The sequence below is a fragment of the Micropterus salmoides genome, unplaced genomic scaffold (assembly GCF_014851395.1).
Source record: "Micropterus salmoides isolate LMB-PRFRI ecotype aquatic unplaced genomic scaffold, ASM1485139v1 Ms_hic_scaffold_6, whole genome shotgun sequence".
Lineage (NCBI taxonomy): Eukaryota > Metazoa > Chordata > Actinopteri > Centrarchiformes > Centrarchidae > Micropterus > Micropterus salmoides.
In genome coordinates, this window is record NW_024044348.1 from 23,144,842 (window position 1) to 23,289,020 (window position 144,179).

General features: G+C 39.6%; 1 protein-coding gene across 1 annotated transcript; it reads right to left on the bottom strand.

Annotated features, from left to right (window-relative positions):
* Window positions 1–7,744: 7,744 nt before the first annotated feature.
* On the bottom strand, window positions 7,745–82,107 carry spon1a (spondin 1a). The gene is made up of 16 exons (XM_038702011.1): window positions 81,532–82,107; window positions 80,420–80,526; window positions 76,254–76,387; window positions 65,669–65,742; window positions 65,109–65,231; window positions 60,830–60,978; window positions 31,429–31,493; window positions 20,720–20,921; window positions 18,712–18,852; window positions 17,452–17,527; window positions 17,158–17,340; window positions 11,478–11,648; window positions 11,171–11,338; window positions 10,693–10,857; window positions 8,764–9,030; window positions 7,745–8,644 (listed from the first exon to the last, which is right to left on the bottom strand). The coding sequence occupies exons 1-16, from the start codon at window positions 81,764–81,766 to the stop codon at window positions 8,481–8,483; spliced, it is 2,424 nt and encodes an 807-aa protein (XP_038557939.1). The 5' UTR covers window positions 81,767–82,107; the 3' UTR covers window positions 7,745–8,480.
* Between the last annotated feature and the right edge of the window lie 62,072 nt (window positions 82,108–144,179).

Genomic DNA, 144,179 nt, shown 5'->3' on the forward strand with positions numbered 1-144,179 from the left:
TCAGGTAGATTTGTAAAGCCCAACATCATATACAGTGTCTCAAACCCACAACAGAAATAGTCTCTCGAAAAGGACAAGAAAAAACTCCACAAACACTTTTGTGAACAAACTTTTCAAAGAAACCTCAGGACATGGACTTCAGACACATCTTCTCTCCTCCTGGGACAGCTGTGTGTGTCTGATAGGAGGTGTAGGTAAAATATCAGATGATTAAAACAGCAGGAGTGCTTTGTGGCATAGAGGGCAGGGGAACTTAAACAATGAAAAAGGCTCAACCATTATCGTATTTAATATAAATTGGTGGACAAAATATTAGAAATCAGAAATACCTCTATAAAGCAGTCAATCTCAACAGCAATAAAAACTACAGCCTCTAAAATGATCACAACTCCACCAGTTTGAACAAAAACATCATAACCTTCAAGTTTGAAGTTAAGGTTTATTGCAGGGAAATTGCGCTAAACTGCATTCGTTTTAACCCGGTGTACCAAATGAGCTGGGAACTAAGTAGTGCGTTACATACACACAGACGGCATGTTAGATATACAAGGTAAGGTACATGGCACATTTAATCGTCATATTACAACAGGGTTGTAAAATTAAATGCACTTTGTAGTTCCCTTCTGCTACAAAGCAGACAATATGTACAAAAATTATAAAATGGTAAAGAGAAATAAACTATATTGCATGAAGCAGTTTTAAGGATGAATTGAATTTAAGAGTGTCATAGCCTGGGGGAAAAGCTGTTCTGTCCTTTAGTATCCTTTGGGCTCTACGCAAGCACCTCATCTCACCAATATCACTGATGCTCGGTAGATGGTACCAATGATGTTCTGAGCGTTTTTTAATCACTTGCTGCATGCCAGTTTGTGATGTTTCCAGTCAGGATGCTTTCTATTGCTCCTCTGTAAAAATTTGCCTCCTTAAGTTTCCTTTAGACATACAGTTGTTTCTGAGCTCCCTTTCCCATGTCGGGTTCTCTTTGATCTTTATTTCCAGGAACCTAAAACTGTTCACCTGCACCATCTGTGTGTGTTTTTGTCTCCTTTTTCCTAAAATCAACCATCAGCTCCTTGGTTTTGCTGATGTTGAGTAGGTTGTTCTCTGTGCACCACTCTGCAAAATTGTCCCATCGTTATTTTAAATTCAGCCGATAATATAGTGTTGTCGTTCTCAAACTTCACAAACAAACAGAATTCTCACTCCCTATGGGGCTCTGGTGTTGAGCACTAGGGTGCAGGAGGAGTGGTGCCAATCCAACCTATATGGGGTCTGTTTGAAGTCCAATATCCAGTTGAAGTGGGGTACTAAGTTTGCCAATCAGTTTCATGGGGGAGACTGTGTTGAATGGAAAGCTGAACGCTAACACGCCAAGACAGGGCAGTGGTGGAAGAATTACTCAATTTTCATACTTAAGTAAAAGTACAGATACCACATGAAAAATGTTACTCAAGTAAAAGTAAAAGTCATCCAGTATAAACCTACTCAAGTAAAAGTAAAAAAATACCTGTTTTTAAAAATACTTAAGCAATCAAAAGTAAAAGAACTACAGATCAAAATCTATTGATCTTACAAAACGTAATCTGTGTTTTTAAATTCACTCAAGACAGATTTGAATACAGCATTATAATAATAATAATAATAATAATCTTTATTTGTAGATCACTTTTCAAAAACAAGTTACAAAGTGCTTTAACAAGTGTAAAGACAATAATACCCAAGAGACAATAATACAAAAACAATACAAGATAAAAGCAAGAAAACATTGAAAAGACTAAAATACACGTTTAAGATAAATATAAAATAAGTAAAATAGAATAAAATAAAAGGGATAAAATAAAGTAAAATAAAATCGGGAAAGGCTCTCCTATAAAAGTATGTTTTAAGAAGGGACTTAAAAGAGTTCACTGACTCAGCCGACCTGATTTCCTTGGGCAGGCTGTTCCAGAGCCTCGAGGCCCTGATAGCAAACGCTCTGTCCCCTTTAGTTTTCAGTCGAGACTCTGGAACAGACAACAGACCTCTGCCCGAGGATCTTAAGGTGCGTGCTGGTGCGTATGGGACTAAAAGGTCAGAAATATAACAAGGCGAGAGGCCATGGAAAGCTTTAAAAGTGATCAATAAAATTAAAAGTCAATTCTAAAACATACTGGGAGCCAGTGTAGTGAAGCTAAAATAGGGGTAATGTGGTCATATTTCTTTTCTCTGGTTAAAAGCCTGGCAGCTGAGTTCTGGACAGTCTGGAGTCGATCAGTAGATTTTTGGGTTAAAAAAGTGAAAAGACTGTTGCAATAATCCAGGCGTGATGAGATGAAGGCGTGTAAAATGGTCTCGGTGTCCTTAAAAGTTAACATAGATCGAATTTTTGCTATATTTCTAAGTTGATAAAAACATGAACAAATTTAAATTACTATCAAACCAGACACCAAGGTTCTTTGCAACAGGCTTAATGTGATTTACTAGGGAACCTAGCAAAACAAATACTACCATCTGCTGGGACCCGATGACCAGGATTTCTGTTTTGTCTGAGTTCAGCTGGAGGAAATTATTTGACATCCATTTTTTAACTTCACAAAGGCAGTCGGTAAGTGAACTCAGCATTCAAGGGTCTGTGGATCTGACGGGCAAGTACATTTGTGTGTCATCAGCATAAATATGAAAAGAAATGCCATGTTTATGGATAATATGTCCAAGGGGAAGCAGATACAAGGAAAACAAAATGGGTCCTATGACCGACCCCTGAGGCACACCGTATTTAACTGGACAGAACGAGGAGACATAGTTGTTTACAGACACGCAAAACTTCCTATTTGACAGGTAGGATGAAAACCATTCTAGGGCCATACCAGAGATCCCCACCCAGTGCCTCAATCTGTCTAACATGATGTTGTGATCAATGGTGTCAAAAGCAGCGTTAAAGTCCAGGAGTACCAGGACTGAGCACATACCTTCATCAGCAGACATTAAAAGGTCATTGGTGACTTTAAGCAGGGTAGTCTCAGTGCTGTGGTACTTCCTGAAACCAGACTGAAACTTTTCAAATATTTTGTTATTTTCCAGTACAGTGAGCAGCTGTTTGGACACAATTCTTTCTAGAATCTTTGCAATAAAAGGCAGTTTTGAAATTGCTCTAACATTTTGATGGAGGGACGGATCTAAACCAGGTTTCTTTAAAAGTGGGTTCATGCAAGCCAAATAATCACAGACACAGCCAGTAGATAGGGAGCTGTTAAAAACAGAGATCAAATGGGGCCCAACAGAATCCATTAGTCATAGTGAATCACAATAAGGAAAACTGAGTCGCAAGAGGACAAGTGGATATCTCCTGGATATGTGGAGCATAGGTCTGCATTATTGCTTTGCTGGTGTGGTTGTATCCCCTGACAGACACAGAACCCCATTTGATACTTTGGGTATGTTAGGATGAGACAAGTAGGCGGAAACCAAAACTAACTGAAACACTTCTCAATTCACAATCTCAGCAAAAATCCACACACGTTTACTTCAGAACCTCTCATAGGTGTAAGTGCAACGCATAGTCCCAAACAGAGCAAGGTTGGCTTCAGTTTTTAGATGTTTATATTCCAAAACTCTACCAGCTACTTTTCCGCTCAGTCATAAACTGGCTGCGACTTACACTGCAAAAACAGAGCCGATCTGCTGCACAGTCACACCTGACACCACAATGCTCTCACTGCAATCCTTCCTCTGTAAGAAGCCTGAATAGAAACCTCTACTAAAAAAATCTAGTGCTGGTTTGAATGGACCTTTGCACATTAACTCAGACCTCATGAAGTCTGTTAAGACTGGGGGCCAATCTGCTGGGTCATTTGGTGGAGCAGCAACTGTTCCATTAGGGTCTAAGCTGGCTGCACATCTCTGGCTGTGCTGGTACTGGCTGAGGCTGGATGTGGATCAGCTGTGTTTATATTGGCTAACTGGCTGGAGTCTGTTCTTGTACTAGCTGATGATCCAGCATGTACTCTACTGACAAACTTCAGCATAGCCCCTGTAAATTATAGATATTTTCTATATATCAGACCCATTCAAAGTGGCTCCTCCAGGTTTCCTTCAATACATTTTCAAATATAAAATACTATTTATAAAATGACTAGGCTCAATGGGGTGATGCTTATTATTAACTGAGATGTGCATCCATATCGCAGTCTGTCCAGCTTATCAACATTTTAATAGTCAAATGATATATGAGGAGTGCCATCACATCCTGTCTGGACTGGTCCCACAGATGTTTCTTGCTTGAATGCGTGAGTTTAATTTGGATGATCATATGAACGCATTTCCATGCGCAACGTGGCCATCTTGCCCGACATACAGTTTATAAACACCGTCAACAAACGTAAAAAAGAGTTATATTTCACTCAATATTGTTCTGTCACAGCAACCAAGACATGACAGAGCTGCGCTGCTCAGCTGGTTAGCAGGACGGACAGACAGAAAGATTCACTGCAGCTGCACATTAGGCTAAGTGTGATCTGCTGACTTGGAGAGGAGAGAACACAAGTTTACCTGACTGCTGTTCCCGCACTTCACTCTCATTGAGTTTTTCTCTTCTGGTGCCTAGGATAGTCCCTCTTCATCTTCTCATCAAAGTTGTAAACATTCGCGTTCACCTTTGACAGGAAAGTGAGGTGGGGCCATCCAACTCTGACTGTCACTGCGTATGCCGGCTGGCTGAAGTTGATTTGCGCCGAGTCAGCTTTATCAGTTTTACATTTGTTTTTCAATGCTGCTCACTCTGGTGCGGTGCATAGGCTTCTAGTAGCCTACCAATGTAACAAAGTCTCCTGCAGAATGTAACCGAGTAAAAAGTCGATATTGGACTTAAAGTAAAAAGTTGCAACAACTAAGAATACTCAAGTAAAGTACAGATATCGAAAAAAACCACTTAAGTACAGTAACAAAGTATTTGTAGTGGAGACCGGGTATGGTTGTAACATGGGGAGAGTTGTAACAACACCAATTCCACAAAATAGAGATAAGATAGGAGTTAGGTGATCATTTCAGCATTTAACTACTAAGAGGTGCATTCAGAATATATCTAGAGAAAAAAATGATTTTGAGGTAAGTAAATTTTGTGACCTAGACTATATTTTGTTTAGTATCTATACTATTGCAGATATAATTGTTTGACTTATATTAGATTGAAATATAGTTTCTCAGGCAACATGTGATGCATTTTTTCCTTTCTAATTTAAACCACTATGGTAATACTGCTAGCTAAACACAGGCTGACAGGGGTGGGGTGGGTTGTAACACTTCTTTTAAAAGTGTTCCAACCATTTCTTTGATTTTAATATTTTTCAGAGTGCCCTTTGCAGTCTGGGCCCACCAAACCTGCACTCCAGGGTTACCAGCACTCCAGGGTTACCAGCATTAATTTGTCAGCACTGTGACCAGTACTCCCCATTCACATGTTGTACACATGTTGGCGTGTGAATCGTCACTAGACCTTTTCTATACTCGGTTGAAATGTGTATGGGCACCTTGTGAGAAGTCCCGGTACGCCAAAGTGTTGGTATACGTACCGGTGAATACCGGCCCACTTCAAGCACTGACTGTGACTCTGAATAAGAATATACACACATTGAAACACACACACACATACACCTATTTTTAGTTAGACCTAAGGATGTACAGATATGCTATTTAATTAGGAACATTTTAGTAGTATTTTTTAAGTATACTTTTAAGTAAGTTTATTTTATAGATAAATTTACATACACATACTGTTCATGTACGTGAGTCATCAGACAGTCTGTTACAGCAAGAGTGAAACATTGTTCTTTGATATCACTACCTGTTTTGGAAGCTTATCATATAGTGTGGCATCTATTTTTGATTCTTTTGTGTGATTGTTACAACTTACCCCAGCATGAGTTACAGCCCCGCTATTGGGGTAGGTTGTAACAAGGGAACACAATGCATTTGACATCAACTCACAAGGTCTGTGATATTCTTGTAGAGGATTGAATTGGTGCCATTTGTGGTGAACATATGTGGGTACTTTGTATAAAAATTTGAGAACTCTAGCTAAAAAATTCAGTGAGTTATAGTTACTGAAGCAAAAAGTGTTACAACCATACCCGGTCTCCCCTACTTTGTTACTTTCCAACACTGAGACAGAGACCATGGTAAACATGCTAACAATCAGCATGTTGGCTTGCTAAAATCAGCATTAAGCTCAAAGAACCACTGTGCAGTGTTGTTAGCGTGGCTGTAGACTCTTAGTCTAAGTCACCTAATGTGAAAATGTCATCTAGACATCTAAAGCGTAGTTTATTTGTCAAAAGACCCTGTCCCTCTTGCAAGTGTATCTATTTATAGTCTATTTATATCAAATTATAATTAAAGGAATTGCATCTTTGCTACAGATTTGGAACACAGAGTGGTCTTCAATTTTCAGATCAGTAGGCTATCTCTGGCTGAAAGGTAACGGTTTGACCAAGATGCAAAATCTGAAATTACTTCATACATAATAAATCAGAGGCCAAGACAGATGATCTCTTACACTTAAACCCACTGTACACTGCTTTTACCACAGTGCTGTACCTGAGGCGTGGATATAAGGATAGGGTGTTGCAGTAACCTACAACATGAATATTAGAGCACAAAAATAAAACCATTCTCTCAAAAAGGTGATGTTTCAGCTGAGTACTTCTATCCCCACCATCATTGGAGCTCAGTTTTCCTCACAGTTATTGAAAGCTTAGAAGCGCAGTGAGAAACAGGCTAAATGAAAAAGAGGTAGGAGAGTTCAGTTTTTATGTCAGCAGTGTGGCCTGCCCCCAGAATATAAATATTCATCAATGTGTTTACAGACAGAAGAAACTCATTATAATCTTTCAGTCATGGAAGGTCTACTGACATCTTTGAGTTGATTTCCAGTCTGATCTTAGAGCTGCAGCTGGGCTACCAGCCTGCACTGCACTAGACTGGATGAGGTCTGGAGTGATTCCCACAAAGATAACACGTCCATTTCTCTTCTGTTAACCCATGCACCTCTTGTCACAGTATCCACAGCGAATTCTGTTTTAACAGCTCAATCACAGCCACAATAATTCCCTCTCCATGTATCCATTGCCTGTGATATGTGTAGGCTTCCCCCATGTGTGGTTGCGTTGGCATGGAAACAGGAATGGCATTGTGAATGTGTGTATTGAATTTTTCACCCCTGTTCCCAGAGTTCCACCGTGAGGAAAGCCTGACGCCATCCCCTCCCCCCACCAATTACACCAGAGAGTAGGGGGGCAGATTCTTTCAACATTTCAGCCAGCACATGCACATAAAAACTCACTGCACGCCAACCTCCATGTTCCTTTAAAGTGAGAGTACAACCTCTGTAGAGCAATAAAATACATTACTGTCAAATTATTTTCATGTTCCATTACCTGTGACTAGATGTTATTCAGTTTGCTACTCCATGACTTATAAAGTGCAAAATATTATCAGGTTCAAGTATTATTTGTTCAATACAAAAATTAGTAAAATACTGCTCTTTAATTTATCTTCCAGTCATTATAACTATGGAGAGCGTTATGAGGGGCTAAGGGATAAGTCAGTTGCTACAGCATGACATTCCAGCAGCCAGCCTCAGGAGTGACCATTCTGCTTATGAGAGGCAGAGGTTTAAAGCTAGTTATCGCCATCTAGTGGTAGCAAAAGAGTAAACATCAACTGCCAACATTACGCCTTCATCCCCCAAATAAATAGACAGATCCAGGTGACAAGTTGTCACATTTACTTTTATTGTAAAGGTGATATTATTCCAAAATATTAACATGTTAGAGGGACAGTGATAAAGAAAAGGAGGGGAAGAGATCTACAAAACATCTACACAAGACTTTGGTAAGAATCTTGGGACACATTCTTATCAAAAAATTCCACGGCAAAAAAATAACAAAATCTTCTAATAATGCTCAAAATCATATAGATCTCAATCTTGGTGCATCTACATGTACAACAATATAGCCGGGTAAAAAGTCAACTGGGCATTTTGTGTCCTAGAAACAACTGAACAATTGAAGGCATATAAAACACTGGAATGGCTGGGCACCTGTGCTTTAAAGTCTGGAATATACTGTACTACTTAAGGATACCACACGATATAACAGTTCTTTATGTTATTATTAAATCAATTTATATTTCATAATTATATTTTTCAAGATATATTATACCACAACGAGTTTACAGTAACCTTGCAAAAGAGTCGTATGTGTCTCAGAGCTAGTTTGAAAGCACAGAAGAATCAGCCTAGTTTAAATCCAGAGTTTTCCAGTGAGATCTTTAAGTTCATCTTCTCGTGATGACAACTGACCTGAGCTCTGGATTTAACCAACACAGATTCCAGTATGTGCCATTTCAGCCCCAAGCAGAGTACACTGGATCATTGTACAACAGTGTGCCCCGTCCTGTTCCCAGCCCCACTCCTGTCCACACCACCCCCCTTCCCCTACTCCTTCCTAGCAGGGGTGCACGTTACAAGCCCTGATCTCCTTCCTGTCCTTGCAGCTGGACAGCTGGGCCGTCTTAAACCTCTGCTTTACTGTCATGAGCCGTTCTTGAATACCTCCACCGCACAGCTTGGTACATTCTGTCCAACTCGACCACGGCCTCATTTTACACCCTACAGACAAAAGTCAAAAAAAAAGTAAGAGACTGTCAGAATTATATGTGCTTGTCTGAGATTTTTTTTCAAATTTTCCATGTTGTGTTTTAGTTCTGATTGTGATGAGAGATACCAACCTGGATGCTCAGAGGTGACCTCAGCTCTGCCCTGTTTGCTCCTCTTCTTTTCACGCTGTTCCTTGCGTTTTTTCTTCTCATCGCTGTTGGCTTGTCCTCGGTTGCACTTCCTAATCTTACACTTCTTCCTCTGGATTGTTTCAGGACAGTTGTCTCCTCCAAACTGAGGTTCCAGCTTCACCATGCGGGTCCGGATTGTATGACCCTTCCCACAGGACTTATTGCACTCCGACCACTCAGTCCACTCTGACATGACACAGTCTATGGCTGAGGAGAAAGAATTAGAAATAGATTAGATTAGGTTTAGAGGACGTTGTGAGTACAGCTGAAAGCTGGTGTGAGAACTGAGGAGGACGATAGATCGGGAAGAACTATAACCTAAAACAAATGATACAGATGACACACCTTAATGAATCACACTAAGGTATATGGCTTTTTGATTCAATGTTCTGTGTACTGTAAGTCATGAATCCCTGCCTATGGAATACACTGCGTTTTATCATAAATTTATTCAGTGGCACCACAGAGAATACTTTTATGGTTTGCCAGAGGGTGTGATTTGTTTTCACATAACCACATGGCTCAGTTGTGGCATCCTTGCCACTGCTGCAAACTAACAGGAATTCACATGAAAAAAACACATACAGTAAATCCTATTCAATTCAATTTTATTATTTGACCCAAGTGGGCAGTTTGTGCTGCAGCAAAAATAAAAACACAAGACAATACACAAGAAACATACAAGATAGCCTAGAAAACTACAGCAGTAGGCCTGAACACATGCACAGGATGGCTTACACCAATGCACAACCATAGCCACACAAGGCCCATAGATAGTATAAAGCACATTGACTATTATCAGCATCCCCTAGCAACATAACCATTCAATGTAATATACATCAATATTAACAGAACATGACACATCTATATAATTCTTTGTTTAAGCAGTCATCACTCAGAAGAACAAGTTGCACTGATGATGTAGAATCAACACTTTATTATTATTATTTTATATATGTAACATCAAGAAGAGGATGTCAGCAACAACAGTTTGGCTTTTTTGGATTGTGCCATGACATGAACCTCCACACAGGAATATAAAGGAAACTCACACACACAGACCAAAACTTGTGCTGCATTCCAGTCAAAGTGGGATGTCAGAATTGCAGAGTGATAGAATGTGCACAACGCCAAACTTTAACAAAAAACTGTGATGTTTCTTTGCCAAGTTTACACACAACTGAACTCTCAGCAGTGCCCATAGCGTTAATTAAAACACACACCCAAACACAAGAAAAGAAATCTAGTGTACGCTGTCCACTGCAGTGAGAAATGTACATGCCTGTTTATTGGGGAAACTAAACAACCACTACACAAACACATGGCTCAACTCAGAAGGGCCAACTCCTTAGGACAAGACTCAGCAGTTTACTTTCATTTGAAGGATAAGAGACGCTTGTATTCTGGATTCTCAGTGCTGTCCTTTCATCCCTTCCCAGGAGATTGAAGAAACACGTTTTGGCCTCATGTGACAATGCCAACGACGGGAGTTCACACTTCGCCTCAAGTGACTAACCATAACGACTGTCGTTACAACAGCTAGGAGCACTAAGAACCAAGTGGTTTCTTGCACCTTGATAACGACCCCACAGGAACTCCCTGCCAGTTAGTTAGAACTGAAGAAGCTTGTATATCTGTCAAGGCACAACTTATCTGTTACCTCTCACATAGATCAGCAGAAGCACCAAATTACTGCACATTTGGAATAAGTACATAGGTAGTCCTTTCTCTGCACTGTGAAGTAACTTCCATCAGAAGTGTAGGTATCTGCATCAAGGCACCAGGTTGCATAACAAAAATGAAATAATCATTAATTTCCATAAATTACACGTATATGTGGGTGTATAGATAAAGTTGTTTATTACTTACGGCACTCTGGTAGCATACACTTCTCCACCTGTTCTAAATCTTCTGTACACTCTCCCAGCTCCACAGGGGACTTCAGCATGCGTTGTCGTGTCCTCAAACCCTTCCCGCACGTCACACTGCAGTCACTCCAGTCGGACCATGGAGTCAGCATGCAAGGGATTGTGTCTGGACACAAGTACCACATACACCCAGGGTTCACATGTGGACATTCAATATCAAACCCATACTTGTGCGGAATATTGTAATTTGAATACTACAGATTACATTTTTGAAAGAAAGCAAGACTCTAGCAATTTAATCATGAAGGGACAAGGAGCCAAAAGGTGATTAGAATGTTTTAGCTCTTCTGAATTCATTGTTTTGCTTTTGTTCGGCTGCAGTTAGGCTTGTGGCCCCTTGTGGCTTAATGAGACAATTTGCACCAGATTTGAAGTGTAGGAAGTGTCAGGATTGTGGTCCTGAAAATGTTGTTACTCACGACATTCTGGCATCATGCACTTCTCCACTTCTAGCACCTCTGCCCCACAAATGGAGCCATCTGCAGGAGGCATCTTCACCATGCGCTCTCTCCTCTTCATGCCCACACCACAAGTGGCACTGCAGACATCCCATTCAGCCCACTCTGTAACCAGGCAACTGCTGGGAGCTAAGGCCAAAAGGGAAAGACAAGGCACAGTAAACCCACAGCACAACTTACATTGGTTCTATAGTATGGACAGATACACTTGGTGCGTCATGTGTCAACAGAGAAGTCTGACGCATGGAAAGGAAGGGGGAAAGCTCACAGCAGTCCTCGTTGACCACACAGTTTTCAGTCTCCTCTGTGGGCAGGGTGCAGACTGAGCCATCATCAGGGAACTGCTTCACATAACGCTCCCGGGAACGTGTGCCCATCCCACAGGACAGACTACAGGGAGACCAGGTGATCCACTCTGACATCATGCAGGTGGAAGCATCTAAAGAGTCAGAGAACATGGAGGAAAGTGTTAAGCGAGCTTCAAGAGAGAGGTCAGGAATTTTGGCTTCTGACAAAATGATTTAAAGGCACAGGAAACTCAAAATCGTGAATTTGTATCTTAATCGGTGTCAGTTATGTAAGTTGTCACCAATTGCTGAATTAAGCCCATTTGGCCGTGTTTCGTCACAGAGAAAAATAGGTCCAAATAGAGAGCACAGCTCCACTTGAGTGACTGTTAGACAGTCCACAGTCTACTTAGTGTTGAGAGGAGGTGACTTCTGTATAAAACTTCTACAGAGCTTCCACAAAGAAAATCAATCTTTGTGTGCAGGACACATTTCAGTCAGAAAGGTATACAAAAAAAACCTCAGCTGTACACTGTTCAGTTCAGGGGGTGTACAGACATGTTTTACTGTTCCTGCTGCTGAAGCACACCTGAAATGTATAACAGCTTGTTGCATCATTACTTGTCTCTCTCTCTTTCTCTCTCTGCTGCACAAGTACACCCAGCACAGTGCACAGCTTGTTTTGACATTTTTGGGGTTGTTGAGTGGAACTGTGTGTTTCCACGGTCGTCACTGATTTTATTTGCATCTAACTGTAAAGGGCCAATGGTAATTTTTTGTCATTGTTTGATGAAACTGAATGTTCTGCACAGTACACCACCTCTATTCCTAGACTATATATGCAAGAAGTGCAATTCTGAATCAAGTTTCCTGTAACTTTAATTTTAGCTCCATATTAGCATGGACTTCCTAACCAAATTACACCAATGACATAAATTGTTCTCACACAAAATAAATGTAGATACCCTTCTAAGTGACTTACAGATTATGGTTAAAGCATACAATGACATCTTATTGACAATTGCAACTTGGTTTTCTTTGCTACTTATTTCTTAAGTAAAAGTTGAATGCTTGGTGGATTAAAGCACATTTGATGTGTATTTGTGTAATGAGGGAGAGTGTGGCCTAAGGAGGTCAACACATATATATATCAAGGTGTGCATAATTATGAAGCAGCTTCTTTTTCTAGGGCAAAGCGGGCCAAAAAGATTTAACTGAAAAGTCAAAAATTGTAAAATGCCTTTCAGACAGATGCAACACTTTTGAAATAGCTAAACTTTTGAGGTGTGACCACCAGACAATCAAACTTTTATTGCTAAGAGTCAACTGGAGTGCAAAAAGCTCCTGGAGAAGAAAAGACGAAAATTATGATGCATAAAAATGATGATATGCTCAAAATATTCACTTGCCTAATAAGTGCACACAGTGTTGCAGTAGTACCCTAAAGCAAACTTTTAAAAGAAACAGAACAACATTTCTGAACAGAACAACAAGTTGTGCTAAATAAAACAGCGTTAACTGAACTGGACTGAAACAGGCCTTCTGGCTTTTGGTAACACAAGGAAAAAAGCTGTCCCTACGATTAGCTATCCTATCTCAGCCAATTACAGTGCAGGAAAGACAATAAGGTGCTATTATGTGTATTGCTGAGTCTGGTTTAAATTTCCAGTTACACATAAGAAACTAAAACACCAGTCATTTCTAAACTTAAAAGAAATTACCACTCCGAGATACAGAAAAGCTTGTGGATGCTCTCATTGAAAGTAGGCTTGACTGCAGCATTTCTCCCTGGCTCTGCAAAATGTCTATAAATGCGTCAGAGTTTGTGAAAAATTCTGCTGACAGTTTTAACAAGACCAAAGAGAGCTCACATCATCCCTGTTCTTAAGTTCTTGTCCTGTCTTCCACTTAGTTTTAGGATAGATCAAATTGCTTGTCTATTCACAGACTTGTCCCCTGAGTACAATGCTTATATGATACACACATCAGATCTTTCTCTCTGTTCTCTACTGCTCACTGTACCAAAAAGTGAGAGGCAAATCAGAGACCTAGTGTAAAGCTGCCTTTGGGAACAGTCTACCTCTACATCTAAGAACAGAACCAGGCTTTCAAGTGACTTCTAAAAAAAATCACCATGCAACAACAGTGCTATTCTCCTACCTTCATTATGAATAACTTTTGCTTGACTAAAAGTTAATCAAGATTTCCTTTTTCCCCCTTTTTGACATACAGGTGTGCGCATTTTATGGGCTGCTTAATATGTCTGTGATCTCTCTGTAATTGTTATTTTCACTCAATGTAAATCTGGATCATAGCAGAGTGTTTTTGATAGTGTTAAGTGAATCCAATCAGCTCATTACTTTATTTTTAATGCTCTAATGCTTCATATGCTCTTGTAATCATCATATGTTTGAACACTTTTGAAACGACACAGACTCACAACCACAAGACGCTGGGAATGCTGCTAATGTAGGCTCATTAAAAATGTTCAGGTTCCATGCCACACAAAAACAACAGATTTTGTCTTGTCTACATAAATGTGTAGTCATTTGTTGTCAAACGTAGGAGACAGACGAGAGAAGAGAAAAAAGAAAAGGTCTTAGATGTAGGGGATCATCTACTCTCATTTATGCCTGCTATTTCAGATTAGTGAAAACATACAATTCTAATCTCACTGGCAGCTCTGCTTCAATTTTCTTTTTGTAAGAAGTATAAAAGTCAGTGGCTCCACCAGCAAGAATGATGTTTGTGCAATCAGAAATTAATATTCCAGTTTAGCTAACGATGCAGGCAAAAACTACTTCTATTTTCAGAAAGCTTGTGTTGTGTTGTTTTTTTTACATAGAAAATAATTATTAGTAAGTAGAAATCAGTTAATTTATCACTACTAGTAATACAAGAAGCAGCTACTAATCTAACCAACAGCCAGGGGTCAGTAGTTCATAAATGTATGCATGCTAACCAATAAACAGATTAAGTAATATTTAATTTTGGTGATGCAAACTATGCTGTTACACCACATACACCACATTCTTTCAAATCAATGTTATAATTGGCAAATGTCCACCAATACCTGACTAAGTGCACAAACTATTTTCTTTTAACTTGAAGGTTTGTTTCCTTGCTATACATCAACTGTACTGAATTAACTTTGTTTATATTCAAGAAATAAACCTAAAATATATTTTGGCTCTTTGTGTAACAGAATGTATCTGTAAAAAGTGTGAAAAAATACTCATAGTGGAATCCAATCAATCCGATCAGGATTTTTTGGGCTGATCGCCGATTTATCATGTAGCATTATACAGTATATTTATTTAATTAGTCCTAAAAACAATGTATTAAGTGTTAAAATTAATAGATGATAAAGTATCATGAAATGACAACTGTTTATTTTATTGCCAGGAAACATGGGCAACAAATTCCACTCCCTCTGTCTTTGAGACTTAAAACAGCAGCCTTTGCCTGGTTACTGTGAACGTCTTATAGCTTAACAAATATAGCTTTCCTATGAAATAAACTACAAAAACAGAACAAACAGTATCTTTATAAATTTACTTTAGCTATAAAAACTACAACATAAAAGGCTGTAGCCAAAATAATTAGGAGATAAAGGAGCACAGCCATCCTGAGTCGATGATAAACTCTCTTAAATCCTTGTGCAAGAAGCACTATCTTTGACATAGGCCTATACCACCAGCTTTACCAGAGGAGAGACTAGCAAACACTTTAACTTCACGCGAGTTTTTATTTGATTTTATGAAGGTTAAAAATACGGGATATTTACGTGGAAACATTTAAACGGGGGGATACCGTGTGAGAACGGAAAAATACGGGAGAATCACAGGGAAAAAGGTGTTATAACACCACGATCTTCGTCCACAGCAGCATTTGTATCAGAGTTGATCTCCGTCTATATTAAAACAACTGAAAACGCACATGTAGTGGCGGTTCACGTACACAGGACATGCACCTGCCGGTGTACACATGAAGCAGATGGTCTACTCCGCAGTTGCAGAAGATTTGACGAAAGAAGAAAGTAATACAGACGAAGAACCACACAGGTATTTTTTTTGTATTGACCAACAACGAGCTGGTACAGTTAGTGAAAGTAACACCAGAGTATGCTGGAAAACCGACTGGGAGTCGTCGCAAAGTAAATACAACGACATGCACAGTAACCTACAGGTGTTACTTACAGCATAAAAAATAATATAATATAATAAAAATACTGAAACTAAAACTCTTTCAGTAGCATTGTGTTTTTGCTTCATATGACTGATAAGACTGAATCAGAAAGCCAAATGTGAGTGTCTGTGTCATAGTTTTATAAAGTCCTCTGCTTTTGCCCACGGGGTCAGTGGCCTTTTCAAACAAATCTTCGGATTCGCTGTTTTAATCTGGACAGCAGGCGGAGACGTAGTAAAAGGTAATTATGTTTTATTAGTCATTAGATTAGATCAAATTGTTGAACACAAAGGGTGTCAGACTGACTGATGCCAAGTGATTATAGGGAGACAAAAAGATACATTAAAGCAGCAGTAGGGAATTCTTGTAAAAATTACTTTTTGTCATATTTGCTAAAACTGTCATTATATGCTGATAGTAGTACACGAGACAGATAATCTGTGAAATTAGGTTCCTCTGGCTCCTCCTACTGCACATGCTGCATAGCCTCGCGCATGCTCTCATTCAGTCATGGTCATTCTCAAAAGCCTGTGGTTTCAGAAGTTTTGCAACACAATGGCTGAGAAACAACCTCCAGCAATGAAAGAACTGTCCATCCCTTCTTTGCCAATAACAACGTATAGTACAAAACACGTGTGTGAACACGTCCGGGCTCCACACAGAGCTTCAGGCTCATTATGTTCAATACCATGGCGCTGATATGAATGATCAGCAAAAAGGCATGATGACAAACAGTGGGAAAAAACTTGAGAGGGACAGTGGTGTAATAGCCTCTCATTCCACTGTTAGATGTTTTTGCAGCTGCCTCTGAAGCCTGGGACGCCCTGCCCTGGGTAGAGAAACATTAGAGGGTCGTCTTTGAAAACTTGAGTCGATGCGAGAGGGGCCGGGGTTTTGTCGAGACTCTCGCCATGGCGAGCAAGCCCTATGCGGGATGAAGTTTCGAAGGGCAACTGGCGCCTTCTTGAGGGTTTCGTGGTAGGGTCTTAGCGGAGTGATACTAGAAGCAGAGAGAGAGGTGGAAGGTTTTGCATTGTATGTTCAATTGTTAACAACAGCTGCATTAAGAGAGAGGATTAAAAAGAAAACCTGAACAACCAGGAGACATAATTCCAAGAGTGAAATTACTCTCACCATCTTATAAAATATATTTAATGGCCTCCTGTAATTTAACTTGTCTTGCTATAAAATTTTAAAACCTGCTGTATAAACAAAGTGCTATCATTGCCTCTTCTTCTGCTCTCACTTCATTGCTGCTGTAGAATGGTACCTTGGGTATTATCGATCGCCTAATAACAATAAAAACAGTTTTGTAAACATGCCCTCACTTTTATAGTAAATTATGTAAGAGATTAATAATGCTCATAAAAGTGCTTAGTGGATGCTGAGGTGTCTATTACGTCATCATTTAGATGGACATTTTTGTTTTCCTTGTGAACACAATAACGCTTCAGTCTTAAGATAAATACTCACCCTCGTCACTGCATCCAGGCCCCATGCAAGGCTCAAAATCCTGGGTGTGTGGGCAGGGTACACTGAGGTCCAGCTGGGCCTTGAGCATCCTCTGCCTCATCCGCTTGCCCTTTTCACACGTAGCTGAGCTGCAGGCGGACCATGGAGACCAGTTGGAGTAGATACACGTCTCAGGAGTATCATCTGCAAGATGGTAAAGGGAATAAATATACTATAATAGCCTACCACTGGTAACTAAGTTTTTAATCTAGTGTAAGAGAGAGACAGAGAGAGAAATGGGAGCAGGGTCCAGACCTTCCTCCTTCTCCTCCTGTGCAATATCTGCTACAATGTCATCCACATAATCTGGCACAATGTTACACTGTTCGCCCTGTGGACACACAGACACAAAGTAATGTTGAAACATATTAGGTCCGTCTGTTTGTTAAACTTACAAATTCCCTTTAACTGTGGTATCCACACAGTACACGGGAAGACTGAATGTCCATGAATTCTGCAGGTGTAACTGAGTAAGGATGCATGCCTGTGTTGTTTGTGTAAGTAAATTATTATAAATGGGGTGTGGCAAAAGGATCACAGAATAAAGCTAAAGAATTTCTCCAAAATCCCCACAGCGGCCTCTAGATGCCACTGAAGGACCGCTAACTGTTTACCCCTTTCTGGTTTGCAGCCAGAGTTCCCAGGGAATGTGTTTCACCCACCATCAAATTATAAATATAAAAGGTTCAGATTTCATACAATGCTAACTTTGACACTGGTGGTGATTGGTCAAAATATCACCCTTACACAGTGCTATGAGATGACTTTGATTGAAGAAATATTACATTTCTAATTATATAAATTATACTGTATCTACTTTGAAGTAGAATTGTTTAGTGCAATACTACTACTACCAACATTAATAACATTTGGTAACATAAATTATATTTGACTAAGCTTACTTCTCATTTTTTATTCAATTTGGAAAGGAGCAAACTTGTAGACAGGATTTATTTTTCACCTTGTGAAACTCGATAAAAACAGAAAGTACATCCAACACTGATCAATTCCTGTACTGATGGACAGGACTGAACTCATCATCGTAGCTGCTGAGCAGTGATAAAGAAAGAGGAAATGTCTCTCTCCCTTCTTCTCTGTCTCTGCTTTTGAAGCTTTTAAAGACATGATGGCAACATGATGGCAGATATTAGAGGATGCCAGCTTCTATTTTTATACTGATCTCATTTGGCTGATTTATCAGTGCAGCGTAGAATCAAGAGTGTTAAGAGTTAAGTAAGTATATGTGAAGAGGATGTGCACAGAGAGATAAACTGGGAGTACTGGAGGATCACCTCAAAATACTAATAAAGCAAGGGTATCAGTGACTATGAAGAGAAAAAACAACAGATATCATCATATCTTATATATCGCAAACAGTGTATGACGGTCTGAATGTTTACCTTTATCTTTTAAATATGCTTCCATGATGTAATTGTGATCATTATGCTACAAATGCTACCAAGTATCACTTAATATATTTGCAAGAACAGCCGACTGATATGAAAACAGAGAGACCTTTCTGGCAATGCGTTCCACCACCACTCTGGCCACAGGAGTGATGGCGCCCCCTTCAGGGTCATAGAAAGGGCTCTGTGGATGATCCAAGCTGGTCAGGGGACGGATCTTTTCCTGGGGCACAGTGGGCTTGTTGGGAGACTAAAAGAAACACACAGAGGAACAGAAGCAGAGAAAGACAAAGCCGTGGGTCTTGGGGATTTTAAAAATAACACACTGTCAGGATTTGTTTGAAAAATACATTTAGCAAGTACAATGAGCACAAAGTCACTCAAAGTTACACAAAGGACAAGTCACAAAGTCAGAGAGCAGCTGTGGAGGAAGGCTGTAGTTTATGCGGGAGATGATCTTATTAGTCAACAGTAAAGGTCTGCCAGCATGGGGTTGATAGAAGCATCACCGCCAGAGGCTGTCTGGAGGCAGAAGACCAGCTCATCCTTCACCCCCCACTGAGGCCACCCAGGAAAAAAAAAACAGGAATGCACAGTTGTGTTTGTGTTTGTGAGAGAGAGGGAGATAGGGAGAAGGGTAATGAGTGGCCACTAATTAAAAGATACAGTAGAAGTAATGGCACAAAGGATGGATCTCATTACTCCGTCACAGGCCTGTGCCTTTAACAATTTTGTAACAGAGAGCCAAAGTCCCACCCCACTTCCAGAATAGCCTCTGTTCCTCTGCTGCACAATGTATTTTTGGATAGGGTTTCTTTCATTGATCATTCTGAAAAGCATTAACATGATACTTGTGGGAAATGATGTCCTTATTCCTTGCCAAAAGATAGTACAGTTTGAGCAAGTTGTTACTTTAACAAAGATATTGAAATATTTATTTTGTTGGCATTTAACATCTTTGAGATTTTATCAGTGCAAAACTTGTGGAAGTCTTGATGGACATCAGAGATGATCATATCCCAGATTAAAGAGTAAGTTAGACTGAATCTAAAAAGATATGTATGTATCATGTCCAGATTTGACAGAGTTATGAATCAGAGAACTAAGACTCTTTATGCTAATTGCGGTGTTTTGAAGAACCTTTATTGCCTCTCTATAAGCTGTATGTCATGGCCACTACTGCAGCTCCAACTGCTGACCGCGTTGATAAGCGGGCCAAATCAATGGGTCAGACTACAATAACTAACATAACTAACTTCCCATTGTTTTTAGAACGCCTGTCCCTTCACATCACGCGGTATTTTTGCCTTACGCCGCAAAGACTGGTGTGGTGTACAAAAGAGTGTGTGTGTGTGTGTGTGTGCGCGTGTGCGCGCGCGTGTGTGTGTGTGTGTGTGTGTAGGAAAGAGGAAAAATGAGAAAGAAAGTGTGAAATTATTCTTGAGGCCAGCCAAAACAAGCAAGAAAGTACAGTTCAGTGGGTTCCTCTGTGAGCTCCGAGGGACAAGCCACAGGTTTCACACATGTCGTCATGTCGAGTTAGGTCAAACACGCACACACACAGCTTAATCTATTAGTGCCGACTGCAGACACTGAACACGTAGCGGACAGCAACTCAGGGTGAGGGTGGGAGACGTTCAAGGCTGTTAAAGGAGAATTGGATGGGTGATGACAGTTGAATTGTTGCAGACTGGCGGTATGTGATGAGGTGAGAGAGGCAGTAATTGCGAATGTGAGCGGACAGGCAGATGAAGAGGAAGAGGTTGGTATAATGACAAGGTCAAAATGCGAGTGTGAAGGAAAGACGCTAGTGATGAGAGTGAGGAGGAAGGTTATCCATGGGTTAAAGGCGGCGCAGAGTTGAGTCACACATTCAGAGGGACCCTTTTGTTTTTGATGCATGATGATAATAGAGACCCCCCCCCCCCCACACACACACACACACACACACACACTATTTTAAAGAGATCTGTAAGTGAAAATAACACAGACACAGAGTGAGAAAACATCTCCGATTGTTTTATGTCTGAATGCATGTTTGGGAGTAAATCAGTGAGGTGGCATAATGTGTTAATAATTATATTTTTTTACTAATTAATCTAAATGTTTTTACTGACCTCATATGTCACACCACTGTCAGTGCCTGCATCCCAGGGGATCAGATCCTGGACCACCCTCTGGGCCCAACCACACTCCTTGGTACACAAGTCCTCAGCAGACAGACCCACATTCCAGTCTGGACTGGGCCCCATCATGGTCAGATAGGACATGAGGTGACGCGTCCGGTCCACTGAGAATTCAGCTGAGGGGGCGGCCCGCCTGAGGAAGAGAGAGAGAATGAGGTCTGAGTGATTCAAGGCAATTTGGAAGTGTGAGTAAGCTAGAGACAGAAAGAGAGGTGTTAGCTGCTTGTCAACTGACGAGTGAGAACCTCGAAAGGTGTGTCCTATAGAAGACCTGAGGCTAGGCTGCACCTGCTCCAATATAAATTAGATCGTCAGCCTGAACAAAACAAAACTGAATGATGCGTTTGGTTGCTCCCTGTGAACTTGTAAAGTCATACATTTCCAATTGTGTCACTAGCAAGTTGCCAAAAAAGTGTAAACACAAGAGGAAAACTAGGATAACAGGACTAAGTTTCTGATACCCAAGTTTACAAGTTGTGACATTTTCCTGGCAGTATACCAGGCCCAATGCACACTGAAGTTAGAACCTGCAAAAGAGATAAGGTAGAACCAAATGTTTTTGCCCAATATACTTAGCATACATCATAAAAATAAATATATACACCGCAGCAGAATGTTGATTAAATACATACCTGTATTCAATCACAAATGATACAGAATTTGGCATTATTATTTATTTATTTTTCACAAGCAACTTGGTCCAGATACTGCAGGTCCTGGTTCAAAAATATTAAGTTCATAAGCTTAAATTACTGATATGATTTAATTGAGAGTTTAACTGGGACAATGCGACTAAAAAACATATTAGTTGTCAAAATTTTTCACTTTCACACTCTCTCTACACTCTAATTTTCACTCGCATATACAAACAAAATGCTCACACTGTGGAGTCTGGTTGTTGTAAAAGGGAGCAGTGCTGCAACACTAGCAGGCTGAGGTGGACAAAACACATAAGTATAAAGTTAAAAAAGGATCCACACGTGATCAGGTTTATTTTAGCCAATGATCCATTAAAAAATGCCGGGGTCGGCCCCGACATGATCTTTAGCATTGGCTTGGGGCATCTCCTCACACCTACACACGTTATCAAACAAAGATCTAAGATTGAACCTTTGTTTAGCATTCAACAGCTATATGACATGAGGCTTAGACAGCACAATTGTGTCAGTGGCTGCAGTTGTTAAACTATGTCACAACCTTTTTAGAAAGATTGATGAAAGTGAAAGCACAAAGAGGAAAAGTAACATTGTGAAATGGCTGCTAAACTAAAGGAGCACTTTGATTGGAAGTGGGAAACTGTGGCTGTCCTTTTCGAGAAAGAGAAAGGAAAGGTACGTGATTGACAAGATAGTGACTGGTATATATTTAGTTGATTTATTCTGCACTCACCTTTCAAAACCACATCTATCTCCACACCGCACTTGCTCTCTTACGGCACAACACACACAAACACACACACACACACACACACACACACACACACACACACACACACATTTCTAGCCATCTGTCTTAACCAATGATTGACGGCTAAACTAATTACAAGAATTTTCCCAGCCAATCCAAGATTAATTAGGAGTGGGGAGATTCTTGTTGAAACATAGACCATTAGCCAGTGATTCCCTTTCACCTGTCACCATGCCCATATAAATCCATTTGACTTCAGCCAACTCAGTCCTGCCCTTGCACACTCTACTAATGATGTCCTCTGAGGCTGTGAAATAGCCCTTATCCCCCGAGAGCACACAACTTGACTCGACTCTCCAGGGTCTCTGCTCAGTGAATATTGCAAGTCTGAGGCGTCTCTCAGACAGCTACCTGGGTTCTACAAAAAGGTTAGGTGCAATTGACAGAAAAGGAGACACAGAGCACGACACCTCTGTAAAATCCTATAAAAGTAATGGCCAGAAAAGGTTTCCAAAACTATGCAATCTGAAATTTTATTTTATTTGATCTTTGTGATCCTGGTCTTACTAGCTAATAATACAACTGTAACTGTAGCAGACATTTAACCATTTAGCGGTCAATAAATTAACGGATTGTGGAATATCCATGACATCAATTAAAAGATCAATGGTTTATTTATTTATTTAAAAGTAAAACATTTATCGAAATTGTTTAGTCATTTAAATTTAAACAATTCTGTTGAAAGCTGTTGAAGGTTTCCTGCAGACAGATTTGCTCACGCAACAGTCAAAGCTCAGTCTGATCATCAATAAATTATTGCAGCGATGGAAAACCTCAATATTATGTTTCACATGTTTCTAATAAGCAAACATGCGTGTTTGAACAGAAGCTAACCCAGAAGAGGGAAAAGGCTCGCTACGCTACCATACAATACTATACACACATAAACCACTGCTATCAACCCCAAAAAGTAGTTTTGAGAGTGACAGAAATAAAGAAGGCAGCTCATTAACAGCTATATTTCTTGTCTTCAAAAGCTCCGTTGACAACCAGCTTATTTTTTAGCTGCTAATCAAATGTAGCCCGTGGAACAGCAAAGTAGTCCTCTAGTTATTAGGAAGACAGCTGGCAAGAAAGAGTGGGAGTGGGGAGACAGCAAGGAGCCAGCTGAGTGTCATGGAGGTACTGTAGCTGTGATGGATGCAACCATTTTAATGCAGTATATAAAGGGGGAAAAGTGGCATAGAGAGCGGGTGGACTAATGAAGAGAAATTCAGTAAGAAAACAGAAGGAAGATACTGTAGTGTGTAGCGTGACTTCGTAGAGAGAGTGGGAGGATATGGCGCAACACAGAGATTCAGAAGTAGTTTTTTATCAGAATAGTTTTTGAGAAAATGTAGTTCTCTAAATGAAATGGCTGTCTGATGGCAAGTTAAAGCTCTAAAATTATTTTACATATAGCGTACACTTGAATTGATTTTGAACACATTTTGCTGCTGACCCTGTCCACATCAGTACATTGCTTAGCTTCCGGACCGCTGTCTCTGCAGGTAATGACTAAGGATAAGTACCTCATACAGCCCCACGTCAAAAAACTCAAACTATCCCTTTAAACAGTACCTTCACTTTCCCTATGTTTAGTGGACTAAAATTAATTAATTAATTATTAATCAAATTCAGCCTCTGCCTCATTTCCTAAGGTACAGAGAAATTCAGACATCAACACCCCATGTTTTTTGTCTAAATGTAAACAGCTTGAAGGGAGATGATGCAGGGTGACAGTACTTTGACTATTGCTCCATGTGGCCAAAATCCATCCATCCATCCATCCATCCATCGTCAACAGCTTATCCTGCGTACATGGTAGCGGGGGCTGGAGCCAATCCCAGCTAACATCGGGCGAAAGACGGGGTACACCCTGGACAGACAAACAACCCCTCACTCTCACACCTAAGGACAATTTTGGAGACACCAATTAGCCTAGACTGCATGTCTTTGGATTGTGGGAGGAAGAGAACCCACACGGACATGGGGAGAACATGCAAACTCCACATAGAAAGGCTGGGGCAACCGGGGTTTGAACCCACAACCTTCTTGCTGTGAGGCGACAGTGCTAACCACTGCACCACCGCGCCGCCCCTGTGGCCAAAATTATGACTGAAAATTTTTTGTAAAGTCATAGTCTTAGTACAGGACAATAGTTCCACTATGGCAAAACAAACACTTTGGAGCCACATCTACCGTGAATTGTCTCTGACACACAGGAGCCGTGGGTTTTGTCAATCAGTGTTTCTCACAGTTTCGCTTGTACTGTACTGTATTGTACTGACATACAAAACAGGGTATTATCATTTAGAAACAACAGCTCTAACTCCTATAGCTAATCTGCCAGTCTGACTTCTCCAGGTTACACCTAGACAAATGTGCACAGGGGTGACTCAGATATGTTTGTATGGCAGTTTCCTGCTCATGCCACAGTACAAACCACAGATCCAGAGACAGTCCACGACCAAACGCTCCTTCAGGAAATGGTCTCCTGAGGCAGCGGAGGCTCTGAGAGACTGCTTTGAATGTACTGACTGGAGCGTCCTGCAGGAAGCACATGGTGAAGACATCAAGGGGGTCACACACTGCACTACTGACTACCTGAACTTCTGCATGGACGTTGTGGTCCCCACCAGAACGGTACGCTGCTTCCCAAACAACAAGCCCTGGATCACCAGTAATGTCAAGGACACCCTGAACAGGAAGAAGGGGGCATTCAAGGATGGGCTGAGATGAGCTGAAGCGCGTACAGGGGGAACTCAAGGTCCACCTGAGAGAGGCGAAGGAGGACTACAGAAGGAAGGTAGAACAGAAGCTGCAGCACAACAACATGAGGGAGGTCTGGGATGGCATGAAAACCATCACAGGCAGCAAGAAGACGTACAGTATTGCAGGAGAGGGGGATGCTGGGAGAGCAAACCAGCTAAACCTTTTTTTTAACAGGTTTAATACTCCAGCTCCCACAACCAGCGATGGCCCACTTCACACCACCATGTCCATCGCCACCTCAGACTGCAGACCACCCCCACCTTCCACACACATGGACAGTTCAACACCCCTCCCCACCACCATCACCAAGGATCAGGTGAGCAGAGAGCTGAGGAGGCTCTGTCCAAGGAAAGCAGCAGGCCCGGACAGAGTGTGTCCAAGGATGCTTAAAGCCTGTTCTGCTGAACTGGGCCACTCCAGCATGTCTTCAACCTGAGCCTGCAGCTGGGGAGGGTCCCAGTGCTCTGGAAGACTTCATGTCTCATCTCCAGCACCTTCGACACCATCCAGCCGCTCCTGCTGAGAGACAAGCTGACAGGGTGGACCCACGCTTGGTGACATGGATTACAGACTACCTCACAGAGAGACCACAGTACGTCAGACTGAAGGGCCACACGTCAGACACGGTGGTCAGCAGGAGGTGGTGCAGGACCAACCATCTGCAGCTGAACACCTCCAAGACCAAGGAGATGGTGGTGGACTTCAGAAGGAAGAAACCACATCTCCAACCCATGTCCATCGAGGGGGTCGATGTGGAGGTGTGTCAGGACTTACAAATATCTGGGGCTTCAGCTGGATGACAAGCTGGACTGGACAGAAAATATGGACACTCTCCACAGGAAAGGGCAGAGCCGTCTGTACTTCTTGAGAAGGCTGGGGTCCTCCAACATCTGCAAAAAACTGCTGCAGATGTTTTACCAGTCTGTGGTGGCCAGCGTCCTCTTTTATGCTGTAGTTTGCTGGGGAGGAAGCAGCAAGAAGAGAGATGCCGTTTGACTGGACAGACTGGTGAGGAGACTGGCTCAGTGGTGGGCTCAGAGCTGGACTCTCTAGTGACAGTGGCAGAAAGAAGGACCTTGGACAAACTGCTGTCCATACTGGACAACGCCCACCACCCTCTGCACAACACCTTCATCGGGCAGAGGAGTGTGTTCAGTGTCAGATTGCTGTCCCAGCCCAGCTCCACCAACAGACTTAAAAACTCTTTCGTCCCCCTGGCCATCAGAACGTACAACAGTCATGGCAGGGAGGACAATAGACAAAAGAACAAAATTCTATTTTAGTACAGGTTTAATGTAAGTTTATGTATGTTTCGTATGCTATTGGATACTTGAATTCCCCTCGGGATAAATAAAGTATCTATCTTTACAGTTGTATGCAATACATTCACATTTGTTTTTTGTGTCTGTTTTGAACCAACCTCCCGACAGAAGTTAAATAAACCAATCAACTGACATGCATATGTACAAAATGTATTGTTGAGATTTTAGAAGTGTGCATCAGTTCCTCTGCGATCTACAGTTACCCAAAACAACCTTCTCTGTCAAGGTCCTAGTTGGGGACATTAATGTGTACATCTTTAGGGAAGCATAATTCCAGCATCCCTTGTTCCCACCACGGTCAACAGCACTGTTTTAAGTTTGACTGAGGATAGAAAGTAACTATGTGGTTATGATGCCTTGATGAATTGTGACATTTAGTGGTTGCCTTACCTATTTTGAAATCACTGACTTAACACTACAGACTGAGTCATTTGCATGGGCTGACTAAGATTAGATGGAAAATACTACTGATTAATAAATACAAGAACACAGCATCAGCTTTTACATTTTGATTTGATATTATGTGTATCTGTGCTCAAGGTAATTTCTAGGGCTGTCCCCGACTAAGGATTTACATAGTCGAATCAGAATTGTCAGGGATTGCCTGTTAGTCGAATCGTGTGTGGTGTGTGTCGGGGTTGTGTCTATTTCAAGTACTGTTTGAAAACGATATTATAATATTCTTTGTGTGGTTCATCAATGGTGATAAACTATTTATTTAAAGCTTATTTCTTTCTTCATAGTTTTAGTTACAGCATTATATGTTGATATTTATATCATAATAGGCTGCATATTAACTTATTGGATGAAAACCAGTAGTTCTATGTAAAATTAGACGTCTGTATCCCCATATAGCCAAAATGGCATGATTCTCGTTTCATCTTGTAGCTTCAAAGATCTGACTGTGAGACTGGCAGTCAAATCAGGCTCCTTCTATTGAAGCATCAAATCTTCAACTAGTTGGGGTCCAAGGGACCAAGTCTATCCTTATTCATTTTTGTATATTTCGGCTGCAAAATGATATGGTAGTGAAATGACTATCAAGTTATGAGCGTGCCTTTGTCAGCTGAGCTTCTCTGGTACATGCAGGCACAGGTTTGCTTAGCAACAGAACAATTTCTGTGTCAATATAAAGTGTGGTGCCAAAGTGGCTGTAGTTTTAATGGACTACAAAGACTGCCACATTTTGGACAGCTACATAATTAGCATTGGAATATTCCTTGAAATTATAATACACTAGTGTACTGAGAACCTCACATGTCTTTTTTCATTCTATTTTATTGTTTTATCTTTTTTATTGGTTAATTACTGACATACAATTCTACTGATGTGATTTTCTATTCTAGTGAGGTTTATTTATCTGCAGGAGTCATTTCTTAAGGACCTGTCTAGTATGTACTTATTCTCTGGAAAACAACCGCTTATTTCTTTTTCCCTATGATGTATTGGGTCTCAGGAAAGCCACTGCTGTACACATACTGTTGTAATATGTACAATAATGGCTGTCACTTCTTCAGACTCATTTTTTCTCATCTCCCACATCTACTCTCCATCTCTGCTGCTTTGCCCTTTGTTCCAGCAATCATTTTGCCTGGTTTAAGAAGAGGCACTTCATTTTACAGAATGTGTTGCAGTACACATACTGGTTCTTAGCCACATAGTTAAACTTAAAAAAGTACTACTAATGTAATTAAACCCCAGTCTTCTCAGGAACATTATCTAATTACTGACTTGTTCTTTATGTTTGCTGTTTTCCTTTCTTTCACTGTTTCTTTCTCTTCCGGTCTCTCATCCTCACATTTGTCAAAGCAAGGAAGCTTTAGTTGACAACAACCATTAAGTCAGCTTGAAAACTGGATGGGGATGAGGAGACCATTAACTCTAACACAGAGAAAAGCTTTGGCGTAAAACAGCTTTATCCAGACACTTATATACGTACACCTGAAAAATCACAAACCCACAAGACCCACAAAGCATGCATATTTACACTGTATTACTGAAACTGGAACACACACATCCAACTTCGATACATGCTGACATAATAACGCATTTATGCATTTTTCATGCATGCAGCTTTAAAATACATCTTCCAGTTGGTTGAGTAACATGTAGACTTAGACTTAACTACATCCATGGTGAAGACACATTGATTTGGTTTTTGATATAAACCCTTTTCTTGATCCAAACCAATGTAACTGATCTGACACACTCCTGCATATGCTGTGTGAAACAATTAAGTATGGTTGCCTTTACAGCACAAAGTAAGCTAATTAGCCCTACTGGATATTATTGCTTCTATTCCTGACTGTTTCTTCCATTCGGAGAGTAAACTCATGGCCCTCACTGAAGCCCTGTGGTTGAGGAAACAACACTGCACAGGCCTTTACCATTGAAGTTCTTCTGAGCTAGCTGAGCCAACACGCTTCTTGTTTTTCTCATAAATAAGAGATTAAATGGCTCTTATGAATTTAGGAGTAAATGAGCGTGCACACTGTAAGCTTGGTGTAGCTGGCAGTTTCAGGGCACATTTGAGCTGGATATTCACTGATCAGCAAGCTCTGGGTGCAACTTTGGTTACTAACTTCTTACTGTATGTTCTGACATCTTAAGCCTTAAGAGCCTGCAGTCATACAGTATTGTGGAAAAGTTTTAAGCAGGTGTGGAAATTTTGTAAAGAAAGAATGATTTCCAAAAAACGGACATGTTAATAGATTATATTTATCAATTACCAAATGCAGCAAGAGTGAACAGAAGAAAAATCGAAATCAAATCAATAGTTGTGTGACCAACCTTTGTCTTCAAAACGGCAATAATTCTCCTAGGTACACGTACACATAGCTTTTGAAGGAATTCAGCAGGTATGTTGGCCCAAACAACTTGGGGAACTGTATATTTATAGGGGGCTTAACTGATGTAACAGGGAAAGGTAAGACAGGTCTAGCTTGGAGTCATTAGGTGACCCCATGTGTTCACTGAACTTCCAGCTCTAGTTATTTCATGTCATGTATTTGTCTTTGTTAAAGAGGCAACAGTTAAACTGATAAGGTAGAGACAGTAGCTCAGGCGTCAGAATAGCAGATACCGGTGATCTCTGGGCATCTGGCAAAGGTGAGTCTTACTAGAATGTTTACAAGAACTTACTGGCTCCACAGATTAGAGTACAACTCATGGATAGTAATGGATTCCAGTATGATGTAGCATTGGAGTCTAAACATCAGATAGATTTGTTGTTCTAGGTTAAGGCCATGTAAAGATGACCTAATGAAGAAACATACAGGCACTAGGGTGAAGACAGAAACATAAAAGGGACCAAATGATGTTATCCTTCAGATGGTTGGTTTTGGTATTTTTCGTTTGTTGTGTTGTGGGCACTGAATCTCCTCGGCTGGGCTCAATAAACCATGTGTTAAGTCTCCGAAATGTCTTCATCACAACTGAACCTGGCTCTTTTCAACAGGAACTATCCACAGTCCTTCTGTGGATTTAGGCAGCCTCAGTTGCTTCGCTATCTTCATGAAATCCCAGACAGACTCAATGATGTTGAGATCAGGGCTCTGTGGGGCCATGCCATCACTACCAGGACTTGTTCTTCTTTATGATGAAGATAGTTCTTAATGACTTCCCCTTTATGTTTTGGGGGCGTTGTCATACTGCAGAATAAATTTGGAGCTAATCAGATGCCTCCCTGATGGTATTGCAAGATAAAAAAAGTATCTGCCTGTACTTCTAAGCATTGAGGAGACCATTATTTCTGACCAAATTCCCAACTCGTTTGCAGAAATGTAGCCCCATACTTGCAGGGAACCTCCACCATGCTTCACTGTTGACTGCAGACACTCATTCTTGTACCGCTCTAGCCCTTCGGCAAAGAAACTGCCTTCTGCTACAGCCAGAAGATTTTGCTGATGCAGTGTAACTACATTGTGTCTTGTTCCTCCTACACAGCTGTTTCTGTTTCAGTTAATGATTGTGTTTCAACCTACATGTTGATATTGACATATTACCAGTGGTTGTTTTTGTCCATTAACTACTCACAATGGATGCTTTACATTGATGTTTTTGCTAAGGAGCATGCTGAACAATTTCTGTGCCATGCGTTTTAAAGAGTGCATCTAGCTCCAGATAAGTAATTTACTACAGCCTCAAATTCAAAACACGTCAAACACAATTGTCAAATCAAAACAGCAGAGGCGCTTATATGCCACAGACCAATTACAGACCTTACAGAGTAGAATGATTAAAGCCCAGGATATTACAAATTAACTGCCAGGGTGAGACAAGTACTAGAGGAACTTCAACATTAGTAGTAAAGCTAGCTGTTAAAGGAGCCATTATAATCCCGGACTTCACCTATTACAGGTCTGCTTTTCCTATACACTACTTAGAAACAGGATTACCTTAATCCTGTTTCTACATATGCATTAACTCAGTAAGTGTAACGCAAGTGTTACATACATGTTGACTTAAAAACAACAAAAAACAGAGCAAATAACAGAGCAAAAAACATAGAGTGCCTTTTTATTTTTTTACTTTACATGACGTTTAGCTTCCATACCGCATCAGTCCTTATGTATATGTCCTACTGTTCAATGTAATCTATTTTTACTATGTTTCTTTTGTAATATTGTTTATGTAAAATGTACAGTATATGTAGATCTAGCTCATATGAGTTTATGGTGTCTTTTAGGTGGGTTGGGCATAGTAGTATGCATGACACAATAATAAAAACTTAATTCATTCATTCATGATACTATACTGTACATTCGTGGGAACTCACTATCTGTGAAGACAACACCAGATATCTTATTCTTTAATTTAAAGTCTATAGTAGTGTGATTAGGTATATTTCATGGCCAGTATAAAATATTTATAGACAGAAGACCCCTATGGTAGGTATAAGATGATCAACGAGAACAGAGGGAGATCTTGGAATGGATTACTGTGATAGATCTTTACCAAGTTTTAACTCCCCGGGTGCATGGAAAAATATTGAAAAGTAATGTAGGTTTGCGATTTGTGATACAACGCACAAAACCATCAACACAGTCAACAGCAGATGTGTGGTGAGTATTATGATAATCAGGATGTATTACTTACACATTAAGTGGTTGCCAGGCTGGCCACTGTGCTTTCATTTTAATAACTGTCAGGACGTCATCACCCTACAGAAGACAGACAGACAAAAAGACACAAAAACTCAATCTCAGTCCCCTGACATAATCGACTTTTCACTCTTGAATCATCACGCTTCACTGGTGAATGATTAAAAAGGATCCATGGAAGACTTTTTTTCCATATCCACACTTCTATAAAATCTTAATGGTCAATGGATAATGGCGGTATGTGTGGTCAAAAAGATCTAAAAACTCAACTTCAAAAAAGTAAGAAAAGCAGTGAAGAACATGCAGCTATAGAGCATAGATTATTTTAAATTTGAAGGAAAAAATTATAGTTAAATATAAAAACATGGCCCAGAAGGTTACAGACAACCTAAAACTAAATGTTTTCAACAGGTAATGAGAGAAGAGCTTGCAACAAAATCCTCAGAGAAGTGTCAGAATGTTGGCACAAGTGCAAAGGACAGCTGAAACCAGTTTGGAAATTTCTGTGCAACAACTGTAAAACATTAATCATGCACAAGTTTCATTTCTTTTTCCATGCACAATGTGAAATGTCACCTGCTCTGAAAAAAGAACGATGATTATCCAATCTTAATCCAAATGTAGTGGAGGGAGGGGGTCCTGCTACTGAAGCTGACAGTCTAAACTGTAAATGTCTCTCTTCCCCTTGACACTCATGACCCTACCTGACAGCTACAAAGAATTAGACATGGGTGCATTTTGGTGCCATGTTATTTAGTTTAGTTTTAGTTTAGTTTATTTAGCACGTTTGGTACAAGTCCAGAACAATGCAAGGAGGGAACGAAGCCAGACTAGGCTTGTACAGAGTTCCACTCCTTTTCCCATATTAAGTCACGAGATATGCAGACTAAGCATCAAAGTAGAAGAAAAAAGAACAACAACAAAAAACAGAACACACAAGAAAAAAAGAAAAAAATGAAAATAAAAACAACAAGCGATAGAAAGCAATTCAATACAAATCAACAATACTTAGAAAAGAAAAAGAAAAAAAAAAAAAAAACTACATAAAAGCATCAAGCTAGCAGTAGTAAACTCTTCAAATGCTTTTTAAAAGCTAAATAAGAGGACATTGATCGCAACGATGGACTTAAGTCACTCCAGAGCTTAGGACCTCTAAAAGAAATATTAAATTGATGTCTTGTAGTTCGTGTGACTGGTAAGACTAAGTTATTATTGCTATGTCTAGTGTGAAATGAATGAACATGTGAGATAGGAATAAACAAATTCTGGAAAGAATCTGGTAGATCTTGTTTCCTATATATAAACTTATGCATAAGTAAACATATTTGATAAATATTTACCTTATCAATAGGGAGAACTTTAAATTTATTATAAAGAGATTTAGTAGGTTTATAGAAGAAGATGTAAGAATGTATTTTAAATCTGTTACATTTGTGCAACAAGGTACATTTATCTGTTTTTTTCTGGCTTTATTGCCAAAACATGTATTACCTCTGACATAAATTAAAAAAACAGTCATTGGAAGATGAATACGGTGTTTTTGGATTAAAGAGCAGCAGACCACGATCCACCCGGCCCAAACAACCAGACCAGGCACCACGGCAGGTGCGGTGATCACTTAGAGGAGAGGAAAGAGAGCCAGGAGAGGAGCCATGCTGCCCCAGCTTAGACTTAATTCTGCTCCTAAAGAGCCAGTCTGGACAAAATGGGACTCATATTGACCAAGCAACAGAATTCAGAAACTGTTGTCACTGTTGCTAGTGCAAGACTCTGGCAAGATGAGAGGAGGTGGACTCTTTGTGTTTTACATCGATGATGCTTAGTGCACAAACGCAGTCAACATGGACTCTGTTTCCCAAATGTCAGACTGTTTATTGTGAAGATGAAACTTTCATACTTGTTCATGTTTCATGTTGCTGCTGTTTACATTCACCCCATGCAAATTCAAAAAATCCACTGTGGAATGTATATATGCGTCTGTATATATGTTTATAAATAACTGTACGGTTTTATTTTATTTGATATGTTACCACATTTTAATATAGGCCTACACTTAATTATATGTTGTGTGTAGCATGAAGGAACTACAAATTTCGTTTTGTTATGTAGCCTTGTGCTGTATAATGACAAATAAACAACCTTGTACCTTGTATAAAAGGACTCATCATGAAATGTAATAAAATACCACAACAGCATAAACTGAATATGTAGCTTCACAAATAGTATAGTATTGTATTCACGGCGGAGCTAGTGTGTAGGATTACATTGCATTGCATATGTCTTTGCTATTGCATCTAACCCCTGCTGAGGGCATTTTGTGTTTGTCATTGTGGAAAACATAAAAAATACTCTTTCTCTTGAGCACGGTTCATGTAAACAGTGAAACACTAGAGTGTATTTACTTTCATCTTGCAACCTCCCATTAAAAAAGCCCTCTCCTTTCCCCCAGAAGCCACCACAAAACATTTGAATTTTCTCTTCAGACAATGCCAAAAAAATTAAAAGTAATTACTTTTCATGCAAATTACTACTTCTCTTTAATAAAAAGGTGTGTATGTGTATTCATAATGTGTTTAATTGCTGTAATGATGTAAATAACCTTATTTCCTGTGGTCTTTGTTCTGGTAATATAATTGAGAGCACCCCAATCTTTTTCACTGTGTTATTGAATTTCATTGCAACAAATCTGACAGGCTGATAATAAGCACAGCATCCTTGAATCTATTTTAGATTCAAGGATGTTACTCATGGTAAGTTTCAAACTTAATGTTTTTTTGTTACACATTTCCACAACCTGACACAGTATTGTATTCTCTGTGAAGCTTTACACTTTCGAGTTAACATTTCAGTCCGTATTAAATCATATTTAGTGAGGCACTTGCAAACTACAATGAATAGCAGTTGACAAGTCTGAAAAAAAGAGCTACTTTTGGCTCATGTTCTCAATTCAAATTGTGAAAAAAAGTGGATGGCTTGGTCTTCTATACAGGGAAACACATTTATCTTTTTTATGACACTAGTTAAGTGTAGTTTGAGCTGTGACATTAATGCAGCTTCTCATGTTAATGCATGTAAAAAAAAAAAGAAAGAGAAAAGGCTTACTTTTTTGTTATTAACAGACCATTTGTCTCTTAAATGTGATCTAGGACCATCCAATTTCCCAGGCAGAAGGTGCTTAGAAATATGTGTCTGATGAGGAATAGAGCTAGCAAATATTGCTGTGAGACCTTTACAGAAAGAGATATCTCACAGCCAGCAGCGTCCAAGACAAGGACCACTAGTGAGCGAGCAAAAAAAAAGACCTTCGCCCACAATTTAGTCTATTGGCAGCCATTTGCCAAACAAATTGAACTGTCAAGATGCAACTCAATACTGCTGGAAAGGACACATTTCATGTTCTGCACCTGCAAACCAGAAACAGCAACAGTTTTATCAGTCTCTCTCTCTCTTCTGGCTCTGTTTTACTCTTGGATATCCCAACATAATTATACCAATAACCAAAATATACATACACTGTATACAATGGGCTATTTCAATTAGTCTAGCCTCCTAATATTTTGTACAATTAGCGTGATTCTGCTTTGAAGGTGAGAAAATGTGAGAAGAAATTCTCCACTGTGATGTAATTATAAAATATCAAAGTGGAGACCAGTGTTTGGATTTTAAAGTGGTGCAGCTCTGTTCCTCTCTGATAAAATTATTTGTTTCTTCTTAGGAGAGGACAGTCTGGACGCTACCCTTTCCCCAAAGTGTCAGTCAGTCATGCTGCTGAGGGCACCACTTTTAACAGGGATCAGAGGATATGACTGGATATAATTGATGTCAGCTTTTAACCATTCACATCAGCTGGCACACTGTGTGCCTCTGCTGATGCAAAATATAGTGCAAAAACTAATCAGCAACACACATTAGGACATTTTTTTAAATAACTTGGAAATCTTGATGATAAAGCCTAATTCATATCTACAATGTACCAACTTTTCTGTGCTCTTAAAAGTAGAGTGTCATGTTTCAGGATCATCATGCTCATTAGCCACATCACTCAGCCTCTTATCAATTGTCAAATACACAAAATATACAAAGCATATTTGCATATTATTGTTGATGGTATATTTATTTATCATGTATGTCGATGTGATAAGAATGTAAACTGTGTGTAGAAGTACGCCTCAAAGTGATCTTCACCCCAGCATCCTCTAAAGACTAAGTGATCCTCTTAGGACTCCTAGTCAACTGGTCAACTCTGGTCAATATTCCTTGTAATATTAAATTGTTACCTCCATTATTTCTGTAAGTCTAAGTAAATTCATTCTCATTACTACTACACATTTGCTTGTTTAAGTTACTTTGTCTATTTGCGTATTGACTTTTATCTTGGTTATTTTTGCTGTTTTAGTTGTAGTGAGTAGTTACTAATAAATGTGCATAAAATGTAAATGTATTTGTCTTGTGTTTGCTTGATTATATTTCGGACACCAAACTTTTCAGCCTGTGCTTCCCTGCTCTATATTTAAACTAATATTGATATCATTATAATAACTGCCTATCATGATTCTTATTAGGACTATATAGTTATACTAGTAATAGATCATAAAACTACCTCTGATAGCTTGCTACTGAGAAGGAGTTTTCCCCTTTGTTAGGCTTTCATGAGAATAATGATGTCAACAGATTTGTAGTCTCATCATAACGTTGAGCTAAATGTTCTGCTACATGTGTATTAAACAGGGAACAGAGTAGAATCTCACTGTTTGCACTCATTCCCTTCAGGTATAATTGAGTCTTCAGTCAAATGAAGAAAATCTTTGTAGGATCAATATAGAGGATGTGATCCAATATTTCCCATCATTACTTAATAATGACCACAAACCCATCACTTAGTAACTCCCTAGACATTTTGATGGAATGGGTCAGTTTTATAATTAATTGCAGACTTGTTAGAAGAGTGTCCGCAAGCTATTCTGTAGCCAGAGGCTCATCTGCCCCTAGATACAGTACTACACATTTTCTTATTGCAGTGAGCGGTGAAGATGTATTTTCAACATCATGATTTTGACTTAACGTTAAAATGTATTAATTTGCTTACTTAGCAGTTACACATGTTTTAGCTGAGCGCTCACAGTTTTCATTTTAGTCACAAAAAAATTCATGCAAATCAAGAACATTACACAAGCAAATAGCCTGCTTCATCATCAAAAGCACAGCTTGCAGACTTCAGCTCAAATATTAATCTACCAAGTCAGCGGCCCTTATACCCTAATCGACTGCATTTGACACTGATACAAATTGCTCTGTGTGCAATACAACTCCTCAGATATTCTATATGAAATGTAATCCCACAACTGTATTTTATTTGTTGTGTTTACATAATTCAGGCAGGGTCAATCCTGTGGCCCTCCTTAAACACTTTGTGTCTGCAGAAAGATACATTATGGTATGGATGCTCAGGGTCCTAATGACTCTGGCAACCCCTGACCTTTTATCTAACAACATCTTCAGGACAGAGCTTCCCCTTGAGCATGAATATGGTGACAGTTTCTATGAGTAGTTGAATAGCTTTTCAAAAATGTCATCAAATGTCATGTTTTCAGAAACAAAGAGCAACTGTGTTTTTAGCTTGTCAACCATGCATTTAAATACTATTGACTTCATAGACTACTACAAGACCTCGTGTGCTTTTGGTCTATAAAGGGCCATGTAATTTGTCAAATAAATTTGAAACCATCAAAGTTTAAATTATTGGGTTAACATATTAGTAAACATTTGCAAAAATGTTCTATACGTTCCACTCATAACACATGGCTATAATGTAGCATTATCATTTTGTCTCATTTTGCTTTGTTAGCCTATTTTGCAATTTGACTTGCATAAAGGTTTGTATTGGTATCATTGTGAGAAATAGTTGAAATAAAATATTTAAAATAAAATACACTGATTTCAAAAGCGTTTTACATATATTTAGCTTTGCTGTTTATCATGTATGCAATTGTAAAACTTTCCTCTTTCCATAGAGGAAATCTTTCCATATGTCCATCCAATAGAGAAAATTATTAAAGTATGCTGCCATTAATAAAGTCACTTTTACTGCTTCACACAACTTTGCTGTTAGATTTAATGGCTGTTAGCAGAGAGATTTATTGGCTTAAAGGGGCATTATGTAGTTTGCTCGTATGCGTGCTCGATTGAAGTCATGAGCGAGCATAATCCAAAACACAACCACTGTCATACAAAAATCCTGTAATAAACACAGAAACACCAGCATGCAGGCTGTGGCTTTTCACTCAGACATGTTCAGGACTCAGACTCAGACTCTGTTACTTCAACGTTCCCGTGTCAGAGGTAGATCAACACCGGCTCCATATATATATCGGCACAATACTCCCGAAAAAAGGCAGAGTGACAGCGGCTATAGACAGGCAGGGAGAACAGACAGAGCTGGAAACTCAGGTAAACTCCCACTGCAACGTTACAGTAATAGTTTTATCAGCTGCAGGTTGAACTAATCTCTGCTCGTTACATGATCACGGTAACGTTACATTTACTGCATTTAGCCGACGTGCTACAGCGTTAGCTCGCCTGCTGCTTTCAGTAACTATCTTTACTATCTGTGAATCTGTCTCCGGAGGCTCAGCAATGTCAACACAGCTACATGTATTGGATGATAATGAAACCGTTAGTGAGCTGGACTGAATATTATAACGAGACTGTTTCGCACTTTATAACAGTTTGACCGAAGTAACTTTACTGTAACTAGTGTTAGTGGATGGTTCTTCCTCTGGGTTGTTGTGACCGTTTTGTTGCAGTGTTTTATGTTATGTGGGTCACGTTAGTCACAGCGACAGAGGTGGAGAAGCTGTGTATCTGATTATTGGTAAAACCACAATAAACATAAACTGAATGTTACGAAGCAAACAGCAGCAGGTCCGAGCTGCCGTAGCGTTAGCCGGCTGCTCCTGACTGCATCACTATAGGCTAACGTTAGTAAACAAATCTCTCCACATTTGCTTTTTACCGTTACATCCTTTCTTACAGGGTAAATGAACAGTGGTACACATGATAGTAACATGGGTCACGCTAGTTGGTGAAGTAATGTGGAAAGCTAACGTTATATAACTTTGCACCGGATAACATTAGCAACTGCTTGGCGTTAGCCTGCGAGCTAACGTGACTTTCTCTGTGTTTCTCCAGCTTTACTAATGCTCACTTTGTTCTTACTCGACATTATCTGAACCTGTTTGGTCTGATAGCACATAAACCTTTATTGTTGTTTTGGATCCTTACGTGGAGCCTGTGTTTTGCTGTGAGCCGGTTGTTTTATGGTGTTAGTGGACTGCATGTCGTTAGCTGCCGTGTTGTTGCTGTAGTATTAGTGTATCCGACCCGGAGACCTCACATTAAAAGCAGAACAGTGGCTGATGCAAGCAACGGAGAAAACAGGCATATGCTTAATTTCTGAGTGAGTTTTGCGCCCACTGACAATAAGGCAATGACAATTTGAATTATTAAAATCAAAAACTTACATATAGCCCCTTTAACGACAAAATGTGCAACAGATCATTTTACCTTTGGCACAGAATCCCAAGACTCCCAAAAAATGCATTTCTCAATTAACAAGTATAACTGCTCTTGCATCTGTTCAAGCAGTTAAACAAATACGTTTGCCAGACTAAAATGTTAACTGACTTCACTGACAGCAAGAGCAAAAGAAAGAAGACATTTGCTGCCTGCTTTTTAAAGAGTGACATGGATGACAGGTATATTAGAGGAATGTGCATGGTTTGCAAATTGACAGTAGGAGCAAGCTTTGGAGTGAGATGAAGTTTACAGCAACCTTCCATATTATTTATAAAATGATATGCTCCCAATAATAATAGGCTATTACATGTGAACATTATATTATAGCCACAGTACTACTTCTTGAGAAAATAGATTATGTATGATCATTTTATACATAAGCTATCCCAGACAAATCACTAATGTCTGTAGAAATCGGCTTCAGAACATCCTGCCTGCAACAATTGAGCTACTGAAATGGTACACTTCTTCCTGCACTTTTTAATCTTCTTAATAGAATAAACCTCGTTTTCCTGTCCAGTGCTCCTATTATGATTTCTCATGCTGCTACAAACAAAGAACTGCATGTCTCATCTTCTCTTCATTTCAGATCCACAAAGGGAGGTGCGGTACATTATAATAAATTCCTGGAATCATGCTCCTGCCTCCAAATACAACATGACTGCCTATCATTTATTTTGAAAAAATGTCATTATGTTTTCTTTTTTGTCATGTTGTTTCCCTTCATTCAGTAAGTGTGTTTTCTATTTTGCTGTTTTCTTACATGTTTTTTTGTATAGTAAGGCCACCATAGGTTCCCGTTTTTCAGAACAGTAACTGAAGGATCCTGTTAGTTGTTAAGTGGTAAGCTTATACCACTAATTTAAGTCTTCCAACTGGCAAAATTATTTCTAAATCCACTCCTTGCTTTTCCTCATGCATATGTCAAAGACAGGCAGAGAGGGATAGAATTTCAAAGATTACCTGTAAGTAGCTCTTCTGCTGCTCAAATAAAGTGCATATCCACTAATAACAGGCCTGTTATTAGTGGATATTGTTGTTAGGGATGTCTAAAGCTGAGCCCTATTAGCAATGTAACATGTACCTTGCTTCTCCTACCCAACACCCACACTAGTTAGCTTTCCAGAGAGCCTGTTATTTCCTTTACTAATTTAATATAGAGCTAAAGCTATAATTCTGCCATATCCTGTAGGATGACAGCTAAGGGACAACCTCTCAGGAACTCATTAGAGTAAGCTCAAGAATTATATTCTTTAGAACAGCAAACCATTAGTTACTAACAAACCCACATACTGCTTCTCATTACTTTCACATTTCAAGGTTCCAATGTCAGTGTTTCCTCATTTTAATTGAATTATTAAACATGTATTATTGTTCATGCCGAATAAGCTTCGTGACCCTGAGTCCCATCAAGCTTCTTCAGAACCTGCCAGTCAAAAAATTGTGCCGATTTATGATCTTGAATAGATGCATTTAGGAAATAGGGTGCTTTCATCACTTGTGCAGCACCATAGAGTTCAGTGAATATATGAATACTGATGCATTACCGTTGATCTCTTTTTGTCTTTTACTCTGAGCACTCTTTGACAAAAGATGATTTGCACTTCATTTCCACAGTCTACAAGATTTTGACTTTCAAGAGAAGCTAAAACAAACATCTGGCAAGTTTGTCTAAAGGTTCTTGACTTTTTTTGCCATGCCAGTGAGAATCACCATTACTCTTACAATGCCCCTAAACACATTGAAAAGAAATGCAAATCGTTTTTTGTAATCAATCATACTGTACTGATACATTGTTTTGTGCATCCCTGTGTCATTAATCACTGTCAGACCACAGCAGCCAGACATACCTGCTCAACTGGACAAACGCTGTGGCTCACAACATAGTACAATGTGTGAGTTATTAAAATATTCTATACAATATTACAACACCTGCTCCAAGTCAATTATGTCACCATAGTCCAGCGTAGCAGGAGCACATTTATCAACATCAGGCTAGTATTTCACTCCTAATGCATTTTATTTCTGTCCAAAAGAAGCACTTTCATGAACTGGGTGTTGTGTGGCAGCAAAGTTAAAGATTATTGTATTTAATAATTCATAATCCATAGTTAACATTGTATGACTGGGAACAATGCCACTATGAATTATTATCTAGTTGTTATAAAATCTTTCATATCACTGATGAATGTTGCTCAGTTAAACAAGCAACTGTTGTTTAGTGGCCATTTCAGAGCTCTTCAGCACTTGTGAATAAATTCTAAGAGCGTTTTCTACATGTATGACACCACAGTGATTTATAAAACTGGTTACTGTTTGAGCCATTTTGGTTTGAGACTTACACTTACACTAGACATACTGAAAAAATCTGTAAAAAAAAACTATTTCCAAGGATCTTTTAACTGTTAAGTCTGATTAACAAAAGAACCATAATTAAATAATTTCCTTTTCTCTGTATTGTGGCTACTATTGTAGCTGGGGAGAGTCTCATGTCTTTCAGTATTAAACAGATTTGAATTGTTTATCAGTCACATATAAGGCTAAAAATCCCTGTGCTATACTTTGATGTGCAATATATTACTACTAATAATAAAAACAATAATTTCCACTTCTCCTAAAATATTAAGGCTTCTAAATTATTTCTACAAACTCTAAAACATTTTAACCACAACCTGCATAACTGAATTATGAATACTCAGAATATCAATAAATGCAGACACAAATAATATTTTAATAAAATATTAAATAAAACATTGCTGCTAATAGAAAAGGTTCATGTGCATTTAGTGTCTGAGCAGTGAAGTGCATTTACACACTGTGGTTCAACTGATTTGTGAACAGCATAAATACAGAAAGCAGATTTTTAATCAATACAAACTCCAAACTATCAGAATTCACTGTTAAAGCCGACTGACTGACAGGCGGTTCAGAGGACTGACGTGTCATTTCTCTAAAAGTGTGTTTCCTTGATTCCTCTCTCCTCGCATCTTTACCTTTCCATCTCTCCTCACGTCTTCAGTGGGAGGATCTGAGATGCAAGGAAATGTGGATGCAATTAAGAGATCTGGGATGTGAATCCATTACTGGTAATATGATATGACCAGCAATCATGAGCACCATGCAAACCGGATGTGATGGAAGTCACGTAACTCACGTGACGGAAGTCAGTAACATTATTTACCTTAGCCCCAAAATAACTCACCATTTAACTAATACATCACCCTACTTCCTCCTTTGCTACCGTTGTACGGCCACTAGAGGTTGCTGACACAACAAAAGTAAAAATGGGTAGTAATAACGTGCTATAAACAATAACCTATTTGGTCGTTTTTCTGGGGAGGACATGCTGGTCATTGCCTTGTTGTCCTCACCCCACTTGTGTATATAAGTGGTTGTCTGCCACTCGTTACAGGTTCACTACATGCTACTCCGTGTTCATGTGTGTCACCATGGCACACCATAAAAATTTTAAGTCATGATTCCCAACCCTATGGGGAGACTTTTTGGGTCATTTTACTTTTTTGCAGGATGCTTTTTCTTTTGATTAAATCTTCAGGACCGCAGTTCAGAAATCAATACATGGTTCTCAAGTATGCAGACAACAATGACAATGATTAGAATTTGCTCTTGACCTGTTAAATACACTATGTGCTGGAAGTTAGCCCATTGACAGAGGCCTCTGAACCCACGACGCCAAGTCTATCCTGCTGGGGTGGAAAAGCCCTGTCGCAGTCCCTCACACAGAGGATATCAGCCATGAAATTGGCTCAAGGCGAGCTGAGCGTGTAGTCTTTAAATACTGCCTCAGCGAGATAATACTAGAGTAGTGCATGGTTCTCCCATTGGCATAGAAAACCTTAGCAACCCTCATGTCTTTTCCTTTTCTTCCACTACCAGGACAACTGTGCAGGGTGGTAGTTCCTAATGTCCACAGGAGCCATTGTGCTTCTAAGGTAATACCTTGCTTCACAGTGTTGAGAAGCATTTATTACACATTTTAGCGCAATTACTATGATCCTCTGGTCTGGCTCTGGCAGTATTTTCTCCTGCTCAAATTGTATAGTGGCAAAAACTTGCAGCCTTCTTTCCAAAAATAAAAGTATTCACCGTTCACTGTTGCTTGGAATTTATTGCAAAATAAAAAAAATATGAAAAATAAGAAGCAGCTGTGTCAGTGTCCTTAAACTTTAACTGTAGCCTCACAGATTCCATTCATCCACTCATGCTGAAGCAAAGGAGGTAAATTAATATATGAAATTAGAATATATATAATATATGCATAAAGGTCAGTTTTCAGAAAGGTTCCCAGAAGTAGGGTAGGTTGTGTTTTTAGCAGGAGGATGTGATTTGGAGTCACCTGCTCCAAGTCGACTTATGAGTAACTGATCTTGTTGAGATGTAAATGGTGAAAAGTAAATTCTCAGTGACTGACTGAGTCAGTTTGCACAATCTCTGACAGTGTTTTCCCATATACTGAATTTACGTAGGTGGCCAACCCAACAATATTTTAGGTTTTACTTTGATGTCATTTTTTTAAAAGTCTGCATGAAATTAAGTTCAAATATCTTCCCAAATGGTACAATAATATAGGACAAATTACTGTGATTGCTTGTGAATGTGATGCTGTTTGGCAGTCACCCTTCAGGTGGCAGATTGCAGAACATACACCACCAAAAATATCTCTACCTTAGAGGAAACACTCATGCATGTGTGGTGTTGTCTCTGGCACAGGTGCTCTCTGGAAAAAATGGCAGCGTGGCTAGAGAATATATTCCTGTCTGTCTGCATGTAAAGCAGTGTTTGTGTATGTATTTCCATATGTGTGAATCATGTCTGTGCTGCACCTGAGCCTTTTATTGATATTGTGGCATGATTACATGCCTGCTCATGCACTAATGAGCAGTCAAGTGCCAACCTGGTCATTCACTGTAAGTGATTCTGAACATCTGTGCGTGTCAATTTTTGCACGTGTGTCTGTGTTTGGGTGACCAGTACTAACACCAACGCAAAGCACTCAGTCTGCAGCGTCAATTATTGCAGTGGATCACGGACGGCTGATTACTGCTGTCAGGCAAATATGCTCATCACAACCGCATTTTGCATGAGCCCCTGCAATCTTTACCTGACTATTTGGCACTGTGTGACCATTGGATCATTTATTGGTTTCTAATAACTTCAGTGGTTTAAGTTAAAGCATCTGTCTTTATGTTTGTAATAATCTAATCATCTAATCTAAAAAGTTCATAATATTTGGATTTAGTTGACACTGCATCAAAGGTGTTGAACCCAGTCAATTTTTTGGGAGCAAGTCCGTGGTGGTACGAATTGAATTACATCATTTTGTTTTGTCCATCCATTTTATACACCAGAGAGACAGAATGTTAGAAACACCTTTACGTCATAAAGACCTGACAACTAGAACATGTTGTTAGCTAACAATAAGGTATTTTAACCTTGTTGACATCTATAATTAAACATTAAAACACTGAACGAACATAAACTGACCGATATTGGTAATAATAATTATTTATTGGTGGTAATAAAGTACCATTTCTCACTGTCCACCATTAAAACCAGACTCGCATTAGTGAAAGATGCTTGCTTCAGCTGATCTATCAGTGGAAAGAAGTACTGACTGTACCAGTAAGCTACTAACAGAGGGAATAATATGCTAGAATACTATGCTAAAAAGTATCAAGGAGTACACGCTGCCACCATATCACAGCTACAAGTGTTAAAAGCATAAATGTCTCTCTGTGGAGATGCCTCTCTGTGGGGTGAAGGGTGTCACAGTTTTGTGTTTCATTACATTTTGGCTCGCTTGTTATGATTTAGTTGCAGCATCTCGGTCAAAGGAGAAATAAAGTGGTCATCAAAAGAAATGCTTGTTCCTTTCCACTACACTAGTATATTTCAATCTTCCTCTGGTTTTTATATTCATCCCAGGCAGGGAGGCAGGCAGGATGGCTACACCCACAAACAATTATCATTGCATACATTCACATAATGACTTGTATAAATGTACGTCACGTGATTTCTCACTTCTTGATGTGTGTAATGTGTTTTGCCTTTATTCATTTATTCAGCTGTAGAAAAAACAAGTGACAGAAATTAACAATTTGAATAGAATATAGAATCTGAGAGGCTGGATTTAAGGATTTCAGAGGATTTATTTCTGCAATTCCTGAAACAAATGTCCCTGTTCAAATTTATTGATACACGGACAACTGCCCAAACATTTTATGCCAGATAGAAAGGAAAATACTTAAGACAGATAAAAACAGCCACTTTGTATAGAATTTGCTAAAATTTCTCCTTTGGTGCCGCCAGAGTTTTTTCTCCTGACCCAAAAGCAGACTGTACCACTTTTTACAGGATTGTCTAATTTTTTTACACACAAAAACAAATGGATTGTTTATGTCAACAAAATAATTTGACAGATGCTTTAACATTTAAACATTCTACACAAAGTGGCTTTATACAGGAAACTAGAAGAACCAATAAAAATGATACAAACCATCGCAACCTCATTTAAATCAACACTGGCACAATAAGCAACAACAACTACTGGTGTACAGTATGTCCTTTTTGCATAGGACGTGGATAGATTACCATCAATGGTCGAGTCGAGTAGTCATTATAATGTATGTAATACACAGTTTTAAACATTTTTCTTTCCTCTCAAACACCTGATCCGTCCATCAATAATTTTATGGATCAGTGGTTCTGAGTGTGACAATGAGGGACACTGGGAGATAAGACACCATAGACAGAGACAGAAAAAGAGTGGACCATAAAAGAAATTAGTGCCTTAGGCAGCAAGAGTTTTTTCATGCTTCTGTCTTCTTAGAGAGTCATTAGCATCACAACTCTAAGATGATCATTGGAATTACTGAACACTTTCCCCCTCTGGAAAAACAATGCTGGGGAGTCTTTATGAATTACAATAAACTGCTCCATTTTTCTATTTCCATTATAAATGCATTTTAGTTTAGTGCATGGGTGAGATGATAAGAGATGATGAGTATGTACCTGGCAGAAAATAACTGAGGTAAAGAGTAGTTTAGTTAACATGGACCTGCAGAGACTGATCCAGCTTTAAGCCAGTAGGTAAAATCAATTGGAAACGAGGAAAGGAAGGCGGTGCATATGGATCATAAGTACTGAGTAACTTTTCAGTAATACAGTCACTTAAGTGCACATTAAAGATGCTCTTGCTGAGAGTTTTGAAGATGACAGGCCTCAAATTAAATGTAACATTAACCCAAATCCAAATTAATAGCACTGCTATGAGGGATTATTACAATGTTGTATAAAATGATCCTACTGTGCATACTTAGCATATAAATTATGTTTAACAAGGCAAACAATTCCTTGAAAGAAAAACAGCAGAATGTGACATGAATTGCAGTTGTGCATGTTGAACCACAAAATTACTCTACTGGTGACACCATCTTTTTCAGCTCACTGGAAAGACTTCAACAGTCATACTGGTCCCTAAGCAGCTGTTTTTGTGGTTTTATATAGCTAATAAGACTTTACAAATTGGCAGACAGTAGAAAAGGAGACAGAGCATGAACATGAAAGCTAAAATGAAGGTGCAATAAGGGCACTAGAAGCTCAAAAAAAGAGCAAGAGCCCATAAAGTGTATGCATTTCAAACACAATGAACATCACATGAATAAGTAGGCTTTAAGGCTATTTTTAGAAATGTTAGAAAAGGTGTAGCCACAGCAAAAGCCCCGTCATACAAGAGTCTTAATCTGCAACCTTTGACAACTAAAAACCTCTGAATTCAATACCTGAGGGCTCTTGTGGATTTTGGGGAGGTCAGGAGTTCAGAAATGCAGCTGGCAGCATTACACAATCAATAAAAATGAATACTTCACAATGACAGTTACACCGACTGCAGCAAGCTGAGGAAGGGAAACTCCATGCTTAACTAGTATCAGCGTATCTTAAAGTGCAGATGACTACTCTCTGTGTGTCAGGACTAAATTATTCTCTATTTCACATCATAAACCCTAATCGAATGCATAATTGATGCACATGTCACTTCTGCCATCAGCTACACATTACCAAAGCTGTCATTTGTGAATGGTAAATATATTGATTTCAGGGTCATGATTCTTTTTTATATTCAACTTTCCGTTTAGCCTGCAAAATATATAAAGTCACTTCACTTTTGCGGCAAGCCCGTCCTTTAACAATGGAACATTTTTCTGCTGGTCAATTTGTTGACACTGGATAAGCATATCTGTTGGAATTGATGTTTAGATGGCACTCATCATTCTTGTGCATTAGCTATGATCTGAGCTCTTAACAAAAACACAAGAGCATTAAGATAAAATCACATTCTCCTTAGGAGTACACAGATATGTGTTGATGACAAGCAAGCCAAATGTATGTTCTTCAAAGGGATGAGTCCTGTCAAATCAATCAAACGAAGGACAGGTATAGCTGTAACAGCACATAAATGATCAACAGCAACTTGAGGAGCACATTTTACCAACCATTTCTGGTAGTGGCTGTGTGCTTTATGAATTTCATTCTATGTAAATGTAGACAAATGGCACTAATCAAAGCCTAAAAGGGGTACAAGGTCAATTTACCTCTTACTTTTATACCACAAGCCAGGAAAAATATACCTACCCCCCAGTTTGGAAGAAAGCCCAGGAAAACTTCAACATATAGTTAAACTAAAAAGTTAATTAGATTAAAAATATGCTGGGTCCCAAGTACCCACTGTAGGAGAGTATGAACCTGCTGAACGGGTGGTCAGAGTTTCTTTCCAACCTGTAAGTCCTGTAAGCCAGTTGCAGTTCAGTTCAGGTTACTAAGCATTAATATATATGCAAGACTTTATTTGTACGTTGCTCCTGTGTAACTTGAACATGTTTTTTTAATATGTTTGCTCACTCAAACAAACTGGCTTACGTTGTGAAAATTGTAAAAAGCTCAGTGGAGTCGTTTCCAGAACAGAGAACCGCTTGTATCCATTAGAGAAGACACATCATGCAGTGCAGATGACATACACTCTCATCTTGGAGGGAAACGATTCATATTGCATGAATAATTTCCATCTAGTCCTGACAAGCGCAGTGAACCTTCATTTGCAATGCTTGATTTAGCATTTGTAATTCCCTGTTAGGCAAGAAACAGCATTTAAACTGGCATAATCGCAAATAAGAAATAGTTACGAACAGTCACAATGTTAATATGGTTTAATATTGCCTGCTTGCTCCACTGACATTTGTAATGGTTTAATATGAATATAGGTGGGAAGGCAGCGATACAGTATGGTCTACCCGCTTTTACACTGCTGATAAGAACAATTAAAAATCAATCAACTATCTTAAATATGCAAAACTAAAAACAGCATTTCTGTTATGATAATGATTTTAATTTGTCGAAGAATACTAAATAATAAAAAGATTAAATGTACAAATTAAGACTGGGAATAAAGTCACAAGTACAGATTTAGTTCTAAAGAGGGCTGATTATACATTTAAGCTGAAAACAATTCGGCACAAGCAAAGATATCCCCTATATAAAACATAATTACACAAGAGTGACGTGGCACAACTAAATAAGATAGCCAGCAGTTTCAATTGAATTAGTAATATCGATGCTGACAGCAAGAAACAGCAAGCAATGCAATCCGAGCAACAGTGAGTTTAAAAAGTTTGCTTTTCCTCTACCTTAAGTTCTTCTGTTGGCTTCTGAACTTAAGTTAATTTGTTCAGGGTGGAGATGAACACAGGTTGTCCAAATCCTGTCAAAACTTTCCCTACAAAAGTTACACAGACTGACATTTAAATATCATATGGATATACTAAACGTTAAAGGACATGAATTGGGGTCAGGAGCAAAAGAAACCTTATTAGGATATCCATATTACTTACATTGCTATCTTAAGTATTATTTTTCAGAAGAGTGAAGCTATATACAGAATTAAGATCTATTAAGGGGACAAACAGTGAAACAGAAATGTTTGCCTGATTTGGATGGATTGAACAAAAATGACAAGCAACGCAAGTTAATGGTATATATTGATGGAAGAAGGAATGTGTCTGTAACCTTACTTGACCCAGGCTATAAACACCTGGAAACACATTCTGTTACAACACCCAATAATTTGGGAGGAGGCTATTGAAGATGAATATCAACAACCAGCTGACTCTTCTGACCAATTTCCCCATAAAGAGTGGACAAAAACTCAAAATATGTGTTTTACCAGGCCAGTGATGCATATCCTATATAAGGGCCAGAAATTATTCGAACAGCACACAGATAGATGCCCGATTATCAAATTTGCAGATGATGCAACACTGGTTGGAATGATACAAAACGACCATAAAACCAGTAACAGATCTGTAATCCACTCCTTACTCTGGATGAATTCCCTCATTTTAAACACCATCATTAAGACAAAGACTAACTTTTCATAGATTTCAGATCCCCAAAAAACACCAGTGCTTCGCAAAACAAATAAATTGACCTAGAATTCGAACATGGATGCACAACACGGCAATGGCAACTTTTTTAATGAGGATTTTGATGCCTTACCACAATAAGCTCATAAAGCCTTTACATATTCAACATACCATGCTGGGGAGGCCCTCAAAAGAAAAAACAAACTTCACAGAACATTAACTATTGCCAGAAAAAGCTCATAGATTTGCTTCCAATATCACATTGCATTTCTGAATGCAGGAAATCATTACTTATCCTTCTCAATCCTTCCACCGTGAATACACCACCCTAGCCTCGGGCTGCCACTACCAGCTTTCACTGCTGAAAACAAAAAGAGCTGTCACATAATTTATTCCTAAAACTATCCACCTGCTAAACCAGTGGTTCTCAAGCTGGCGGGGGGGCTCCCATGGGGGGCACATGGGTGTTGAGGGGTCATGGATGTTGAGCAGACCTTAAGTTGCATGAATATGATTCATGTGGTGACACAGACAAACAAAAGTGCTCTGATGCTAGTAAGGCTATTTTGCTAACTACTCTTTTGTGTATTTCAGTTGCCTGTATTGTTAACAAATGAAATCCACTTTTGCTGGTATAGGGTGGGACATAAACTTTTTTTGGCTTATGAAGAGGAGGTGAAGAAAAAGTTTAAGAACCACTGTGCTAAACAATGAATAATCAATGGACTGGTGAACAAATTAAAGGGATTGCTCTGATTTCTGTGTTTTTTTTGATTGTATGTTAACCCAATGCCCCCAGTACCAAAGGTATATTCTATTCTCACTGATTATAAGCAAACTTTATGAGATCAGGCTACATAACTGTCATAACTGCAGTAAACTTAATAGTCCATGTCAAAATTATTCCCTGGCTGTCCACAAGAGCTGAAGCTTTATGACTCTGCGTTACTTTCTGGGACTCTGTGGGTGCATGTATATGTGAGTTGGTGTAACATGTTTGTGCATTTAAATTTTGAATGAATCAACATTAACAAGGTCCCTGGAATGCATCTGCTATCCATGAAATAAAAACTCTTTAGCATTGACTTTTCATTAAACAGTGTTGATGATAATGTTTCCCCAAGCCTTGCTCTAGAAAACAGATGAGGTAGTGCAGTTGAACAGGTTCCCGATGCAAATAAAACCGTATTAGCATCTTTCATGACAACAAAGCCAGCCTGACACTGAAGCAAAAGCCGAGAGGAGACCGCCTATATCATTCACGCAGTTTCTGGAGAAAAATTATTCTAATGGCTATTTCCATCTCCTGGTGGCTATGCTAACAACATGAGGGAGGTAACATCCCTTCAGTCACGGCAATAGCAGGAAGACATCCACATGAAACAGTACTAGCTAGAGCTTCTGCCTTCTCAGTTCCCTTTGGAATATCAGCCACAGCCCATACTCGTATAATCATCATGCTAAAAAGATAATTAGTGCTAATTACCATGCAAATACCTCTGTTATTTTTTCAGCTCATTAATATTATCAGGAAAGCTTATTTCCTCTGAGTGCAGAACTACGCAGATAAGTCATTCATATGCTTTTGTCACCACGATAATACAAAACAACCTGACACTGAAGATTGTAGCATGGAAACATCCACTCTGTAGTAGGAGAATGACGACTGCATGAAAGTGTACATTTTCTGAACAGAAAATAAATATCCCTTTGCTTATTTTATTTTTAGTATATAGTTGTGTGTCAGAAAAATTCTGCTCAGCCTAAAGATGGCACAATACTTTATACTGTATTCAAACTGCCTGAACTATTCCCTTGGACACCACAATTATATGAAATTAAGAGCTGCGAGACAAAGTCCCACTTGGCCTTTTCCCTGGGTGAGATGGGAGCTCCTCTGATGTTGTAATCAAAGTTCTGCTCAGGAATATCTGATACATCTGTCCCAGCATGTACTCCAAACTATTAATAGACATAAAAAATTGCTTGGAAATTCCAATGGGATGCAAGCTGGCTGTTATCAGCGCATAGCGTAAAGGCTTACACAGCCTTCAGGTGTTAATTAAATCTCCACTGACATCCCCATATCTTGCCCTGCAGAATAAGCTGCAGTTCAGATACTGCGTAGGTAAAGTTGCTTCAGTCATACCAATCATGCTCAAAACGGGACAGGAGAACATCCCCCGCGGGCTAGGGAGGAAACGTGGTGACAAGAGAATCGTCCATGCTTAAGGCAGATGAGTTTGTAAGCGCTGACTACTTCTCTAGAGAGCTGTGAATTGATTTGCTGACCGTGGTTGTCCTCGGTGGCAATCTCTGAGCCTCGCAGTGCAGTCTGGAAGCCTATAGTGCTGCCTGGCACACTCATTCATCAAGCAGCCTGAGCCATCATACAGGCAACTCCGGCAGACCTGGGCCCAGTGCTAGGGGATATTATTAGAGATGAATTGAGGTAACTGCCTTTGATGACCCAGTTCAGGCTGTCTGTCGCTCTCTAAGCTTTCCTTCCATTTTACTAACTTTCATTCTTACCTCCAGAATCCGTTCTCTGTAAGGAGGTCAGTGGCCATTGAGGCTAGATGTACTGCACTGCAGAGTGTGTGATGATCTTGAAACTGCCCACCGCTAGTAAGAAAAATACAATTCTACCAGCTCAGGCTGAGCCCGGAAGTTTTAAATTATAGGCAGAGATTATCCATCTATGTGTTTATCATATATCAGAGACGTCTTATACATCGTAATTGGAGCTGTGTATCACACACCGCTATGCACCGGAATACATAATTTAGTCCAAAACTCACAAGAGACATTAACTGAGCATTACCTCCAAGATGCAAAACAAAACAGAAAACAAAAACATGCTAAAGGCAAAACATTACTTTGCATAGATAAACAGCATGAAAGACTACAGAATCTGTCAGAGCTATATATCTTTGCAGAATATATAATGTGTGTGTCCATTTGCCCTAACAGACAATATATTCAGGAAATGCAGTATATGGGTTGTTTCAAGCAGAATTTCATCAAGACGCTATCATAGATGTTGTGGTTTTGGGTTTTTGAGTTGTTTCCTGTCTCTGGTGTCCTTGTCACAGTTTATTACCTGTCTCTCTTCCCTTACCTGACGTGTTTCACCTGTGTTCAACCATCCTGTCCTCCCTGTGTTTTATAGTCTGCATGGTTGTTTGTCAGTAACATCTCACTCCATGCGTTTCATGTCTAGCTTCTCTGCAGGTTACATGTGTTTTCCTGCCTGAGTTTTGGAACTTACTGTGGATTCTGTATTTTGGTTTTCATTTGACATCTGAGCCTGAACTATCTTGGTATTTTCTGTTTATGGATCGTTGGCATTTGCATTGTCCCTCACCGTGGATGTAAGTATTTGTTCTTTCATTGTTCATCCTTTGTTTTCCTGTGTACGCGCTCGTCATATATAATAATAGAAATATCACAAATCAAAATAAATTTAGTGGATTCTCATTTTCAACAACCAAAATTTGAATCAGCAACTATAAATATAACCTAAAAGTCATACCAGGTACACAAAAAGGCCATTGGAGAGGGTTATGTGTGCATAAATACCCACAATGCTGTTCACATTAACCATTGCATGCAGGTAAGTGATGTACGGAGTTGTAGGCAGTCTCAAAACACACACATACTCAGGACTAAGATGGTTTAGTTGCTGTACTAAGCCCTGATAACGCAAACTGAAACCCCAATGCAGTATTTACAAGTGACGAGTCATCTTTTCAATTCACTACTGCCCTTAAAGTCCATCATCCGAAATAAAGCCAGCCTAAGCTGATAACATAAATGTCAAGTGTTTGTCGGCTCTCTCTACAGGCAGAGAAGAATATCCACAGCGTAACTATTATTACTGTTTGTATGCAGTTTGCTCACTCACACACACACACACACACACACACACACACACACGCACACACACATATACAGAGTAATGAGCTTTTTAATGCATTTGTGACAAAATAATGCAACATCAGAAATGAAAGATGCTGTACTAAAAGTAATGGAATAAGCAATAACATGGAATTAGCAAAAGCTGTAGAGGTACAAAAAAAGGGTTTCTGGATAATAATTCTGTGCCGACTTCCCAACTCTTATGAAAAGCTACTGTAGACTAATATTAGTGATGGTAACAGATGATTATAGTGTTTACAATAGACAATCGAAAGTTACATTGTGTTGACATACTCTATCATGCATTTGTCTGAGTATAATATCGAGAATATCGATCTTATGAGGTTTAAAACTGTACTGTAGAGATGTGAGTTTGAGATGTATATCAGAAATGGGAAGACGGACTCCAGGACCAAATGATATGGAGATTGCAGTAAATGGGGGGGGCCTCAGAGCCATGGTCTCATTTACATAGGGATAACATAACAGGTAGAGCCATAGCTGAAAACAGATTTGTCAAGGCCAACTCATGAATAAAAGATCACTCAGATTTGCAATGGGGGTTTATTGTATTTAGCTGGCCTTGATTTTATGAAGATCTAAAAAAATAAATAAATAAGAAGAGAAGTGTCTATTCCATATCTCAATACCTTCTTAAGGAGAACCAACAATTCAGCTCCATGCAGGTTCTGCTGTAACCTCTAAATATGTCACTTTGAATTGTCACTGCAAAGTAAAGGGAGTAGTCTATTTGTGTTGTAATGGACACACCAAATGTTAACCAACGTTAATGTAGAGTAAATCACAGAGGCTGCAGTTCTTAACAGATGGGATGAATGACTATTTACCTATTTACAGTTGAGTAGGCATATGGTCTAATACATGTGTCTCTTTAACCACGTCTATACCATGTGTACAACTCTGCTAAAACACTTTCTCTGACGCTTCTTTCCCAAATCCCCATCCACAACCATTCACCAACAACACATGCACACAAAGAGATAGTGACACATCAAGTATGACATATCCAGTTCAACTCTGAAATAAAAAAACAACAAAAAAAAGTGTACATTATAAACATATAAACACATGAAACACCACAACAGATATTTATTGATAGCCTTGATTAATAACTGAGAAAAGGGTTGAAAGATTACCCTAGGAGACTACAGCTACAACACTAACTCAAAACATTGCAATGTTTAGCATAAATTACAATTTTAATTTCTCTAAATTGTGTCATCTCACACTCACAGGAACGGACGAATATTCAGAGAAAACTTCTGGAATTTTCCAAATAAGACAAATGTCTCATCTTTGAATGTCATGATGCACAAATGATGTTTTCTCTCCTTTGCCTGTTGCTACTCTCTTATTCTGTCCAGTTCTCTGGACACTGGGAGGCTTTATCAAAGCTGCCTCTGGCCAAGATGTCCGAGATTCCAGAATAATCCAGCTTTTATCCCTGTGACTGTGTATGTAGCCAGCCAGCTGCACTAAGGACTGGTTAAGTCAACATTGAAGGCCACACACACACACACACACATACGTAGGACACATGCAAACAGACTGGCTTGAATATGCCAACAAATCATACATATTTACCACAAACATGCCATCTACATTACAAAAATCAACATGCATGGGAAATTCTTATGACCTGTGTGCCTCCTAATGATAAAAAAACACTCATATGCCCAAACTATGTGCAGACACACACATACACGAAGCACATATTGGCTAACTCTACCCCACTGAATTTCAAAATGTGCTTGCCTCTGGCTGTACTGCTCAATTTCGGCAATCATAATAACAGTCTTGGGAACCAAGGCAGGCATTAAGGTTTTTGAGAGCTTTGTTTTCCTAAACAGGAATATCTCTGCTGGGCTCATAAAGCTGTCTTAACCGGCCAAAAGAAAACTGCTAGCTGAAATTAAAGAATGATTCCTTCCTAAACTTGGGTTGTTTTTTTTCTCTGAACACAGATACCCAAGAAGATACCCAGAAAACAAAAATGTTCACAAAAAGTAGAGTGGTGTAGCAACAGAGAAGTGGCCTTGGGGGGTTGGTGCTTAAGAGAGTAGGGAATTTCCTCAAGCTCTTATACCCACTGGGGTTTGGCACGGTGCACCATGGCTTGGCAAGGTTGGATAGAGAGGTGGGGTCAAGGCTTCACCCACTGGGAGGCCCCTTTTAACTAATTGCTCCCCCACTGTGGCAAACCTGACCTCACGCAGCAGCAGGCGCACAGAAAGATACACAAGGAATACGGGGGCATGACAAATGGTATGCTGAGAGAGAAGAGAGTGAAGACAAAAGCGGCTACAAAGAAGGACAGAGAAAGAGCCTGTATCCTAATGTGTGAATAATCATGTTAACATCTCTGCTGTGTCCATCACCACTGCACTGTGACAAAAGAGACACACTTGTACATACCCCGGAGATGCATCATTTATCACTTCAGTTAAACAAAACTGACTGACAGAAATCACATTAGAAAATACATTCTTCAATGTATTCATTGCATCCATATAACATAATAATGCTAAATATTTAAAGACAAATATTATCATAAATGCGAAATTTTGACAGAGGAAATACAGCTAAGCAGAATCACTTTCTCCAAAAATCAACATACAGTAGGCTACTTTGCACAAAAAAATAACAATGTATACTGTTTGTGATGAACCTAGAGAAAATACATGTTACCATTTTGGTGTATTTTACATCACTGAACCCACATTAAAATTGAAAGATTGTTACTCCTCTGACAAAATTTCTCCTGAGAAAGGATTTAGCTCAGAGGCACTTGAGAGATTTAAACCCCCCTACCCAGCTTGACCCCTTTCAGCAAGCCACTTGTCTTCCTGTGTCAGCGACTTCATACATTAGAGAAGACACGCCTACTGTATGAGTACATTGTCTCATAAACACTCAAGTCATCTCAAATACAAGTGTTACTAGAACATGGAGGTATCAACCTAATCATAACTAGACCCTTCCACAAAAGGGAGTGAATTTCATTAATGTAGCATGCATGTTTGCATGCTGCACAGACCACCATATTCCCTTATAAACCCACACTAAAGATAATTAGTTAGCTCAGAATTTAATCAAATATGCTTGATGAAAGACAAATTCTGAATAAAATCAAGGTGAAGACTAGTTTCATCTCTCATTGTTTGATGAGAGATTGGATCTGAAAAAGACATTACAAAACAAGATGATGCAAGAAAATTCATTAATTCATTCAGAAGTCATTCAGTCTTCTCTAACCCGTTGGCCTTGTACAGGTCTTTCAAGAGGCAGGTGCAGCGGGAAAAAGATAATTCAGATTTCGCTTATTATCAAAATGTCAAGTGTTTGCTTAGTTGGGGGGGTGGGGGGGGTTGAATTGTGCTCATGTTGTGTGTTTTTACCTCAATTGTGCAGCCACTGGAATGAAATTTGTATGTGCACAATAACATAACTGCTTCTTTCCATGACATTGTGTTAAGTGTGCCATTGGTCCAACAACTGCATTCCTCAGACAGAAATGACAGAAAAAGGAATCAGCAGACACTAACAGTTGATTGGTATGATTAAATAAAATAATTTCACTTTACCGTTCCCATGAACCCCCTCAATCATAGAAGATCAGAAGAACAATACAATATACTATAGCGCTTCTCCCTGAGCATCTACTAAATAGTAGATTTCTCCTAACACAACAAACTCTGAAAAGATTTACAACTCTTTTATTTATAAAAGTGTACCAAAAGACACATGGGGACAACAAACTTCCATGCAGTGAAAAGTGGTTGTCAAGTAATTCTCTGTATACAAAGAGAAACACACATACAAACCAGCTCATCCAGTGAGAGTCAAGGACCCAAAGGAAACTGCATATCTATTATTCTCTACCCACGCCCTTGACTGCAGGCCTCCCACTTACAGATGGCAAACCTTACTGCTCTCAACAACTGAACTGCAAAATTATCATTTGAATCCTCGCAAGGTGCACAGAAAGAGGAGCAGACGGAGAAAGATTATCAACAAGCTATTTTATCCCACAATACCTGTTGTTCTTTTGCTCATCATACAAAGTATATGCATGAGTCAGTCCTATTGCTCCTTGCAGACTGTGAAAGAGATTTCATCAACCTGGTAATTTGACTGTGATAAAATACAAGCCACATTTGACATTACAGTTTTAAAAAGTTCTATTTGAACCCTTCTGACTGTCAAAAAGGAAATCTAGGGGTATCACTTAGATTACCACAGTTGTATCAAGTGACATGGATCTGTATTTCCTGTCATTAATCTGTAATGTCTCTTTTTGGCTCCAGACTGAGTTGTGCTGCCTCTGCTCTGTGGCCCAGCTCTGGAGCTCAGGATAATAGAGGATTCCTTAAGCATCCGTACTGTGTAATAATGAAAAACACCCCATGCTGCGAGAGAAAATAGGAGATTTCATAATCCGTCTGAGGCCTTGGCCCTGGTCGCTGGTCCGTAGAGAGAGTCTCATTAAACTTCTCATTAGTGACACACTGAGCTTCTGCAATGATTCAATGCATATACAAATCTCCTCAGACATGACAGGAGAGACAACAACAACGGACCCAGGATGCATCCCTGTATTGCCAAGTCCTCTGATAAGAGCATTTGTACTTGGCAAATGGAAAAGTACTGCAAATCTGTTTACAGCCTGAAAAGACAATTTGTAAAAAAACAAAACAAAACACAACATTCTGTAACTCACCCACTTAAACTACTGTGTGCACTAAACATCAAGACACATCACCTGTTTAACATACTACACTTACTAACCAGAGGGGTACACTAAACAAGTACAAGTTTGAACTCCATCTCTGGTGGCAAACCATCATAAATCAAATTAAAGCAACTTCTTGTCCATTTAAACATATTAATTCTTAAAAGGGCAGTACTAGTCACACTCATAATCTCAGGCCATTTCAATATGATGAGTGGCATGGTGCCATAATTGCTTGTGCGGTGCAGAGGTACTGAGACAGTGTGGATGAAGGCTGTGTTTGAGGAGGTTCTGACATCCGACCACATCACCAGCCGGTCACATGGTAAGGATGGTAAGGAAATGAGCGGCCCAAGCTTGTATGGAATGGACTAATTAAATTTTGCAAATTGTGCATGTCACATCCTTAGTCCTCCTTTTAATGGATGACAAGTGTCTTTTAAAAAGAGAAATTCTAAGAACATTCAAAATACTATGACTGTTGTCTGTAGTTAATGCAGCTTAAATTCTAAAGGTGTGTTTATTCTCACAGAACAGGCACATTTGATGAGCAGTAACAGCAATACAGATGGTGCAGCACACCCCTGTCCAAGCTCTGAAAGGGTGACAAACTCAGAAATGAAATTAAGCCATCACACTGTGAATTGACATGAGCAGGATAAAGAGGGCTCTGTCTGTGCACGTGTGTGTTTGCACGGTCTGCATGCCTGCTTGGCTCTGCAAATGAAAGTTTGTATGAACACTCTGATCAGCGCACCCCTTGGCTGGAGTGGAGCCTGGCTATGAATATCAATTTTGAATTCATCGGTAGTTGCTCCCCCTGACGCCCCACCTGACACAAAAGAGAATCAGCTTTCAGTTTGTGTCAGCGTTTACCAAGAAGCGCTGCACGGCTCAAAAGAGGGAGCCTCCTTCTCTCAGCCTCCTTACCTCAAGGGCATCGATGGACTCTATGTGTTGTCTGAGTTCTATATAAGTGGACACAATGAACGTTAGTTGTCTACAGCAACAACATATTTTTTAGTTTCTAGGTATCACAGCAGCTGTGAACTTCAACCGCAAAGAACCCATAAGTCATCTGAGACAAGTTACATTAGAAAAGCTCAGTGCAATCAACTATGTCTATGAACAAATATCCACAGGCACCAAACATATAAATATAAATGGCACTATTTGAGTATTGAAAAAAGCTGATTATTATTTCAAGCACTGAATAATAGCATGCCCCTTGTTAGTATCAGAATAATCAAGGTTAATATTGATCGCCTTGCATAATCATCATCCTGCATTCATGTATCAGTCATTCCCACTTCACTAGTGAGTAAATATTCTCGACAACCGCAGCTTGAGCCATGCCATACCTGGTGGTGATATGATTGCGGGTGGTGAGGAAAATGTTTTCCTGTTCAATCATTTCACCATATCTGCTGATAAGAAAAGGGCCATATACTGCCCAGTCCAACTGTTGTATTCATCATTCTCAACAAACTTTTAGAAAGCAGAAAGTTGTCCCACTTGTTTTATGTAACTGATCTCTGGGAAGGCAGATATGATCAATTGTGTGGGTAAATGAATTCTCATATCCTGTGTTCCAGAAATAAATGCAAGTGAACTCCAAACATAACAGCATCAAATCATAAATAACTAATAGAATGTATGTTTTTCTACACAGTTAATGTACTGGTCAATCAAATCTAGTGCAATTTCAATCTCACCATCTAATGATCCAGGCCGAGAGATGAGAATAACAGGAAATAAGAGTGTGCTGTAATAGCAGTGGGAAGGCGGCAATGACACAGAGACCCCATTGCTCACACTGTGCTCCCATTATCTGCTGTGACTCCAGGTCTTCAATATTAGCCAACAATAAGCACTCTGCAGGACCATCTGCTATGCCAGCACGGGTTATGCTAAGAGTGAGAGAGACGGCCATGGAGAGGAGGGAAAGAAGAAAGATCTCCACGCTACTTGTTGAGATAACAGACAAGAGAGGCCAGGCAGGGAGAAAGAAGTGGAGTACAAGAAATATATAAAAATTACAGCTTAATTGTCAAAGTAAGGTGGAAGCTGTGAAAGGTACTTTAAAGTGAAAGTAGAGAAAGCTTCCCTTGGGCACAGTAGGGGAGACGTATCCTTAAATCAATTACTAATTAACTGAGTTGAAGGAAATACACTTACAACTACATCCTGTAGATGCTACCTCCAAAACTCCTCCGGAGCGTTAAGGTGGTCATGCCAAGGCCAAAGGTCTGATCAAAGATGAACTGATATGCAAGAATATAATTCAGAGCCATTTGGAGGTATGTATAATTGGCTTGATTTGGTTAAGTGTACACAGATGTAGAGGCAGGCTATGAATAGTGTAGATGCTTGAAAGCACTAAGCAATCTGGGCAACAATGTCAAAGCAATACTGAATACTGCCTTTCCATTCTGAACACAGGTGTGCACACCCTGGAACATCCTCTGAGGCCCCAGAGGCGTTACGCAACTCATCTTTTAACCGTTTTTCTTGTCAAGGCAAAATATTCCCAGAAACAAAGCTGAACATTTCGATCAGTGAACTCATGCATTTGTAAAATACCATGACCGTAAATCTGGCAAAAAAGGATATATCGATGCTCAAAATGTTATTTTTATTCTTTTCCATTTTACTTTATAATTACAGTACATGCAGTGTTTCAGTCATCTGCTAGTACTGGAGAATCTTACCTTCTGTCTGATCTCTTCCTCCATTTTGACTGGGGAACCCAGCTCAGCTACTTGTTTAACTCCATCGCTGGCAAAGCCACCATATTCCCACAGTACATAGTTCTTAGAGTGGGAGGCACCAATGATGGCTGACCAGTGATTGGCACGACCTGGTGAAATAAGCCAATAAAAGGCTGCATTAGTTGGACATCCTAACCTTTTTCCCAAAGTTATCTCTGCATCACTCAATTCATTCAAGATTGAGGCACGGCTCTAGAGATGCCATGAGCCATCAGTTGACTGGTACATTAGTCTGTTGACTGATCAAACACCTCCTTTCGTGCAACATATTTATTGACAAACTGTGATTTGTTTCAGTCTAAAAAGGATTGCTTATAGCTGCAAACCACCAACAGTGTATTACTTAAATTTTATGCTCCCTCATAATCCTTTCAGTCTCTCTCTCTATCTCTCTTGCTCAGGGCAAAAGTGTGTGCCGAAGTGACAAATGGAAAAAGGGAAAGTGGAGCTCTATATGTGCCCTAAACCTGTAAGCATAAAGAGAGGCAGCAGCAGTGGTAGTATCTATGATGATCCATTAGAGGTGACAGCACAGGCTAAAGCAAACTGAGCCTTACACAATTAACTTAGAGACCGTGGAAGCTAAAGCCCTGCCATAACCTCCACTGTTGTGTGAGGCATAATAAGACTGGAGTACAGCTGTTCATCTATTGTATTGATGCGCTCCCTGTTGATGTTTACATGTCCTTTTGGGGTATCCTTGCCATATCACTGTGGGGCCTCAGTGGTCTGACACGTCCACCTCAACAGCACAGAAACTGGTTGTCTCATATTCCTAGGGGGTACTGTCATATTTTTGCCTAGTACTTTATTATGTACGTGGACGGTAATAACATCCAGCTACATCACCCTGAGAGCACAACGATGGTTTTATAGCCTCAGTCATCATAAAAAGTATGTGTGAGTACCTAGGAGTCTAAACAGACATAACATCAAGGTGCTCATCAAGCTGAATGATTATCGTTGTACCACATAAGAGAATCCTTCACGTGAACAACAATTTGTCACCACGATATCTCTATTTAAGGTGAGGTTTGCTCAAATAGGTCATAGGTCTGACTCTCATCTTTATGCCCTAAATAGATCCCTTACTCTGCAGTTCTGTAAGTCACCCTTTCTGCCTTCTGCTGGTTCCCAGTGTGAGTCTGAACAAAGATGAATCACTCTGATAATCTAATCTCTGTGTTCACAGTATTCCTGTAATAGCATATTGTAGAAACTTAACAGTTCTTTGTAGGACATTGCAGCATACAAGCACTGAGTTTCTCTCTCTTTTTTCTTTATATATACTCATTTGATCCCATGATAAAATAAAAGACATATCCTGTTCTTCAAATGATTACACATTTCCAATCAGCCATGGGAATTGCACCCACAACACACAACTGTAACCTACAGTAAATATAAAATGTTTAATCATTTGTCAAATTCAGTTATACTCGAAGTGTTCTTGCTTGGCTAATTCAGGACAATGAGCCCACCTTCAGGAACTTTGGATTCATGAGCATTAATTTACAGTAAGCAATATTCAATTTAAGGAACAAAAATTAGACTGATACTATATTTCTATGGCACAGAGAGGGTTTTTATATGCATTAATTTCATCTTGCTGTGTCACAATGCTGTGACAAAGCACAGGACACACTGACAGCCACCTCTGTAATCATTTAAGTAAAATGTTAAAGAAAACACTCCTGCACCTGGAAGAGAGAGATGTGATCCACGTCCAACAAATTCATAATAGTTTATAATAACGGAGCACAGTGAGGATGTCTTCCTTTTTTAGTACCTGAATGTTTATGTGAAGTAGGATACAGGGCCTACAAAGGTGAAATTTGAAATGTTTTGGAGTTTTGTATGTTCGTTGATGAAAAAGTGGAAGTGGTTGGTTCCTTGCATGTAGTGGGGACCAGTATAAATAGTCAGTCCTTTAAGGCATTTGTTTTATCTTCATTTGATCTTTAAAGCCTTTTAGTCTTTGTAAGTACAGAAGCAAATTACAGAAGCAGAAAATGCTTTCTTTTCCCAACATATCTGTCCATCAATCTGTTTCTAACTTGACTGTAACGATGATTTCAAACACATTAGTTGTTTAATATTTTTGTGGATGGCCCTTTACGAAATTTTAAGGCCATTTGTGGCCCAGAGCTTTCATAAATATCTGACCCGGGCAGGCAGGGAGTCATGCCAACTAAGTAGCTTAAAGTTATGGCTCCAGTTGGCAGTGTTACATCCATCATCAGGTTTCTTTGCCTAAGGTTGAGGCAGTATTAGATTACTTCAAAAGACGAGTATAACTTGGAGCCAGTCGGCTCCTTTTCAGAGCAGTTTTGGTGGGGATTAGTGCTTGTGGTCAGTGTTGGCTGGTTTCCATCTTCAATTTCTGGAAATGTTTTTTATAAAACACAAGGGAGTGAAAAAGAGCAGTGACATGATATGTGGTTTTTTTAAAGTGCCTATTAATGAACTGCCACAATTTTGCAGGGATATGTTAATAATATTGGGCCTCATAAGAATATAACCTCTCTCTACAGGTTAATAGGACTCTCTGATCCACGGCGCAATGCTGGAGCTTAGAACTATACTTATAGACCTAATAGAGACATTCAGGAGATGGAAGGCAGCTGTTGTTTTGGTGTATATGTTTTCAGTCTGGACTTCAATATATTGCTTCCCTTGAGTAAGAGGAAATTGACTATGACCAGGGTACTTCTTTATTTGGTCAATAAAGGAATGTTGAACGGTCTCTCCCTCTTTCTCTCTCTCCCGTTGCCATAAAACATATTCGTTGACAAACCAGCCATTCTCTGTCTCAATATACTCTCTATGTCCGAGCAAGCTGCCATCTCTTTGGTTGAATAGCTATGCACTGCTGCATGACTTATAATGGGGACAAAAGGGAGAAAGAAATTAAAAAACTGTCAAGGTTATCATAAAAAAAAAAGTACTGTTGGCATGTTTTACGATGAATTTTTGGTCTCACAATGTGTGTCGCCACAATGGTCTAAGGCTCTTACACTTGAAGGACATATGTTAAAAATAGAACGATAACATGTATCTAGCAAAAATGCCAGTGAGAAAAGTCAGACCAAGTTTACTCATAGCAACATTTTGTTGGGTTTTGGAAAAGAATCATCAGAACTCATATAAGGGCCGATGATCATGTGCTTACTGTATTGTGGTCAGTGAATATTATTGTCCAGTGCCATATGTGCTGTGTTATAATAACTGGTTACCTAGGATATGACTTTGTGCAAGGAGAAATCCAACTGTGGCATCCTAGGAGTCGGGATGAAATACAAACCACACAGCTTGCCTTATCCTCTTTTAAGTTGATCTATCTGCGAGGTGTGTGTGAGGACCTGTGTGAGAGTGAGTCACATACCAACTACTCCCACCATAAGACAGTAAATTAGAGCTCCTTTCGATCTCAGGGTTTATCTTATTCCAGTCTAATCAGTTTATTGATCGGACCGGCAAGAGCCTGATTTAGACAGGAGAGCCAGTGTAATCCTTAAGTCCATTCACATCCTAATAGTGTGGCTCAAGGTTATACACACATCACACCTAACTATGGAACCACACTGTAACTCACCTCCAACATAATGGGAACATATCCTGGAGTTTTTGGTGCAATGGTGCTACAGTTGAGATTAAAGGATAAGGCTGCCGATATTCTATATTTTTGGTATTGTCAGCAAATCCTATTAAAAGACCAAAATAAACTGTGTTTTTTCTCAATACATCCCGACTTTCCTACCCAGTCTGTGACTCCCACCCCAAACCCAATCGTTCATATATTCAAGACTAGGCTTAATAATTTCCCAAAACAGGACTAAATAGTGCATCTGTGTGGGACTAAGTTTAGTATGGTGTGATGTGGTGAGGTAGTGAGTATTTATGGCAAATGGATGGTGTATGTGGATGTGTCGGGTAAAAATAAACTCCTGTACAAAACCCATGTTTATCTTAATGAAGGGACATGTCAACCAGCAAAACAGCGTCGCTCATTGGAAAACAATGGAGATCTATGTCATGGTAGTCTATGGAATTAACTATAACAGTCTTTAGCTGTACAGGCAATACATGCTTAATGCTGGTTTAGATCTTTTTATGCGACTTTGTGACAGTAAAAAAAATAAAATATCACACAACTTATTCTTTTAATGAGTAATGGAGCTGAGGTGACATGACAAAGAGTAGAGGAGTTTGTGCTTACGTGGATAGTCTTTTGGATGTGTCTTCTCTGACCAGTTCCCAAAGAAGGTGACTCTGTACTTTGCTGTTCCACAGGCACAGCAGTCAAGCAGAGGTTTATCTGTAGCGTCTCCATATAGGGATTCTGGACAGAAATGAGGGGATGGGAGAGGAGGGAAAAAGTAAAAGAGACACAGAGAGAAACACCAGAGCACTGAGATTTCTCATTAGTATAAGGAGCAGATGGGAGAGGTGCCCATCATGCAGGAGATGGGTGGTTTAAGAAAGTGGGGAGCTGAAGGGAACAAGGAGGAGGGGAAGTGGGGGCAGAACGGTTCTTTTGATCTGTTGCTCAGTGTGGCATCCAATGTCATGCACAGCCAGGGGTTACACTCATTTACAATCATTCACATGCCAGAGCATAACAGCAGCGAGGAAAGTCCCCACATCAAAATCAAGAATGAATGAAAATATTGAAAAAAGAGATCAGTAGGGAGCGGAATAGAGTACCAGCAGGGGAGCTTGAAGGAATAAAGAAATTCATGGTAAATTATTTGTTCCGTGTCAATAAAAGAAGCCTACCTTTCTCACACATTCGCTTGGTGAGTGAGCCTTCATCCTGGAAATAGATTATCCTCTTCTGTACAATGCTTGCCCTACACAGAGACAACAAGAAGAGATCGAGGCAGTGAGGAGATAAGTTTGATGGGGGAAGCACCAAGTACAAATGTAGGCAAAACGGGCAAAAGCAAAAGTGAATGTCACGGGAAAAGACTAGAAAAGATGAGAAACATTCGGAGAAGCTGTGCGGTTTTAAAAAGAAACAAAATACAACAAAAAGCAGAAAATGTGGAAAATTTTGGCTTTAAAGATCTGATAGAGTCTGAACAGTGGATTGTGGCAGATGGAACAGGTGCAGAGTTATTCATAATCATCTTCCTGTTTTTTCAGAGGAGTCCTAACAGCAGGTATCAGAGCCCTCGGGGAAATTGCTGTATTTCAGACGGAGGCATTCAATGTCTCATACAAAATCCACAAAAAGCATGCATCAGCATTAAGATACACACGGACATAGAAATAAGAGGTTGAAAAGATGAAGAAAAAAATGAAAAAGAGACAGCAACTAAAAGAGTGATTTTTGCATTCAACAAAATCCCAATGGCACTTTGTAAGGAAATATTCATAAATGTTCAGACACACTATATAAAAGGCAAGGCACTGTGTCGATAAGAACTGATTGACAGGCCAACAGTAATGCTCCCCAAAATGCGAGGCCTGGCAGAGGGGAGTTTCTCTAGATTGAGCTGTCTAAAAGGCTTGTTCCACTGGGAGGTGGGGAACACAGGTCTGAGAGGGGCCTTGACATGTAAATCAGCCGCAAACAAAGCTTTTCAGAAGCCAGCAGAGACCTAACTTCCTCACAAACACCAGCCTTTTAAGCCAGTCATGGCTGTAAGAAGGTTTCTATGGAGATAAAACCCAACAATAAGGTGCTGGATGGAGGTGCTGGGGTAAGGTCTGATCCAGGTGGGCCGAGTCCAGCTGGACTGTTGGGATACCATTTATTCTGGAGTTTCAAACTAAGCTGAGCTGTGTTGTGCTATGTTGAGCTGAGCTGATACCAAAAAAATACATACAGTCACATGGGGAGAGAAAATATATACCTAGATGATGAAAGGAATTAATTATTTATGTTTTTAAACCTACAAAAGCTGTATACCTCATTTAATTCTCAATTTTAAAGGGAAATAATTTGGCTTTTAAAAGACATTGTAAATGATGATTTATTAGTTTGTTGATATTGGTATTTGTACAGTCGACATCTTTACAGTATCAGCGAATGACAGTGATTTACAGATTTTAACATAACAACAGGTCTCATGCAAGTGACTTTTCATATTGTTATCCTATAAATCTAAGTCATAACTGCACAAATGTGTCAAATGAATTGCTAGTTTCAACCTGTTCATTAGGAGGTGCTCATGCATCAGATTTGAGATAGAATGATTTGACATGAAGTCAGTTACTAATAAAAATCTTATTAAAGCAAAACTACCCATGACTTAGATGTGAGGCGTTTGAGGGAACAGGACAGTCATGCAGGTAACCTACTAGATGAGAAAAATGTTAACCTATAAGTACATGATGTTGCACTGTCTGGCGCAATGGCTGATCCTGCATAGACCTGAGGGACTTGTCGGAGTCAGAGGATTTTCCTAGCAACTACTGAAATGTAGAAGTTGATATTCTCAGTAAAGTGACAAGCCATGATGATGATAGTTCATATTCATTCCCCCTTGTGAAGAAATGGCAGACTATATGTTCGGTCTTTAAAAATGCTAACAAAGAGAAAATAAGTGAATATCAAAAGTTATCTTAAATCAGAGAACGAATGTCATCATGGTTCCTTCATGAAGCCCATATTGAATGATGATCAATATGTTTGGGGATAGCAATTCCTACAGTCCACATTGCCACGGTAACAGTGAATGATGTACACCTACGAACTTAACAATGCCTGGTCTCTTAGTATTTCTAAGCTTCATTTACCCTTTTAATGTAAGCAGTGTGTCCAATGGGAGATGGACAGAAAGAAAAATAACAAAAGATCAGAGAGCAAAAGATCAGGCTTCTACAAAATGGAACGAACAGCAGGTAATCATTGCAAAACCATTTCTAACAGAGATGGTCAAGGCAGGTCATATCCTGCACACTGAGTGGAGGAACTTAAACGTGTAGAGAAGCGGGTCTCCTTCATTATGTGAGCAAATCACACCAGGTCTCATATACTGTATTCTGATAACACTCTCTTATACTCATCACCATACACACTGTTACTCACAGCTATGCATAACATACTCACATAACTTAACAAACTCAATCATACAGCTCATGGATATCCATGCATCAATATCTCATAATATTAGAATTTAAGAATAAAGAACATAGATTACAGAAATGTTGAGAAGAGCCTTTAATCTCTGAGTCTGGTTCAGTACACACAACCACAATCACTAGGAAGACTTCTGACAGGACAGTTATCCAGAAGACACTCATTGACACCCTCCACAAGGAGGGTAAGCCACAGAAGGTCATTGCAGAAAGGGCTGGCTGTCCACGGAGAGCTGTGTCAATGCATATTCATGGGAAATTGACTGTAAGGTTAAAGTGTGGTAGGAAAAAGTGCACAAGCAACAGGGATGACCACAGCCTGGAGAGCACTGTCAAACAAAGAAGATTCAAGAACTTGGGGGAGCTTCATAAGGAGTGGACTGAGGTGTCCAGACGTGTCCAGCAAATGAGCAACAAGTGTTGCATTCCTAGTGTCAAACAACTCCTGAACCAGAGACAACATCACTTACCTGGGCTAAGGACAAAAAGATCTGGACCGCTGCTCAGTGGTCCAAAGTCCTCTTTTTGGATGAAAGTCAATTTTGCTTTTCAGTTAGAAATCAAGGTCCCAGAGTCTGGAGGACGAGTGGACAGCCCAGAATCCAAGTAGCTTCAAGTCACGTGTGAAGTTTCCACAGTCAGTGGGAATTTGGTGTGACATGTCATCTGTTGGTGTTGGTCCACTGTGTTTATTGAAGTCCAGAGTCAATGCAGCCGTCTACCAGGAGATTTTAGAGCACTTCATGATTCCATCTGCTGAAAGGCTTTATGGCGAGGCTGATTGCCTTTTCCAGCAGGACTTGGAACCTTCCCACAGTGCCAAAACAACTAGTAACTGCTTTGCTGCCCATGGTACTGCGGTGCTTGATTGACCAGCCAACTCGCCTGACCTGAACCCATAAAGAATCTATGGTGTATCGTCAAGAGGAAGATGAGAGACATCACACCAACAATACAGACAGCTGAAGGCCACTATCAAAGCAACCTGGGCTTCCGCAGTGCCAGTCTTATTGCCTCCATGCCACGCCGCACTGATGCAGGAGCCCCGAACATGTACCGAGTGCATAAATTAACCTTTTGCAGAACTTTTTAACTTTTCAGAAGGTCAACATTTTGATATTATCCATTCTTTATACTATTATTTTGAAATATTGATTTTTGATTTCCATGAGCTGTAAGCTGTACAAAAAGGAGGAAATATTTCACTGTGTAATGAATTCAGAATACATGACAGTTTAACTTTTTTACATAAATTATAGAAAAACTAATATTATATAATATTGCAATATTCAATTTTTCTTAGATGCATCTGTATCTCCAGTACGTATGTGTATCCTGTATATACAGATTATGAGAGAAAGACATTATCCATACTTGAGAATAGTTCTGTGTGAGAGAGTTTGACTGAAATGGTACAAAAAAAAAAAGATTCTGGCTTTGATTTCAAGAGGTTGTAAGACACATCTGCCTTCCTTTTCAATCAAAATACCTTTTTATTTAAATACTCTCTTACATGCTGCTCTTTTCCGCCACAGAAATTCACTCTCACGTATGTTATCATACTCTCACACCGTAGATGGGGACTCAAGTTAGAGACTCGGACTTGAGTCCAACTTAAGTCACACATACAGTGACTTCAGGCTCTACTTGAGACTCATCCTCAAAAGACTTCAGGTTTGACTCGGACTCGAGGTGTGAGTCTCGTGAAAAATGTTTATTTTTAGGAAACATCTGATGAACTTGCTGTGATCCCCTCCCTCCGTTACCTATAACCTGCCTACGTAACAAGTAGTATCAGCTGCATGCGGCCACACATGAGAGAGGACAACAAAACAAGCAGCTGCTGTGCCATAAACTTTGTTGATCATATTGATCATGTAACGCTCCAGTTTTATTTAGTTACCGTTACACTGGGTTTGAGAGCCTGCTGTTGGTGTTGACTTCCGGTAGTTAATAAGCTATCATTAACTGCATTGCACATTACATGGCTGTGTTCTGTAAGCGAAAAACAGGTTACAGAATTTCTTATATAATGTAGTTTTATAAGCAGCCTGGATTACACACGGCAGGTGATACAACATTCATTCTAACTACAAGAGACTTCAGACTTGACCAGGACTCTAGCTCAGAGACTTGTGAGCATCTCTGTCTCACACACACATAATTATACTCTTTCAGTACAATTATTCCTTCTCACACACATTATTTCTGTCTTATACATTCCATATTTTCAATCTCATTCACACACCATAATTTACTCTCATAATAATATAATTCTTTCTCATACTTACCACTGACTCACATGCATAGAGTACTATAGATTTATATACTGGAGTATATGTGAGATTATGATAGGGGGTGGGAGAGCAAGTATGATTTATGGCCAAAAACAGTCTCTCATAACATGGATGAAATGATTCCAGGTAAGCGACACCACCAGCACACCTCTAATTGTTCACGCTTTAATTCAATCTCACCCCAATTTCACATATCTCCCTGAGAGAGAGGAGCACACTTTGCCTCAGTGCTTGCCCACTTCCCTGGGCTGGCCAGACAATCAAGCAGAGTAATGCTTATTTAACATCCAATTTAAATTCTATCTCACTTTGCCGGATCCACACCACCACCGATCCCAATCACCCCAAAAGTGCACTTATTTGTGTGTGTGTGTGTGTGTGTGTGTGTGTGTGTGTGTGTGTGTGAGAGTGAGTGAGTGAGTGAAAGAGAGAGAGTGAGAGGGGGGGGGGGGGGGGGGGGGGGGGGAGTATAAGTGTGAAAGTTTAACAAAAAGAGAGAAAGAAGAGAGAGTGAGGAGGGGATGGCAAAAAGAAAAGAGCGAGATAGATTTAGTCTTTCTATGGCTATGTTTCCATTTGCATGGCCAATGGATGTGTAAAAGAAAAATTTTTATTATCATTTTGTTCTTTCCGCTGCTGCTATAAACAGAACTCACAAAAAAGAAACAACTAACAGATGACACATACATCCACTGCAGAGAAGCAAATGTATTTATATTGAACTTCTATGGGTCTGTTTGACTATTGTGTCCTGTCAAAGTCCTCCTTGATCTGTCCCATCGTTGTGCTGAAGGAGATAAACAGGTTCTGACAGCAGCACATGGTTGAGACATTCATCTAATCACTGATGCAGACGGGACAAACAGAGGGAGGTGACAAATAAATTGCTTCCTACCTACAAATGGAAAGATATAAGATAGAGGTAACTTCAGTGACTAAAATATATGAATTATATTTTGATGTGACTTTGATGTGGCTCTGTGGAACAACCAGGATGTAGCCAACCACAAGGATTCAGCTGTGCCAATAGCTCCTGTCTACAGTCCCACTTTTGTCGTCAGACAGTTACAAGTCATTTTTGATTTTATCATTAACTTTCCCCTAATAAGCAGAATGGAAGGTAATTATTTTTCAATGCAATTAGACACAAAGTAAAACATTTGATTTAGAACAAAGTTGGCTGAAATGACCCCACCCTGTTGCAGTAAAACTTGCTGTGAGGGAATTTTGTTTATTAGCAAAGAGCTAAACATTCAAGTAACAGCCTCTGATGCCTGAGTGTGTGTAGTGCTGACTGATAAATTTTATTTTCATTGTCATCCCGATATGAACATGTGCAATAAACACTTCACAAAAGACTGCCTGAAACATGATGAACTAACTTTATTCCCGGATGGACAGAAAAAGACCTTCTTAGATGCAATTTCTTATATATAACTATATACGCGCTTACACTTTGATACAAGTGAAGACAACGTGATTTGACAATGTGGATTGCTAAATGGAGGAAGAAAGAGAAAATAGCGAGGGACGAAGAAGACACAGCCGCAAGAAAAAGACAGAAAGTGTCCAAAGTATGGGATCATTTTAAGCTAAAAGAAAACAACAACTCTTTACAGTGTGTCTACTGTAAAACAGAACTAGCCTACCACAGCAACACAATGGCAATGCTTCAGCATCTGACCAGAAAGCATCCAATCTATGGATCGAGTCCATGGAGCGGACCTGAAACAAGGTCACTTTAATGTTAGAAATTAATGTAAATCAGTTGAGATAAAGGCAAGCAAACCCAAGGTAGGCCAAGGTAAGGCACAGTTCTGACGGGTTAGTCCTTGAGTTTTTATTGTACAGAAGTATGAGTTACACAGCTGACCCGGTACCAGGGGCGCCAAGCAAAGGTATTTCCTATCCGAATACTCGATGAATCGATGGAATAATCTGTAGAATACTCAACAACTAAAATAATTGAATTTAAACACAACCAGCAACTAATATGCACACTTCAATGTATGTATATTTATCAATATTAAGCAATGTTCAAATGTATATACTGGATTTGAACTTGATAAAATGCTATCAAACCCCATCCCTACCTTCAACCACACCCAGCAGAGTGTTCTCAGGAGTGCACTCACCTAACAGTGATGTCAAAGTGAACTGAACACACCCTGAACAGATGTCTGTAGATAATGACTGCACTGCAGGAAGGTGAGATATTCAGAAAGATTTTAGTAGTGCAGCCGTCAGTTCCACAACACCCATCAAAATTCCAATGTTTAGAATCCATTTTAGCATAAAAAGAGTGGGATACCAACAACAGAGACACAGAGAAGTAAACCTTAGCGCCATATGATTCTAGCACATAAGAAAGTCGAAAATAACTGGAGTCGATGGTTAAGACTTTCAAAGTCAGTTCTCTGAGTTTGAATGAGCATCTTTGCCTGACCCTATCATCACGGACCAACCTTAGAAGGAACCAAACCACCAAGCTCAGTCTTTCCAGCTAAAAGACAGAAACTGCCCGTCAATTAAACTGCAGCAAACCACTTGGGAGGAGGGAGATTCCTGGGACAACATCTGAGTCGCAGGAGCTTTCATACATGCCACATGCTCACTTCTAATTATTTATTTTTTTTAATAACCTTGATATTATACAGGCAGACATAGTGACAGGCAGTGACAGAGCTCTTACAGGATTTGAAATAAAAAAAAAGCTTTCTCCTGCCTGTGGTGGTAATGAAACTGTCCTATCTAAGCTAATCAACAATATATTTTCACATTCATACCTTGTTTCTTTTTGTGCATATTTGTTGACTGCACAATATGTGCGATTTTATTGGTTTCACCCTGCCCTGCACTTCTCAGTTAGTTACAGAAGTTGTACCTCCTGAATCAATAGGACTTTATTAAGTCATGCAGAAACCTTCTGACCTTGTCTTTATGACATGTAGGGGGAAGAACAGTGGCAAACACCCACACCCAACCTGTAATCATGACTTTCAAGGCATCTCTTTTAAACTGTAAGCTTCCCGCTCTCTCTCTCCGCTATTGTCTGCACCCTGGTATTACATCCACATCTCTGAGCTTTCAAATATCTCTTTCTTGGATGTACACTCGGTCACACTTTCAAACTTTTTCCTCCATCCATGTGCTTAACTGAATACAATTCTGCCATCATCCCACCGCTCTCTATGAGGAGAGCAGAAGTGCCGTACAACATGACCTGCTGTAAGAAAGATACGATGAAAGGAGTTGAAAACAAAGAGGAGATGGATAAAAAGAGAGGAGGAGAGAGCGAGGAGCAAAAAGAAGAGAGAGTATAGGAAAGCTCAGGTAGGACATACGCCGGTAAGATGAGGACAAGGGGAATAGAAAGCACAGAGACGTAGAAACATACAGATACACTCATGATCAAATCTAGCTTTTTCCAACTGAGGCTCCTACTTAAGGTCAAGTCCTTTTTATCATTCATTGATTTTGAAAGGGATATACATGGTTTTATCTTGACCCGTCTTGACTACTACAATGCCCTTTGTTAGTGTTAGCCAGGTCTCCCGGGTGCAGCTTGTCTTTTAAGAGGAAACGCAAGCGAGAGCACATTTTCCCCCGTACTGGCCTCCCTTCCCTGGCTCCCTCTATGTTTTAGGATTCATTTTAGGTTGTTATTGTTTGCCTAGACATCATTACATGAGCTAACTTTAGTCCCATCAAGGTCACTCCATCTACACTACTCCGTTTTTGTTTAAAAATGGAGAATTAAAACAAATATGATCTCCGTCCACAGCAGCGTTTTAGCTGCGTATCAGAGTTGATCTCCGTTTACATTAAAACATCTGAAAACGCACATCTAGTGGCCATTGTAAACATGAAGCAGATGGTCTCTCTTGCGTAGTTACAGAAGATTTGGCAAAAGAAGAAGAAGAAGTAATGCAGACTGAGAATCAGACCAGAATTTTTTTTGCATGGATCAATCACGAGCTGGGACTGTTACTGAATGCAACACGGGAGTGTGGCGGCGGAAAACAGACTGGGAGTCATTGCAAAGTAAATACGGCGACATACACAGTACAAGTGTATGCAGATAAGTGTTATTTGCATGGTACAGAATATTTTAATAAAAATGCCAAGTCAAAAACTCTGTCAGTAGCATCGTATTTCTGCTTTGCATGACTTATTCGACCCAAACAGAGAGCTGAGCATGAGCGTCTGCATCATCGTTTCTAAAGTCCTCCGTTTTTGCCCGTCCACACTAAAAAATCAAAACGAAAAACGGGGTCGGCAGCATTTTCAAACTTCTCAGTTTCACGTCTTCGTTTTCGCCGTTTTAGTCTGGACGGGAGGTGCAAACGTAGCAAGAGGTCTCCTTCTTAAAACAAAAACGCAGTAGTGTGGATGGGGCCTCAGTTTCACTGAGCAGTTGCTTCTGGTTGTCTCAAGATCAAGGTTGAAGCACAGAAGAGATCACTCTGCCCCCCAACTCTGGAACGAGTGTGTTAGGCTGGCCCCTACACTGCCTGTTTTTAAATCCCAACTTAAAACACATTTTTATCCCTTGATTTTTAATTCAGAATGAGAGTTGCTTTTCTTTTTCTTAGGGTCTTTTAATGTTTTTGTCCTTTTGTCTTTTAAACTCGTATGTGTGTTTTTCTTGTTGTTTTATGGCTTTTGCTTTTTTTTGACTGTACAGGTACTTTATAAATACATTTGGATCAGCTCATATAAGAAAAGGAAAACTCTCACAAACTCTGTGGCAGACAAATAATAACATGGATTACAAAGAAATGCAATGTTTTTTATCATGCCTTTGCACTGTCTGGATACATTAACAGTTAAATAATGCATCGATCAGAAGGCCTTGTGAGTCACAGTCCCTCAGTATCTTTCCACAGCTTGTACGCTCATTATTTCCCCACAGTACTGGATTAATAAACGGATTTCTGCCATGATGTGTCTTCAGCCAAACATGACTACCCTCCTGTATCCAAGCAAACCCACAGGACGCACAACAGCAGAATTGATTGCTGTCAATCAGCTGTATAACTAATAAAGATACTGAATAGTTTATGAAGCCAAGTGAGACTGGAAATTTGATGAAACATTCTGAATTTAGCTCTGCTTAGCTTGGGGTAAGGGATGTAATGAAACAGCATTACTATACACAAGGATTTGATTGATATGCTGGTAGCACAAGTGACAATCCCAGAGAAATGTAATTTAACTCTGTCTGACAGAATTAAATATAAGCTAGATAACCAATCTAGGAAAACATTAAGTTAATTAGGATTTAGTTGAAAACCAAATGCTTAAAACCTTCTGACTGCAACTATGTCAACCTCTCTAACATCAAAATTGGTAACACTTTCAACACACACATACACAGTTGCAAGATACACCTAGCTAAAACTAATGCGGTCTAATGCACCAGCCCTGTTATTAATCCAACCTTCATAAAAGTTATAATTTTCAGCTTTTGTTTAAACTGTTTATAGAGAGGTGATGATTAAATTTTCTGACCATTTTGGAGGATGTAGCTCGTGACACTTTTGAACTCTATTGCATTATACAGAGTGGTGTTTCTGTTATTTAGTCTACCCTCATTGAGATAAATGCTATCAATCTGCAATCAAATGCAATAATAAATTCACATCACATAAAATCAAAAGAAAACATGCTGTTGTGGTTGTGGTAGAACAACACACATGTATCCATCGAAAAACTTACAGTATGCTTTGAAAATGGTCAGCGAGAAATAATCACAAATCAAACTGATCTTGTTGATCTTCTTGAAGAATTTGATAGAAAGGCTACTCTCCTCATTACCAGACTTCTTTTAACATAATGAATGATAGTTCACCAAAAACAAAGAACCTGTTTCTTTGAGTTAATCCTCCACCAGGTGTGTGTAGTGTATCTCCAAACATTTGAGCTGAGGACTTGCCTCCACTCATCAGGCTCAGCATCAGTTGCTGTATACATACTTAAGTAGGACACAGCCGGAGCCACTAGGGGGCGCAGTCCAAAACACCTGGATGCTGGTTCGTCTGCGAGGAGTGCTCTCTGTCACTGCAGGTGGGCAGTTGGTCATAAACTGTGTTTCCTCCTCATCAATTATCTGCAAAACATGCACACACAAAGAGATTTGTGATGAAGAAAAAATGTCCTCAAAACAAGCCCTCACAGCGCTTGAAACATCCGCATTTGTGATTTTAGTCACTAGGTGTTAGACCATTTCACATTCATTCCGCTCCCTCTCAGCTCAAGTGCCTGTCAACATAATTAGCAGCTGAAAGTGATATTAATTTCACCTTTTCAGGACACATCAGGAGATTTAACCCAATAAATAAACAACCCAAGAGCAATTATAAATTAGAGTTAAGATAAGTATAACACAACTGACTTTATCAGGTATTACGCTGAACTGGAATTTTCTCACGTGCACTGGATCAAACACCAGAGTGTTTGGGTATGTTAAAGCAGCTTCAGCATCCCCCCAACTGGTCACAAAATTAATCGTTATGATGAACAGGAGAGGGGAGAAGAAAAAACATTCTGCCACCCAAAAAAACTTATTCATTTTCATTTTGTTGTTCACTATTCTTTACTTTTTTTCCTGTAAAATAATGAATACTTTTGGGGTCTGGTTAAAATGAAAAACTGTTTTACAAGTTTAGAGTGGTGGTGGAAGTGCTCAAAACTAGATAACCTCATAGATAATAAACGATAGAGAACCTTTAGCAGTGAATCACAAGTACAGACACTTGAAACAGTCTAGTAAATGGGTGACACACTGCACTCTTCTTCCACATATGCTGTGTCAGTGTAGTGAGCTGAAGTTGGCATCAACCTGGAGTAAAGCAGTAGTGATAGTGGATGGATTATCCTGGAAATAAAGTAAATTGAATTGAACTCATCAATCCTCAGAACAATCAGAACGGTAACACCCAGATGCCCAATCATGACACTATCACAGTAGGCAGCATTGAAAGTATTGAAAGTCTTTGGCTCAAACTTAAGAGTCCCAATTTGTGCTGCCCTCTCCTCTCAGGTGCACACCTGAGACACTGAACATCTCATTGATTTTAACTGGACAGGAAATTAGTACAACAGGTTACATGAGAGAGAGCAGCCAGCGAGCTAATGTTCACTGCCGAGAGACCAAGGATCTGTTTGATAGGAAGTGACATCAGGGCAGTAAAGATGAGGAACTTTCTCACTCCATAAAGCTGTCAGCAGAGAATTTCCTTTGTCATGCTATGTTATGAATGAGTTCCCCCTGAAAGTGGATTGTGTGTGGATGTGCAGGCCTGTGTGTGTGTGTGTGTGTGTGTGCAGCCAAACTTGGTCTGACAGATTACACTACCCCCCCCCCCCAATGTTCCCATGGCTTCTAACAGGCATCCTGGGCTGTCCTGACTGGACTGCAACACATGTTAAAACCAGTGAAGTCTCACGGGAAGGCATTAAACACCATCTGCAAAAAGAAGCAACCAATTTGCTGCCAAATGACCTAAGACCCATTTCCTCTTGTATGTGTCTGATTCTAAGTTTAGAGATAGACGGTGAGTGTTAGGAAAAGAGAAAAAATGTGACACATTATTAGAAAATTTGTGCTTCTGGGTTTATGCAAGAATTTGTGCATCAGAGTAAGAGCTTAGCTCTACAGTAGTGGCTGGTCTGACGCAAACAATAACACATCAATCTAAATCAACATGGGGACTTAGGAAACGTGAATGATAGGGGCACAATTTGCACAGAGCTTATGTGTCAAACATCTCAGTTGCCTTAATATCAGGTCCTCCTTGTGGAATAATAAAGTAAAGATGATGCACCCGTGATGTCAGTTACGTCTGCGATTATGTCGTATGTTGCACTCAAAGTGACACTGATTTCACCCCTTACACAGCCACATAACAATTTGCTTTTTCTTGCACACACACACATACCCACACAGAGGCAGCTGACCTTCCCAGAAAGCTCAATAAAAGTGCTTTTCATCAAGTCGGGAGCTGTCCTGAGACAGCTGAGATGGGGCACACCAGCAGATTTCAAATGAGCTGTATGTTAAATAAAGCCTGACGTCTTCTGTAGCAGATTCTGTTCTCTTTCCTTTCTCTCAATCCCTGGAGGCCTGCCCACCCAGAGCTCTTTCAGAATAGAGGAATGGTGCGGGCATGTGTGCCCGTGTGTGCTTATTTGACATAAAAGACATAAAACATGAAAGGCTAACTGAGCAGGTGACGATGGAGGGATATCTCTTTGGACGGCAGTTTATTTTTACTGCGCTGTCACATGGTGCTTGTAACGAGACAGGTGATCATCTGCAGCTGTGAGAGAAACCTTCGACTTCTTAAAAACCTAACAGGAGTTTAATCAAAGGCAGGCCTACAGTAATGAAATATCCATTCTTTTTACTTTCGATGCTTTTGATGAACATCTAAAGGCTATGGTCACACATCTATCCCTCACATCTACCATTCTCTGTGCACTGCACATTCCTTCTTGTCCATGTGTGGAGCAAAAGTGACTGAATGTGACTAAATGATGTAGTGTTTCCCCTCTTTAGTCCTGATGTTTAGCACCCTGTCACATTAAGTCACACTTCGCCACATGGCTGAGGAGCACGCTCAAGGCTGGCACTAAATAACAACAGCATGAAATCAATTGCAAGGACAAATAGAACAGAATCGGTTTCAACATTGAGATGTGAGGTGCACATAGGACATATGTCCTTCCATATTCAAGGCTCAAGTTCATAGAGAATGCCACAGCATGGCAATAACTGTGATCAGAGGAGCCTGAGGGCTGCTGTGCAAACCTTCCCATGTATTGTACATCAGGTTCAATCAAATAATAGGGTTTTGTGTAGGAAGTGACTGAAACCGACATGTTTACAAAAGAGACAAAGAGAACTCCACATGTGCTGGGAAATCCTGCTCTAAGAAAACATATGATTTCAAGTTTCGTCTGAGCATAGGGCATAGGTTAAAACTGGGTGCCTATATATATGCCTTGCATCTAAAGTCAATTCCCTAGTTGCTCAGTTCTTTTCAAATCCTTTGAAAACAGGTGGTCATCTTGTGCAATGTAAGCTCCATGAATTTCTTGAAACTGCAGCCTTGACTTGGATGAAATAAACATTGGCAGTACACAGTAAGCTAAAAGGCATGGGAGCAGAACAAGTTCCAGTGAAGAGGAATTAATTTAAAGGTTATGAATGCAATATTACGCTTAGGTTTCATACTTTTTTCAACTGATTGACTAGCATCCACAGACATTACATTTAGCTATATTTATGGCACTATATGTATAATATATTGTATTACTTGATTATTATCCTTCCACTTGTTGAACTCATACATGCACCCAATCAACCAATCTTCTCCTTCCCTCACTACTTGACTCCTCACACTGCATCACAATTACAAAGGCCTCACATATTTGCCCATTTTCACATGTGTGTAACAGCACCAGTTTCTTTGCCTTCTCTCACTTCCTTTCGCACTCTTGGCCCCACTCCGTTCTCTCCCTGCTTCCTACAGTGCTCCAGCTGGTCCTGTCTGTATAAAATGCTTATTAGCCTCTCAACTACACCGACTGTACACTTCCTACATACATGAGCCTACTTTTGCTACATGCAGCTCAAATGTACTTTCACAGCCAGGTAAAGCACGGCTACATGGAGCTGAGCTGAGAGTATGCTCTTTTCATATGCTATATCAAGCCTATTAGAGGAGGTGAGGTGAGAATGATCACACTTTGCTATGTGAAGACGGGAAGGCTGTGCAAAAAAGAATCTGTCAAGACCCCCATCCCCCCATCTGTCTATTTTTTCTCTCTCTTCACACATACGTCATACAAGGTGCTTGTGCTGCAGTCCAGAGCAGGTCGGTATTGATATTGCAATTAAGCTAGGTGTGGTGAACTGTGCTGGTTTGCTTTCATTTGTGACTGCTAAGTCTTAAAATTGAAATACTGTACTGTATAACTGATATGAAGGACTGACATTAAATACCAGGGTTTAACTACAGGTGTGGTAGACTAGTTAATTCATTCCCATGTAATTGCACTGTGATAATAGAGAAAAACACACAAAGTGATGTTTTTTTAATTGTACAAGCTGTCATGTCATTAGCTGCTACCTTACCTGGAAATTTCCAGTGTAGTCCTCGTCCTTGTCTCCTTCTGCGCCTTCCTTCAAGGCAATAAGGGTGAACCCTCTGAAGTAAGAGGGGCTGGTTGCACTCAGAGTCACTGGAGGCAAACAAGAGCAATAATTAACATCAACTGATAGTCCAAACTGCTGAACAACAACCCTCACCCCCCAAACACACTACTACAGTGGACTTAGTTAACCTGCCTGAGTAATGTTCAGTTAGAAATATTATTATGTGAGCAATATATTCTGATGTAACTGTAGTGATTTTTTAGATACAATGAAATGTTTGAAGAGGCTGTAGCTCAGGTAAGATTAATTACACATCTCAGCCTGGTCTTATTTCAATAAGATGTTGTTTTTGTGCATTTTGCAATCCAGTAGAACATAAAAGTGTGTTAATTTACCTTGAAATTAAAACATGTATTTCCTGTTCTCGACAAATTTATCAGCATCTTGGAAGAATACATGTCTGGTATATGTGACAGGTTTAAAGAAAAGAAAAAGAAAAAAAATGTTTCCAACTGCCAACCATACTAAATCGGTTATTCGATTTGGATGAAACTATTTATAACTGAATCACAAAATAATCAGCCAACCGCAGTGCAACATATTGTGGAGACCAGAGCAGCATGAGCTTTTGAGATTCACAGAACAGATGGCACATGCCCATTAACAGCACCCAATAACTTTCACTTTAGACAAAAGCAGTGAAATCAGGGACTGCTGGCTTTAAAAAAAAAAATCTGTTTTAACTATAAATGAGAACACAAAAAAGGACTGAAGAGGTCGCAAAGGGATTTAGAAATATAAAAACATTTTTAAATGTTGTTCACATTTGCTTGAAAGTAAACTGTTGTCATCTTTGGCTTTTGATACTGGACCAAAATGAATATTTCCTTACTGGGATGCAGGCTCATCGCTTTACTAACCAATATAGTTTACTTTCAGGGGATATACATTAGCGTCGCATCAGAAGTAGACTCTGTAGAAAGTTATTTTAAGTTTGCATTGTCTACCGACCGTATATTAGTGTTTATTTGACAATGCACATGCAGTGCCAATAAGCGCATTGTGCGTAAATCTCGCGGATAAACACCAACCTCTGTATGTGCTCCCTGGATGATAGCTCTCCGGGTCTCCTTCGACGCGGAGGCGAAACTCGTTGTTGACCTCTCTCCGATTGCTCTGAGCTCGTAATATCCGACTACAATATCCGTCTCCCTTCCCGGCTCTCTCAGGGGGCTCCTCGGTGAACGCAAACATATTGCACGCTGCGGTCGAGAACAAGCAGAGCAGGAGCATACCGCGCGAACGTAGACCGGTTGCTGTCATCATGTAGCTTCCCAAAAGCCAAGTTTATGCGCGGAGGTGAAGGGAATATTTGTCCGGGGGAGAAGAAACGTTCAGCTCCTGTTTCACTCCTAAATGGGATGCCAACTTGCCAACTGCTGAAGTAGACTTCTGTTGTGCTAGGAGGGTAGATCCATCCTAGCGTGAATGACACAGACAGAGAGAGAGAGAGAGAGAGAGAGAGAGAGAGAGAGAGAGAGAGGACTGACTGCGATGTGCTGCGTGCACTCTCGCTTTAGGAGAACTGCGGACTGTGTGCCGCTGCTTAGACTGGGGAGGATAGCAGGGGTCCGAGGAAATGGCCAAGCGAGGAAGAAGCGTTGTGTGGCTGTCTCCAAGGCCAAAGCTATTTACAAACAGACTCGGTGAAGAAAACTCCGAACCGACAGATTGAGAACAAAGACACACATTCCTACCAATGAGTGCTGAGAGGAGGCAACACGTTTGACATACTTGGACTGAACTCTCAGTGTGTGTGTGTGTGTGTGTGTGTGTGTGTGTGTGTGTGTGTGTGTGTATCATCAGCCAAAAGACTTAAGGAAGACACGAACACACACAGAGACACACAAAGGAATTAACAAAGCACGCTAAACGGTTGTCTAGGTGACTAATTAATTTAACAATGAGTTTTGATGGGGACTGCTTTGCTCTCTATTTTCTTGGCGCACAAAAGTTAAGTGATATTTCAACAAGTAATCCATTATTACTTCATGATTATGGGAGGTATCTACAGAGTTTTTAAATTTAAAAAATTAAAAACTTGGTGAGGATGTATTTAGGCAAAAGTTATGTAGGAATTGAAGAGCAAGACCACATTGCTGGAACTTACCTCTCACTTGTATTAAGTTACTTAGAGGGGAAGGCTGCAAGGGAGCAGATGTTAAAGGCATGCATACATCTTTACATAGTGTTTTTATTATTTGTGTTTTTATTGCCTATTATTGAGGCCCTAAAATATAAGCAAAAACAAAAAGCCAGTTTATTTGAATTCTATAGTCTGACAGTTGCACAGGGGATGCATTGGCATATTTTGACAATCTGGCACATGTATAATATTATCATTTTAACATCTCTCATCCAAACCTGTATATAATTTACAAATCATCAGCTGAAATCAAAGACTCCTACATCAAGATGGTTTTTGTTGACTTCAGCTCTACACCCTGTTCACTCATGACTGTGCTGCCTCCGACAAGGACAACATCGTACCGAAGTTCACAGACAACACCGCAGTGAAAGGACGTATCACTGGTGAGGACGAAGCGGCCTACAGGAGGGAGGCGGCCAGCCTGGTGGCATGGTGTGAGGACAACAACCTCATCCTTAATACTGACAAATCGAAGGAGATAATAGTGGACATGAGGAAGGAGAGGAGACCTCATCAGCCACTGTTAATCCAGGAGCTTGAGATGGGCGTCCACATCAGCGAGGACTTCATTTGGACACTGAATGCCACACCATCACAGCTTGTCAGAAGGCTCAACAGCTGTACTTCCTAAGGAGACTGAGGAAGACAGCTGAGAAGTTCACCAGGAACCCACTACCTCCCTGCAGACCATTTACCATCACAGAGTCCACAGGAGAGCTGCCTCCATTATCAAGGATCCCACCCACCCCCGACATGAACTGTTTACACTTCTACCCTTGGGCCAGAGGTAAAGGAGTGTGAAATGTAGGACTACAAGGCTGAAGAACTCTTTCTTCCCCACTGCCATCAGAGTCCTAAACAGTTAATAGGTGTGTGGATTCAAAATCATGCCCATCTCTAAACTGTGCCATTCCCATGTTAATTGCACTGTTATTGCACATCTGCACATCGCTCCATGCACAATTTCCACATGTATATAATTCATCATGCATGTAATTCATCAGTTGCACACTGTTTATAATTCGTCTGCCTGCACAATGAAGAAATGTATATATTTGTTGTTACTTTTTTTTTTTTTTTTTTTACATCTGATCTTTAAATTTTTTACGTTTTTATATTTAAAGCTAAATTTATATCTCCATTTATCATATTTCTATTGTATTTTATTTATACATATATTTTATTTTTATTGTAGGCATTTGATGTGGACAGCAAAGTAAGAATTTCAGTGTATATATATATACTTTGTTGGCAGAGTGTTGTGAAGTAAAACATTTTTTCCTCAACATCTCAGCTGAAACTCAAAGTCTTTATAATAATAATACTTTTTATTATCATTATTATGATTAATTTTACTATCATTATTATTGTCGTTGTTGTGATGATGTACTCTTTCAAAATGAATCAAGTTTGAGATATTTGGGAGAGAGCGAGGTTTTCAGGTGAATTTGAATTATTGCCCACACAAGCCCCTGGAAAGGACATGACTGTTCTCTCATTTGTCTTTATTCTGTGCTTTTCTATTTCTTCCACCTGGTCTTTGTCTTAGTAACATATGTACACACACACTTTCGTGAAGATGAGTGTTTGGAGCGACATTTAAATCTTTCTTTTAAAGACTTTCATCTACATTTGTTATCTATTTATCGATTTATTGATGGATTGATTCAGCAACTAACAGCTTCTAAAAACAACCATGAGATGTTTAGCTCAGTGACAGAAGTATGGTGAGTTAGTGGTGGTTTCAAAAGCTGGACTTCACCCAGCCTCTACCACTTCCCGCACATTTAAAGCCTTGATTGAAATTTGCACTAGTCTGGAAATCATAGTGGGTGTTTAGACCAAACCATGGTAGGAAAACTAATCTATCCAATAGTTTGTTTTATTCTGACTTTCTGTTTCTAATTAACAGGGTAAGAAATAAAATATTCTCTCCTGATGGCTCACTGCCTGTGTCTCTTGTTATCTTCCACGCCTTCCTTTCATTTCCTTTTTTCTTTCAAAGCATAATGGCTTTGACAGTTGTCTGTTCACCACATGTTCTCCTATCACTGACATGTTACATAACAACACAGCACACGATAAACTGAAACATGTCGATGTAATCCCTCTTGTTTTTCTGCCTCTTAATCTTGCCCAGAACGTAGGCTACATTTTATCCTTTGTGATGTTTTCTTGCAACACCCCCAGAGTTTATTTCAGTCTTCAAAGGGGTCAGCAGGCATGTAATGAGAATGTAACAACATCTGATGGGCACTGACAAATGGAGAGTGGCTATGCTCTGTGCATCTACCGCTGGGTTGATGGATGGATGATAGCGGAGGAAAGGAACAGAGTCTGGATAGCGGAACACTGCACCAGCAGGTGTCATGAAAGCATTTTGTCTCACAGCCCTGCTGAGCTGAATATCTCCACCACCTCCAGTCCTCAGGTTACTCCCTGGCTTTTTACTAAATATACTGAACATCAGAACAATCTCCAAAAATATTGGACTGGCGTATCAGCACTCAGCATTTATGTATCATTCACATGTGTATTATATAAATGCTGGTCACTCTCCACTTTCTCAAAAATAAATTGTAGCTGTAGATTTAAAGTTCAAGATTGCTTTCATTAGAGCCTAATACATGTTTATATGTGCTGTGTGTCTACATTGGGCACAAAAATATGAATGCAAAAAAGGGCCATACCTTTGGTGCTTTGTGGGTTGTTGTGTTTTTTCACTCAATTATTATCATAAGCAATTATGAGCCAATAAACGAGAGCCTGCAGTTACTCAAAACTCATGCTTTTTGTATTACAGCAAAGTTGTTTTTCTTACCTTCTGCAGAGATGATGATGTCTCCATCTTTTATTGCCTCATAATGTTAGAGAAGTAGCTTGTGGCCAGGGGAATCTTCTTTGAATTCCCAAATCAGTCAATAGCATCTGTGAAGTTGAATGAGTTATGAGCTGTCATTCCCCCAACAACTATTCTTGAGTTGACCTTGAGTGGGGCACTTAGCCCCCAACAGCTCCAGGGGAGCTACTCAGAGGCAACAGTAGGAGATGAGTTAATGTACTGGGTCACTACCATGTACGTTTGTGTGTGTGTGTGTGTGTGTGTGTGTGTGTGTGTGTGTGTGTGTGTGTGTGTGTGTGTGTGTGTGTGTGTTTGTGTGTGTGTGTGTAACTAGGGATGTGAAAAACAGTGATGCTGAAAATAGTCTTCACTTTAAGCCGACCTTTTTCCTGGACAACAAAAGTTATATAAACATAATTATACAGGTTTTTTCCTGCATAGATAATAACAAGGTGGCTACCTCAGTCAGATTTGGTCCCGCCTCCGGCTCCGGAAAAATCTCTGATGGTGTCTTCATGGTGATCACTATTTCCTAACAAGCACTTCACTTTGAAGATTTCTGTCATTTGTAACTGCAATTGCGGCACTGCGCTGACGTGGTGACACTGTATCGTAATCACCACAGTGCACCGGGAAAGACAAAACTGCCAAAATTTTCAGGGAGGAAGAAAAGAGCTGTCTGATTGGCTGGACAGCTGGGGGTGCAACAGTGTTTCTACTGGTAAAGTCTGCCATACAGCAAAAATAATCACTAAAGAAAATAAAAACTGCTTTCCCCTGCTGTTTTAATATACTATGTATGCCATTGCAACATCTGCGTTTGTGATTGTACATGAACGTTTAATATCCAGGAATTTACATCAACTACACTGCAACAGGACCCCTGTGAACTACAAATGAAAACAATAACTGATGTTATATTTGAAACTTTTAATTTGATGTTGAACAGGCCACCTTTATATCATTATTACAAATCTTAAAATACGTTGCTTGCAAAAAGTGTTTGCTGGGCCCAGTTGAAGGCACGGTACATATATGTGCACATGATCAGGGTGGTACCACCTGCGCTTCATTGTAGCCAGGAAAAACCCTGTTATATTAAAACTGATTTCCATTCCATTGGGTGACACAAAATTAACTACAATATATAAAAGGTTCGGGGATGGTTGACATGCGGATTTGAGTGAATTCTGTAAAAAATGGCACTAGCTTTGACCTCAGGCACTAGACTTTCCACAGAATGCATTTTATTTCCTACCTGAAAAGAATTGCGTCTCAAGTTAAAAAACAGAAATCTTTCTCGCCTCTGACATCAGTTTGGCAGAGCACATGTGGTCTGTGGATGTGGTGGTATCAGCACATGAGGTTGTTACTGTTGGTCTAGACACCCACTGTGTGTTTTCCTCTGTAGTGATGCCATGGTCTACTGGTTGCTTCTGAAGTGGTCTTCTACAGCCACATCTAAGGGATGAACTCATAGGATAGGTTTCCAATAGGAATCCTGCAGAAACAGACAGATTTGAATCCCTACCCACTACCTCCTGAGAAAACATGTGTTTTCTTACGTATGTCACTTAAAATAAGAGTTTTGGCTTTTCTAATTTGCCTTTTATTATTGATAAGATATATATACACGCTATGCTTAAAGCTAAAGTTGAACAGTTTGGGAAATAAGCTTATTTGCTTTCTTGCTGAATGTTAGGTGAAAGTATATATACCTCTCTGATGTCTGTCCATTAAACAGGCTACAGCCAGCAGAAGGTTAGCCTAGCTTCTAAGCACAAAGACTGGATATGGGGAACCATCAAAATCTGCACCTCTAAAGCTTACAAATCAAGAGATTATATCTCATTTGTTTAATTCAAGCAGAAATATACATTTAAAATTATATAAATACCTATCTATTACTGTGTCACTATTAGTTACTGTGCCTAGCCAAGAAATAGTACTGCACATAATTACACATAAAATTGCAAACTGTCTTTTTTACACTACTGTTAAGACAATTGTTTCCAGTCTTTATGTCTTAAGCTAACCAGCTATTATTCAGTCCTTTAAGAATTTTTTAAATGTTCATTTTTCCCTCGACACCCGTTTCTGTATGTAAGTATATACTGCATGTGTGTGTTAGCAAGAGTGTATAACATACTTACATCCTCATGAGCAAAATCTCATCATGATCCACTCTTTCTCTATACACTTCTGAATTTCTCTACCCCTGCACAAGCCTTTGAAAAAATCCCCGGTGCTTTGTTGTTTTCTAAGAGGAATAGAGGTCAAGAGGGAAAATCAAATTAGGCTCTCATTTGATCGTGGTGGAGCAGGAAAACCTGCTCATTAAACAGACCGAGCCCCCCGCTGCTGAGTCATTAAGGCCATATTTACCATGCAATAGCAGTATATGCAGAGAACCTGAGAAGATCTACCATGTTATTTCCACTTAATTTCAAGGAGAATGAGAAGTGGTTAGAGGGTACAGACAGGAAAGAAGAAAAGAACACTTATTTGACTCCAGGCATATATATGTGTATATTTCAGATGTTACAGGCTCTGATGTCACACAGCACAGCTCAGCAATCTTAGTCTGCGGACAGAGTTAATGTCTTTATTTCCACCCTGACTTCACGCATCCCGGCCCCCATCTACTGCTTTGGAGGTAATGCATTTTGATGCCCGTCTAAAAGCCTGAGTGAAACATGTGCTGTTGGGAGGCCAGTAATCGTACGGGGGCTATCACAAATGATTACAGTCAGCCAGAGGGTGACGGGGATCGCCAGGTGCTGGGGCCTGCTGAGGCATTACTTATTGAATCCTGTCTTTAGCTCTTAGGAGACCCGGGCCATATCTAAATGGCTTTGAGGAAATCACACACCCTGTCAGAAACTATTATGTTTCAGTCTCAGAAACAGACTGTCTCAGCCAAAGTTTGCCACCAGTCTATAGGAGTCAAAAGACAGTGTTTAGCTGCTCAGTGAGACCTTAGCATGAACGTATTTGGACGATGATATATAGAAACCTAGACTTCACACAGTCTATTAATAGACTTTTCTAATTCCCAAAAAAAGTCATAACAGGTGTCCTTACGTTCTGTGTCCTTAGACTATACCCCTCTTCCCAAATATAGCAAAGACATAGCTTCTCTTACAACAGTGGCATATTAGAGAAACCAAATACGGCACTCAGGTGTTCTTAGACCTGATGTAAGCCACTATTAGAAGGGATTAATACACAGGGATTAATACACAGGCATCAAGTGGCAATAATAGTTTCATTATGTCAATTTGACTGTAATTGAATCTAATGTGAAATATTTGATTGTAGATATAGCCCTTTGAATAACTTGAACTGGAACTGGCAAAAGTATATTGCAAAATATTTCCAGTGTTTGTAAACATTCAGTTACTGCATCTACATCTGACTCTAAATAATGTTGTTGTGCATGTGACAGCAGACTTTTACTTTATATGTCTTGGAGGACTAAGGGACACAGTGTCCATTTAAGCTGAAGGCTAAGACATCCAACTGTGTGGTGTGGTTTAAATGTCACATTAACATCTATGCTGTCTGTGCCATAAGTGCTGTGACATTCTCCATCACTGGTCTGGGCAACCGACTCTCATCATTCAAAATCTTGATTCTATTGTGCAATAAGTCTGTCAGTGGATCGCCTCCATTCACAATCTGTTATTGTTTTTTCATAAAATTATTGGTACTATTTGTACTATCATGAATTCAGGTACCTGATATGTTCCACTTGTTTGTGAGACCTATATTGTGTTACCAGCATTTTCAAAGAGGCTTTGACCTTTTCTCGATCTCAGCCCTCCACTTGCTGCTGACCTTTAGCTAGGAAACCGCAAACGTTAGCTGAAGACGCTCTTGTGTTCTCTCTTCGCGAATGTCACGCCCGGAAGCACTTTAGGTCCTGTATCATTCATCTAAACACATCCCACTCTATGATAACTCAAAACCATATCACAATATCAACTAATTTGAAAGCCCAATCTGATAGAAGGAGTTTATAATAAAGGGCACTGTGCCCTACACTGTCTGTGCAAAAGGGCATCACAAAACTTTTATCTTCTGATTTTAACTTTAACAACACTGAGAACAAAGAATCCAGCATCACTGGCCACATGGTACGCAAATGTCCTGTATTATGTAACTGGAAAACACATGGCACAGATCTTTTGTTTCCAATGATTATTTTGGTTGGTTCAGGAAAATTTTAATAATTCCAGTGATTTTATAGATATATCAATATTTATAATGACAATGAAATTATAGCGTGCAGCTATAACTGAGGTTAAAATTCCCTTCACTCGATACAGGACTTCCCTATTAAGATAGATCAGTAACTCAAAAGTAATACTAATTTTAAACAGTTGTGTTTGGTTCAATGTCTCCACCTGCAATACAATCAAACAAAAACAGAAAAGTGCAAAACAGTTTAATGGTAAAATGGACAATTATGGTAAGATCATGTGTAGTTTAGTTACTTTCATATCTACAGCGATGTTTCAAATGATGACTTGAAATTCACATAACAATCTGAGGCATCAGGAGGCAGTGCAATTGATTACACTTCATAGAGAATAAAATATACATATTGTACAATCCAACACAATAATGATTGTCAGTGAGGTGATGACTAAAATTTTTGAGGCCATATTTAGTGGTATCGACAGGTGGATAAAATAACAATACAATACAATATAATACTTACAATATAATGCATTCCAGCGCAACAACAAAGCTGGACTGGACTCGAAGATTACTCGAAAAGTGCTGAATCCTGCCTGACATTTGTATAAGAAGCAGCATTTATTGCTGGGCATGTTGTACAGGTGTTATTTATATGGCCTTGAAAAACACTGCTGAGAGAGTGGTACATCTAGTGCCAACTACAAGAACATGGTGCTTTAACTGAGACTGTTACACTCCTTATGGGGATAGCTTTAACAACAGCTCATATTGTGGCACACAGTGCTCATGTCTCAATCAGTGATAACAACCTAAAATGGACCAAAATCAGACGTAAATACATAAAATATATTGTTTTCTGGATAATCAAAACAAAACAAATATAAAATATTATACTATTTTTTGTACTACAAAACAACTTGAATAATGTGGTTCTGAATATGTTATAGATGTTGTCACATAATGTTTTAATTACTGCAATAACTTCCCCTACCTCCTATTCCATACATCTTGAATGGAACCCAAAAATACCCCTTTGAGAAAGACTGAGCTCATCTGTGATCAGTCACTGAGGATTGCATCTCTGTTCCACAACTGAAACCTGAGACTTTGTAGCACATTTGTAGCAGGTTAAGACCCAAGTGTTTATTAATTCATAAGTCAAAGCATGTTTTCTCAGATTGCGTACATGGCACACATGTTTTCTGTTGCTCACATGATGTTGTAAGTCAATGTATACACTATCATACCATACTGCTGTGGATAATGCACACACGTACATGTTGAGCATGTTATATATTAAGTAGTAAATAAAGGTTGACAGTGCGTGCTCCCGTGAAATGTGCACGCACACAATGCGCGTAACATGCGTGCACATGAAAAATTTTATTAAAGTTGGGAGGGTTCGTAATAAGGTTGAACTAAAAAAAAAAGGTGAAGAGGGGTGTGAAATTGGGGGTTTGTATTTGGGAATGTCCGGTCTTATCGTCTAATAGTGGTGGTGGGGGGTGATCACCAAAAGGTGAAGACAGGTGTGAAAAGGGGGGTTTGTGAATGGGGGATGTCCGGTTTTATCCTCTAAAAGCTGATGTTGAGATTTGGGAGTGGCTTCACGGGAGCGCGCATTGCCAACCTTTATTTACTACTCATGTGTATCTGAAATATTCTGTTTGCACCTACTCTATCAAGGAACAGCAGGTAGGGATTAAAGTGAAAGTGTTTAGTTTTTGAATCAGTGTTTAACATTTTAATACTATGAATCTTATATGATGTCCCTGACAGCACTTACAAGTCATCCGAAACATCAGTTACATATCTGTTATTTATACCGCAGACATATCCAGTATGGCATCTTCTACTTCCAAACAAATATGGGATGTATCATAATTTTAAGAGATATTAAAGCTCACTCCTGGAACTGAACATATTGCAGAAGATGGCGAGCAAGGAAGAGGGGTAAAAGCCAAATAATTGCATGTATCTAAGTGAAGTGCCTTTGAAATAAGCCCGCTTCTTACAAGAAAGTTTTGTCTGGGGCAAAAACATATCCATTAATCACACATATATCCTGCACATGCTCATCCCATTACATTGAGTGCACAGTAGTAGACGGAAAAAAAAGGTGTGAGGGGAGGGAAGAGCTATGAGGTGTATAGACAGAAGCCAAGGTTTGAACTTAACTTCTTTAACTCTCTTTTTTCATTCCTGAACTATTTCTGTCACTTTTCCTGGCGACAGATTTGTGACAGACAACACATCACACAAACTACTAGGCTTGGGTGGTATTTTATTTTTTATACTTTCCAGGGTATAAACGGTATATAGCCTACTGTATAGGTATAAAATATAAAAGCTGAGCTGCTGGTGATAGAAGTCATTGGAGCATGTATGCCATTGTCTAGCCTACATTGGTGTGTGTCTAATATGCAATTAGCCTACTTAGACAAGTATTGCTGGGTTTTAAATACTTACGGCCCATAGAATAATGAATAGACGGGAAATAAGCACCCTTCTTTCATAGATTGCTGGAAGACCCGAAAAATACTCCCGACCGGGGGCAGAGGCATTTTTCTTTTTTACTAGTACCGTAACGTTATTCCACCACTAGCAGTCACCATGGAGTAGCTCATTTTTGTGTGTGTAGTGTGTGTGTATCTGAGCAAGAGAGCGCAAGTGCAAGGTGAATGCTGGAGTGAAGTTCAGCAATAAATGTACAGGATACAGTTTGTCAGCAGATAAAGGCTGCAGCTAAAGCTTGTGTGTGTCTGTGTATTTACTAACTGCTGGAAAAGTGAAGGGGTTTGTTATGCTGTAGATGATGTCAGGCAGTTTCACGTGGCGTCGCCCACTTACGTGGGATGATACTGAAACCATGTCTAGGAGGATTTACTCCTTAATGTTTCCAGTTTGCAAGGTTGAGTTCTCAAATCCCATCCTTCCAATACTCTGCTGATAGAGAACTTTGAAATATGATTTTTACAAAGACTATAATGTGTGAATGTTAAGAAGGAAGTCACAACATTTAATTGCATAAGAAATCTAGAAAGAATGGCAATCCATTGAGAGTCGATGAGATATCTCAGTTAACACAAGTTAAACACATCTAGCTGCTGGTGGTGCTAGAGAAAAAGTCTGGCGATCATCAAAGCCAGCGGGTGTCATCCTTTTGGAAGCATGAATATCAGTCTAAAATTTCACCTCAATCCATTTAGTATTTTTTGAGATATTTCAGCCTGGACCAAATTGGTGGACCGACCAATTGAATAAACCCCCCAAAAAATGGCCAGACTCTCTGTATCAGTTTAATCGAAAGAGGAACGTCAAAAAGAGTTTTTTTTCATGTTTTACATACCATAGTATCCTGGGGAAAAGCACCTTACTGAACATGCTTGATTTTGAGGCAGCTTTGAGATCTTCAAGTAGTACTTTATGTATGTATAGATGAATGTCATGGAAGGCGGGGAACATGAGAACATACAATTGACTTTTTCAATCATCAGAGTAAATTATGGGAGAGCTCTCAAGACCCAGTGCAGATTGGGTGAATTGGTTACCTAACAAGTACTATTTTTTGTTCCTACCTCACACAATAAAGTGACACTTGTAAAAGGTACCAATTAGGCAAGTGTTCTTTGAAGGGTGTGACTGCCCCCAGATACAAAAGCCAAAAATAGTATGAAGTATCATACTCTAGCACAGCATATTTCTGGTTATTGTACAGCAGCAGACACAATAATTGGGCTACATTTAAACCTATAGGAATAGCATATCTTAATTTTCAAATGTGCAGAGTTAGAATATTCCTTTTGTTTTTCTCAATTGTTTAAGAAATGTCACACATCAATCCAACTATGGATAACAGATGAAGTACAGTCTAATATGTAGACTGTAAAGATATTATATATAATAAATCCATCAGATCACCTCCTTTGATTCTTTATACATTCTTCATAAGACCTAGTTACCCAGCACACCAGACACACTGAATTTCTACTTCAAGTCTGTATGAGCTGATTGAAGTTTGAAGGGATGATTTATACCTCTTGCAGGAACATTTGGATGATCTGGAACCATGTCAAAGAGGATTTACACCTTGATTTTTCCAGTTTGCATGGTTGAGTTAAAAAAAAACCTCAAACACTCTCCTGAAAGACAACTTTGAAATGTATTTTTTAATGTGTGAATAATAAGAATGAAGTCACAGTGAAATATAAGTATATCTAGAAAGAATGGCAATCAGTGGAGAGTAGTTGATGAGATATTTCAGTGAAAGTAAAACATGTCTACCTGCTAGTGAAAAAAGTCAGGGGATCATAAAAGCCAGTAGGCTTCATCCTCTAGGGATGTCTGTATGTCTGTGCAAAATGCCACCTCAATCCATTCAGTAGTTTTTGAGATATTTAATTCTGGACAAAAGTGGTGGAGCGACCAAACGAACGAGATACATGATGCTTTAAATGTATGGCAATGGAATCAGCAGAAGCTCATCTTGGACACCTCTTTCATTTATAAGCCTTTCCTCTGTCCATACTGCTAAGACAACTAGAACAATTAGCTACATGGCACAGGTGTTTTGTTCTTAAAAAATCTTAAAATGAGTGTTATGAGTGCATAGCAACTTGTCAGCCAGAGAGTTTGTTTGAACACCACAAACAGCCATCTCCAGCACATCCCTCACTCCTATGTGTATCTCAACCACAGTCCTGTCACAGAACAGCTCTGAGCAAAAGAAAGAGGCCTGCTGACCTCAACAACATTGCAGCTTGTATCTTTGAGGGGGTTTACGACCTCCTCAATCAGATGCCTGGACAATGCCAGAAAGTCTCAGGCCAAGATGGAGATTCTAAAAATGTTTGAAACTTTAAAATTAAATGCCTGTTTATATTTCATTTTTGAACATCGTTAAAGTTTTAGTTTGAAATTACACTTTTGTCATGTATGTGTCAAAAAGAACATTCACAGACTGAGAATTTAGAAGAGCAATGTATTAATTACTTTATTGTCTTATATTAAAAGAGTTTAAAACGGCACATGAAGAAGCAAAGATGTCGAGTGGTGCACTTCATCAATTTGATGAAAATGGAGTTCAATAAAACTTCAATCAAGAAGATTACTTCATTCTCTCTCTTCTTCTCCTTAATTCTGTTCTCCACCACACTTCTGGGCTCCTGCTCTTTAACATGTCCTCCTTCTTCTTTGTATTTAAATTTGAAAGGCAACCTCCTTTTTCACTCCATCTAATCAATAAGCTTAAAACTACCATTAGAACCTCTTATTAACACTGGAGCCAAACCCTAATCAGCATGCTTGATGTAAACCTAATGTGCTGTTGCCTGCTGCTTCAGTTGCTGATGTCAATGTCTAACTACCACCTACCCACACCACCATCTCAACTCCATCCAGATTAATAGTTGAGATAAACAAGCTGGGGGTTTATGTTGCTGGCATTAACCACTGAATGAGTTTGCTTCAAAGTCTAATTTATTTTTATTGCTTCCATCTGGCTGTCCGGAAACTAGTCGGTGGCTTCTGAAAAGCCAATGGTTTTAAAAGGAAGAAAATTAATCTAAAAACTTATCGTATGCTTTTGAAAATTGTTACCAGCAATAAACGTATGTACAATTTGTACATAATGGACAGAAACATGCCAGTGTGTCCTTTCAGATATTAAAGATAATTAGGTATTTCCATTTCATTTCAGAGCACCCACACTAGTCAATTTCCAATATACATCGTCATAGACTCAAAAGCTACTGGGCTATAAGGGCTTTCCGCTATGAGATGTGCACACACCCCCTACCCACACACATACATACAAACAGACACAGGCTTTCACAAGAACCTCCAGGCAATAAACATGTATTTTTCTCTTATGCGTGGGGATTGCTCTTAGTCTCAGAGATCACCACAACAGCGGGGCATTATCTCCCTCTGTTTCCCCATCTCACCATCCATTCCCCTAAATCCCAATACCTTTACATGAAACTATTCTTCCTGTCCCCTTAGCAATATAATCTCTGCTTGGGGCATTACTCATTTTGGCCCAGCATTTTGGGAGGTATGTTTCAATAGACTGTGGACAAAAGAAGCACATGGCGTGTGTGTCTGATACTGAACTGCAGCCAGTGTCAGTAAATGTCCTCTGTACTATGTTGACAGCCTTTTCACTTTACCTTTGATTCAAAAACAGATTCAGACTGATGATAATTCAGAGAGGTTGGTGAAACCGATTAGGGAGTTTGATAAGGCACATAAGTGCATGTATAAACTACTAAAAACTGAGATATTCTGTTTCTATCAATCAGCAAAAGCCCTACATTTGCAAAGGAAAATTAGCATAGGGGTAAATGGTTCCCATAAGACATATGAAATGAGATTATTACCTATACAAAAGAGCACTTTGAGATGGAGAGGGTGGCAACTAGAGTAAACCTGGGCTAAGCTTATCACCACCATAAGAAAGACAGTACAGCTTATCTTATTCATCCTAATATGAGGCATTAAAAGAAACTCTCCCTTCACATTAACAGCCCTTAGTGCCTGCAGTTTGTCGGAGCAGAAATGCAGTTTGTTGCCCATGAGGGTAAGTCTAGAAGCAAGAACGTCCAAATCTTTATTTATCTTTAAACTCTTTCCTCACCCAGAGGTCACTCAGACTCTTGGAAGCTGTGACCTTAAAAAGTCCTGCTGTCTCTCTGTTTTCTTTTCTGAATTTAGATGGTAGTAAGAGAGAGAGAGAAAGAGAGAAAGAAAAAAAAGTCAAATTTGGGACTAAATTCCTATTCCAGGCATCATTAGTTTGAAATGACTATCCTGGGTGCATATGTGGTTGAGCCTGTAGTGAGAATCCAAATATGTGGGATGTGGGGAATAAAAGGAAAGTAGTGACAAAACCTCTGAGATGGCAGCAGGTGTTAAGAGTTTTTTCACCAAAGATTTATCTGTTAATACAGTGTGGGTTTACTGGCTTTCTCAGCTTCCGACACCAAATAGGCAGAGGGTGACAAGACGAGGAAAGGGGGGAAGAAAAAAATGACATACAATGAGGCAGCAAATTAAAGCCAAATATGTGGTCCAGTTTGGAACGAAATGAAGGACCTGAAACAAAGAGAGAGACAGGTTGGTACAAAGATAAACTGATCCTGATACAAAGAGATTTGTGTTTCCTTTGCACAGCTACGGTCCACTTTATCACAATAATATGTTTTTTCTTTTTTTACCTTGAGAACAAAAAATGTGACTATTATTAGAGTCAAATCTTCTCCTCTTGTGTCTCACCTCTGAGGGTTTTTTTTGCCCAATCCATTTGTGCAAACAGCACAAAGTCTGACTCTCTGCTTTTACACACTCCAATAATGATGACATCTTGTGTTTGTATTTGAGTAAGGTGCTAGAAAGTATAACGTGCAGCACTTTTTCACAATATACTTAAGAACTTAAAAGAAAAAAACTCAAGAAATGTGCATTCTAATTGATATTCACATCATTTACTTGCATCATACAGCTTGCTCAAGACAAAAGACTTTAGATCAAAATAGAATAAGACAGTTTTGTTTACATTCTAACTGCCCATGCCCTGCTATTTAAAGGGTCAGTTCCCAATTTACAATAATATATTTTTATTGAGCCAAGCAGGTTTTAAGATATCCCTCCATAAGGTTTCTGCCCCCACTCCAATAGGGTGGCAGAAATCCTACAATAGGGGTGAATGGAATTTCCTCTGTGCTGCTCTTAGCATTGAAAAAGCTACTTTTAAGCAAAAAAGAAATATCTGAGACTGCTTTCTTAAAAAGATTACACCAAAATAATCCACATAGCCAGGGATGGGAGAGGACAACTGCTTATCCTGCGTACAGGGTTACGGGGGGCTGGAGCCAATCCCAGCTTACAGTGGGCGAAAGGCTGGGTACACCCAGAACAGATCACCAGTGGGAGAGGACATGTGTTTTATTTTTTATTTGGATGATCAGCCAAAACAAAACAATGCTCTATTCCTTTACCTGACTGGGGGAAAGTATACTGTAAGCACACTTTTATTTCCTGCAGCTGCATTGGCTATTAGAGCAATAGAGTGAAACGCATCCTATATAGTATGGTGGTTTCTGTCGAATTGTGCGCTGGCTCTGTAGCATTAACAAGGTTTGCTAGATGTCCAAAATATTTGCAGAATGGCACTGATCTGAATGATGAATTGGGATGCTTGTGGCTTCCCGGTTCTCAATAGCTCTTTGTCTGAGCCAGGCTTTGGCCAAAAGTTGAGGCCCACTCAGCTCCATAGAGCTCTCCTACACCTGAATACTAATGAAGAGCTTGTGATCTTAACCTAACTTTGGCTTCAACAAGGAGCAGACAATGTCAAACAGTGTGCTGGTCTGAGACAGACATGCTGAGAGTTGTTGAGACTGGGCTATGGAGGCTCGACAGGAGGCAACAGTGGAGGCCTGAGTTAGGTGATGAAAATGTCAGCGTGTGATACTACCTTGTGTTTTACATCTGTTCTATGGTCCGTTTATACATCGTGCAATCATTCTGAACCACTCCCTTTTTTCTACTGTACACTTTTTATTATCTTTACCTCACTGTGCACTGCAGTGAACAAACACTTGATCCACTATGTGCACAGACAGCAATTAAACTCCATGTTAATTAAACTTAATTTCTATTTAATTTACAATAAAAGTAAGTGGGAGAGAGGGGAGTTTGGAAAGTGCTAGATGCTGAAGTAAAAGTGTGAAGGGTTGACTGCTCCCCCTGAGACTGGAGGCGTAGGGCTCTGTGGGGAGCATTAGAGATGTTTTGTAGTTGGAAACAGAAAAATGGAGAACTACCAGGGATCAGAGGAAGCTGAAGTACACTATGAGAAAAACATCTCCCACTCCTGGTTGGATCTGTGTGTGTTTGTGCATGTGTGTGTTGCTTAGAAACATCCCAGCATCTCTTTTAGCATGGTCTTTTGACGCGGATCTCGATTGTTGGCCACAACTCCCACTCACTCTCGCTGCATTATAGAGTATGCTTTATACCCAGCATATGATTGAGCAGATCAAATCTCGATTGAAGATTGGTCCTGATACTTTGCAGCTTGTACAAAAGGCCACAGGGATACACAGAATGACTGAAGCAGAGTCCACCTTTGCTTTTATAATGTCCACAACTGTGCAACCAATACTTTCAGTCAAACAAAAAAGAAACACATTTGAAATGTAAGTAAAATTAGTAGTCACAGTAGTCCTGTGACTATAAGACCAAGATAGACCTTTAGTAAAGACATGAAAGTGTTTAATTTTAATGAAAGAGTCATGCCACTTTGGCTATGGCTGTGGGTAATTTAGTGAAGACAGCACTTACTGCATTTTATACAGGACAATGGCGATTTCAATATCATCATGCATACAGTGACACAAGTCACTACTTGTTGTGATTGGCCAGTGTTACTGTTGATTATAGTCCATTAGACCACTGTGTTCAAAGAGGACAGAAGTTTTCCATTAGGGTATGATCTATGTTAGAAATGTTATTGTTTTTTCAAAGCTTTGTTGGGGTAACAGAGGAGCACAAGCTCTGCTTGTCGGTGGTAAAACATTTATCCCTTAACCTTTTTCTATGACAATATGGTAATTGTATGTATTGTACATAAACATTTGTCTTTTGGAGGAGATAGTGAACTCCAGTGCCATTTTAGCTGTTCTGCTACAGATGCATTGTCACATACAGTGGTAATGACGGTCATTGGTCAAGCTAAATTAGTTATGGTTGTCCTAAAAAGTCTCTGCAATGTGGTGTTAAATGTGTGAGCAGTTATGGGTGTGGGAACAATAGCAAATCAATTGGGCTTCAAAGTGTCTGCTTTAAAATGGGGCACAGAGACTCAAATGCAACTTGTCTGTGAAAACATATCTTAATCATTGCTGTTTGGCATAGTGTGGTTGTTTTAGCTACAGTAATAGTATGATGTGTCGATGTGAGTACAATATAAAGGTGTCCTATATATGAACGATTAGATACTTTTGATAATTGTGAAATTTATGAATTAAGGGTACACTCCCTATTAAAACTCACTAGTTGTCAGTTTGGTGGTAATGGTGTAATTTAATGGGAGGGGATACAAAAATGTTAACTAATGGTAAGGTAGCCAGGAAGTAAGAATGCGTCCCTAATAACAAATCAATATGAGTGCCTCTCCTGGGAAACAAGAAGAAAAAACCTCTACATACAAAGCCTAGCCTGGACATTGTTGACGTTTCATCTGATGTTTTCTTGAAAAAGACAGTTTTTAACCGTATATGATCTTCTGAATAACAACAATCCATTAGAAATGTCCCAATCTGGTTAACTGGCCACCCTTAGCGAAGCAAGCACGTAAACAAGAGGCCATTCAGTTTCCATCATTACCATAATTCTAAAGAAGTATTATCTGTTTAGGAAAACTTCATCAAAAACAAAAAAGTCTGCTTAGTTTATAAGATTATGCACATTCTAGCTCTTCCTCCGCTGTCTGGCCTCATCAACTTCAAATCAACCGCAAACAGAGACGCTAGAGGTACAGTGAGGAGGGACTGCACAATCCCACTCAGAAAAACTACATTTAGCAAGGCTGTCTTTTCCTTCAGAGTATCACATCAATGGAACTCACAAGTACCACAATCAATTAGAGAGTCCCCATCATTACTCATTTTTACTCTTTAAAGAGTAATGTAATTCATGAGAGACCTTTACATTTACTCATCTTACAGACGCTTTTATCCAAAGCGACTTAGTTAAAGGAACAAAATACAAGGATCAATGTAGCATCAATACAGTAAGAGATCTGCAACTGACAATAGATAATAATAAGAGTAAGAGCTAATAGCAGTGTTACTTCATGACAACCAAGCAAACTCAACCTGCTGATAAAGAAAATTGAGATGTGGTTGAAAGCACAGTAAAAAGCTAGTAAGTGGAGTGTTTCACATTGCAGTGGGTGAAGCTGAACGCCTGGACCTGGGGTAGCTGATCTAGTGCTGCAGCAAAGAGCTTCATCAGCAGAATAAGGCCACCAAGTAAGCAGACAAAAGCTTACTGACTTCATTTGACAAACTCTCCATTGCAACAGGACGTCACTGAAATTATGGCATCAGCTTCCTCACAAAACATTGTACTGAGTGTATAAAGTATATCATACACACACACACACACACACACACACACACACACACACACACACATCAACTACATTCATACCCAGTCCACTTATCATAGGCCCAGTCCGAATCTCCACCCAAAGACCTAAAACCCTGAACCATCACAGTTAACATCACCTATAAGTGCTTGAGTGCAAGGGGACATGATGTAATGGGACAGCACTTTGCAACATATCATGTTACCTTGACGACATCAAAACATGTTACATATAATTGTGAGTTTGGGATCCTACTGCTTGATTTGAACATATTCCAGGATCTTGCCTTACAGAGTGGACGAGAGGTAATTTTCAAACAAATCAATTTACTCAGCATTAACAGCATCATACACTTAAATGTAAACTTATTTTTCTTGTAGTTACTTCTTCCATGGTTTTTTTAATGCCTCCAGGTTTTCCCTGGTAACCTTGAAATGCTATGAACAGTGGGTTATTCCCTCAGGCAGAGTCTGCAGAGATGTGTACTTACAGAAAGTGTACATAAAGGGCTCAGGAAGTTTTGCGAGATAGCCCTCATGCACTTGGCAATTTGACTGTGGGACAGCTCTAAGCCCTCGCGGACTTACCGGGAATGCACGTCAAAGTCCAGGAGTATGGAGATTGGGATTCAGCCACAATCAAGTTTAATATGAACCCAAGTCCTACCCTACAGTCCCTTGTGAGAACCAGTCAGAGGAATTTCAATGTGAGAGTCTAAAACTCCCACAGAAATAGCAGTTACAAACACACACACAGTTACATGCACACTTTACCCTACCTACAAGGTTGTAAATTATGTATATACACCAAAAGGTTTTCATCACTGTCTACCCGATATTTGAGTATGACAGATATAATCAATAATTTTTTGGGATTCAAACCTGAGCTGCTGCGGTAAGGACTCATAGCCTTTGTATATGGTATGCGTGCTCTACTGGGTGAGCTAACCGATGCTTCCTTGAGAGTGACAGATGAAGCTTCCACAAAGAAGCAAGAAATCAAATCCCAGTGGAAATTTTAATTAGACCAATCTGCTGCATCACTCTCATCTTTTCTAACTCATTGTCTTTCAAATAATGTACCTCATCAGCACTGACAAAATCACTACCCATCAAACATAGAACAGCATGTCCTTTGATAACAGTGATGTAATTTTCTGCCCTGCTGAAGAGTAGTTATCCTTTTCAGTCTTGGGGAAACAGAATAGTGTAATACAATGTGTCAAGGTGCAACACAAAGTTGCCCTGGCTAACATGTTTACAATGAAGGTAATGAATACAATCAACCATGTCTAACTTTTGTAACTCTAGTAGGCAAATTGATATAAACATATAAAGTAGAAGGTAATGGTCATAGCTGTAAAATACTGTTAATATTCTTGGGAAGTAATTTAAGTAGGAAATACAGGCTTTCAAATTATCCCCAAATTATTAATCAATCATCAGTTTATTTCTTTACTGCACATTTTGTACCATCAATGTTGCATTATTTGCATCTGCAAAGAGAAAAAAAAGCTATATTGGCACATGGGATTAAAATCACATTTACATGTTTTTTGCTGGATGCATGTTAAAAATGTTGTATGAGCGCAAGTGCACAGAATAGGAACACATGACCCATGAATAAAAAATGTAAACATAAAGCAGCTGTTGGAAAGTACACTCTGCAACACATACAGACCAAGATAAGTAGACCTACAAGCAGTCAGCAAAGACATGGAAAAATAAACTGACAGGCAGTTTGACTAACTAGTAAACTGTGAGAGCTACAGAACAGGTTTAGGGTTTAACATAGGGGAGCTATATATATATATATATATATATATATATATATATATATATATATATATATATAGTAGCAGATAAAAGTCACATTAAATCACAATCATTAGGAAACCCACAGCATACAAAGATCATGCCAGATATCTCATACTGTAAGGCAACAGAACAACAAGCACTGACATATATATCAACTGAAAGCTAAAAGTGTACAGGCAGCGAGTACCATGGAATATAATGAGTGGAATAAATACCACTCCATAAAATACAGCTGACATGTGATGCAATTTCATCACTACATCGCATGTCATCATAGAAATCAGGAAAGACGGTCAAAAATATTTACAATGACCCGCCTGCAAAAGTCACATTTTTAGGGTAAATGTACAGAAAAGCTGTAGGTCATGCAGAGTTTTTCCATATAGCATGCAGGGCAAGCACATCATGCTGCCAGTGTTCAAATCAGGTCTTCAAAGCAAGAAGTTCTTTGCAGTCATTTACTCTTTATAAAATCATAATTTTATAATCTGTATAGGGCTGACCCCCAAGATTCGATGCTTCAATGGGCGGTGCCTGATTCATAGTCGAAGCTTCGTAGCAAAACAACGATCATGCCATTTTGGCGATATGGGGATGCTCAACATCAGATTTTACATAGAACTACCAAAAAGTTAATATACAGCCTATAACAGTATACATTTCAACGTTTAATGCTGTAAATAAACATGTAAAAATAATAAAACTTTCAATAAATGTTTTTAAAAGTGCGTAAATAAATCCAAAATTCTAACCCTAACCCTGGGTCGTCAGTGCGCATGTGTAGGCGTAGCGTGTGTGAGTGTGGTGGCGGAAGAGGAACACTTGCTGAAGCCCACTGGTGTTGTGCCGAGTTGTCCGCACCTCGCGGGACTTTCGGATAATTTATCACCGTTGATGAACCACACAAAGAATATTTTAGTGTTTTTAAATAGCCGGCTACTTGAAAAAGACCCGCGGGGACCCGCGACGTGCATGCTGTTGTTGGCAGCATGGCATGCACACAAAACTCACACAAGACCGGTGAATGACAGGCGAGAAAGAGAGAGAGAGAAAAGGGCTTTCATAAAAGCCTCAGTTTAGCTGGAAATTTACAGTATAAGTTGAATGAATAGAGTCTGCAGCTTGTCAAGATTAAAGCGGAGCTACCGTGTGTAACCCCCCCCACCAAGCGTTAAATGTATTGTTATAAAACAACACCTGCTCTTCTGACTCTCTGCCACTGAGTTCACTAGAATTATCTTTTTTTAACCAATTTAAATGTTAAAAACCTGAGGCGATCTATGCTGTACTAATCCCACCTCTAATTTGTATGCATGGCAGGTCCTTGAACATGGAAAAAGAAATAAAAGACTGTCATTGCCGGAGGTCTCTGAACTTGTCCTGAACTAGCTCCATTTATTAACTCTTAAGCTGTGTTCAGACTACCGATGACGAAGCAATAGGCTAGAAGTCAGAGCTGGCCTCAACTTTTTTCAGTGCTCCCATGACCTGTGAAGTGTCAACCAATCACATATTTTTGTTTCTTCCTCCCCACAATCCTGTTCCATCTAAAAAATGGGGAAAATAGAATATGTCAAAGAGCCCGAGAGCAACACTTCAACTGCAATGCTGCGGTAATGCAGCTGGCCACACTTGGCTGCTTTGTAGCTTTGTTGCTTGCAGTGTCAACATAGCATTGGCCTAGCCACTTTTTGCATAACGACTCAAGACACACAACAATTTGGAATGTCCTGAAAAAGAAAGAAACTACTGGTGTACTGAGCAACAGACGTCGAACAGGTCTGCCAAGGAAAACAACAGTAGTTGATGACAGAAATATCGTGAGTGCTGTGTAGAAAACCCCCAAAACATCAGTAAGTCACATCACCAAAGACCTCTCCACAGTGCAGGGGAGAAGGTATCACAATCCACTGTTGGAAGAAGACTCAGAGAGCAGAAATATAGAGACCACGCCAGGCCAAGTACAGAGATGAGCCGCAAAAGTTCTGAAACACAATCTTATGGACTGATGAGACCAAGATTAATCTCTGCCAAAGTGATGGAAAGTCCAAAGTGTGGAGAAAGAAAGGAGCTGCTTATGATCCGAAGCATACAAGCTCATCTGTGAAGCCTGGTGGAGGTAATGTCATGGCTTGGGCGTGCATGGCTGCTTCTGGAACAGGCTCGTTAATATTTATTGATGATGTAACTGATGATGGTAGCAGCAGAATGAATTCAGAAGTGGACAGAAACACTTTGTTTGCCAATTTACCGAGAAATGCATTGAAACTAATCGGGAGTTTATCATGCAGCAGGACAATGACCGAAAGCACACTGCCAACAAAACAAAGGACTTCATCAGGGGGGGAAAAAAGTGGAAGGTTTTAGACTGGCCAAGTCAATCACCTGACCTTAACCCAATAGAGCATGCATTTCACCTCCTTAAGAGGAGACTGAAGGGAGAAACACCCCGAAACAAACAAGAACTGAAAGAAGCTGCAGTAAAAGCCTGGAATAGCATCACAAATGAAGCCACCAAATATTAAATGTTATTTACTTTACGATTATTTGTTCCTTTACTTTTGCCCACCTAAGAATGCTGTGGTCTAATACAAACAGTGATATGTCCTGAGTTGTTTAACACATCTAGATGTGAATACCAGGAAATAAAAGCTGAAATTCTGAACTCTTGTCTCATACTCATCTTTTGATCTTAAACCCAGATGTCTTCAGTGAAAACAAAAACAAAATAATTTGCCTTACCATTCCAATACTTTTGGAGGGGACTGTATATGAGACATATGAGTTAGCATACATTATAGCCGAAAACTGTAGCAATAAAGCTTAAGTTCATGAAATGTTCACTTTTGTTGAAACTATGACAGGTAATGATTCAACTCTATAGCTACATACTCTATATATTTTGGAAGTTGTAGTATGTGGTGCTGTTGAATTGTATTGTGTTATACTACGTACTATTTCTTTTTGTCCACCACTTTCATATCAATGAGATAAATGTTAGAAACAGTCTCAGCAAAACATCGGAAGTTCACAAAGTCATGATTCAGACAATACAAGGACCCACTAAAATTAAGTCACCCTGGGTCATTATTTATATTAAAAGTTAAAGCGGATAGTCAATTTAGTATTAAACTAATATGATTCAGCACCCTAAGTATACTGCCTTTGTGGTAAAATATTAAAATGTACTCTTTAGACATTCACAGAGATGTTGTAAATAAATAAATTACCCTTTGTTAAACAAAAAGGTTGTGAAATTTGTTATGGGCTTCTGTATGAGTTCACTTTCTCTTGCAAGTTCCAGGTAATCTGTTATTAGCATATTAGCATTAAAGCAAATTATCATTTTAGCATGAGCAAACAACAGCAAATAGTCTTATGCTGTATAACACTTCCTGTCTTACATATAACATTTCCATGGCTTTCCAAACTCAAGATCATACTGCTATATAGGCACTAGCAGTGTGCATTTTCAAGGTCTCTGAATACACTCTCCTTCTCACATCTGTTGTGTTCTTGTGAATAATTTAAGGTGAAACTAATTACTTTAAAACCAATTCAGTGGGGTTACCATGCAACTCATTTAAGAGGACTAATGAGTTTCAAAGCATGCATTACAAAGACATTTTTCAAGACCTAGAAACCTTGCTTGACATCAGTGCTCTCCTTTATCCACCAGACTGACTGCAGTAAGATTACATTTTCCGCTTTTGATCATAGTGAAATCAAATTCAATTCTTGTGGTGAATTGATTAATATTTAACCCTTGTGTTATGTTTATGTATTTCAGGCAATGATTGTGGAATACATTTTTGCCTTTTGGCAGCTTTGCCTTTTTTCAAAAATATGACTTCATAAATTCTCTCTAGTTGTGAACTGATATAATTTCCCTTCTAACTTCAAGCTGTCTGTTCTATGTTCCATCCATTAATAATCTTTTATGCTTTCCTCTTATTTAAAAAACATGGAAATACATAGTTATTCTTGCCAGCATATTCAGATTTTCTATAAATAAGGCTTATTGCTGTAGGGCAAAATATTAGCAAAACAGAGCAACGTTTACTATGAGCCAAAGAAGTGGCCTCACTGTGAACCTGATCACTAGCCTATTTAAATCCACAAAGAAAGGCTAAGAGACTGCAACGTATAATGCCTCCTTTGACAGTAACAATAACCTCTTTTAAAGTTATGTAAATTATCATCAGTAAAAACCTTTACTTAAAGCTGCTAGCAGTAAAACTGTATTCCATGTATCATGTACTCCCTTTGATTTGTATTCACTGCAGAATTAGGTGAGCACAAAAGTATACTTTTTCAGTGATTTCCCATAAAAGGGCCAGAATCAAAGCATCTATGATTCAACAAGCCACCCTTTCAAACTTTTTCATATTCAGGAGGAGGCAGCCTAATATATTGTTTTACCTCCACGAAGCAAAAATGGATGGCGCCCAGGCATCATATACATATATGATGCCTGGGCGCCATCATGCCCTACTATTACTTATGCTTTATGGAGGAGCAAGTAAACAGGATGGGGGGAGTTGGCAGATTTGGTGACAATACTAATACATACAATAGTTTGGGTAGAATATAACACAGTAAAAAGGAACTTTAATTAGGAAGATTAATTAGAACATTTCCCTCATTGTGGTTTACTGGTGATCATTTCTAATATTTGATCCTTTCATATGCTGCTAATCCTCATCAATGTCTTGAGCATTATCACTGAAAGCAGTATGGAGGACTGATCCTGACAAATTCAGAAATAAATACAGAAATAAATAAATGCTCTATAAATAAACAAGCATCCGATTAAATGCACAAAAAAAAAAATAAATAAAATAAATGTAGGCAGTAATTAAATAGACATAAATGTATCTATTTCAATTAGCTTCTTTACTTATTCACCTTTGTAAAAATTACCTTATTTATTTATTGTCCGTTATAATCTTCAGCTTTTTTATTAATTACTTCTTTTTTAAATGTATTTATTTATGTGTGTGTTTTAATATTTTGGTCTGTTTTATTCTTCCGTTGCATTTTCTACCCTATTTATTTCCCCAGTGGTATTTATTTCTGCCTGTCCTTTTTACATTTCTCTATGCATTTCTGCCTCATTATGCAAATGAGGAGGGGCTGTGTCTCAAGGGGTGAACTTCTCCCCTATTCTACCTGCCTACTCTACCTGCATACATCAACAATCTTGCTCCTCACACAGTCAGATGGCTTCCTTCAATGCGCTGAGGTGTTTAGCAACTCTTTTCGAACATAATACTACCAGCCATGTCTTCCTTCCCTTTTCATGTGGACGCTCTGATCTACAGAGTTTACATTTAGCGACTTATACGGACACAGAACTGCAGGAAAGTGAGCTGTTGTTTCAGAGAGCCTCATGGTCAAGTTAGCCGCAGCTAAATCTGGAGTGTACTCCTATTCAAGTATTTACAGTAAACGCTCCCACATGGAGCAGCATGTTGCTCTGCTGTTATCAGCTGCTGTTTCAACAAAAACACCATCCAGGGTGAAAATTCAACCGTGGTGTTGTGTTGGGAGATGCAGTGACTTAACCAGCGATGAGTAAGAAATATTATGAATACATGTAATTTGTTAAGCTATGAGGAGAGTAAAAGTCTGCTAGCCGCTCAGCTAATTTATGTTGTTAATATCATATAGGCTAAAGCTCTTAAGCTAGTGGTGATGACTAACAAATAAACTAATCTTGACCACTAAGAAGAATTTTATGCTTCTGTTAAATGTGATTGCTATTAAGCCGTGTTTTATGTGTGGTAATGGAGTCAATTTAAAGTTAACTTTACTGCACTTAATCAGTCGAAATTATTTAATGTAGGCTAGTTACTGTACTTCTATGTCTTGCACAGAAAACAGGAGGAGGCATGCGGAGAACATGGAAGAGAAGGAGAGCAACAAAAAAAATAATCCCCAAATAATAAAATAAATTCCTGTTTTATTCCCCCTTACATGCCTTGTTGTTTATGTGTAGATACAGAGGAAGAATGGGAGAACAGCACACATCTCATCGTTACTGTGTGTTAGAGCATGGGAGAACAGTGGATACTTTTAATACAGCCCACATCCCTAATATTACTGTGTAATTACAGGATAACAAGAGGAGAACATTCAAGATTTTTTACAACTGTCTGCACAGTTTATTCATCTTGTGTAATGAATGAAAATAAATAGGCCTACTAGGCTCCTTTCTACTTGGACATTTAAGATTAATTGTATTTGATCCACCTTCATACACATATGTGACGTTGCTGTATAACTTGAGAAAGGTGAGTTGTTTTCCGCTTCAGCCTGCCTAAAAGAAAAGCATTTTTGGGATTAATATGGGCTTTATTAGCTGCTGCAGTGCAGGAGGAACTTAGAACAGACCAATTTCTCAACTTATTATTCTAAATCATGCAATGAAGAAGAAGAAATGCATAATAAATTCTGGGACAAAATCTGTCCACAAATACTGTACAGCATGTAGTCTATTGAACAAGCATTGTGTAATAGCTGACTTGGGCAGTGAAATGTTTCATTTTTTAATTCATGTGGTCATAGTTGTCAACAACTCAAATCAGAATTTAAGGAGAAATGTTTTAAACCACCTCAAGAAGACTTCCTATCAGAAAGGTATTTTAGGTATTTTACATACAATTGCAGTACTTAAATCTAAGTAAAGTAATTTTCCTGACATTTTTGTGTTATTTTACTTTTAATAGACACATGTAACAGGTTTTATACTTTCTGTGAATATAATCCAATTAATCTTATTTTCATACTGTATATCCGTTGTTTAATTTGATAAATTATGTTGTATGTGGTGCTCGCATCGCGTACTATTGAGACTTCATTGCCCTCTTCAGATAAGATGCTCAGACTGCAACATGTGTCTTTGTAAAGAGAAACAGACAGAAAAAAGTCTCTAACTCTACCTGTCAGCTCGCTCTACTCTGTTAAAACTGAATTTACCATACAGAATTGATTACGAGTGCACTCCAGATTTAGCTGCAGCTAGCTGACCGTGTGCTTCTCCCTAAACCACAGTTCTGTGTCTGACTGGTCCACCAATAGGGGAGAAGTTCACCCCTTGAGACACAGTCCCTCCTCATTTGCATAATGAGGCAGAAATGTAAAAAGGACAGGCAGAAATAAATACCATTGGGGAAATAAATAGGGTAGAAAATGCAACGGAAGAATAAAACAGACCAAAATATTAAAACACACACATAAATAAATACATTTAAAAAAGAAGTAATTAATAAATAAAGTTGAAGATTATAACGGACAATAAATAAATAAGGTAATTTTTACAAAGGTGAATAAGTAAAGAAGCTAATTACAATAGATACATTTAGGTCTCCTTGTATAATTTAATTACTATGGAGGGATTATTTGGTCATAACTAAAACTAAAAGTCGAAAACTAAAAGTCGAAAACTAAAAGTCGAAATCAAACACTAAAAGTCGAAGTCGAAAATGAATTTGGTATTTAGGATTGGGCATTTAGTCATTTAGCCATTTAGTATTGGGGTTTTGGGGATTTGGGGATTGAGTTGTGTATGCAAATGAGGAGGCGTGACCCAAAGGCTGCAGGGGGTGTTTGGAACGGCTGAGGCGCAGAGGTACTTTATGGACTGCAGGGGGAGCTCTGACTGCCAGCACACTGCCATGAAAGCAAAGATGTTTCACCTGGACATGAAGGACCACTCTGTGTCACAGCTTTGGATCAGTCATCAGCAGCAGAGTCCCAGTCCACTTGGTCACACCACAAGTCGGAAATTACGGCTACAGCTGATTCAGTAACCTCTGGATCCACTCAGGACTTTTTCTCTCACTTAGACATAATTTACTCTTCATTGAAGGCTTGTATTTTATCTTGCAGAGTTTCTATGTGATCTATAATTACCTTGTTTTATTTTGCTCATTATATTATGCATTAAATAGCACAGAGGTGCAGTCTAACGGGAGAAGCTGCTTGTCTTTTATTTTCACCATATATAATTGCTGCTGTTGCACCTGAGTTTGTAAAAAATTGTGGGTCAAGGAAGCAGGTGGAGGAGTTTAGCTGCTTTAGCACCTCGGTGTGGTTTGTTTTGCCCTACCGTTGCCGCAGTTCCCGTAGCAAGGCTTGACTGCCGGTTGGCTTGTGGAGTTGGTTCTGGCCCGACCCCAGTGGCGTTTTCGAGTTGAGTTCGAAACCGGTGGATTTGTTCCGGAGTCCTTTGTGGGAAGCGCTTGCAGCAACGGGCCGTCAGCCAAGGCTTTTACTCTAATCTCAGTTCGTTTGGTGTCGCCGGGTTCTGTCGTTAGAGCCGTGGTTTCATTCATTCAAGGCCATAAATGGAGGCTTCTGAGTTTCTGGTCCAAAGTTGTTCAAAACGATTGGATGAGGTTGCAACAACAAAATCAAATAAACTCACACATTCGCCGTAGGTTTGCGTGGCCCCGGGAATATAGGCTATTTAATGTTGCTGAGATTAAACAAGTCTGGGGAAAGTTTCACCCAGGCAGCTCCAAACAAAAATCAAAAATCAAATCTCCCACTAAGAAAATTGGGGATTCAAGGTCGTAGCTTTCTCAGCTTGTCTGAAGAAAATTTAAGTACGAAACGAAAAAAGATCGGAATTTCAAAAGTAAAGGAAGTTAACGAGAGCGTATACGTTTAGTTTCAAGAGAGTTTTTTTTAGAAGAGAGAGCTAGACAAAAGACAACAGGGTCCTTTTATTTTCCCTAGTGTTTAGCCTTGTTTAACTTGTCTTTATCCGAATGTTTAGACTGAGTATTTTCCAAAAATCGATATTGTGGAGAGAGGGATTAAAGGAAAATATGAGCAACGTATATTTCTTTATCCCTAAAGAAAGTTAACACCTTTGGGGTAACTTCCCCTGAGATACCCACTCCCAAATTGACGTCACCACGTCCTAACGGAGGCAGATAAGAGGCCTTGTTGTCTTTTGTCTCACTTCTCTTCTAAAAAAAAAAACCTCTTGAAACTAAATGTATACGCTCTTGTTAACTTCCTTTACTTTTGAAATTCCGATCTTTTTTCCGTTTCGTACTTAAATTTTCTTCAGATGAGCTGAGAAAGCTACGACCTAAAATCCCCAATTTTCTTAGCGGGAGATTTGATTTTTGATTTTTGTTTGGAGCTGCCTGGGTGAAACTTTCCCCAGACTTGTTTAATCTCAGCAACCTTGAATAGCCTATATTCCCGGGGCCTCGCGAACCTACGGCGAATGTGTGAGTTTATTTGATTTTGTTGTTTTAACCTCATCTGATCATTTTGAACAACTTTGGACCAGAAACTCAGAAGCCATTCATTTATGGCCTTGAATGAATGAAACCACGGCTCTAACGACAGAACCCGGAGTGGGTTCCGCTGAGCTATAGTGACACCAAACGAACTGAGATCAGAGTGAAAGCCTGGGGCTAACGGCCCGTTGCTGCAAGCGCTTCATACAAAGGACTCAAAGGACAAATTCACCGGTTTCGAACTCAACTCGAAACACCACTGGGGGTCGGGCCAGAACCAATTCCACAAGCCAACCGGCAGTCGAGCCTTGCTACGTGAACTGCGGCAAAGGTAGGGCAAAACAAACCACACTCTGTGACTCGTTGGTGTTCTCTAGTTGGCTCCATCTACACTGTAAAAAAGGATTGGATCAATAAGTTATAGTAACTTCTTTCTATAATTTACCTCCACTTAACATAATAAGTTATGAAATTTCAACTTAATTTAATGAGTTATCACTATCACAACTCAGGTTTGTAAGCCAGTTCAGTGAAATGTAAATTTCAATGTGTCAACTTAATTTATAAGTGTGAGTTGGAATATGGTAACCGGATCTCTTAAAAAGTGACCATGACCCCGGTGTGGCGACAGTACTAATGCGCGGTGCAAATAGTCCTGAATATTTTCTCTTGATCTGATATACGACTAATAACTATGCTGATTGATTTTTGTAACACATTAATGAGGCGCACCACCCAATTGCAATTCCCCATTGAGAGAAGAAGAGGAACACAAATTAAGCCTACTGACAATGGAGAGCAGATAAGTAGCGGATGAATACGTTATTTTCCAGCAAGATGTGGATGAGACTTGGCAGCGGAAAAGCGGGTCTTTTCGGATTGGAGCAAGAGAAGCAAGGTGAGTCTGTCATTTATAATAATTGTAACCCAATTCAATGAGTCAATTAACTTAGTTATGAAGAAACGAATTGCTGTCATGAGACTTTCTGAACACGGGATAGTTCAGAGCAGCTTATTAATGCATGTAACGTTAGTGTTGAGCAGTGAACCCAACTTTACAGTGTTTAACGTTAGTCCGAGAATCACTTTTTACTTTTATTAAGAAGAAACACAATCTTTTATGACATTCACCCCTCAAAAAAGGACATTTATGGCGCTTGGTAGTTGTTTGAATGTTTGAGTTAGCTGCTTTACTAGAGCCTCTGTGTGTAACTTAGTGTCAGTAATTAGCCATGGCCTGTTCCATGTGGGTGGAGAGGCGTCGGCATTTCAGAAATTAGCCTTGACCAGGTGAGTTGCTACTTAAATTAAAGTTAGCTGCTTCAGCAAAATTAAGAGGATTTGGGCTTTCTTAACATTGTTAGCTAATCTGTGACGAGTTTCTTTTGCAATGTTATTCGCTTATTAGTGAGTTTGTACTCAGCTCCAGCTTAACCTGCCAATTTAAAAAAATAAAATAAAATAGCGGGAGGAAGGTAGACTTTACTGGCGCCATCGTGTGTTTCACTGTCTGACCGTGAGAAGAGCAAAGAGAGAGCTGAGCAGGTGAAGATAACATTAGTTGATTTTGACTCTTTTTTTTTTTTTTTTGAAAGAGTGCAGTGACGTTAAAACGGTAGCCTCTGATCCACCACATCTGTTTTAACAGGCAGTGGCGAGTTGTTAAATCATTGTTTCCCATACGTAATTTATTTGTGGCGTCCCGCCACAATATCAACGCAGACTGCCACATATTGATTTTCGTTTTTTTTTTACTAGGCCTATTTAAAATCTAAATCTAATCCCGCCCCTCTCCCTCATGAACACAGCAAAAGAAGAGGTTATAGTAAACATTTATACTTAAAACTATGTATTTTTATGTCTTTTCAGGTAAAAGTAGTCTACAATGCTGCTGCGTGTCATCATATCAGAAAATGAAGACATCCCATCCAGTGTTGAGGAGCTGTATCAGGTGTTGCGAACAAAGCTTGGTCTGAGAGGTGGATTCATTTTGCAATAATCAGTAATGCAACCTAATCAGTTGTGCAACCTAACAGACATCAAAGACCTTCCTGTGGGGTGGGCAACTGTGAAAGTGTTGTTCACAGCTGATGACGTCTCAGATTCTACACTGGACACTTGCAGCCTCCCTTCTCTTAGTAGAGATTGTGTTGAATGGCCTGACCCCTTCCCGATTCCACAGTTCTCACATGATGTGGAGCTGCAGCTGAAAGAAGCCAATGCTAAGGATGGATCTGTAATGGTGATTCCTAAAGGTTTAAAGACATTCTTGATATACTGGCCAACAGTATGTCAAAGATTAGTGCTTATCCTGAGAGGCATCACTATGAGAATGAAGCCAAAGCACTTGTGGAGAAGCATCCTAGTCTGAAGGAGCCAGGGTCAGAAATGGGATGGTACTCGTGGTTTCACAGCCTGAAATTTAAGCTTGGAAACTATCGGCAAAAGTTAAGTGCAGCAGGATGCCCTGAAGTGGTGGTAAAGAAAAGGAGAAGGTTCGAAGGGGAAAGTGTAAAGAAGTCAAAGAAGGGTGAGGTCAACTACTGTCCAGATCCGCCTGAAGGACAGAGTCCTGAAAACATGGAGGAGAAGTGTAATATGATGGAGGCTGAAATGCTGAAGAGACCCTGATCCCCAGCTGGTAGAAGACCTGATGGTTGCTACGTTTTCCCAGCGCAGAAAAGAGATAATTGGAGATCAGCCACTCATCACAGAAGTCATTTCCAGATGGCCACCTCTGTTGCATGAGAGACAGGTACTCAGTTGAGAGATAGAAGCACGTTTTGTCTGATACTGTGTCTTGTTCATAATTATGTTTGACTTATATTTTCTATCTGTCTCTTCTCAGATCAGGACGGAGTTCAAGAGAATGGTCACCAAAGACCTTCTGGAATATTTTCTCGACAGACGTGATGGCCTGGTCCCAAGACTGCTAGAGGTGTACAAAGCAGCAACCAAGACTGGAAAGAAGCAATCACTCAAAGATATTTTGGACTGCCTTCAGAAAGATGTAAGTGGAGAGCAGATCATAAAATTAGGCAAAATGTATTATCTTGGCTAAAACATTTTCAACTTACTGCATGTTTCTTTTTCATGTAGGATACAAATGAGAAGAGAAGGACTGCTACCTTGCTTGGTCTGCCACACTACATATCAGGCGAAGATCCATCAACTGTAGTCAGGATGTGTGACGTAAGACCATTATGATTTCTGTAACGCAAAACTGTTAGTGTGTATATGGGTGATTCTTTTACTGTGGGACTTTTTCTTTTCCCAGGGTAGATTTTCAAGAAAGAAAAATACTTCATACCCCAACCCAGACTTATTAACGTTGCCTGTCTAATAGTCATGAAAACTCATTCAATTCATTCAAACTTTACTTTGCATTTTCTCATAACTTAAATGATAGATTTCAATTCATGTGGTTTATAATGTGTAATTTACACTTTTTTTTCTTATAAATGGCTGTTCCGGTCACTCATCTCTTAGAGAACAATTTTAAAACATTTGCTAAAGTCCTTCAGTGTCTGAACTATTTCTGTCTCACTTCCAAGGGTTGAAATTCTGAAAATGAATTGATAGTTGGTGTTACTGATCAGGTTCAGTCTATTTGGGGAACAACTAAAGGGTGTGACTTTCCTGCTCTATATTTGAGGATTATGATTGCATTTTAAATTAGTCTTTTAAAGCCTATATAATTGTAGACTAAAACAGTCACACACTGTCTCTGCTTTTCAAGGCTCACAGGGAGACTCTGGATGAAACCATGAAGGGGATGCAACTTGGCCTGCTGATAGGCTATGAAGGTGCTGAACGGGATGCCTTTCCACGGGAGGTCTTCGAGATAGCTGTTGTGGTTGAGGAGACAACATTAAAGATGTGGCATGCAGCTTTGCCATGCTCATGGGTGTCATCTACTGTGTCAATCTCGAGTACCAAGAAGCCATGAAGTATTCCATTGAGTTTCTTCAGAGAGTGGTGATGAAGATAAAACCAGACCAAGCATGTGCCCGCGTACATGGACTAAGAAACAGAATCCTGAGGTACAGACTGTAACACCTGCTCCTCATTTTCTCAAGATTCTCATGTGGATATTGTTCCTGTCAAGACTTCATTGTTCTCTTTTATATGCACTTTCAGCACTGTTCTGTACTGTGGAAAAACAGCACTGTCTCACAATTTAAAACTTAATTTTGAGAATGATAGAGGGGACAAAACACTGATCCTCCCCACTTTTTTATTGGACGGATTGTGGGAGCTGATAGTCTCGACTGTTCGAAGTCTTGTGACGTTAGAAGTGGAGTACTTAAGACAACACAAACCAGCCTCAAAGTTCTTTATCTTCAATGGAACAAGACTGTAATGGACTTGGACATTTGAGTTTTGTGCATTTCCTTTTCAATATTACTACTCATTAGTCACCATGTTGTAGAAATCACAAGCATTTTACTGATTACAGCTGATGGTATCAACTGTTCTCTCCTCAGACAGACGTTTTTCTTTATTATGTTTTTTGATTGTTAAATGCAGTTGCAGGCAAACGGTCTCAAGGTTTATATCATCTCATTTCAATGAACTGATTGGTATTAGAGTTGGTTGGGTTGACCTCGCTCCTCATAGGTGACTGTTTAAATACTGTTAGAACATGTTAAATTATCATAAATATGGTCTCACTTTGGCACTTGTGTAGTCTGAGATGTTTTCATTGGCTTTTAGGCTTGTTGCGTCAATTACAATTGTATCTGAAGGAGACGAAGGCTGTGAGTTGAGGTACTTACAATAAATTCTTGAATACGTGAATTGTAAGTTCATTCATTGTACTCTTAAGAAACTGGTGAACTTGCCATTATTAGTTGAGATAGGGGATGGAAATTAAAAACACAAGTCTACTTAATTTGAAATTATAAGTTCAATTGGTGCCTTAAAAACATGAGTTAACCTAACTTCAAAAGGCAATTGGTATGAATATAGTCAATTATCTTAACTTAAAAATGTGAGTTGAAAGGGTATAGACTTGCATGTTTGTTTGACAAAAAAGAGTAAGTTTCATTGACTAGACAATGTAATACAGATAGTTGGTTTAACTCACAGTATCAAGTTGAAACAATAAATGATCATTCATTAAACAACTTCCTTAACTTAACTTACAGAGTTGAAATAGCTTAGATTTGTATGTTTGTTTGACAAAAGAAAGCAAGTTTCTTTGAATGACCAATGTAATATAGGTAGTTGGTTTAACTCACAGTATCAAGTTGAAACCATAAATGATCATTAATTAAACAACTTGTGGAAGGTAACACCATGAGTTAAAATAAAGCTTTTGTTAAAGTTGAGTTTACTCACATTTTTAAGGCAGCAATTGAACTTAAGTTTTTAAGTTAAACTACCTTGATAATTTTTACAGTGTACAGTTAATAAACCCCTAGATTAGTCAAACTAAATCTGCAACATAATTTCGGTCATTCATTCCCTCATACTCGTAGAATTTCCTCCCTCTACAATATAAACTGAAATTCAATCGAGCCTAACATACCCTGTTCATTACCTCCTGGTTGTCATGTTGAATGTTGTCCCTGTAATATTACCATATTTACCCCACTGTTGTACTCGCTTTTGTTAGTTAATAAATTCACCTTCAGCACAGTGATGTTGTGTGTGTGTGTGTTATTAAGAATCAAGAGTCCCTATACATAGAACTCACCCTCAGATTCGAGATTGACTGATTGACTAGAGTTTACGATTTCAGAATAACTGAACCATTAACAACTAATGAATTACCAGAAATTCGTGTAATTCTCGGGCTATACTCAAGGACCTAAAGCCTTGGGCGGACAAGCAAATCTAGGTGGTGCTCCTAGTTTCGAGGCATGAATTAATATTCCCGGAAATATTAATTTTCATAACTGTATTAACATTATACGTAGCTTAGACCTGCTATAATACACAAACAGATTGGTACATTGTTATGAGCATGGTCTGCAATGCTTTGTTGAGGCTGCTCCTAACATAACTCACTAACAGTAAACTCTCTCTTGTGGCAAAAGTGGGATCTAACACTTACTTTTTAACAATGCCCTGCTTATGTACAGGACACTGGAGCACAATACATAATTAAACAATACCAAAAAGCAAAAGTATCACAAAACAATACATGAAGAAACAAAAAAACAAACCCCACTGCTACACTCTAAACAATATGTAAGGGGGTGCCTGTGTTATGAACCTATGAACCCATTAACCTCACTTAATACAGAGGTAGTGCAACACAGTGCAGGTGTGCAGATGTAGCTGAGCGTGGGGCAAAAACAAACACTAGGAAAACACTGACAATCGCATTAATCACCATTCACTCCCTGGAAAAATGACATAGGCAGTGATGCAGGTAGTGTCCTCTGTTACTGATTAGCGGACGTCTATCAGGCCTCAACGTTACATCCATATGTGTGTAGTAATAATACCATACTAGGTCTGCTGGCTGAGACTTTATAGCTGCGCTGTTATGTTTTTCAGAGCACACAAACACTGTAAACACACACCTGTCACCTGCCCAGCATGGTGCTATTACCCAGAAACACAGCTTCTACACCTTATCTTTACAGTTTATACACACAGCCCACAGCGAGGTTAATAGCCGCATTTAAAACCTGCATGTACCGACAGTAACGTAACTCATGCATGTCAGCAACAGTTAGCCTAATATAGCTAACTTGCTAATGTTATCATATCTTACCTGCTGTACTGTCCGTTGCTTTCTCGTCAGATGGATAGCATTCCTTTCACTGTTGACTTTGTGTGTGAGGCCACATGGACAGAAATGCTGTACACTTTTAGTTATGGTATTTTAAATGATAGTCCTCCCTCCAGCCCTGCTCACTTCCTCTGCTTGCTTTCATGGCAGTGTGCTGGCAGTCAGAGCTCCCCCTGCAGTCCATAAAGTACCTCTGCGCCTCAACCGTTCCAAACACCCCCTGCAGCCTTTGGGTCACGCCTCCTCATTTGCATTCACGACTCAATCCTCAACACCCAAATCCCCAAAACCCCAATACTAAATCCCCAAATTCCCAATCCTAAATCCCCAAATCCCCAATCCTAAATGGCTAAATGCCCAATCCTAAATACCAAATTCATTTTCGACTTCGACTTTTAGTTTTTGATTTCGACTTTTAGTTTCCGATTACGACTTTTCGACTTTTAGTTTTAGTTCTGACCAAATAATCCCTCCATAAATTACTGCCTACATTTATTTATTTACTTTTTTTTTTTGTGCATTTAATCGGATGCTTATTTATTTATTTCTGTATTTATTTCTGAAATTGTCAGGATCAGTCCTCTGTATCGGAACACCTTGGTTAGTTAATTTGAAAGCTTTTTTCTTCAAAGACACTTGCCTTACACTTGAGGTAGGTGGAAATGAGTGAAATTACAGGGATTCAATTAAGGTCCTCTAAACTCTTCGACTGAATTGATACTATATTTATGTACTGTATCCTTGTATGTGTACTTTTTTTTTATGTATATTTCTTGTCTATCTATTTACAAAAAATATGAGACTGAAGTAAAACTGTGAATATGGCAGCTAAGAGAAAACTAAATACTACTGAATCCTCCTCAAACTGCATATTTTTCCATATCAAAAAGATTAAAGCAATTCAGCCTATGTCAAAATGTAACACTCCACCTGGAGTGAACAGCGAGTGACCACAACTAGATTACATACTAATGTAAAGTAGGTTTTTGCAGTGAGGTGTTATCACTTAAATGTTTAACAGTCTGCTCTTTATTAAAAAGTACCTCGGTCTTAGAATCAGCTGTGTGCTGTCTGGATAGACTTCTTTTCATCATCATACCCTACTACAAGCCAGCTACTCATATCTGCATTCACGGGGATGGATTCCTCGAAGCAATGATGGCTGATAAAGTATTAATTGATTTTAGTTTGCCATGACCTGAAACAGCACATTATTTTACTTTGTTCTCAGTGCTGCCTAGTAATAATAAATCTATTCATTTAGGATGAGAATGCTATACTCACTGTTAACACTGCAGTCAAACATTTCCAGTGCATTTCTGTTCTATCTTAGCCCACGAGCACGAGCACAAACAAGTCATACAAGGAAATGTAACATGAAGATGACGGCTTTAAACACAACATAGTTACTAGTATGACACTTGTGATTATTATTCTATAAGCAAAGACAAAAGAAAAGACAGCTGAGTGCAATGAAAAGCTGCACCATAGTTCACCTTACTGATCTGTACCTTCTGTTTTGACATGAATCTGTTTCAGAGTAATGACTTACGCCGGGGTTGAGCCAGGTGAGGAACTGCATTTGTGTATGGTCCAAATGCAAATGAGTGTGTGTGACACAGGAAGAATGCAGAAACTTGGAAACAAGGAACCTGAAAATAGACATTTCTCTAGCATTCCCTCTCTCTAATTTAACATATAGAGTGAATAATGCAATCTCCAAGTCTGTAATCTGAAGCATGAGCAACATGACTGCAGTAGAACACTGTATGACACATAAGCCTGCACAATAATTATGTATGTAGCTCCTAGAATAAATATACTCTACCACAAAAGAGGACATCCATAAATTCATTTTAGTTTCCAGGAAGGTTTATATCAAAAAGTTGTTGATGCATTTGGTGCATACACAACTTCTTTGCAACAGCAGAGAGTTTCTTTGGAGTACTAAGTGGTCATTACAGAGCTTCATTTTGATGCAAGGTTTGGTCATTCAAACATCAGCAGGGCTGCAGCTGGAGGGAGTGAAATGTAATAGCCTGTTTGGTTTACATAAAACCATGGGAAGAAGTTGGCAAGAGTGTTTTAAGAAATAGAATAATTTTCATTACTATTAATAGAGTATCTTTATAGCAAGAGGTTATGTTGTTTGCTTCATTTGTATCTTTAACGGTTTACCTCCATAGAGTCTAAGGCAACATCTAAAAACATACAACATCAGCTCTGTGCTCCGGTAAACTGGTAATTTAATGACTCATTTACTGTGTCTATAATTGTGACCATTTGAAACATTTCAAAAATAAACCACATTTCACATACAATACTGTGAAAAAGTTTTAGGCAGGCATTTCAAAATGCTGTGAAGTAAGAATGCTTTCAAAAATAGATTCAAAGTGAATGACAGAAGAAAAATCTAAATAAAATCAATATTTGGTGTAACCATCGTTTGCCTTCAAACAACATCATTTCTTCTAGGTACACTTGCACATAGTTTTTAAGGAACTCAGCAGGAAGGTTGGCCCAAACATCTTGGAGAACTACCCACAGCCCTTCTGTGGATTTAGGCAGCGTCAGTTGCTTCTCTCTCTTCATGTAATCCCAGACAGACTCGATGACGTTGAGATCAGGGCTCTGTGGGGGCCACACTACCAATTCCAGGATGCCTTGTTCTTCTTTATGCTGAACATACAGTCCTTGGCCACTTTTTAGGTACACCTTGCTAGTACTGGTTTGGACTCCCTTTTGTCTTCAGAACTCTCTTAATTGTTTGTGGCATACATTCAACAAGGCGTTGGAAACATTTCTTAGAGACTTTGGACCACCACATCCCAAAGCTGTTCTATTGGATTGAGGTCTGGTGACTGTGGAGGCCACTGTACAGTGAACTCACTGTTATGTTCAAGAAACCAATTTGAGATGATCTGAGCTTTGTGACATGGTGCATTATCCTGCTGGAAGTAGCCATCAGAAGATGGATACACTGTGGTCATAAAGGGATAGACATGGTCAACAACAATACTCAGGTAGGCTGTCATAAACAATGCTCAGTTGGTACTAAGGGGCCCAAAGTGTGCCATGAAAATATATCCCCCACACCATTACACCACCACCACCAGCCTGAACCGTTGATACAAGGCAGGCTGGATCCATGCTTTCATGTTGTTTACGCCAAATTCTGACCCTACCATCTGAATGTTGCAGCTGAAATCCAGACTCGTCAGACCAGGCAACGTTTTTCCAATCTTCTATTGTCCAATTTCTGCTGCTGTAGCCCATCTGCTTCAAAGTTCAACATGTTGTGTGTTCAGAGATGGTATTCTGCATACCTTGGTTATTTGAGTTGTTGTTGCCTTTCTGTCATCTCGAACCAGTCTTCCCATTCTCTACTGACCTCTGACATCAACAAGGCATTTTCGTCCGCACAACTGCTGCTCACTGGATATTTTCGGTCCACTCTCTTTAAAGCCTAGAGATGGTTGTGCGTGAAAATCCCAGTAGATCAGCATTTTCTGAAATACTCAGACCAGCCTGTCTGGCACTAACAACCATGCCACGTTCAAAGTCACTTAAATCCCCTTTCTTCCCCATTCTGATGCTCGGTTTGAACTTCAGCAAGTTGTCTTGACCACGTCTACATGCCTAAATGTGTTGAGTTTTTGCCATGTGATTGGCTGATTAGCTATTTGTGTTAACAAGCAATTGAACAAGTGTACCTAATAAAGAGGTGAGTGTAGTTCTTAATGACTTTCGCTGTATGTTTGGGGTTGTTGTCATGCTGCAGAATAAATTTGGAGCTAATCAGATGCCTCCCTGATGGTATTGCAAGATAAAATAAGTATCTGCCTGTACTTCTCAGCATTGAGGAGACCATTAATTTTGACCAAATCCCCGACTCTGTTTGCAGAAATGCAGCCCCTACCTTGCAAAGAACTTCCATCATACTTCATTGTCGCAGACACTCATTCTTCCCAGCCCTTTGATGAAAGAACTGTCTTCTGCTACAGCCAAACATTTCAAATGTTGACTCATCAGTCCAGAGCACCTGATGTCTTTTGTTTGCATCCCAATTCTAGTGTTTCCATGCATAGTTGAGTCACTTACACTTATTTCCATGTCATTATCTTCCATGATGGCCACTTCTGACCAGACTTCTCTGGACAGTAAAAGGGTGTACCAGGGTCCCACTGTTTTCTACCAATTCTAGATTGATAGAACTGCTGGACATCTTCCAATGGCAAAGGGAAGTAAGCGTGATGTGTCTTTCATCTGCTGCATATGTTTCTATGGCCTCACACTGCATCTATGGTCTACACTCCTCAGTGTTGCTAATTTATTTGTGTTTTTTCAAAAGAGCTTGGACAGCACATCTGGAAACTAGAGGTCAACCGATTATGTGTTTTTTTTAATTAATGGTCAATGAATTGACGCTGATAGGACGTTTTTCAAACTATCTTTATTGGCAGAACTTCGCTCCGACAGTGGCCGATATCTGCGCAGCCTCCACTGGTCACACTGGGATGTACATCACTGTTTTGCATGGAGGCTGCATACAGGAAGTCAAGGTAATGTAAGATAATTTATATTCATGAAAGTTAACTTATAAATTAAGTATTATTATTATACTATGGCTTATTAAGGATTGTTGTAAATGTATGATGGATTGGCTATCAGAAAAAAAATTAACTCAAAGCTCAAAAAGTGTGTTTACTTCAAAAGAGCTATAACTGAACTGCCATCTACGACATCCTCCTTCTTCTTCACCTCTAAGATACTAAATTAGATTCATGAGGAAATGAGCACAGAGGACAAAGCAATCAATGACTCAAGCTGTTCCATACTAACCAGGAGATCTATGTACTGTATATCTCAGGTAAATTTGTGGCTCACAGGACTGTCATATTGAAAGATCATGATGGGTATGCCAACTATGCAATGACCTTGACTACAGTCAAGAGTGAATTTTAATTAAAAATGTTTGGTCTGCAGTGCTAGCCAGTAATTCAATACTGCAGAATTTCAGGGCGATTAAGACGTGTTTTAGTACAAATGTAACACCTACTGTTTTTAAAGTTATTTTCCACTTTGGTTTAACAAAGAAAGGACCAATGAGGAAGAAAAACATGGAAGATATCTTGAGGTAACGATCTCAATACTGTAAAGTTTGTTAATTGGTATGTGTCTTAGCCAAATACTGTTTCTTGATTTGTTACTTAACATGTTATAACAGAAATACTGTATGGCCACTATAATCGGTCGTCAGTGTCAAGTACAACAAACCTCAGACCTTACATAATGTGAAAAAATGCAATAGTTTTAGCCAGGCTATTACTATGCAGAATGCACAAACAGGTCATGGGTCAGGCAGGTCCTTGTTCTCATATGTGTGCATAATTGCAGTTGTGTGTTTGAGTGATCATTGACAAATCTCTCTGGAAGGGCAGTTTGATTTATGGGACGGCCTTGAATTACTCAACATGCCCTGTAGAAATATATCACAGAAAAGAGCAGTTTCACCTGTGTACTGACAGTGTAAAGAAAGATGTCATAAAGATGTTTTAGAGGCTTTACATTGCTGATTATACACACTTACATTAATATAAGAAGTGTTGTGATATATGCACAGAGAACACTTCACAGCCAATAAGAATTGGCTTTCTTACTGGGCTAGAAAACTGCTTGTAAGAGAGTCATAACGTCCTGGCCAACAGTAATCTGTGAATAAAATCTTTCTAACTAAAGAGCAATATGCGTTGATTTATGCAACCAATTTTTTGTTCAAGTTAAAAAAAATCAACTTCCCAAATGTTCATGGCCCATAGAAAATACCAGTGTGTGCTCTAGCTCGTAATTTAGTTTCACATTAACTCCGAATGCATCTTTAGACTGAGAAGTCGTCTGGGGGGTGCATTTGTGAGTACCTTTGTGCATCAATAAAAACTGTGTCATACTCCCAACTTTAAGTTCTCCACACACAGAGCAGTTTAGGCTCAATCTGAAGGCTCACTATTTAGGACCATATGCTAACACAGTAGCTGAAGGGGACTTTAAAGCAGTCAATTGTCCCTGGATAGGAAGTGACAGCACATAAAGAGCCAGCACCAGGGTGCAGCGGATGATTAAGGGGCAATGACATTTAATATGCAGTCCTTAGAAGCTCCACAAGGACAAAGAAGTGTCTTCCCATTCCTTTGATACAATGGTGTACAACAAATCTGTCATATCTACATCCTTCCCTCTCTACACTATTCAGCAATATCAGTTTGTTTAAGTGTAAAATAGGTTCTTGTTAGTATTCACCAGCGAGGGAGGTGTGATAGAACTGCAATTTCCAAGCTGTTTGCTCACCCAAAATTAGAAATCACCCCCCATGGAAAGAGGCCACCTTTTGTACAAATTACTGCCTTGCTGAACCTGGGGAAGCTGTAATGCTATTGTACTCAAACAGGATTGATATTTTGGAACTATTCAGGCAGAAACACTGTTAAGCCCAGATCATTTTCACTGACAGAAAAAACAGAAAAGAAATGAAGGAATTTGTGAAAGATTAAAATAATGTCTTCATAAGAGATCAAATATCTCCCACTTTAGTTCAGTTTAGACAGAAGGGGTGTATGAAAGAGAGGGGAGTCAGCCATGCGTAGAATTGCCTCTTCAATGGGAGCACATTTCTTACATGGTGTGACGCCCTGTGAGGTCATGTGTGGGTGTGGCCTCTCTCTCTTCCTTGTAGAGGAAGAGCTGATTGCAGTAACTCTGGGCACCTGGGCTAATTGCCCTGTAGAGTATTTGGGACTGTCCTCTCATTCTGCAAGGAGGCTGCTGTCGAAGCCAGACCTCCCTGCGGGTCGGCTCCCTGGTTTCCCCTTTAGTTTGGTTTTCTTGGGTTGGACAATTGTTTTGTGGTATTTATCTTGTTTTTGCATACTACAACACCTTCACACATACATTCATACAACCATCATCCTGCACAGACACTACTGAGACCACAGACTACATACCTCATACTTTGATTACAGGTGCTGGTCATATAATTAGAATATCATCAAAAAGTTGATTTATTTCAGTAATTCCATTCAATTCGCTGCTTAGGTGTTATGAGAGCCCAGGTTGCTCTGATAGTGGCCTTCAGCTCTTCTGCATTGTTGGGTCTGGCGTATCGCATCTTCCTCTTCACAATACCCCATAGATTTTCTATAGGGTTAAGGTCAGGCGAGTTTGCTGGCCAATTAAGAACAGGGATACCATGGTCCTTAAACCAGGTACTGGTAGCTTTGGCACTGTGTGCAGGTGCCAAGTCCTGTTGGAAAATGAAATCTGCATCTCCATAAAGTTGGTCAGCAGCAGGAAGCATGAAGTGCTCTAAAACTTCCTGGTAGATGGCTGCGTTGACCTTGGACCTCAGAAAACACAGTGGACCAACACCAGCAGATGACATGGCACCCCAAACCATCACTGACTGTGGAAACTTTACACTGGACTACATGGACAGCAACATGGATTATGTGCCTCTCCTCTCTTCCTCCAGACTCTGGGACCTTGATTTCCAAAGGAAATGCAAAATTTATTTTCATCAGAGAACATAACTTTGGACCACTCAGCTTCTGACGCTGTGTCTTGTTCAAGAGTGGCTTGACACAACGAATGCGACAGCTGAAACCCATGTCTTACATACGTCTGTGCGTGGTGGTTCTTGAAGCACTGACTCCAGCTGCAGTCCACTCTTTGTTAATCTCCCCCACATTTTTGAATGGCTTTTGTTTCACAATCCTCTCCAGCATGCGGTTATCCCTATTGCTTGTACACTTTTTTTCTACCACATCTTTTCCTTCCCTTCGCCTCTCTATTAATGTGCTTGGACACAGAGCTCTGAACAGCCAGCCTCTTTAGCAATGGCCTTTTGTGTCTTCCCCTCCTTGTGCAAGGTATCAATGGCCGTCTTTTGGACAGCTGTCAAGTCAGCAGTCTTCCCCATGATTGTGTAGCCAACAGAACTCGACTGAGAGACCATTTAAAGGCCTTTGCAGGTGTTTTGACTTAATTAGCTGATTAGAGTGTGGCACCAGGTTTCTTCAATATTGAACCTTTTCACAATATTCAAATTTTCTGAGATACTGATTTTGGGGTTTTCATTAGTTGTCAGTTATAATCATCAAAATTAAAAGGAATGAATACTTGAAATATGTAGTGAACAACGGTGTGGATTTGTGCATTTTACATTGAATAAATTTGGAGCTACCCTAAATTCCTTTCTCCTCCCCAGAGAAGAAGGGGAGGGGTCAAAGTTGCTTTCTCTAAGTGCTATCCCGAACATAAAACTGGCATCTTTTTGATTCCGAAGCTGATAACGCGGGGCCTGACTGTTAAACTGACAAAGGGATATGAACCAGCCATTGGCATCTCCCTGAACAGCCTATCAAAACTGGCCCCCCCACACACGTTTCCGTGGCAACTGACCTTATTCTTTGTTTTATTACCACATCAAAAAGGAAAACCCCTGTCTCACCCAAGTGTGACATGGTCCAGACACTGAACTTTCAATGTAAAAGGACTGCAGTCTCCAAAGACTCAAAGCATTTAATTAAGTTTAATTAAATCTTTAGTTACTTGATTACGTTTGCCTCTATTTGAGTAGTTATGTTAACTGTTGTTGATATTAGTGCTGAAAAGAAAGTTACTTGTGCAGTGTTTTTATTTTCAGCAAGACACTCCTTCATCTAATGTAATCAATGCTTGTTCATAATACTTTCCTGCAAAATTCCTTTAGATATGATGAGAAAGGAATGTTTTACTATACTCTTAATCACCAGCTTGAATTTAAGGATGAATCAACAATATTCCCCAGTTCCTAAGGAGAGACGATCTTTGATTTAATCCAAGCTTTCCTCATGTAACCTGAGCTCCCCCAAGTGGACGAAATAAGTATTACATGCCCTCGTCGGAAATGCCGTTAAATGTATAAATATCCTGACCAATAATGTGACAATTGTTTCCTGTTGCCAAATGCCTAGAACAGTACAACCGTTCAACCATTGAGGTTCGATTGTGGAAAATGTTTGATTATAATACGTGCAAATAGATTTCTTTTCTTTAGACATTAAGTTTAGAAAGGCAGTCCCTTGGGAAACCTGAGACGCCCCCTGGGGAACCACGCCCAAGGCAACAAAAGAGCGACAAGCGACCTCGCGCGCTCTCTTCTCTTCGCTGTTGGCTCTCTTCCGCTCTGCTCTGCTCGCTGGACACTTTGGCACGCGTTTGGCGTGCCTCGCCAGGCAACGCCCAGACTCGGCCAGCGAAACAAATAGGCCTTTTGTTCGCCTGAAGCTACACACCTGAAGTGCTGCGACATCGATCTGCCTTCAGTTTGTTTTATTTTCTTTCTTTCTTTTGTTTGTTAAAGTTATCAGTCCGTTTAGTTACACTGGACTAATTCAGGAACGACCAAGTTCCATTTTAAGCCTTTTTCGTCGAGCCAACTTCACCGAGGTCAGACCAAGCCACGTAGGTCTCGCCAGCTACAACGAAGGAAACCTGAAAACAGCCGAATTGCCAGACGGAGGAGGCGTTTTCACTCAGACACGGAAAACCCCAGAGAATCCCTAGCAAAAAGCCAGGATCGGGCAGCTAGCGTGGGACCTGTGCAACAGGCCAAAAGCAGGCTGTCGACAAGCAGTAAGACTTAACACACGTTCTGTGATCAGATGCCCATTTTAACTCCTAAACTATAGCATTAGTTTAATTTCATTAGCTCTTCTATGCCGTATGAGTCAAATGCTTCCCACAATCGAACCTCCAGGCTCATTGTTCAGCAAATGTTTATGTTCCCTGTATCCAACCATCTTTTTATCACCTTAGTTAGAGAATAAATTCACTGTAATATAATCAAGAGCTGTGTGTGTTGCCTATTTCTAGTTCCTGCCAAGAGAATTGACCCTTTAGATATGAGACTGACTGACTGATTTAAGATAATTGAGCGATTATTAACTAACTGATCACTAGTAATAATTGTATAATTATTCAAAACTACCTAGAGGTCCGGAGACTCTAGGATTATAACAACTCCGGTGGTGCCCTTAACGAGGAAATTTTAATTTTATGAATATTAATTCATAATTGGGTATCAATTCTCATAAATTTATTAAAATGCATAACTAAAATGTTTAGGTCTGCTACAAATATATCAGTCTGTGTGGACTGAATGCATACATTATGCAAGTTTCACTTTTTGAATGGAATTACTGAAATAAATCAACTTTTTGATGATATTCTAATTATATGACCAGCACCTGTATTTTAGTTTGAAATACCTTTTAATTTGGTTAACTTTGGTTTAAATAAACATATTTCATTAAACTTTTACCATGGTGTGTCTCCCTTTTTGTTGTGGCCTTTTGAGCCAGGTCATAACACAAGGTAAAGTAACATTACAAACAAATTTGTACAATGGACACAATTCTACACCAATGATCCCAGGGAAATCTTCTTGCTCAGCATGGCTATCAGGAGACCTTGCCACTACTGGTCTGTTTTACTTAAAGACCACAAGGACAAGACCAGAAAGACTAACATATGGGATTGTTAAGCTTTTGGTTCCCCATTTAGTCTACCCACTTAACTTTCTAATTTATTTAAAGAGCTAGTAGCATGTTAATTCGATGGTTTTCACTATCTACCTTTGGTATAATGTTTGGAGATACAACATAAGGCAGCATACAACATATACATATATATATCGCGATTAATTGCATTGTTATGAACAAAATTTATTAATGAATTCTAAAGTAGTGTATTGTGCACTTTTAATTTAAATGTACTACACAACAGTGCAATAACATGTGATTTGCAAACACTTTAAACAAATATGGTTCTTTTACCAGCAGTATTACCTTTTACACAGTAGCAAATAAATATTTATTGTAAATCTCAACTTAAACATTAATGTAATCAAATATAAAACCAAGGCCATTTGCCACTGCCAGGACATTACCTTTTATCTAGCTTGTTACAAGTTAACAAGTTACATTAAAGTGTCCAGAGCCACGATCATAACATCATTACAGACAGCTTCTGAGCAACAGTTTAACATATATAAATCTGTTTTCTTGTTTTTGTTTCTGAAGAAGTATCAGCAGAAATATTTTTCTTTTATCATCAGGGAGCAGCATAAACAGTCTATGTTCAGTAGCAAGTGTCTGTGTTAGAGTGAGGTGAAGTGGTCGCCTCACACACGCCCACCCGCTGCCAAAGTTGTTGTCTTGAACTTTTTGTACATGATGTGCAGCACAAATCATTGGAAGAGAGACTGATCCTCACTGTTCGTGAGTTTCCAGAATCTATTACTGCTTACCAAATAGGACATCAATAGGAGGGAATTTGCATGGCAGAGCCGCAAAACTAGAAGGTCTATCAGGTAAAGTTATGTAGCCTATAATTTTAACTTAAGTTAAATAGGCTACAACTGCGTAGCGCACAGAAGCCGTTGCCATGGTTACTATCCATAGAGCGCCTGCCGTTTACTCGGAGAGCTGTCTCCCTTTCTGTTCACCTGAGTGAAACCCAAGGAGAAAAGCGACTACATTGTGATTTTAAGAACGTTCCGAAGACCGATATCTTCCCCAATACTAATCAGCATGCAGTGTGTCTATCCACTTTGCTATGGCATTCGATGGCTTGTCTTGCTTTTGTTTATCTACTTCTCCCACACACTGCATCCAACGTAATCTGGCGAAGCCTCTCTCCACTGCTAGTTTAGGTGGGTGATTTGCTGGCTGATCAACATCCCACCCATCCTGTGACCCATGGTTTGACTGTATGTGTATTCAGAGCCACTGAGCAGCAGACTTTCAAAATAATAACAATAATAAAAACTGCGTTAACGTGCGATAAAATAATTGTCTGCGTTAATTAATTAATGCGTTAACGTGATAATAATGCAATAACCTGCCTCTGCACAACATGGAAGCTCTTGTCAGGCATCATAGCAGCTAAGATGAGTAGGCACATGGCTCAATACATGGACAGGGCCCAGAAGGGAATGTCCAGTAATACCAGGGGAGCCAAGCACCAGCTACTGGTCGATAGAGCAGGCACTCGAGACTGCAAGACCAGGCACACCAACCTGTGCACCGCCTGGATTGACTACAAGAAAGCCTACGACTCATACAACCCCAATTCCAATGAAGTTGGGACGTTGTGTAAAACGTAAATTACATATAAAATACATTCATTTGCAAATCCTTTTCAACCTATATTCAATTTAAAGAGGTTGTATTATGCTCATTTTCAGGTTCAAAATCCTATTTAGGGGTCACATATTTTTTGTCATACTGCACATTGCTGCAGCTCCTCTTTTCACCCTGTGTTGAAGGCTTCGTTTTAGCTATGGAGTGATACATCTTGTCTCTAAATGATCTTTGTTGAGAGTTGCACATGCACAGTTCCTAGTTAAGGACTACTAGCCAATCAGAAGCAGAGAAGGGCAGGTCAGCAAAAGGCCGGTAAACAGCTTCGATTCAGCTGTAGGCTACATGTTGCCGACCAGGTTAGCAATTTGGACTGGAGCAAGAGTTTCAGAGTGGTGAGTTATTAATCTGTAACAAAAGTATCTTTCATCCATAAAGTTTTAACTGAGCTCTGTCTCTACATCACAGTAACAACTTCATGTCCATTGACTGCTTGGAGGGTAGTTAGTGTGACTTGAATCGTCACTTCAGTAGTGGGTGATTTCCTGAACCCAAGTATTGTGAGAAGCCACCGTCTGCTCATCTCTTTCTTTCAAGTGGTGTGCTGCAGCTCAGTGTTTTTCCACCGGTGTTTTTGATGGTCTGCCGGCTAGTCACTCAGCGAGCATTATGACACGTATTTTCATTGTGACGTCACAAGAAAGGGATTTTCTTGTGTTTTCAGGCAGTTCAGAGCAGTGTTTTCTGTTTCGGTTCACTACTTTGTGAGCAACTGCGTGAGCAAATAGCCCAACAGTTTAAGAACAATGTTTCTCCACGTACAATTGCAAGAATTTAGGGATTTCATCATCTATGGTCCATAATATCATCAAAAGATTCAGAGAATCTGGAGAAATCTCTGCACGTAAGCGGGAAGGCCAAAAACCAACATTGAATGCCTGTGACCTTCGATCCCTCAGGCGGCACTGCATTAAAAACCGACATCAATGTGTAAAGGATATTATCACCTGGGCTCAGGAACACTTCAGAGAACCATTGTCAGTTAACACAGTTTGTCTCTACATCAATAAGTGCAAGTTAAAACTCTACCATGCAAGTGAAAGCCATATATCAACAACACCCAGAAACGCCAACGGCTTCTCTGGAACCGAGCTCATCTGAGATGGACTGACGCAAAGTGGAAAAGTGTGCTGTGGTCTGACGAGTCCACATTTCAAATTGTTTTTGGAAATTATGAATGTCGTGTCCTCCGGGCCAAAGAGGAAAAGGACCATCCAGATTGTTATCAGCGCAAATTTCAAAAGCCAGCATCTGTGATGGTATGGGTGTGTGTTAGTTCCCATGGCATGGGTAACTTGCACATCTGTGAAGGCACTATTAATGCTGAAAGGTACATACAGGTTTTGGAGCAACATATGCCAACGTCTTTTTCAGGGACATCCCTGTTTATTTCAGCAAGACAATGCCAAGCCACATTCTGCACGTGTTACAACAGCGTGGCTTCGTAGTAAAAGAGTGCGGGTACTAGACTGGCCTGCCTGCAGTCCAGCAGAAAGAATTCCACATACAAAGCTTTGTAGCATACCTACTTTTGTAATAAGACAAATTATGACTTTTAATATTCAGAATTATTCATAAACTCTCGTTTCTCGGGGCACCACCTGAATTCTGTTCGCCCAGGGCCTCCAGGACTCCCAGGGTCTGGTTTTTAATAATTATACAATTATTCACTAGTGATCAATTAGTTAATAATCGCTCAATTATCTTAAATCAGTCAATCTCATATCGAAGGGGTAAGTACTCCGTGACAGGGACTTAAATAATACACACACACAATTCCTGTGATTACGGTGAAATTAATTAGATAACTAAGGTGAAATAAATGCGGTTCAAAGGAACAATGGCTAAACAAACATGAGGCAAACAATGAGAATGTTGTGGAGTTCAATGTAAATTGGGTTCTCTTGTGTGGAGAATTTGATTCATAAGGGCAACTAATAAACACGAGCTATGATAATAACTTAAATTTGGCTGGAGTTTTAAGGTTTAAAGATAATGGATTAACAGACTCTTGGACATCACTGAACACAGAATGCCTTGGTTTGCCTTACTGGGTGTCGTTGGCCTGCCTTAGGCAGGTTGCACGGGTCCCCACGCTAGCTGCCCGATTCCTGGCTTTCTGCTAGGGAATTTTTCCGGGGGTTCTCCGTGGCTGAATGAAGAAAAACACTGCAGTGGCGACCGTCCTCGGCCTGGCAGTTAGGCTCTGTTCTGGTTTGGATGTCCTTTGGGTTACTGCTGGCAAGGCGGGCCCACATGGCTGGGTCCGTCTGTCGGTGGCAGCAGTGTAAGTTAGCTCGACGTAATAAAGCTTAAAAGAACTTGGTCGTTCTTGAATTAAAATTGTGTGACTTAACAGTCTGATAACTTCTAAGAAACAAAAGAAAAGAAAAGAAAAAGCAATTAAGTTGCTGGAATCGGGAAAAGCCGAGGTCGCGGCACTTCGCGCGTGTGGCTTGAAAAGAACAAAGGGATCTTCGTGGCAAGCCGGGCCGGACTTCTTACAGCGTTGCTGGGAGACGGAGCACGCTGAGCTCATGCCGAAGTCCAAGGGAAGTGAGGGATTACTTGATTCATGGCTAAAGAAAGGTTAATTAGATATGTAACTGGATTGGCTATCAAATCTGCAGCTATTTTTAGAAAATATGGTTCCAATTTGTCTGGATCTGAAGATTTTTTTGGATCTAGATCTATCAAGGCCTTCCTTACTTCTGGTACGGTTACTGTGCACTCAATAGAGGCTGGGGTCTATCACACCAGGCAGGACCCCAGGATGCCCCTGAGACAGTACATCACATAACAGCAGGGTGTAAGATGCAGGCCGGAAGTGCATACATGGAACGCCATAACCAGGTAGCTGGCATAGTGTACAGGAACATCTGCCATGAGTATGGGCTGGAAGTCCCAAGGTCAAAATGGAAGACACCTCCCAAAGTAGCTGAGAATGACCGAGCTAAGATTGTGTGGGACTTCAAGATCCAGACTGACAAACTGGTGATGGCTAACCAACCAGACATCGTGTTAATCGACAAACAGCAGAAGAAGGCAGTAGTGATAGATGTGGCAATCCCAAGCAACAGCAACATCAAGAAGAAGGAACATGAGAAGCTTGAGAAATACCAAGGGCTGAAAGAGGAGCTAGAAAAGATGTGGAAAGTAAGAGCAACAGTGGTGCCAGTGGTAATCGGAGCACTGGGGGCTTTGACCCCCAAACTGGGAGAGTGGATACAGCAGATTCCAGGTAAAACAGCAGAAGTCTCTGTCCAGAAGAGTGCAGTCCTAGGAACAGCTAAGATACTGCGCAGAACCCTTAAACTCCCAGGGCTCTGGTAGAGGAGGAGGAGCTTGAGGATGACACATACCCCCTTGCGGGATTAGTCAAATGTATTCCTGGAGCCAGAGCGGGTAACTTTAACTCCTATTTAATAATGCTGGCTAAGGATAAGCGTAAATACAGAAAGACGTAACGACTCCCGATTTTATTGCAATTGGAGGTCACTAAAATTAATGTTGAGTCAGTGTATACATATGCAAAGACAATGTTGGACCCAGTTTTCTCTGGGCCCCTGCCCAATCTGATGACATGTTTAGCCACATGTCATTGTTCCATCGCAAACCATCCAGGTTGATGTCCATCAAACAATGTGGGTTTTGTAGATAATTGGCGGACTTTCGGGGGAAGACCTCGTCTGATTAGGAGAGACTGCATTCATCCCACTTTGGATGGAGAAACTCTCATATCAAGAAATCTGGGTTTATTAGTGCAACAATACCAATCCAGAGTTGAGAACAGGAGGAAGAGGTGAAGTCCTATATGCTTCTCGGCACTTCCATTAGAGCAGTTACACACCCAAAACCACATAGTTACGGTGTCTGCCCTCCAACCACTTCAATTATTTAAATCAAAAGTAAACAGATGAGGAGCTGTGAATAACCTAATGAACCTAATAAAAATTAATACCTCCGCTGCAATAGTACAAAATAATTGGAGAATATAAAATGGACTCTTAAACATCAGATCTCTGTCGTATAAAGCTATAGAAACCTGACTGGGTCATGAAGAATATGTTAGCCTGAATTAATCCACTTCGAGGCACAGGCCGACTGGAGTTGCAGCTATCTTTGAGTTAAGCCTATTAATCAATTCTAAACCTTAATTAAATTAAAACTTCGAAAGCCTTGTTTTTAGACTTTCACACTGAATGTGGAAAACACTATAGTCAATTCTATTTGTCATAGCATACTACACTCCTGGTCCATATTCTGAATACGGTATTATCTCAATTATCTAAGTTTTTCTTAAGTTTAGTCCTTATCACAGATCACAGTTATTGTAGGTGATTTTAATACTCTTGACGTTGACAAAGATAGCCTCCGTACTGCGTTTATCTCACTATTAGTTTTGAATAGCTTCTGTTAGAGTGTTCATAAACCCACTCATCGGTTTAAACACAGATCCCTGTTCTGGCATATGGCATCTGGCATATGAAATTGAACATTTAACAGTCTTTCTACAGAATCCCTTTTTATCTGACTACTATTTAATAACTTTTGTATTCCCATTACTGGACTACACACCATTAGGGAAATATTCCTACAATAGATGTCTATCTGATTATGCTGTAGCTAAATTTAAGAAAGGGATTCCATCATTTAATTCAATACCATATTTCAGTATAACAGAGGGTTCCTATGCCAACTTCAATCCCTCCCAAAATCATCATCTTATCTGATAGTGCTGCAGGCTCACTGCAAATGGCATTCAACTCTATTGCCCCTGTAAAAAAGAAGATAATAAACCAAAGAAGGTTAGCTCTATGGTATAACCCCCAAACTCACTAAAGCAATGTTGAAAATGGCATTCCACCAATGTGGAAGAATCTCGTTTAATCTGACAAGATAGTCTTATAACATATAAGAAGGCGCTCCATAAGCCAGAGCAGCCTATTACTCGTAATTAACAGAGGAAAATAAGAACTACCCCAGGTTTCTTTTCAGCACTGTAGCCAGGCTGATAGAGAGTCACATCTCTATTTAGCCATACATTTCTTTAGACCTCAGTAGAAATGACTTTTGTATTGATAAGACAAAATTTTCATCTCCTTCTCTCAACTGGTACCGATTTAACTTCAAACTCAGGAACCTTAGAAACACCTGTAAAACCTGATACCTCCCATCAATCTTCACCAACTTCTAACTGCTTAAGACAAAGGACTTGTCTCTGTACATGTCTTGTTAGATTTTAGTGCTGCATTCAACACCATTGACCACCACATCCTATTACAGAGACACATATAACTGGCATTAAAAGAACAACACTAAGCTAAGGTTTAAGTTCTGTTTATCAGATCGATCTCAATTCATACATAAAGATGAATTCTACATGCATGCCAAAGTTAGTCACAGAGTCCACAAGGTTCTGTGCTTGGACCAATCCTGCAGATGATACCCAATTACATCTATTGATCAAAGAAGAATACCAATGAGTTACCTAAAGTTCAAGCATGCCCTGAGGATGTAAAAACCTGGATGACCTGCAATTTTCTAATGTTAAACTCAGACAAAACTGAAAACTGCTGCTCTTGCCCCAAACACCTCCGAAACGCATTACTAAAGATGTAGTTACTCTAGATGGCATTACCCTGGTCGAGGCCGACGGCCGCCCATTTTGAGTCTAGGTTCTGTGTGAGGTTACTACCTGCTAAAAGGGAGCTTTTCCTTGCCACTGTCACCAAATGCTTGCTCATGGTGGGAGTCTCTATAAATAATATTAAAAAGAGTACAGTCTATGTGAAAAGTGCAATGAATTAAATTCTGTTATGAATTTGCACTATATAAATAAAATTGAACTGAACGGAATTGAGGGAAAAAATGTCTCACTCTTAGTAAATGTATTCTGAAACAGGAATTTGCAGGTTTAAATACATTTCTACCATTTTACACTCACTCCACCACATCATGCTGCATGAGCATGCATTATGTTACGGATGAGAATATAACTGTACTGTGTATTTTCATGTACAATACAATTGTAAACAAAAGTAGTAAACCAATTTCATGTACATATACATACTCCACCAACCAAAATTCCATTTTGATGCAAGACACGATAGTGTCCTACAGAATCATGATGAAATTTAATGCTAGCAATGCATCCACTGGTCCTATTTTTGAAATATACAGTATGGTACCAATGCAGAAAAAGACAAAACTTTGCAGTACACACACGTTTCACTATGCAGTGTGTGTACAAATTAAAACACAAACAATACCTCTCTAGAGTAATTTATATTCTCCCTAACTACACCTTTATTCATGATTAACATTAAATCAACATTATGTAGTAGTTCAACCTTAAAATAACAGCTTCAAAGTCATTTTGCTGGTACACTGTCTTGTAATTGGGAGAATGACGTCTCTATCATTGCCTCTCTGGGCCGTGGGAGCTTTCTATGGCACTATGTATCATCACGAGAACAGCATAATGCTTTATCCTAATGTAATTATAAGAAATGCACGTGTACAGCTTATTTACGTCAGCGGTGAATTACATTGTGAAGCAGTAGGAGTGCCAAATCGCACAAAAAGACACATCATACATAATGTTGCTTTAAGTTAATATGTACTTGAAACAAAACTAGAACCCTTTTAAATGGCTGATAACTGTACTGTATCCTTGAAAGGGCTGAACTAATCAGGCCCACATTCTGACAGCCCTTAAATGTCAGGTGCCTTCAGGTATTGTTTCATTTCTGCTTTTGTGTGTATATAAATTAGAAAGCAAAGTGCATGTTAGTCTTTCAAACAAAGGTGTTTTGAAAGAGCAACAGCACAGGTAAAACATTTTAATTAAGAGCCGCAGGGGCAGAAACTACATGACTCATAGCTACTTTTTCAATAAATCAAATTACCAGCATGAGAATCGTTCCACCGAAGCAAAAGGGTTAGAGCCAGTACATTTACAATGGACAGGAAAGGTCCATTGTGTTGCTCTCTAACTCCATTCAATAATCCATCTCCTCATGTTAGGATAATATGGATAATGTCATTTGTACAATTTGTTGGCCCCATAAATGTTAATTGGTGGCAGTTGGTCTCTCAGTGCTACACAGTAAGGAACAGGACAAAAGCATATCCTTTTATAACAAGTTTTATCAACAGTAATGTGGGAAAATTGAGCTTACCATATAGCCTATATTGTGAGAGGATATATCAAATTAAAATCTGGTTCAGATCAGAATATTAGCCCTTTGGGTCTCAAAAAGTTATTTAATCTATGGCTGTTCCCGAATCAGGAGTCCACCTAAAATTTGCATTTCAAACTGATGGTGGCGTAGTGGTCTTCAAAATATTTTTAATATTCGTTGTGTGCTTGCAATTCACTGGTCAGTGCTTTTTCTTATCTATAGATAATGGTTGGAAGAAAAATAATCTTGACCATCACAAACAGTGGATTGAAGGTTTTTGTGAAGACTGCTTGCACATAATTCATTTTATTACTATGCAAACACAGTTGCTGGCCTGTTGCTGTCTGACTGGACTAGCCACAGCAATATATACTGTAACTTCAGTTTCTACAATAACTTAAGACTATAAATTTGAGGCAGTTAAGTCAGTAATTGATTTAGTCATTCAAATAAATAAATGATTATGTGAGGGAATTAATTCAGTAATTTAAGAGAAGGAATTATTTATTCAGGGGTACAAATGAATTTGTGAATACAACATTTTACACTGCCAGGCTCAGTGGGGAGGGCACAGCACTAACTAAACTAATTTGATTAGAAAATAGCCAGCTATTTCTCCACAGATAAAACGTCTCACTAAAGAAACACCACTATGACTCTCTGCAGAAGGCTGTGGGGGTAGATCCATTCATACTCAATGACCAAATGCCTTGCAGCCAGAGACCAAGATCCACTGTCACATTTTTCTTTTTTCTATTTGAGAAAGGCCTAGACAATTACGATGATCCATTTCATATGTAGCTATGGTCTACAGAAGGAATATGTAGAGTGATGTCCAAAGATTGAAGGGTTGCTAGGTAGTGAAGGCACCGTGTCAGATGTGGACATTGGGTCAGAGTTCATTAACTCTGTCCTCCTTCTAATGAAGCTTTTCCGGCTGAAGGATTTTCAGCAATCGCTGCCTAGTGAAGCATGAGGAGTCAGGAGCCTAGGAGCACAAAGCCAAAGTCACCCCTCAAAGAAAGCAGACAGATTGGGTCAATGTCAGCAAGAACTGAGAACTATTCACATCTGATTGAATCTGACTCATTATTTCATAACTACAAAGACAACCAGAATCAGAATCAGAATCCGCTTTATTGCCAGGTATGTGTACACATATGAGGAATTTGACTCAGGATTGTACATTGCTCACGATGTGCTTACTCATACAAAAATACTATAACACAATAATAAAATAATAATAAAATAAAATCATACACAAACTACAGTATAGACAACACTAACATACAAACTATGAACAAAACAATATAGACATATTGACAAATAGTGCAGTGATCAGAGTGCAAAGTATACAAGAGTAAACTATTATTCTCATTATGTACATGTTGAAGGTGGATATGATATACAGGTACACATGTACACAGTGTGATGGAACATAGTGCAAAGGATGCTGGAAAAAATAAATAAGAACTCTGACCTTATGACCTGAGGTAGGTGTATTGGTATACAGTATATACAATATGACATAGTATGAACAGCACTGAAATAGAGAATGGTGAATAAATAAATAATAAGTGGTAACCAGTAAACAGGTGGCTGATTAGAGGCAGAGTTACTGGGTTATTGCACAGGAATTGTTCCTGACACTGTGAGTCAGAAATCAGCTGTTCATCAGAGTGATGGCTTGTGGGAAGAAACTGCTTCTGTGTCTGTTGGTTTTGGCGTACAGTGGTCTGTAGTGTCTACCAGAGGAGAGGAGCTGGAACAGGTTGTGTCCGGGGTGAGATGGATCTGCAGTGATGTTTCCTGCCCGTTTCCTGACTCTGGAAATGTATAAGTCCTGAATGGAGGGCAGGTTGGCACCGATTATTTTTTCTGCAATCCTGACTGTCCATTGTAGTCTGTCCCTGTCCTTTTTGGTGGCAGATCCTAACCAGATAGTGATGGAGGTGCAGAGAACAGACTGGATGATGGCTGTGTAGAACTGGATCAGCAGGTCCTTAGGCAGGTTGAGCTTCCTGAGCTGACACTGGAAGTACATCCTCTGCTGGGCCTTGTTGATAATGGTGTCAGTGTTGGGCTCCCACTTCAGGTTCTGGGATATAGTGGAACTCAGAAACCTGAAGGATTCCACAGCAGACAAAGGGCTGTTGAGTATGGTGATGGGGGGCAAAGTGGGGGGGCTCCTCCTTAAGTCCATGGTCATCTCCACAGTTTTGAGCAATTTAAGCACCAGAGAGTCAGCTGATCAACCTCCCGTCTGTAGGCCGACTCATCAGTCCCAGATGAGGCCGATGTGTTTTCAGCGAACTTCAGGAGTTTGACAGATGGGTCCCCTGAGGTGCAGTTGTTGGTGTAGAGGGAGAAGAGCAGTGGGGAGAGCACACACCCCTGGAGGGCGCCAGTGCAGATAGTCCGGGTGCTGGATGTGATGTTTCCCAGCCTCACCTGCTGACTCCTGTCAGTCAGGAAGTCTGTGATCCACTGACAGGTGGAGGCTGGCACAGTGAACTGGGTGATTTTGGTGCTGAGGATGTCCGGGATGATGGGGTTGAACGCCGAGCTGAAGTCCACGAACAGGATCCTTGCATATGTCCCTGGAGAGTCAAGGTGTTGCAGGATGTGATGTAGACCCAAGTTGACAGCATCATCCAGTGACCTGTTAGCCCTGTAGGCAAACTGCAGGGGGTCCAGCAGGGGGCCTGTAATGTCCTTCAGGTGGGCCAACACCAGTCTTTCAAAGGACTTCATGACTACAGATGTCAGGGCAACAGGCCTGTAGTCATTTAGTCCAGAGATGCAGGGTTTTGTTGGGACTGGGATGGGAACTTCACACAGCTCCAGTGATTTATTGAAGCTTTGACCTCTTTAGTCAGCGTGTTCCTGGCCTGGTTGTACAAGACTCTGTCCCCACTTCTGAAGGCTTCCTCCTTGGTCTGACGAAGCTGCCTGAGTTTCGCTGTGAACCAGGGTTTTTGGTTGTTGTATGTGCGGAAGGTTTTAGTCTGTACACACATGTCCTCACAAAAACTGATGTAAGATGTCACAGTGTCAGTTAGTTTGTCCAGGTCAGTGGCTGCAGCCTCAAAAACACTCCAGTCAGTGCAGTCAAAGCAGGCCTGTAACTCCAGCTTTGACTCGTTGGTCCATCTTTTCACAGACTTTACAACAGGTTTAGCAGATTTCAGTTTTTGCCTGTGTGTCGGGATAAGATGAACCAGACAGTGATCAGAGTCCCAAGGCTGCACAGGGAACAGAGTGATAGGTGTCTTTTAATGTTGTGTAGCAGTGGTCCAGTGTGTGGGAAAGTTCCAGGGTCAATAAAGAGCGCTGCAATAGTATGAGCAGTTGAAAGTCCAATGTTTAAGAGCTCTTCTCTGGTAAAAGTTTCCAGAGAGGGACGGCAGAAAACAGCATTAATTAACAAAAACACAAAAAGCACTACGGAGCGTAATCCCGAGGCGGCCGTCTGCGGCGCCATCTTGGTTGTAATCCATGAGCTAATTAAATAAATAAATATTTGGGGTGCAAAAGGTTCTGAAAATGCCTCTACTTCTCTGGTTGAAGAATTGTTTTAGGAATGGTTGGTTGGGGAATTTTATTGTTTCTTGGTGGAGGGCAATAAAAGAAATTAGAAAGTATATTTTTGCACATACGTAGTTGGAAGTGTACAGAGAGCTCCCCCAAAAGCCATGGTGTAATTCAAACCTTACCCACAGATCAGAATTAGAGTTTATAGTGATTCACATTGCTGATTAAAAGTATATTCAGTGGATGATAAATGATTAGAAGTTGACAGTTAAAGCTAAATCTCTAAATCTTTAAGAGTAACTTAATGGCGCCTGAAAATGTTTTTTTGCTGACCTCCAGCCTCTGAACTTCTTACCTTGTTGCAGTCCAGGGTTTCATGTTACAATTTTTTTTAACTTTTTACTACCCATTCACATTGTTTCACTTAATAGCGGTTATCAAATAACAACAAGAATAAAGTTTATTGTCTTGTTTAATCTTTATTAATAATAAAGTTAATTAATTAGAGCAAGGACGCAGTGTGTCATTGACGCAAAGCAACAAACATACTTGCATGTCAAAACTGGTGTGACAATCACCCTCCTCCCCAGAGATGGACTGTCAATACTCCTTTTCGGTACTGAATAATTGTTTTTCAAAAAACTATTATTTTAAAAAAAGAATAAATTCAGAACAAGATTAGAATTGAATATTTTAAATATACAGTCCCCTCCAGAAGTATTTTTGTTGTTCACTGAAGACATTTGGGTTTTAAGCTGAAAAGATGACTATGAGACAAGAGTTCAGAATTTTAGCTTTTATTTCCTGGTATTCACATCTAGATGTGTTAAACAATTTAGGACATATCACCGTTTGTATTAGACCACAGCATTCTTAGGTGAGCAAAAGTAATGGAACAAATAATCTTAAAGTAAATAACATTTAATATTTGGTGGCATAACCCTTGTTTGCAATAACTGCCTTAAGCCTGCAACCCATTGTAGTGAAACAACGGTGTGGATTTGTGCATTTTATATTGAATAAAGTTGGAGCTACGCCAAATTCCTCTTTTCCTCTCCCAGAGGGGAGCAGGGGGGGTTGGAGATCAACTTTCAACAGACTGCTGGGGAGACCCCAACGGAAGGGGGGTGAAAGTTGCTTTCTTTAAGTGCTATGCCTGGGCAGTTGATCGTAAAACTGGCGCCTTTTTGATCTACAAAGCTGATAAAGCGGCGCCTGACTGTTAAACTGACAAAGGGACACTAGCCAGCGATTAGCAATTCAAAACTGGCCCCCCACACAAGTAACCGTGGTAACTGAACTGGGTCTGTGTTTCATTACCCCATCAAAGGGATACTCCTGGTCTCACCCACTTGCGACATAACCCAGGAAGCCGAATTTTAGATAACCAAAGACTGGAGTCTCCAAAGACTCAAAGTATTTAATTAAGTTTAATTAAATCTTTAGTTACTTGATTACGTTTGCCTCTATTTGAGTAGTTATGTTACCATGTTGTTGCTATCTGTTGTTGATATTAGTGCTGAAAAGAATCTAAATAAGTTACTTTTGCAGTGTTTTTATTTTCAGCAAGACACTCCCTCATCTAATGTGTAATCAATGCTTGTCCATAATACTTTCCTACAAAATTCCTTTAGAAATGATGATAAAGAAATGTCTTACTATACTCTTAATCGCCAGCTTGAATTTAAGGCTGAATATCTAAATTCCCCAGTTCCTAAGGAGAGAGGGTCTTGGATTAATCTAACCTTTCCTCATGTAACCTGAGCTCCCCCAAGTAGACGAAATAAGTATTGCATACCATCGTTGGAAATGCCATTAAATGTATAAATATCCTGACCAATAATGTGACAATTGTTTCCTGTTACCAAATGCTTAACTTAGAACGGTACAACCGTTTGACCATTGAGGTTCGATTGTGAAAAATATTTGATTATAATACGCGCAAATAGATTTATTTTCTTTTAGACATTAAGTTTAGAAAGGCAGTCCCTCGGGAAACTTGAAACGCCCTCTGGGGAACCACGTCCCAGGCAACAAAAGAGCGACACGCGACGCCGTTCGCTCTCTTCTCTCTTGGCTCTCTGCTCTTCTCCTCCCCTCGTTCCCTGGGCTTCCGCTCTGCTCTCTGGATGCTTCGGCACGCGTCCGGCGTGCCTCGCCAGACAACGCCTAAGAGTCCAGCACAACAGGCCTTTGTTCACTTGAAGCTACACACACGAAGTGCAGCGACATCGATCTGCCCCTCAGTTTGTTTTATTTTCTTTCTTTCTTTTGTTTTGTTAAAGTTATCAGTCCGTTAAGTTACACTGGACTAATTCAGGAACGACCAAGTTCCATTTTTAAGCTTTTTCGTCGAGCCAACTTCACCGAGGTCAGACCAAGCCACATGGTTTCGCCAGCGGCAACGAAGGAAACCTGAAAACAGCCGAATTGCCAGATGGAGGACGGTGTTTTCTTCAGTCAGACACGGAGAACCCCGGAGAATCACTAGCAAAAAGCCAGGATCGGGCAGCTAGCGTGGGACTCGTGCAACAGGCCA

Coding starts and splice junctions, on each gene's coding strand:
- spon1a (XM_038702011.1), bottom strand. CDS start 81,766: ATGATGACAGCAACCGGTCTACGTTCGCGCGGTATGCTCCTGCTCTGC. Junction 65,743..76,253: donor TCCGGCTGTGTCCTACTTAA/GTATGTATACAG, acceptor GTCTCTGTGTAG/GGCAAGCATTGTACAGAAGA. Junction 10,858..11,170: donor GTGCATGATGCCAGAATGTC/GTGAGTAACAAC, acceptor ACTTGTGTCCAG/ACACAATCCCTTGCATGCTG.